At 43.4% G+C, this 125,847-nt stretch overlaps 4 protein-coding genes and 1 long non-coding RNA gene across 9 annotated transcripts in view; 2 read left to right on the forward strand and 3 right to left on the reverse strand.

The window, feature by feature from the left end:
• The first annotated feature begins 21,200 nt into the window (after window positions 1-21,200).
• Phc1 (polyhomeotic homolog 1) lies at window positions 21,201-43,326 on the forward strand. 4 transcript variants are annotated; one of them, XM_028857811.2, is made up of 15 exons: window positions 21,201-21,288; window positions 23,876-24,033; window positions 25,703-25,813; window positions 26,690-26,770; window positions 27,363-27,512; window positions 28,146-28,301; window positions 34,500-34,992; window positions 36,578-37,362; window positions 38,073-38,220; window positions 38,433-38,644; window positions 39,545-39,659; window positions 40,440-40,548; window positions 40,745-40,895; window positions 41,278-41,509; window positions 42,353-43,326. In XM_028857811.2, exons 2-15 carry the CDS (start codon window positions 23,920-23,922, stop codon window positions 42,505-42,507), a joined length of 3,012 nt encoding a protein of 1,003 aa, XP_028713644.1. In that variant the 5' UTR covers window positions 21,201-21,288; window positions 23,876-23,919; the 3' UTR covers window positions 42,508-43,326. The 4 variants fall into 4 exon arrangements, with proteins under 4 accessions (XP_028713644.1, XP_037060066.1, XP_028713642.2 ...); XM_037204171.1 differs by lacking the exon at window positions 21,201-21,288 and adding an exon at window positions 21,346-22,408; XM_028857809.2 differs by lacking the exon at window positions 21,201-21,288 and adding an exon at window positions 22,317-22,408 and having other exon boundaries at window positions 28,170-28,301.
• Window positions 43,327-43,400: 74 nt separating this feature from the next.
• Window positions 43,401-52,562, reverse strand: M6pr (mannose-6-phosphate receptor, cation dependent). 2 transcript variants are annotated; one of them, XM_028857813.2, is made up of 7 exons: window positions 52,365-52,562; window positions 48,701-48,880; window positions 48,267-48,433; window positions 46,304-46,413; window positions 45,908-46,038; window positions 45,013-45,139; window positions 43,401-44,869 (listed from the first exon to the last, which is right to left on the reverse strand). In XM_028857813.2, exons 2-7 carry the CDS (start codon window positions 48,877-48,879, stop codon window positions 44,747-44,749), a joined length of 837 nt encoding a protein of 278 aa, XP_028713646.1. In that variant the 5' UTR covers window position 48,880; window positions 52,365-52,562; the 3' UTR covers window positions 43,401-44,746. The 2 variants fall into 2 exon arrangements, with proteins under 2 accessions (XP_028713646.1, XP_037060067.1); XM_037204172.1 differs by lacking the exon at window positions 52,365-52,562 and adding an exon at window positions 52,027-52,297.
• Window positions 52,563-75,174: 22,612 nt separating this feature from the next.
• On the forward strand, window positions 75,175-86,929 carry Klrg1 (killer cell lectin like receptor G1). The gene is made up of 5 exons (XM_028857839.2): window positions 75,175-75,371; window positions 78,352-78,465; window positions 79,638-79,807; window positions 85,589-85,686; window positions 86,015-86,929. The coding sequence occupies exons 1-5, from the start codon at window positions 75,290-75,292 to the stop codon at window positions 86,124-86,126; spliced, it is 576 nt and encodes a 191-aa protein (XP_028713672.1). The 5' UTR covers window positions 75,175-75,289; the 3' UTR covers window positions 86,127-86,929.
• A 31,044-nt stretch (window positions 86,930-117,973) lies between these two features.
• Window positions 117,974-125,847, reverse strand: part of LOC114700724 (alpha-1-inhibitor 3-like) — a 176,328-nt gene continuing 168,454 nt past the window's right edge. The window contains exons 35-36 of the mRNA XM_037204176.1: window positions 118,433-118,474; window positions 117,974-118,118 (exon numbers count right to left, since the gene is read on the reverse strand). Of these exons, the coding sequence (XP_037060071.1) occupies window positions 118,102-118,118; window positions 118,433-118,474 (59 nt within the window). The 3' untranslated portion in view covers window positions 117,974-118,101. The remainder of the gene's footprint in view (window positions 118,119-118,432; window positions 118,475-125,847) is intronic.
• Window positions 123,318-125,797, reverse strand: LOC114683486. The gene is made up of 2 exons (XR_005091181.1): window positions 125,619-125,797; window positions 123,318-124,872 (listed from the first exon to the last, which is right to left on the reverse strand). It is a non-coding gene; the product is annotated as an uncharacterized LOC114683486 (long non-coding RNA).

Genomic DNA, 125,847 nt, shown 5'->3' on the forward strand with positions numbered 1-125,847 from the left:
TCTCAACAACTTCCCTCCAAGGCCCCAATATCCTTCAAAGGCTCAAGTGAGGAAACGCTCATTGCTTCTCACTGAGGAATTCCTGGCTACTGGACTACTGTACCCACGTAACTCTCCATGTAACTCTCATTTGAGTATTCTAGCCCAAACAACCCTTTGAGATGTGACCTGAGAGCCACCAAAACCCCAGCATTTGGCTACATAAGACCCGTAAGCGTGACTCCCTTTGAGAAGCTCACCACACTTGGCTGCAGCTTTTCCTTTCCTTGAATATGATAAAAATGTTAGGTGGGTCTGGTAGAATGTTCCAGGACCTGAGGGCTATAAATGAGACTATAGACCTGGATCCACCCCATAGTCCCCAGAGAGGGCACACACCCTCCAACAATACCTTTTCATTCATGACGCTAGATTTTCAGGATGCTTTTCTTTTGGATTCCTGTCCATCCTGGCTCTCCATTCCTATTTGCCTTCAAATGACAAGACCCCCTCCACCCAGATTATGTAAGCAGCTTAGGTGGACCATCTCCACCCTAGAACCTTTGGGACTGCATCCATTGTTTTGGACAGGCTCATCTAAAGACCCATCCTCTCTTGAATTTCTCTGTGGAAGGAACCTCCCTCAGTTCATAGATGATTTTTTAATCTGTAGTTCAGAGAAATCCCATCCAGAGCAAACACTGCCCAGACTTCAAAAGCTAGCTACATGTGGATAGGTTGTTTTCTCTTTCAGAGGTTCAGACCTCCCTCAGGGGGAAAAGAAAGGAGGGGCCTGGTTCTTGGGATTTATACCAACCACAGGCATAATGGGCCTTTCCAGTCACTCAAGGATTTCATTTTAACTATCGGGACGCTACTTACAAAATAACTAAAGACCTTCTTGGTTATGACAGGGTTTTGCAGAGTCTGGATTTCACAGTTTGGCCTGATGCTAACCCTCCTATGGGCCGTTAAAGGGACCAGAAAAGGAAGCGATGGATTGGATTTTTGTGATGACCCTGGCTCTGCTCTTTCCGGTCTTACTAAACCTTTTCACAGGAGTAAAGAGGAACAGTACTGGGGTTTTGAATCCAATCCAAACTCTGGGGTACTCCCCATGCCAAGGGCTTGTCTTCTCAAGTCCCTAGACCTGGTAGCACAGGGCTGGTCCCCTTGCCTCAAGGCACTTGGTAGCTATGGCTCTCTTGGTTGAGGAGATCTCTAAATTAACTTTGGGGCAAGTTTGATGGTTTATGTGCCTTATCAAGTTCTTAAAACTCTCAACTCAGAAAAAAAACAAAAAATAATAATAATAAAAAATTCTCCGCTCGACCTTATTCTGGGGCTCATCAGAATGAACAAGTATCACGTGCTTACCAACTCCAGAGCTGTAAAACCTCGTCACAGCAGTGTAGTGGCCAGAGGACAGCTCTGTGAAGTTGGTTCCTCTCCTACCTTCGCGTGGTCTCCATGGGTCAAGCTAAAAGCCACAAGGTTTGCGTGGCGAGAACCTATCCTGGCCATCTCCCAAGGTTGTCAAACTTTAAGTCCTACTACTTTGCTGCGGGAGCCTAATCAGAGCCCATCTATGATATTCCTGCATAGAAACATTGACCCTACCTGCAGTACTAGATCAGAGCTGGAAGAGTCTCTCCACTTCCCCGACCTGTGGCGACCTGGTCCACGGAGGGTGCTAGTTTAAGATATGTAATCACCAGCCTCACAGAGGTCACAGAGTCTGGATCCCTTCTGGGAAATTCCAGTGTGCCAACTCCAAAAACAGAATTAATTGCCCTCACCTGGGCTCTCCAGCTAGGGACATTTCTACATTCTAATGGACCATCGGCCTCATAGCTCTTGATCTCCAAGTTGCCCTCAATAACCAGCCCCTCCCTTACCCCTTTCAGGATCTCTTGACCTAAGGGGGCTGTTATATCCCTCTTAATGGACTAACATTGTGACAGGCATAGGACTGGCTTCTGATGTGTAGCAATTTCTTCTCAGATAAAATCTTCCATCTCAGAAGGAAGCTCCTTTAGACACGGGGGTATTCTAAAGGGAAGGGAAACTATACTATAGGGAAGCTGGTTATACTCAGGAAGTAGTTTTAGGAAGTCCCTGAAACTGACCAAATCCACTAGACCTCTTCCCTAAGTGAAAATAAGCTGTAAGTACTGTGGAAAAACAGCACCAGACAAATTGAGCTGCCTATTGAGTGCTCCGGATTCTGGGGTGGGCTTTGGTGATGCAGCTCTTTATATGTCATTTCTGCTATTATAAGTAACCCCTCGCCCAAATTCCTATAAGAAACCCCAGTAAAGTTCACTGATTCACCAAGCTGGACTTTGGTGGTGTCCATACTTTGGTAGGTTGTTGGTTCCCTATCTGGGGTAGTGGGGCATTTGTTCATGTCTTCCCCTGAGAATAGTGTCACAGGCGGCTTCTTATGCTTATTGTACTTATAGGCCAAATTAGCTATGAAATTAGACCACACCTCAGTGGCGCCGGAGGCCCTTGAGGATTCCTTCTCTAGCCTCAGCAGTACTCCCAAACCGCCATGATCTTGACATGCTGACAGAGGCCCAGGAAGGAAGCTCCTGTAGACACAGGGCTGCTTGACCCTGTTTTGACCTGATTGACCCTGGGAGAAGGCTGCATCTGTGCCTGTCAGCTAGGGATAGCATGAGATGCTAAAAGTCTGTCAGAAGAGACACCTGACGTAAGACAGAGTATCTCTGAGGGATGGCTCCTCAGGAAGGGCATACAGGAGCTTGCTTTTTTGGTTACTAACTCTCTCTTGGTCATCTATTGGCTTAAGTCTCCTTTTCAGCCTTGCCTTATATACCCTTTCATATAATTGACATCTTCCAGACTGTAGGTCACTGAGCTCCAGCTGTATCAACTATCACCATTGACACTGGCACCTGTCTCCAACCATTAAGGACCTTGTGGAGGTTTGAATGAGAATGCCTCCCATAGGCTTGTGACAGGGCAAGACCGAGCAGAGCTTCCTTCATCTTATACTCTTGCTAAGGTCACTTTAGGTCTAACTAGAATTTGATCTTCTTGATGGAGAATCCTGTGGAAAATTACCCAAATCTGTTCTAGAAAGCTGAGGTCAAGCTGCTCCAGATAACTTAGCTTCTGTTACACTGCTTGCTTCCACAAAGCCTCCCCCTGCAGCTAATCAGTGAAAGGCCAGAATGTGGGTTTTGCCTTTTAAAATTCCTTACTCTAAACACTAGGCACTACACTTGGTTGGGAAATACTTGAATGTAGTCCTACTCATAGGAATAGAGACTTTCAATTGGCTGTAAACTGTCTGAGTGGACATCTCTGGTGGGCTCTTTGTGACAGGCTTATATATTTGAATGTTTGGTTCCCAGTGTTTAGGATTAGAAAATGTGGCTTTGTTGGAAGAAGAGTGTTACTAGGTCCAGGTGGTGGTGGCACACACCTTTAATCCCAGCACTTGGGAGACAGAGCAGGGGATCTCTGTGAGTTCAAGGCTAGCCTGGTCTACAAAGCGAGTTCCAGGAAAGGCGCAAAGCTACACAGAGAAACCCTGGCTCAAAAAACAAACAAACAAACAAACAAACAAACAAAAAAAGAGTGTTACTAGGGATGGGCTTAGAAATTTCAAAAGCCTACACCAGGCAGGCCAGTCTCCCCCGCCCCCTTTCATCTCTCATTCCTCTCTCTGTCTCTATCTCTATCTTTGCCTGAAACTTTCAGATCAGACGTGAGCTCTCAGCTAATGCTCCAGTGCCTACCACCATGCTTTCTGCCATGATAACCATGGACTAACCCTCTGAAACTGTAAGCAAGCCTCCAGTTAAATGCTTTCTCTTATAAATTGCCTTGGTCCTGACGCCTTCTCACAGCAATAGAACAGTAACTAAGACAGACCTCTTGACCTCCAAGTGATGTCACAGTCTGGCCTCGAACTCTTATAGTAACAATTCTCTCCATCCCCTGAAATACCACTGGAACCTTTTATGCTTTATCGTCCTATAATGGTATGACAAATCAATAATGCTGCTACCCACCCTCAGGTCCCTCCACAGCTCTTATGAAACTCCAGAAGATGATGTTTGCTCCTTGTTGGTGATTTGTCCTTGATGATGTGTCAGAGAAGGTGAAGCAGGGAGTAGAGCCAAAAGAGCCAAAATCTCCACACTTTAACAGTCTGACCTGACCTCTTGGAGCCTTAATTCAGTCACTTCTGATGTCGCGTATAAACATACAGAGTCTAACTCCTAATGACCCTGGGCCTTACCCCAAAGAGCCAACCCCAGGAAAGACAATTGATGCTACAAAACCCACTGTTCAACAAGATTCTGAGATGCTCAGTTCTCTGTTCAGATATGGACCCCATACAGATGGTGCACAAGAACAAACTGATTTCACTTAACTGCATAAAACATCTCCCATTCCCAATGGGAGGAAATGAAATGTAAATGTCAGACAAGGAGAAAATGACATAAAATTTTACTAGTAAAAGCATTTCCATTAAGAGCTGGGATACAGCTCAGTGTTAAAGCTTGTGCTTGCATGGATGAGACCCTGAGTTCATTTCTAGTTCATTCCTTGGAAGGCTGAGAAAAAAAAAAAAAAAAGTCATGAGTTTGAGGCTAGCTTGGACTACAGAGTGAGATCCTGTCTCACTTTGCTTCCCTGCCCATCCCAAGGTCGTTTTCATATGTGTTCTCTGAGTTCTTATGTTAACATTATCTCCCTTAAGGTGTTACAAACCCAAAATCTCCACCTTAAAATGCAAAGCTGCTATACAAACAGCTGACCGAGTGGTCAGTTCCCTCTTTCCCTTCCTAATGTGATTTTTGTTTTGTTTTTCGAGAGAGAGTTTCTCTGTGTAGCAGCCCTGCTGTCCTGAACTCGTAGACCAGGTTGGCCTTGAACTCATAGAGATCTGCCTGCCTTTGACTCCTGAGTGCTGAGATCAAAGGCGTGTGCCACCATGCCCAACTCCTATTGTGATCTTGAAAATGCCCACAGACTAGCCCTTGCTACAAATGACATTTGTGACATTACCCACAGCCATGGTTCTAACGCTGGTACCCAGAGTTTACTTTGATCAAAGGAAGAGTGCCTGGGCACTGATTCGGTGATGTAAAGAGAATATTTGCGAAGCCACTCCTTATTTCTACAGAGATGGCAGGTGACCCAGACCCCTGTGTGTCTCATCCATAAAACCCCTCCCCAGTCCCCAGAGGTAAGCACTATCTTGACACTGCCTGGAAGCTCATTCTTTGTTCATGTATAGTTATAGTATCTACATACATGCTAACAATCATGGAAGAGTGGTATGGTTTTGAACTGGTGTAAGTAAACAAGTCTTCCAGATGATATGGATTCTTTGATTTTGTGTGTTCTTTATTGGATCAAGGCCCTGAGCATGTATGAGAGTGATAACCATTGAACCAGACTCCAGCACCATGTTCTTTTGTATTGGGTTTTACTTCTTGTGATTCACTTTAATACTCATTCACATTGTTGCATGTCATTATACCTCAATTTTCACCGTTCATGTGGCCTTATTTCATTGACTGGACCAGATTCTTTCCTTCTTCCTTTCTTTCCTTTCTGCTTTCTTTCTTTCTTTAATATATTTTTGTTTGATGATCAGTGATGTTTTGCCTGCATGTATATCTCTATGAGGGTATCAGAAGCTCTGAAACAGGAAGTTCAGACAGGTGTGAGCTGCCATATGGGCCCTGGGAACTGAACCCAGGTCCAGCAGCCAGTGCTCTTAACCACTGAGCCATCTCTCCAGCCCCCCAAACCAGATTCTTTGAATCTGATTTTGCTAGATAATGCCAAACTCTCAAAAAATATTTTTGAAACATTTTACACTAACACCATCAAAGAAAGTGAGTCACACTCCACTTCGTGCTAAGACTTGGCACTATTATATTTTTTAATCAGTTAATTTGGAGGATGCACAGTGTTTCACTGATTTGGTATGTGTAGCTCTTTCTTGTAGCACCTTCTCTGTAGTTTTGGTTATTTGGGAGTCTTGTCATGTTGACTCTTCTACCATGTTCATCTCTGGTGATAAGGGTTATTTTTTCCTTCCTGTTATAGAAAAGGGAAAGCCTTCGTGGGAACTGAAGCTCCATTTTCTTGGAGTGGGGGAGGGAGGAGAAGTTGTCTTCTGTTTGCTTTTCCTCAACTACCTTCAGCTCAAAATAGCCTTTATGCCAGATTGGCATATTCTAGGGTGTCATACTGATTTATTATTGGGCATTGGGCTACTGAACAGTTTTTTGTACTAGGAAGTTAAGAGTGCAACAGTCATTATTTCAGCCTTAGATTTCTTAATCTAGGCCTGTAGTTTCAAAATGTAGTCAGACTCTAGTCTGTTTTACTCTTCTCGGGTCTGTGCGTCAATAGTTGCGTCCATATTTCTTTCTTTCATCATTTAGCTCTTTCTCAACTTAATTCTGGGCATGTCAGGCTTATTAAGCTGCGTAGGAGAGCTATACCTTAAGCCATTTTATCTAAGTATCTACGTGAAAGGATCTGTTGAGCAACATATTAATCCACTTTGGGTTACAACAAGCAGCATGATGATCGCACTTTGATTTGATCTTACCACAAAGCCACGGTCTAATTAGACTTTATCCCTCAAGTCCTTCTCTTCGAACTTGCCTACAAGTCTCCAAATGTGTGGTCTTAATCCCTTCTTGTTCTGACTAAAACTCACTTGATAGACAGGCGTGGTGGTAAACAAATTGTAATTCTAGCACTAGGGAGATGGAGGCAGGGGAATCATGAATCTGAGGCCAGGAGATCTTATCTGGAAAAAAATCAAATCCAAACTAAACCAGACCCAAACAAAACAAAGTGAGCTAGTCTTTGCTAAGGTCATTTCCAAAACAAAATAAACTGAGCTGCTCTTTGCTAAGGTCATTTCTTTCTTGCAGTCCTTGTCAACTCCAGTCACGTGAGTCCAATTTCTTACCCTTCTCTGGAGCTATAACACCATAAAACACAATAGCTGCCTTGTAAGTTGTGAGACAAACATAATAAAATTCTTCCCCAGATTTTCAGCCTCCAGTACATTTCCTCATTGATTACTAACTGGCCCTTAGTTAACACTTATTTTTCACTTTTATTTCAGGTACTGGAGGCCTACAAACTTTGATAGAAGGTCTACAGTGAGCCATTTTAAAGAACGATTCACTGGCCTAGATGAGAGCAGCATTGTCCTTGTTAGAGTTTCTATTGCTGTGATTTACTTTTTTTTTTTTTTTTAAATTGACTTGGGAGGAAAAGATTTGTTTCAGCTTACAGTTCCATATCACACAGCCCATCACGGAAAAGAGTCAGAGCAGCAACTCAAGGCAGGCACCGAAGCAGAAGCCATGGAGGAGTGAAGCTTCTGGGCCTGCTCATCTTGGCTTGCTCAGTTTATTTTCTTATTGCCCCCCCACCCCCAACTACCTGTGTGTTAGGTCTCAGCCTGAGACCCTCACACTGCCTATGGGTAGCACCATCTGCAATGGTCTGGGCCCTCCCACTTCAATCATTAATCAAGAAAATTCTCCATGGGCTTGCCCAAGCTCTATCTTATAGAGGCATTTTTTTTTTTCAATTAAGGTTCTTTTCTCTCAGATGATTCTAGCTTGTGTCAAGTTAACAAACAAAATAAAACAGACAGATTAAGCCAGCACAAGTATCTTATTTCTAGTCCCAAGAAGTCAAGTTTGGTTGGTTTAAATAGGGTTTAGTGGTCAGGCAGGTAAGCTCAGAACTCATGAAGCTGAGATGAGAGGATTACTAGCTCAAGGCCATCCTGAGCTACACAACATTGAAGGTCAACCTAGATTCCATAGGGTGATCCTGTCTCAAAACACTAATACAACAAACAAGCAAAAATCAGAGTAAATAGAGCTGGAGAGATGGCTCAGAGGTTAAGAGCATTGACTGCTCTTCCAGAGGTCCTGAGTTCAATTCTCAGCACCCACATGGTGGCTCACAGCCATCTGTAATGAGATCTGGTGCCCTCTTCTGTATACATAATAAATAAACAAATCTTTTTAAAAAATCAAAGTAAATAATCTCAAATCTTAGTATGCTAGATTTATGTTGGCATGACAAAAACAGCTGAGAAAATCAGCTTTAAGAGAGGAAAGGTTCATTTGGATTCGTGGTTAGTTAGCTTTGGTGTTTTTGGGTCTGTGGCAAGGAGGAATATTACGTCAGGCAACCTGTTGTAAAGATGTTTACTTTGTTGTAACCTGGAAAACAGAGAAGAAAATCCAGATCCCGATATCTCCTTCAAGGACATGCACTCAATGGCCTAACCTCCTTCTAATAAGGCCCCATTCCTGAAGGTCTCACAACTTCCCAATAATGCCCAGACTGAAGACTGAACTTTCATTCAACACACAAGTCCAGAAGGACATTTAAAATCCAAGCCTTAACACTTAGTGCTTATAGTAAAAACATTTTGTTTCTCATTCTACATGTTTACTGAAGTTTGGATGGAGACTCTGATGTGCATTGTCTCTATCTGAGGATGGAAGGTGGACTGAACAGCCATTGTAGGGAATGTGACGTGTCAAGAGAAAGAGGACACCAGGTGACACGTGGATTGACTCCTGTTGCTTCTGCCAGAAGTGAGATGTCTCATGGTCACTCGTACATGGCTGGACCATCTGTAGGGAGTGGAGGAGTACAATCCCACCATGTGCCCGGAGGGACATCGGTGACACGCTTTAAAGCCCTCCTCAGTACAACAAAGGAACAAGAGATTTAGACTTGGTTTAGAAGGACTTTGTTCTTTGTTCTAATCGGACTCAGGGCCTTCATCTCTGAAAAGGAGAAAGCACTCCTTCACTCAGTGGAAGCTTGAGAAGCTGAAGCAGGAGCATGAGTGGAGTCACCAGCCCTGTGGTGCTTTCTTTTTAGCTTCCATTCTCCATCCAGGGACAATGTATCATGGTTTTACTATATTTACCACCAAAACGTGAATGTTGACTTGGCTGCTACAACTGATGATAATAACTTTCTCTTACCTTACCATAATATAAGCTTTCCAAGGGGAATGCTTCATACATCTCCCACATGCCTACTGCAGTAGTGAAAACTATGTGTGCTAAAAATGTATATTGATTATTTTCTCCTCAAAACTGTTTTACTCTTAACTGAAGATTTTGATAAATTTCAATCTTCTTTCCTAGAATCTATAATTTGTTTCCAAACAATTATTTTATATTCATGATGTCTAGGTTCTATGCAAAGCAGAGGTTACACTCATGTCAACAATTAATGGGTAGAAATCAGGGATGGCTTTATGAGTTTAATTAATAATTTACATGGCAGGCAATGGTCAATTTTTACTCAATCAACCTTAGGCACTCACAACCCAAGAAATCACTAGCAGGATCTGGGCTGAGAGGAGAGTCGGTGACTTTTGAGTGTCCTGTTGCCCTCTGGGTCTACCTTCTCTTAAGGCTTTCTAGGCAAGCATCTCAGAAGACAGGCTGAAAGTACAGACACATTAACAAACTCCGAAGTTGAAGCAGACACGGAAACAATGAGCTCTTAGGACAGATGAGAAAGTGAACGTATAAAAGTGAAAATCTTAGCATAGTTAATTAACATATGAGACTGCAAAAGTCATCGTTTGGCAAGTTTGATATTAAGAGATTAGATTCTGGGCTTGGAGATGTGACTTGGTGGAAGAGCCAACAGAGACAGAAATAATAGAAAGATAATAAGATTTTGAGTTTAATAATTACAGTCTGACCAAACCCCTTCCAGAAGCATCCGGCTTGTGACCCAAAGGCACATGCAGCCACAAAGAGTATGAATGCAGATGGCCTAAGTCCTAAATATAAAACATTGTTGTTTCTTTTTCATGATTTATTTATTTGTAACTGGACTGGGAACTTCTCAAGTGTGAAATCTGTAGATTACAACCATTTCAAAAGGTTGGCCACACCTGCTGGGAACATTCTTTGTCTCCCCACCAGCCTCTTTCAGGGTCAAGACCAGGACCTTGAACATGCTAGCCAAGCACTCTACAATGAGCTATGTCCCAGCCCTATTTTTCTTTTTTTTCTAGGCTGGGCAACTGTTTTGTTGGGCTGGTGGGTGGGGGCTGGGGATGGAATCCAGGCCCCACACGTTCTCTGAACCCTTGGCCATAAGCAATTCTCTCAGACATCAGATGTGGACACTGGAACCCTGGATAGGTAGCTCTTTCTCAGCAAACCTGCTTCACAATTGGCTCTTAACACCATAGTTGTTTAATAAGAACAATTTATTGAATGCTTACAGAGGAAAATCAACAGACAAAGTAAATTGTAGACATTACTTATTTCTCACGTTGACCCTGCTAGATATTGCTTTCATTTTAATGAAACTCTCAGAGACTGTGACTTGTCCAACGTAGGGAAGCAGAGTCACTAAGCAGCAGAGTTGGATTCCACCCAAGATCTCACAGTTCATGCTCCAAGCCATAACAGCAGACTCAAGGGATGAAGATTTCCCTTGTCTTAGTATATCTATGAATGCCCAGAGCACATCTTAACGGAATTAATTCATGGGAAACATGTATGAACTATCAAGAAGGTATCGTGTTTGTATAAAGAGGTCTACATTCAGGTATATGAATTCAGCTTTATGGCTGATGAATATGAAGTTAAGGAATCAGGTGGGGATGGTGGTGTGTGTTTCTAGTTTTAGCACTTGGGAGTTTGGATGCAGGAGTACCACAAGATCACAAGGCCAACCTTAGCTACACAGTGAAGTGGTATATAAGAGACAGAGAGGAAGCAGGGAAGAAGGGAGGAAGGAGAGAGGGAGAGGAGGAAGGAGGAGGGAGGGGAGGAGGGACGAAGGAAGAAGGGGTGAGGAGATGACTCAGTGAGTAAAATACCTGTGGAAGCCCGGCAGTGGTGGTGCACGCTGTTAATCCCAGCACTTGGGAGGCAGAGCCAGGCGGATCTCTCTGAGTTCAAGGCCAGCCTGGTCTACAAAGTGAGTTCCAGGACAGCTAGGGCTGTTACACAGAGAAACCCTATCTGGAAAAAACAAACAAACAAAATCTTGTGGAAGCAGGAGGACCAGAGTTTGGATCCCCAGCACTCATGGAGAAATATGCATATGGCTGCTGGCTTCTGTCTCCAGTGTTGATGGATAGGGGTGAGAAGGTGGGAGATGGGAGGATTCCTGGGTCTTGCTGACTAGCTGGTCTAGTCAATTAGTGAGCCAGGTTTAGTGAGAAACCCTGCATCAGAAAGATAAGATGGACAGAGATAGAGGAAGAATACAGCACCAACCTCTGGTCTCCACATGCACACATGTGCATACACATACATGTACACATGAACACCACCATAAACACAGCTGGGGACGAGGGAGCTGGGCATGTTGGTGCATGCCTGTGAAATGGAGGTAGGAAGATCAGGAGTTAGCATTGGTTATAGAGAAAGTTCAAAGATAGCTCAGATCCTGTCTGAAACAACAAATAAACAGTCACACTACCTGTGTACACTAGTTTGTTCTGAGCAGGACCACCGGATTTATTAAAGTACAGACACTGTACTCGGCCTAGGATTCCACTGGGACACCTAAAGCTCCTGCTGCTCTTACCAGGGGTCAATGAGCAGAGGAATTGATTTTTTAAAATATGTATGGTTGTACTGCCTACATGTATGTCTGTGTGCCACATGTATGCTCGGTGCCGTTGAAGGCCAGAAGAGGACATTGGATTCCCTAGAACTGGAGTTACAGACGGCTGTGATCCACTATGGGGGTGCTAGCACGGAACCTGGGTCCTCTGGAATAACACCAGTGCTCTTAAACCTCTAAGTCATGTCTCTAGCTCCAGGAATCGAACCTTCAGGATGCTTTCTATTCAGAGAGCCAGCAGTCTGAGTAGATAACATATCAACACCCAAAGCTACTGTTTGCATCTCGGTTCCAGCCAGGAGGTTAAGAAACAAGTATGGAATAGGGACGGCCCACAGCAAGGACAATCACTCCAGAGCTCATTCTTGCCCCTCAGGCCAGGTAGCAACATCTCTGAGACACTTTGTTCTCTCATTGTCTCCCTTGGGTTCTTCCTTCATCCCATGAGGCTCAGGCACTTCTTGAAACACTGAGTCTAGTTAATGACTCTTGGCATCAACTTTATTTCCCTCCGGCTCCGACCTCATCTCCAGTGCTTCCCGTTGCACTTGGTTTGGTATGGTCCCCTTGTTTTTTTCCTTTTAGCCCACTGAATATATGACCCTTCTGCCTGGGACAGACACACAGCCCTCTCTCTCAGTCTTGTCATGTTTCTTCTTTAAAAGGTCCTTGTTAGATGCATTTATTAATTTTTGTTTGCTTGAGTGTTTTACCTGCACAGATGTCTGTGTGCCCTGTGTGTGCCTGGTGCCCTCGGAAGTCAGCACAGGGCCCTGGATCCCCTGGAACTGGGGTTCTAATGGTTGTGAACCACCTGGGTGCTGGGTATGAAACTGGGGTCCTCTGGAAGAGCAAGTGCTCTGAAGTGTTTGTCATGTCTTTCCTCAGATGCCACTTTCTCTGTGAGGTCTTCCCGGATCACCTCTTTCAAACACAAAGGCCCAGCCTTCACTTCTCCCAACAACATTCCTTCCTTCAAGGTTTTTTTTTTTTTTTCTGTTGCGTTGGTCATCCATCACCTAACAGCCTATAGATCTAGGTTCCATTTGTAATTTCTCTCACTCCTACCTCACTGCAGCAACACCAACTCCAGGAGGGGAGGAGCCTTTGTGTCTCCTCTATCTTGATGGACATCCACAACCAAGACGCGACTCTATTAGAAGAACTGCAACATGGTCTTGCTGACACTGAGTAAAAGGATGGATTCAGGGGGCTGGAGAGATAGCTCAGCGGTTAAGAGCACTGACTGCTCTTCCAGAGGACACGGGTTCAATTCCTAGCACCCACATGGCAGCTGACAACTGTCTGTGACTCCAAGATCTGACACCTTCACACAGACATGCATGCAGGTAAAAGCACCAATGCAAATAAAATAAAAATAAATAAATTATTTAAAAAAAAGGATGGATTCAATCTAGCGAGTGATGTATGGACTGAAGTCCCAGGGTTTCTGCCTAGGCAAGTGGGATTGTCATTTCCTAAGGGGCAGTGGTGGGCAGGAGAGTGCTGCTGCTGCTGCTGCACTTGTTTATTCTCTCTGATTCTGGAAACTTTAACAGTTACTTGGATTTCTACTTGCTAAAAATTGCCTGGAAGCTAAAACCAGAAGGGGGCAATTGCTCTCCGTTGGTTCTGGACTTCATCTTTGATTTCCTATAGACTCGGTTACTTCCCAACTTCGAAGCGGGAGAGATTATTTTATAGGTACTAGTGTTTGTCTTCCGATTCCCGTCTAGTGTGAAAAGATGATTTGGAAGGTTATGGTTCGTGTAGGTCGTTAACCAGTTGTGTCCAGACCAGCAATCTGCCTTTGTCGTCCTTACTAAATTGCTTGGAAACACAGCTTCTCAGATGTGCTCGAGCTAACTTTGTTTTTTTTTGTTTTGTTTTGTTTTTTTGTTTTTCGAGACAGGGTTTCTCTGTGTAGCTTTGCGCCTTTCCTGGGACTCACTTGGTAGCCCAGGCTGGCCTTGAACTCACAGAGATCCGCCTGGCTCTGCCTCCCGAGTGCTGGGATTAAAGGTGTGCGCCGCCCCCCGGCTCGAGCTGACTTTAATACTGCTTCTTGCATAACTAACAGGTGGTATAAAGTCTTTGCCCTTCTTTTTAATTTGCATGACTTAAGAGTCTCCCTTCTTGAAAATAATATTTTAGAATTATTTTCACAAAACTGAAAGCTGCCAGAGAAGATGATTCCTGAGTACTCATTGATCAGTACAATCTTATGATTCAAGGAGTGCCCTTGTGGCTGTAGAACAAATGAGATATACGGTTGCCTATTATTTATTTTATTTTTGGTGGCACAGGGGGTTATCAAACCCAGAGCCTTGTCAAGCAAACATTCTACCACTGAGTGGCACCTAGTCCTAGTTTTTAAAAATAAAGTATGGCATTCTTATACATAGGGGAGATGTTTCTGACATTTCATATGTGCCTGAAACCAACTGCAGATAATACAGAACCCTATACACATTTTTTTCCTGATACAGACCTAATATGATAAAGGTTCACTTCCTGACACAGTAAGAGATTAATCATAAAATAGCTCAATTATAACCACATAGTGCAAGAAAAGTTATGTAAATGTGGTCTGATATGTCTTATTTCACTGTGCTCACCTGTTTCGGATGATTATATGAGACAATACAATACGATGGGGTGAGGTAAGGCTTAGGCACTGTAACTGGTGTTAGGTCACTGTGTAAGGGTTACTTGAAGACACTTACCAAGGGTGAGAACAGGGTAGTGATACTGGTCAGGCGGGTTCCATTCTTATCCTGGTCCAGAAGCTCGGAATGCCATTGGTTCATCCTGGCTGGAGACCAGAACACTGGAAGGAACTCTGGCTTCTTGTCACTCTCTTCTTCTAAATGGACATCACAGCTGTCTAGAAGCTGTGATGAGGCGACCCAGCCAGTTCAGACACTCCTGTCTCTTTTAGTGAACAACTTTAAAATTGGAGCTCTGGGTTTTCATGGTGAAAATTGGTTATACCTACTCTCCACTTTCAGCCCATCTTTTAAATGACCTTAGGGTCTCAACCCTTGAAGAGGGAATGCTGGGTATTTAGATAGGGATTAATAACCTTGGAGGTCATTGAAGATAAACACTCCCTCATGATCTGCTTTGGATGCTGCCTCCCATTTCTTTAGCAATCCTAGAAAGGAAAACATCACAACTTACCCTCTTTGGGCCCCTTTCTTTTTTTTTTTTTTTTAAAAAAAGGAATATTTCTGGCCCCTCAAGAGTTAATCCAGCTGCTCTCCTCCCATCTCCCAGAATGGTTGTGTGTGCGTTTAATCCCAGCACTTGGGAGGCAGAAGCAGGCAGATCTCTGTGAGGTCTAGGCCATCCTGATCTACAGAGTAGGTTCTAAACCAGGGCTACATAATAAGACCCTATCTCAAAAACCAAAAACCAACAAAAAGGGTACTCCAGCAGGACCTGTCAATCATCTAGCTAGAAGTCTATCCCGCCCCCAGGAAAGCTGATTCACTTAAAGATGTGCTATGAAGATGGAATAATTATCCCCTTAAGAGATAATGTGTTTATTTATACTTGCCCAAAGCCCCTGTCCAGTGCAATAGCTTTTGGATGGATGGATCTTCATTGCTAATCACTGCCAGTTTTTTTTTTTTTTTTTTTTTTTGAGACAGGTGTTTTTCTCTGTGTAGTCCTGGCTCTCTTGGAACTCACTCTGTGGTCCTGGCTGACCTTGAACTCACAGATCTGCCTGCCTTTGTCTCTGCCTGCCAGCTTTTTGAATTGTAATTTTTTTTTTTCAGAGCTGAGGACTGAACCCAGGGCCTACCACTGAGCTAAATCCCCAACCCCTTGAGTTGTAAATTTAAAAGCACATTTTTTTTTCTTCTCTGGCTTTCTGCAAAAGCCAAAGTATGGTTTTCCTGTTCTGCCCACTTTTCCTGGCAGTCTAGGCTTCTCTCTGGTTCTCTGAAACTCCTCACTCCCCCTGCAGCTGCTTACTGACCTCCTTCTACTGCTGAAAATGCTGCCTTTCTAGACCCCTAACTCAAAAAGCGGGACTTGCTCGGCTCCATTTCCTCCTCCCACAGCCACAGAGATTTACAGCTTGCCTGCCTTGTTTTCCTTCCAAACGCTAATAAAATGGTCCTTGAGCTTCCTTTTGAGACTGTTTAAAATTCTTTTATTAAAGAGACTAATAACTCATGAAAGGGAACCCTGACTTCCTTGGTAAAACCATGACCCGGAGTCATGGTTAAGTTGCTAGGTAAGTTGAGCTAAGTGACTGACAGGTGTGTCGTACATTGTGGTACACGTGACAGATGGTTCACGTTCAGGATGGGATGAGGCAAGACTGCATCGTACTACTCAGAGAGTCACACAATGGAAAGCTTACAGATTATTATTTGTGGAGTACATTTTTCTATTACGTATTTTTGAACAGTGAGTTACTTTACGTAACTGAAAACTCGGAGGGCAAAATCTTGGATAAGGGAGGATTACTACATCAGGCAGAGAGCGTTCTTAAAATATTTTTATTTATTGTTGTGTTTGTGTGCACAGCACAATGCATGTGCAGAAGAGGATAACCTTGTGAAGTTGGTCTTGGTTCCCACCTTTACACGGGTGGGTTCTGCAGATCGAACTGAGGTTGCCAGGCTTCGTGGCAAGCACCTTTACCTTCTGAATCACCTCATCAGCCCGTTTCTTGAGACTTGATACTGTAATGGACGTGGATAAACTTACTAAGAGAAGCCCATTTCTACTAGCTTTTCTCAATACACTTTCTGGTCACTGTGCCAGCCAGGAGTTACTGCCTCAGAGCCAAAGCCCAATTGTCTTTCTTGTCCCTGTCACTTATCATCTCTTGTGTAAGGCAGAGGACGTTTTGGACCGAACCACCTCTTTGGGTCCTCATCTTCCTTCTCAGGATTCCTGTGACTATGTAGAACTATTACACATATTTATCCTGGTAGTCTGTTTCATGTTGCTTTAATTCTTAAGGGAGTCATAGAACCTAAGAGAATTGAAGGGAAGTTTCCTTCCCTACATTAGCTTGGATGCTAGTTTTGGTGGCGGCTGTAATATTGTTATAAATTTCCTGGCTTAAGTTGACACAAATTTCTGTAGGTTAGAAATTTGACATGCATTTCACTGGGTGAAAGTCAACACATTAGGAAGGCTGTGTTCTTTTTGGTCAGAGCTTGGGGAGGATTCGTTTAATTATTTTTTCTAGCTTCCAGAGCAATGGTTCTCAACCTTCCTGATGGTTGTAGTGACCCCTCCAACCATAAAGTTATTTTGTTGTTACTTCATAACTGTAATTTTGCTACTGTTATGAATTGTCCATGTGATATGCCACCCCTGCAGGGTTGCGACCCATAGACTGAGAACTGCTGTTCTAGAGGTTTCTCATATTGCTTGGCTTATCACTGCCTGGCGTCTTCAAAGCCGGCAATGACAGGTTGAGTATCTCTCAGTCATGCCAATCACTCTGTCTCCTGTTCCCTATTTCCACTTTCAAATATATCCTCAACGACACTGGAGTTGTTCTGATAATGCATGATCATCTCCTACTATTTGAAGGGCAGTTAATATGCAACTTTAATTCCCCTTTGCTATGTAACATTTCACAGACTGGAATGAATTTAGGCTCCATTATTCTAATTCTACTAGATAATGCAGGACATAAAATTTAGGGAAATCATGTGTACATTATTTCTCTTTCTCTCTCTCTCTTTTTTTTTTTTTGGTTTCTCTGCATAGCTTTGCGCCTTTCCTGGAGCTCACTTGGTAGCCCAGGCTGGCTAGACTCACAGAGATCGCCTGGCTCTGCTTCCCGAGTGCTGGGATTAAAGGCGTGCGCCACCACCGCCCGGCCTTCTCTTTCTCTCTTGCTAAGACATCTCCCTATTTCTTACCCATACAGTGTCTTTTGGACAGATACCTGGAGGTATTAGCTAAGCCGGAGTGGACCCTCCATTGCAGGTTTTTTTAAATGGCAAATGCCAGTCTTCTCTAAAACATTCCGAGCTAAGCACTTGAATAGGACTTTTACACTTTTCTTTCATGCTGCGCCCGGGAGGTAGTTCTGACCTGTGGTGTCACACAGGCTTGAATGGAAATTCTTACCCCAAAACTTAAGGCCCCATGAACAATTTAACTTTCCCAAGCTTTACCTTCTTCTTCTGAAGACACTATAAACGACCCAAACAATTGTCTGGAGGGTTGAAATCAAGGAGGGCTGGGAAGCTGCAGCAGAGACTTGAGGATTATTTTGAATCCTTCTCCCTTTACACTTCTTCCCGATGCCTAGCTTTCTTGGCCTGGAGACATATTCCACAGGGTAGAAATCTAGTGTTGGATCTCATCATGAATCTGTATCCTAACTTCTGAAACACTGACCAGAAAAGCCTATTTGAAGCCTTAAAAACCCAGTGCCTGGGATAAGTTCATTAATTAAACCCATTGATGTGTGAACTTGTTCACGAAATTATGATTAAGTAGTGATGGAAGCTAAATGAACCACAAAGAATGGTTGAGATACATTGGAGAAGACAAACGTTTATTGGGTTAGCTCCAGCCCTGAAATGCCTTTTTCTCTGCTGAAAACCAATGGACTCGGGTAACACTTTAACATCACAGTCTCAAAATGCTCTTAATGTTCCTTTCCTTTCTTCCAGCTGGACCTTAAGAACAGTCACAAGATGGGAGGGGTATGTACGGGGTGATGGGCCATTGACTTGTTTCTTTATACTCACCCCATATTTGCATGAAAATGTGGCCCCTCATTTTCACTTGGTTAGTTCTCAAGGAAGAACTATCTCCTCTAGGATCAGCTTAAAGACACCATGCCGTGCTCAGTGGATGAGCAGGAGTCCTTTATCTGACTTTCTATTTGTTTTCGTTGCTGCCACATCGCCTTGCAAATCGCTGCCCTTCTTGAGGTGGCTAAGTCTGCAGGAGGGCTCAGGTCTCTACAAAACAAGTGGAACGCATTTCCTTTTCACCTGTTTGGGCTAATGGCCTTGAGTGTCATGTAGAGCAAAGAAATTATCCAGCCTCCATTCAGCTGAACTGTTTGGTTTGAAAGAGAAAAGACTAACTCCAGAAGAATCATTAAATGAAAATGAGAAAGTTTAGCAAAATAAGAAGGAAAAAATGGGGGAAAAAAAGTCAGCTGAAGATCCTCTAGGGAACAAAATTGTTGATTTGTTTAGGTGGAGATGAACTGTTTTCAAGGTAATTCAGGGTATGAAATGATTTTCTTGTAAATGGAGGCTTTCTTGGAAATTCAGGTTGCTGTGGATACTTTTTTTCCCCACTAACTTAAATTTATTTTGGTGGAAATTACTTAGACCTATGACCCGGAAAAGTGACCTGTCTTGGGGACCTTTACATGAGAATTGAACTCCTGGCCCATAATCAATGCAGCATGTGCTGCAATGAATTATTCCTAGACTAAAGTCAAATCAGAAGCTCAACAAAATTGTCATTTTTAATCCCCTAATGTCACCCAGTAGATGAAGAAACCAATGATCCTGGGTTGCAAAATAAATACATAATAAAAAATCTTGAGGTGGAATATAGCTCTGTGCAGCAGCAGTAAATTCTTCACCATCAAGGGGCTGCAACAACAGGAAAGGCCATGAAAATCTATACACACCCTATAGGTTATTGGGAAAATAAGGATATAACCTCTGACATCTGGATTCTTCTGAGAACACAGTGCAGGCCATGTCCGGACTCGGTAGAGGTGAAAGTTTTTCACAGGAGTCGTGTTTCTTGTCCTGAAAGGGTATAATCTGAAAAATCACCTCTATATTTTTCTTCATTGGGGTTAAATACAATGTTGGCTCATAAGCCATTCCTAAGCCTCTGCAAGAAAGCTTTAACCTTCTTTGACGTACTGAAGACCTAGATTTGAACCAAGCGGGTAACGTTCCAACTGGTTTTTAACCACTGGCTCTTCCTGCCAGAATGTTTCCATTCATCCCCAGCCAACACCTATCTTCCATGGCCTGGCAGCAAAACCTTTTCACCTCTCCACACCCTTGTTTCTGCCTCCCCAGTCCTTTGGCTGCCCTTTGGGGTTTGTATACTTGTTTAACTGGTTCCTAGACGGCTAGTACAGATCTTACCTTACATAAATCTAGCTATAACAAATTAAGAGTGGGAGTCAATACAAACACAAATGGATCTAATTTATAATGAGAGTGCTTCGAGTTTTTTTTCTCTCTACAAATTACACATGGGCTTTCAAAGGAGAGAATTGAAGAGTGGGCTTGAGAAACAACTAATTATGGCTGAGGTTGGCAAAAGACTATGATAGCATCAGATAAAGCATAAATCCCAGCTATTATCACAAGGCAACACCCTTCGGTAAAGGCAATGGAGAGCAGTTATCTTTGTTATCGGTGCACCGATAAGATTCAAGCTTCCAAGAGAGGCCGGCACACAGTAGGTGTTCTAAGAAGGCAGAAAGACTGAGAATAACTAAATCCTGATAAATCAGCGTTACCAATAAAACAAGCCTCCCCCACCATATGCTCAGTCTTTCAAAAGGCAGCACCATTGTTCATCTCTTTACACCCCGCCTTTTCCATTGTTTTGGGCGTTCTAATTCTTTCACACGTGCATGCGACTTCAGAGATGCACAAGCACACAACCAACCCTGAAATCACCGGCTTAAATGTTATTCAAAGCAAGTTGCCTCGGGTTCCTGCTTTTTAAATGAATTGCAGCTTCTAATGGGTTCGGTTTCTGTGCAGCTTTCTTTCCCGCCTTCTTGGAGTTGAGGCGAGGGATTAAACAATCAGCATTCTCTCGCCGTTCCCTCAACCCCAAAGTTTCTCTTTCCTCCTCTCTCCTTCCCTCTGCTCTATTTCCTTTCACAGCCCGTCGTTTCTCAAGGGTCTTTGCTCCGCTTCCTCCCTCTCTGCCTGCTAGTCCCTTTGATCCTTTCTTTTGAGCCCCTATTCCCAGAAGCTGCAGAAAATACCTTCTTTTTCCCCCCCTTTCACGTCACTTCCCTCCCCTCTCCCATCTCCCTCTCTTCTCGGAGGTGAGTCCCTCTAGAGGCCGGCTGGCGCTCTCCGAGCTCCGTCCTTTCAGACGGCGAGAGGAATCCGGAGAGAAAGAAGGGGGGAAGAAAGGAGGAGAAAGAGAACCAGAGCCAGGGGGAAGGAAAAAAAAAAAACAAAACCCAAACCACTCGGGCCTCGAGCGCAGAGGCCCGGGAGCGGCGTCGCCATGGCAACGGGCGCCGGCAGGAAGCGAGGGACCCGCGCGAGGGCGGGCGCGGGGAGGGGCGGGCCGGGGGGAGGGGTCGGCTGCCCCGGAAGCACCTCCCCGCAGCCCCCTCCCCGCCTGCCCGCGGCCCCCCGGCCTAGGCCCCACCCTCGCGGCGGGGCAGGAAGTGACAGGCCCGTGCGAGCCCCCCGGCCTGGCGGAGCCGCGGCGCGGCCGGCACCGGGACGGCGGGAGGGGCGGGGAGCGGCGGCCGCGCCGGGCACCTCCCACCGCGCCTGGGCCCCCGCCCCTCCAGGAAGGGGAGGAGGCGGCGCGCCGCCGAGGCCGAGCGACCCCCTCCCTCCCCACCCCCCCGCCCCTGAGGTGGACGCCCCCCGCGAGGACTCGGGTGCGGAGCCCGGCGCGAAGGTAACCGGGCGGCCGCGGGCCGGGGAGGGGCCGCATCCCGGGGGCTCGGCGGCGCGGGGATGTTTCCTCAGCCACCTCGGCGTGTGCAACGCCCAGGTACCTCCCCCCAGCCGCGCTCCTGCCTCCCGCTCTGCTGCGCGCTGCGGTGCTGCTTCGGGGCTGCGCGTCCCGGTCTCCGTGCTTTGCGCTCGCCGTGCTCGGTGCTGTCTGTCCGTCACCTCGTTGCCTCTGGCCGCTCGCTCGTCTTCTCATTCATTTCTCCCTTCCCGACTTCGGTCCCTAACACCCGAGCATGCTGTCTGGTTATTCCCCCTGCTTCTCGCGCCCCGCCGGGCTCCCCGGGCTCCCCGGGCTCCCGGTCCTTGACTTGTGTGCCCCTCCTGCTTGGCTCCCTACTATTAGAATGTCCATTTCCCTGCTTACCGAGTCCGTTCGCTCCGGGCACAGCACGGTATCCACCCCCTTCTCCCGGTGTGTTTGGTTTCTCGTTGGAACTGCGTTTTCATCAGGGTTCTGTGTAGAACAGGAACCCCTGGGAGTCTTTCTCCGAGGCACCCCCAAGCCCTGCTTCTCGCTCCATTCTTACTGCAACAGAGTTTTATACTCGGGGACTGGACTTCTTCCAACACTTGACCCAATGGGCCCAGTGCCGTATCCACCTCAGTAGTACTTTCTAGTCCCCTCCCATCGGTGTGCATCCTTACACACCCACACTCAAATGGTGGTACCTTTGAGGATGGCCTTTTTGCTCTTCTCCCAGTTTTTAATTTTTAATTCAGGTTGCCGCCTAAACTGTTGTCTTCATTTTCTATGTTTAATCTGGAACTCACAATATGAATTAAAAGACGAGTAGATTTGTGTGCCTGCAAGGTTTTTGATGGCAATTTCCCCAGTGGAAAGACTTTAAATTGGCCCTTTTCTGTTTTACGATCTGGGGGAAATGAGGGGGTTGTTGAATTTATGAACATTTTTTAATGCAAGCCTCTATTGCAAGTAACAGGGTCTGATGTCTCTTGAGTTCAGTGAGATAAGTCCAGTAATCTATACATATAACTGTGCCATGCTGCCTCTAATCCTTACCCCCTCTTTTTCTTCACATGCTGATATTGAGGATTCATGGGTCTGTATCTGTTTAGTGCTTTGATATTTTTGGCAAAAGATGTGGGGAGAAAGGTAGACTGGAGGTGAAGCTGATAGAATGTCCTCTGTGTACCTCTTCCATTATATCCATGTGTGGAGTGACCTTTGCTTTTCCTAAAATGGGTAGAGTTCTCTGGGGACGGTGGTGTGATGAGATGCTGGGGAAAGAATTAGGAGAAATAGCAACTTGAATTGCCAAGGCCAAGAGTTTGACTTTTATTTACTTGTCTGCTGGTTTGGGATGCATTCCTGAGATTACTCAGTTCACCTAATGAAACTATAGATAGCCCTTAGCAGAAATTGTCGTCAGACATTGATATTGCTAAGCCACATAGTGTTTTGGTGACCTGATATTCTAGGAGTCTGGTGTTTCACAAGTGAAGAATATACAGTGAAAGTTTAACAAAAGAAAGAAAAAAATAAGGAGAAAAATAATGTCATTTTAGTGCTGCTTTAGAAGAATGTTTCTATTTGCTTCTCATGTCTCTTTTTCTTTTTTGACTCATATATATTTCTATTTACTTTTGCTAATTTTGATGTCCCCTCTAGAGGGTAAATTCTTACACTTTAATGAAGTTGAATCTTCTTTGTTTGAGTCGGAATGTTACTTAATGTCACATACTTGGGAGTGTGTAGCATGTTCACTTATTTGCTAATAGGGACACAGAAGTTATATAAGTGACAAGCCTGAGGCTTTAATTAGTAGCTTGGCCTGGAGCCAGTCAGCTACTTTGGATATGTGGGCAGTAGGCTAGCTCTTCTGTCCCCAGCGTTTATCCCCTTCTATGACCTGCCCACTGTCTGCCTCAATAGTATCCGGGCTCTCCTCCGTGAATGAGAATACTCACACTGAATGACACTGCTTTAATGACAGATTTTGTTTGTTTGTTTGTTTGCTTTTTTGTTTGGGGAAGAGACATGGTAGTATAAAGACTGGATACACAGAAAATCCTTGTTTCCACTATTATAAAATGGGGACACTAATACTTACTATACAACACTGTAAAAAAATGGTATAGGTGAAGGGTCTGGGCCAAGGAAAGGAGGCACCTAGAGGCTTCACAGGAAATGCTGTCCATTGTTATGATGATAATGGTATGACAGAGATAAAAATAACAGCAAGTTTTAAATGGGTCGATTTTAAACTGTTGAAAAGTGCTGGGGGATGTAAGGTGGCTTGTTATAGTCTGGTCATTTTATTTAATGCTATCCGGGAGGGGGTATGTAAGGTTCTTTCTTTTGAGACAGTGACTAGTTTGAAAAGATGATGGAGTGAAGAGATTGTGTTGCAGATTTGGGAGTTCTAAGACCTCAGAGAGGAAGAGTCTTAGATACTTTGTGGACTTACTGTGGTTTTGAATAATGATGATGATGATGATGACGATGATATGAAATGTCATTTTTAGCTTCGAGGTATAACTTTAATCCTTTACTGATTCCCATCTAGGGCTTGAGTCAGAGCACCATCCTTGGGGACCCTGGACCACGATCATGGAGACTGAGAGTGAGCAGAACTCTAGCTCTACCAACGGGAGTTCCAGCTCGGGGGGCAGCTCTCGGCCCCAGATAGCACAAATGTCCCTGTATGAGCGGCAGGCAGTGCAGGTGAGCTCAGCCAAGTGCTGGGGAGTTCTGGGAGTACTGGCTTGGGTTAGGCGAGGATGCGGAAGACCATCCCCCCAGGGTTTTCTGGAGTAGGTCAAGAATGAGCTTTCTTCCACTTGAGAGTCTTAGCAGTTTACAGAATCAGAGCAAGCAAACCCAGAAGGAAATTTGGTTATTTTGTTTTGGTTTTAGCTATGTACCAAGTTCAACACAGCTTGGGCAACTTGGTGAGAACTTGTCTTGAAATAAAAATACTAAAAGACAGAGCTGGAGAATGTGGTTCATTGATTGAAACAAAGTATTATAAAGTTCATACATGAATACATAAGGTTTAGTCTATTGAACTAGGTTTTAATTAGCCATTTCTTTTCATTGTTAAAAAATATTTATTATTTACTATTATGTGTGTGTTTATAGTGCTGGATTTGTGGAGGTCAGAGGACAACTTATGGGTTTTGTTTCGGCTCTGCAGTATATGCAGGTCCAGTTGGTCCATGCATGGAGCTTCTGGCCAGTTCTGTTTCCATCTACCATCATCTCATTTTAAGAGTGTTGGTAGCCGGACAGTGGTGGCACACGCCTTTAATCCCAGTACCCGGGAGGCAGAGGCAGGTGGATCTCTGAGTTCAAGGCCAGCCTGGTCTATAAAGTGAGTTTTAGGACAGCCAGGGCTACACAGAGAAACCCTGTCTCAAACCAAGGAAAAACCAAAACCAAACAGACAAAAAAAGTGCTGGGATTACAGATGTGCAGCACTGCATCTGACCTTTTGTTTTTCATTGTTCTGGGGTTTGAACTCAGGTCCTTGGGCTTGTGCTGCAAGTGCTCATTCCCAGCGAGCTCTCTTTCCTGCTCCAGTAGTCGAGTTTTCAACTTCGGGCCTTAGAAATTATTCTGACTAATAGAAATATCATGAACATTTTTAGACATTTACTTTTGGACTGTTTGGAAAATATCACGTTTGGAAATGAAGCATTTTTTTTTTGGTAGAACAGTTGTAATTATTAAAGAGTAAGAACATAGCAGAATTCAGTAGACACTAAAATGATCACTATCATTTTTATGAGTAGTCATGATATTGTACAGTAGTTATTTGAAAATGTCAATTAGTTGACAACTTTGCCTAGTAGAATTGTTCAGAAGTTACCACTGCTTTTCTGTCATCGATCTCCAAAACTCAGGGATCTGTATATCTTTGCTGGACACCTACAATATATTGCCTTTTCCTTTTTTTATTAATGTGTATTTATGTATTTGAGATATGGCTTACTCTGTAGCCCTGGTTGGCCTGGAACTCATCATCTTCCTGCCTCACTCTTTTGAGTGCATCTGCCACATGCCCAGCTTTTTTCCTTCTATTAGTCAGTATCCCATTTATTTGCAGTTTGTACAGATCTTTTTGCCGTATGTTTCCAGGACTCATTTTGGGAAGTAAAAGTTCATGTGCACTGGTTTGCTTTTCCTTATATGTGAGGACAGATCATATAATCAGTTGTTTATCCTGCTTTAGATGGCTGTATAGACTACTGAACTCAACATAGTAACAACAAATCAGATATGATGATGGTTCCGCCTCCATCTCCTTTAGTTTATCTCCTTCCTGACTCCCTTACAGTGATGCACATAGGATTAGAAGTGGTTGTTCTTAATTCTGTATCCTGTCTTTTAGGCTCTGCAAGCACTGCAGCGGCAACCCAATGCAGCTCAGTATTTCCACCAGTTCATGCTCCAGCAGCAGCTCAGTAATGCCCAGCTGCATAGCCTGGCAGCCGTTCAGCAGGTGAGAGGTCAGCAGCCAGTTGGAAGGGGAGGGAGGGGTTAGGTACTGCAGGTTTGGGGTAGAAGAGCAGTCTGGGGCAAACCTCATCCTACACCAAAGCCTTCTGTTGCCTCCTGTACTTAAAGGAAAGAGGGTGGTTCTTACATTCTGGACTTGCAGTGTGAACTGTGGAAGACTCTTTAGAGATGGAATGGCTGTGTTGTAGACCTGCTCTGTCTAATATGTTAGCTACCAGCCATATGTAGCTATTGAGTACTTGAAATGTGGCTAGTTCAAGTTGAGATGACATTATAAGATTATAGAAGACTTCAGTTGACAAAAAGGTAAGATATCTCTATCATTTCTATATTAGTTTAATGTTGAGGTGATAATATTTGGGGACAGATGGATCTTTGAGGTAAAAGCATGTGCCTTAAATGTGTGAAACCTGGGTTTAGTCCCATCCCCCCATTCCTCCCAAATGATAATATTTATTTTGTATGTATTGTATTAAATAAGTTACTGAAATTTATATCATCCCACTTAATGCTTTTTAAATATGCATAGTAGGAAGTTATATATGTGGCTTATTTGATGTTGTACTAGACAACTCTGCATTAGATGTATCAGTGACTCATGATGTGACTTGAAGGTGTAGTTCTTCAGCCCAGTAAAGAGTGTGAGAGGGAGAGGACAGGTTGGCTACTGCCCTGGTGTTACTGGGCAGGCTTATATGGTTGTTTGAGGTTATAGGGATAGTGATGTATTTTTTCCTTACTCCAATATAGAGTCTCTCTGTTCTTACCTGACATTTCTGTTTTATGTCATGAATTAATACTAGAAGACAGGGAAACACACAGCCTTTTCATTGTTTCTGTTATGCTTCCCCTTTAACAGGCCACAATTGCTGCCAGTCGGCAGGCTAGCTCCCCAAACAGCAGCACTGCACAGCAGCAGAGCGCTACCACCCAGGCCTCGGTGAGTGCTGTCTCTCCTTGAGGGCAGTGTCTGTCAACGTCTGCTCTTTGCAACTGATCTGAGAAGGTTTATCGTGTCACCAGTGGTTATTATTGCTCTTATTGGCAATAAAAGAACAGGGAACCTATTTGAGTCTGTCAGAGTCTTTGTTTTCAGACAGGCTTTCCCTGGCTAGTCTGTGCTGCCTTGTACTTACAGTCATCCACCCGCCTCTCCCTCCTGAGTGCTGGGATTATTAGGCATGCACTCCATGTATGGTTTGCTATATAGGAGTCTTGAAAAGGGCAGGAAGGAGAAAATTTGGGGGAAGAAGAGATAACAAACGAAAAGTTGCTTTTTCAGAGAGCAACTTTTTGCTTGCTTAAGTGTTGACATTGGTGGTTGTGGGCTTTCTTTTTGATTGTCTTTTGCTTTGGTAATACTCCAAAGGGTATAGGATGACAGTTTTAGACAGGAAGTTGTTATTATTTCTCCTTGATTTCATGAAAGTAGCATTCTATTCTTGATTGTGCCATGCTAAAGTTGTCAGTTGTGTGTATCCTCTTTGATTTCTTCTCAATCCTTAGTCCTGGTTCCTTCATGTACTGTACAGATCAACCTGGCGACCACATCAGCTGCCCAGCTCATCAGCCGATCCCAGAGTGTGAGCTCTCCCAGCGCTACCACCTTGACCCAGTCTGTGTTACTGGGGAACACCACTTCCCCACCCCTCAACCAGTCCCAGGCCCAGATGTATCTGCGGGTAAGTCATAGCCGTAGCCTCCGTTGTCCTAGGGCACAGTTCGTAATTGGTCTTCCTGGCGAAGAATGCAAGTATTTCATTTATTTACTTTTGTGGTGTCAGGGAGAGAACCCAGGGCCTCATGCATACTAGGCAAGTGCTCTGCCCTGAGCGATACCCTTAGCCCGAGAGCTGTTTTATTAAATTCAAGACAAGTTGTTCTATTCCCTGTGCCTTATGTAGGCTAGAAAAGATGCTTTTAGATAACATTGAGATCTTCTGCTGGAAGATGTGGCCTTGACATTTGATAAATCAGTGTTAGATAATAGTCTAACCTTTAAATGTGCAATTTGGGTACCCAGATTCTAAGTATCTCTCAGCTTATCTATTTCTGTGTAGAACTATGTGTCTAACATCCTTGTTGTCTAAATGTCTTTGATGTTTGACTCTTCATTATCATTCTGTAGTCTTCTGTACATTCTAGGTTTTCTTCTGGATGATTCCTCACATTTGGAGAATGAGAAGTTCTTGGGTTGGTGTGGAAAGGGGCAGGCTCAGTTGTTTAATATCTGCTGTTTATTTTGTCTTGTGGTCCTTTCCTTCCATTTCTTCTGTCTCTTCTTCTTCTTTTCCTCTTCTTCCTCTCCTCGCCAGCCACAGCTGGGAAACCTATTGCAGGTTAACCGGACCTTGGGCCGGAATGTGCCTCTAGCCTCCCAACTCATCCTGATGCCCAATGGGGCAGTGGCTGCAGTCCAGCAGGAGGTGCCACCCGCTCAGTCTCCGGGAGTTCATGCAGATGCAGATCAGGTCAGTGGCAACCACTCAATGTGGAGCAGCCCGGGAGCATGAAGGGGATGACTGTAGGCCAGGCCCCTTTCCTCAACTCCTTACATCCCTTAAAACTTGTCATTTGATTTGAGATAAAGAAGGAAGTAGAACTGCCTAAAAGGATCCCTGTGGACCTGGAAGTCTTACAATACAAGTTGATTTTTCTTGGCATCCTTTTGTCCACTGTAGCTTAGTTTTATTGAATCTTAAGTCCCTCATAGAAATGTCACCTGAAGTTAGGGATATTGGGGGGATTCTGTAGAGTTAGATGTGAACTAGCCCTGGCTGAGTTGCTGGTGGAATGTTTGGTTCCCTTTGTTCTTGACTTACTATAGTTCTCAACTTTCAGTCTCCTGTCCCTGTTCATGTTTTCAGTAAAGTCTTTCTTCCATTCGCTTTTTGTGACTTTTTCAAAATACAAATATTTTAATGTTAGCATACTGGTTGTCTCATTCTTTTAATCTGTCAAAAAGTAGATACATATATTCTGCTTGGGTATGTGTTTAGAGCTTTGGAGGATTAAAAGAGATGAGCCGGGGTTGGGGGTTTAGCTCAGTGGTAGACCATGCAAGTGCAAGGCCCTGGGTTCGGTCTTCAGCTCTGGAAAAAAACAAAATAGATGAGTCAACTCTTCAAAGAGCCTGGGGTATAGCAGTGTCACAGGAAATGTAACTAACCCTTGAGTGACACGTGAGTTTCAAGAGCTGGCTGTTACTTTGCAGCATACTCGAGTGGAGACTTGAAGGTAGGCAGCTCTGATCTGGGAGTGAGGAGAAAATTGAAAAAGAAGAGCAAGTGTGAGGCACAGCTCAGTTATATACGTGGACCCCCGTGGGAGGGTGGGGAGTAGCCACAGCAGGGCTCTGATGTAGCCCTGTGCTAGAGCCTTTGCCTGGCATGCACAGTGGGTTGGATCTCCAGTTTTGTCAAAAACAAAGCAAGGAGACAATGGACCCAATGGTCAAGATGCCATTATTAGGAAGGAGCCTAAAAGCCGAGGAAAGGAGGCTGTACTTAAGTTCATGGAGATAACTTCATAATAGCAGAGACCATTGTTGGCTGTTGGACAGCAGATGAACAGAATAAGAAGAATACTTCAGAAAGAATCAAGGAGCATGAATGAGCCTGGGGAGGGGAACTGCCAAAAGACTCTTGGGGTCATCTAGTTATAAAACACCTTTGTAGACTCTTCTAGCAGGAAGGCAAACAGGAGGCTGCTGGTGCTCTCCTAGCAATTCTTTATCCATTATCCATCCATCCATCCATCCATCCATCCATCCATCCATCCCTCCATCCATCATCTATCCGCTGACACTGAATGTGAGCATAGTGGCTAGAATGTGCACATGGTGTCTGTCTGGTTCAGGCTGCAGCTCTGCATTTAACTATAGCACCTCGAGTAAGTGATCTAACGTCTTTGTGCTGTGGCCCCTTCATCTGTACAGTAGATAGAGTATATCTAATGCATGGCGTGCTGTGAGGACTAATTGAGTTGATTAGAAGTGCTTGTATCATAGCTGAACTTAATGTTTAAGATTATTAACTGTTATCAGTCACTCTGTAGTCTTAGATGCTCAGGAAAGTCATGATACCTACTTTTATGGAGACTATAGACCTTTAAAGTACTAGTTATTAAGCAAACAGTTACCTGAGTGGTATAACAATTGCTTCATTAGCAAGAATATGGTGTTCTAAGAATAAAGAAAGGCACTTAGTCTTTGGATGGGCTAGAGATCTAGGAGGTGACATTTAAAATGGGCTCTATAGAAGTTAGCAGGTATGGATGTAAGGAGATGTTGAGTGACTGGAAAACATGATGTCTGAAGATTTTGAGGAAAGGAAAGTTGCTTTGCTTGATGAGTTACAAGATGGCTTATTTTCCAGGAGGACTAGACCTTGGGAAGAACTTTATCTCATAAGGGTTTTGGGGCTGTGTTTAGGACTTTAGGCCTTATATCAAGGGTAATGGGAAGCTACAGTAAGATTTTAAGCATGAAAGTGACAGGGAGTGTGTCCTTTTTTCTCTTTTAGTTTAAAGGCTGTGTTGAATGTGTTACTAGGGAAAAGAATAATATAGGAGAAAGGTAGTGTTGGGGTGCATAGCAATAAAGATGGACAGGAATGCGTGGATTTGAGATGAACAAGAATTATTGAAGGTGAGCCGATTCAGTTTGGAGGACTTGAGGGAGGTGCCAGGTGTGGGGTCTGAAACAGCACTGTAGACTGTTGGTGCTGTATACTGGAGGAATGGGATTAGGTTGAAGTTCACTTTTGGACATGCCAGATTAGAGATGCTTCTGAGACATGTAAGATATCGAGACAGCAGCTCAGTGCGTGCTCCTGAGTTTAGGAGAGCTACCTTGGAGCTAAACATGGGAAAATGGCAGGCATAGATGGCACATCTGTTGAAGTTAAGGAGATGTTTACCATTGTGTGGACTGAAAAGAAGAATGTCTAGTAGAACTCGGAGGGTTGGAATGAGCCCTTAGAAAATCTGAAGATGATGGCTGACAGGGAAGCAGGAAAGAACAACAGAGAGAGGAGAAAGTCTGTCCTGTGGAGTATCATGAAGACAGGAACAGAAATTACAAGACAGTGGTGGATATGGGGTGGGACCTCTCAGTTCTTTTCAGTGTAAAAGAGGAAAACAAGGATGGTTTGTTAATTTAGAGGGAGAGCTACTTCAGAGGACTTGGAGGGGGATTGAACTTGAAGGAGTACTGAGTTTGAAGCCTGTGTGGAGTGTGCATGAGTATAGAGTGGATGCACAAGGGTTTATTTAGCCGAGGGTTAGAGAGCAGGGAAAGGAGAATGAAGCTGGGGCAGGGGAGTAGACAGGGAAAGGGACCCAGGCAGCTCCCACAGGCAGGAGTGACTGATAGAGCCAAGACTAAGAGAGAGTTGATAGGGTAAGCTTTGTAGAAAGCAGGAGGGCAAGGATCCAGAGCAGAGGATGCCCATTGTTAGGAGGAAGAGTAGAGAGAAAAAGGGGGTGATGTGCCACATGCTGGTAAATGCATAGATGGTAGAAGCCATGAGCAGTGCTTTCACTCTATCTGCAGAGGTAAAGAGGAGAAAAGAGATGGTGCTCTGAGGTGTAGGGAGAGTAGGAAAATGTGGAATGGCCATTGCGGAAGGGAAGCTGTAATCAGCCTAGTTCTCACTTCTGATGGGAGTTACAGGAGCCTCAGCAAAGCTGGCCTTCTCTCCACTGTTTTAGATTCAAATTCTCAACTTCACTTGGCTGTACTATGCTGGTTTTCTTTTCTTTTCTTTTTGGTTTTTCGAGACAGACTTTCTCTGTGTAGCTTTGTGCCTTTCCTGGATCTCACTCTGTAGCCCAGGTTGGCCTCGAACTCACAGAGATCCGCCTGCCTCTGCTTCCCGAGTGCTGGGATTAAAGGCGTGCATCACCACTGCCTGGCCTATGCTGGTTTTTCTAAGTGGTTTTCCTGACTTACTCAGGACTGCTTGTAAATCCTCTTCCATGTTTCTATCAAGATGACTTTAAAATAACAACAAAATGCTCACCCTGGAAGCATTCATAACCCTTGTTAAAAAAAATAAAACAGGAGGGCAATGGTGGTGCACACCTTTATTCCCAGCACTTGGGAGGCAGAGGCAGGTGAATTTCTGTGAGTTCGAGGCCAGCCTGGTCTATAAAGTGAGTTCCAGGACAACCAGGACTACACCGAGAAACCCTATCTCAAAATACCAAAAACTCAACCCAGTCATGTGGTACTTGCTTGTAATTCCAGTGGCAGTGAGGTAGAAACAGATGGATCCTTGGCTCCCTGTCCAGTTAGTCTAGTCCAATAGGTGAGTTCCAGAGAGTGAGAGATACTATCTCAAAAAAGGTGGTACGTGAGGAATTGCATATTGCTATCTTTTGACCTGCATATGGATGTGTACACATGTGTATCTATATCCCACACATGAGCATCTGCATATAAATGAACACGCACATATGTACAAAGAAAGCAAGAAAGGTATTTTGTTACTAACTTAAAAAAATTGTGCCTTTAGTACACAAAATTTGATCAGTCCTAGTGATGTGGTTTATTACCATCTTATCATTGGTCCTCTCATGGCTCATTTTTTAAAAAATTCAGTTTTAAATAAAAAATTATTTCTCTCTGTACATATGTGTATGCCTGTGTGAGTTTATGTGTTGCATGTGCATGCAGGGACCTGCAAAGGCTGTTGGAGCCCTCAGAACTAGATTTCGAGGAGGGTCTGAACCATCATATAGGTTCTGGGAATAGAACTTGGGTCCTCTGCAAGATCAGTAAGTGCCTTAGTCCCCTGAGCCATCTCTCCAGCTTCTTACTCAGCTGTTGTTAGTAGAAGTAGGAAGCAGGTTGGGGGTGTAGCTCAGTGATGGAGTCCTTGCCTTGTATGTGAAAGATGCCCCGGATTGAAGCCCCAGTGCTTCAAACCAAAAACATAATGTATTGAGCAGTTTCTCACTGTGTCTAGGACTGCCTTTGTCCATGGTATCAAGTATATGTACTGATTTCTAGGATCATCCTTCCCTTGGTCCCTTTTAATATAGCTTCATTGCCTCTTTCATATTTCTGAAATTTACTTTGAAAATTAATTTTCATGGGAAATGCAGATATGTGCACAAATTGAATCTGTGTTATTTACCATTGAATTTTAACAATTACCAGTATGTAGCCATTCTATTCAGGCTCCTGCCCTCTGACCATGGATTAATTTGAAGCAGAGTCTAGATACCATGTTTTTATATGTATGCATGTATACAATATATAACATGATATATAATTATATAAATAGCACTATGTAATATAAATATTGTTATGTATTTTGTATATGACGTGTTTTATTTGTATTCAAAGAAACTTAGCTGTATGCAGTCTTTTTGAGAATACAGTTTCGTTTGTGTTTTGAGATAGTATCTTGCTATGTTGGCTAGACCAGCCTCAAATACTGGTCTTGCCTCAGCCTCAGCAACATGGATAACAGCAGCTTGCCTCTGCACCTGGCCTGAGAATATTTTCTTCACAGCATATTACAAGATATATTTGTTTTATAGTCATTATTTATAATTTTAATTTTTATATAATAATCTGTTTAAATTTAGTACCCTTCTTCTGTGGATGGCAGTTTGGGTTGCTACCTATCTTTTGTTACTCTGTATGGTCCATCCTGCTGCCTGGCAGTGTCTCTTGTGGAATTACAGTGTGTGTGTATGTATGTGTGTGTATGTGTGTAAAGGTGTGACTAGTCATCATTAGGATATGATGGCAATTTCTTCCTCAAAATGTTTACAAAGAAATGGCTTCAGCTTTGGATTTTTATCATGTTTATTCTGATTATTAAGATTAATTGTGATAGTGTTCTGATTAATAGAATCAACTAGGTAGCTATTTTTCTTTCCCTCTCTGTTCATGCCCAACTGGGTTACATTCTAGGACTGTTAATAGTAAACAAGACAGATTAAATTTGACGTTTGTAAGTTACAATTCAGACTGCTTATTTTAATTCTCTTAGTGACCCAGCATAGCCCCAACTACCTTTCTTGTTTCTTATTTTTCTACTCCCTGTAAATCAATACAATGAAATATTTATATTAAAACATGACGTTATGTTTTGGTTCTGTGGCCTTGCAGATGCTTTTAGATATGCCTTTAGATCCTCCCCTTCACCGTCTCTCACCTCTGAGCCTTGGTACAGACTTCGTCTGTTGAGGAATCTTTGGTCTCCCAGTTGGAGTTGATTTTCATGCTCTGTACTCCTTTAAAACTTGGTTTATATTTGTGTTTATAGTGCTGTGTTATACTTGCTGATTTTCTACTCTAACAGAAACCATGCAGCAGGGGCATAGAACTCTTATGTTTCCACTGTCCAAGGAAATATGTGAAGTGTAGTGTATGTATTTAGTAGATGCTAAGTGAATATGAAGAAAGAGAAAGTCAGGGACATATTTTGAAGGAATAAATGTTGAAATTTGATGATAGACTTGATAGTGAATGACAGACTAAAAATTCAGATGTGTGTACAAAGCTTTTTGGGAGACTGGAAGGAGTTAAGTATATTGGTGTAGAAGTCAGGGTGAAGTCAGATAGGCTGTGAAGTATTACAGTGTAGCTAGTTTTGTGCTTGTGAGTCAGTCACAGGAATCTACACACACCCGTACATTATATCTTCCAGGTGCAGAACTTGGCAGTGAGGAACCAGCAGGCCTCAGCTCAAGGACCCCAGATGCCAGGCTCCACTCAGAAGGCCATCCCTCCTGGAGCTTCTCCTGTTTCTGGCCTCTCCCAGGCTTCTAGCCAGGCCCTAGCTGTGGCCCAGGCTTCTTCTGGGGCCTCAGGCCAGTCACTCAACCTTAGTCAAGCTGGTGGAGGCAGTGGGAATAGCCTCCCAGGCTCTATGGGCCCAGGTGGAGGTGGCCAGGCGCCTGGGGGCTTGGGTCAGTTGCCATCTTCAGGATTGGGTGGTGGAAGCTGTCCCCGGAAGGGCACAGGAGTGGTGCAGCCCTTACCCCCAGCTCAAACAGTGACTGTGAGCCAGGGCAGCCAGACAGAGGCGGAGAGTGTGGCTGCCAAGAAGGCAGACGCAGATGGGAGTGGCCAGCAGAGTGTGGGCATGAACCTGACCCGGACGGCCACGCCAGCCCCCAGCCAGACGCTTATTAGCTCAGGTAAGGTGTCACCTCTCACAGTGTCATTAATCTCTCAGAAGTCATTTGAAATACTTAAGAGTCCCCCTCCCTCTTTTTAAAATTCTTGGCAATGGACTGGCAGAAGGAAAGAACATCTTGAACATGCAGCTCAGTGACAGGAGAATGAGCGGTTGAAGATCTTACCAGTTTCCTCCGAGCAGCAACCGCCTCTAAAGTGCTCCGTCTGCTTTCATAGGGCTCTGAGTTTTACAGTTTGTCCTGTTCAGTGGTTCACAGAATTCTAATGGGATTGACAGATGTGCTAGAGGTGAATCTTTGAAGGCAGATTCCCTGTTCTCATGCTACTTACAGAGTAGATTCAAGTGTGAATGCTCTCCTCTTTTTAGCTAGAGTGTAAATACCAAAGGTTCTTAAGACCAGCAAGAGGAGCTGTGGCTCAGTGTGTGTGGTTGACTTGTGATTGCTTATATCAATAGTCAGGACAAACGGAATTAATAAGAACAGTAACCCTAGTTTGTACTTGCTTTCAGGCTGGGTCAAATGTAGCCAGTGTCTATACTTGGTAATGTTGGTTTTTGTCTTCTTTGTTTCTATCACCTTAATCATTGATGTGTTTGGATAATTTCATCACAAACATGACTGATTAGATAGATACCTTAGCCTTCCTGTCCCAGAGTGCTTTCACACCATATGCTTTGTGCATTCTTTGGACAGTCTAATAACATGCAGGGCAGAGACTGTCAGCTCCAGTTTGCAGCAGAGCAAACAGTCGTCAGAGCCTGTGTCTGCTTTCTTAAGACTTTTTAGATGGTGGCCTCATGTGATGAACTTTAAAATGGAGGCGTTTGTGCAGGATGTTGATACCTTTACCTCTGGGTATTTATTCTTTCCATGAATATTAAATACATCTTATGTATCAAACACTAGAATGGGTTCTAGCGATGTCAAAATGAATAAAACATGGATTCGGTCTTGAGGTAACGAAGGAGGGGTCAACCATTCTTTGCTAAGTACCAAGTGAAAGGGTAGGATGGTTATAGCAAAGAAAAAAGAACTGACTGAAGGTGATTAAGGGGCCTCCCTCCATTCATCTCTTCCTTCCACTGTGTGTGTGTGTGCGCACACGCACACACTTCTTGGGGTTGAATCTAGGCCTTAAACATGCCAAGGCAAATTTCTATCACAGAACAGCCTTAGTCCTGTCTTTCTTTTTAACTTACATTTGGAGAAACTGCTCACTAAGTTGCTTAGGTAGGCCTTGGACTCGCCTGAGTCACCTGAGTACTTGAGCTTCCAGGCTGTGTCCTTGAGACCTTTGTCCTGGAGGTCGTCAGTAATGTCTAACTCAGTGGAAGAGTCTGAATAAAGTGATGTCCTGGAGGTCGTCAGTAATGTCTAACTCAGTGGGAAGAGTCTGAATAAAGTGATGTTGAAATTCTATGAAGGCTTGATTTCCATTCACTGTCTGATTTCCAAATGATGAGATTTTCATTTATTGATTCCAGCATTGGGTACATCTTAGACAGACGGCTTTGTTTTTAATTTAGGATTATTATTTCTGCTTTTTTCCTCTTTGTTCCATTCTGGCTTGTTTCACACATAGCCACATACACACAGATCCAGCCCCATTCACTGATTCAGCAGCAGCAGCAGATCCACCTCCAGCAGAAACAAGTGGTGATCCAGCAGCAGATCGCCATCCACCACCAGCAGCAGTTCCAGCACCGCCAGTCCCAGCTGCTTCACACAGCCACACACCTCCAGTTGGCCCAGCAGCAGCAGCAACAGCAGCAGCAGCAGCAGCAACAGCAGCCGCAAGCAACAACCCTCACTGCCCCTCAGCCAGCCCAGGTCCCACCTACTCAGCAGGTCCCACCCTCCCAGTCCCAACAGCAAGCTCAGACCCTGGTGGTCCAACCCATGCTTCAGTCTTCACCCCTGTCTCTTCCACCTGACCCAACCCCCAAACCACCCATCCCCATTCAGTCCAAACCACCTGTAGCACCCATCAAACCTCCTCAACTCGGAGCTGCTAAGATGTCAGCTACCCAGCAGCCACCACCACATATCCCTGTGCAGGTTGTCGGTACCCGGCAGCCAGGCACAGCCCAGGCACAGGCTTTGGGATTAGCACAGCTGGCAGCTGCTGTACCTACTTCCCGGGGAATGCCAGGGGCAGTCCAGCCTGGCCAGGCCCATCTGGCCTCCTCGCCACCTTCATCACAGGCTTCTGGTGCACTTCAGGAGTGTCCTCCCGCGTTGGCGCCCGGGATGACCCTTGCTCCTGTACAGGGAACGGCACATGTGGTCAAGGGTGGGCCTACAGCCTCCTCCCCTGTCATGGCCCAAGTCCCTGCTGCTTTCTACATGCAGTCTGTGCACCTGCCGGTGAGTGCTGTTTGATCATTTCAAAGATACTACTACTTACCTGCATCCTTGTGGGCTTGGGACTGAGTGGAAATAGAACTTAATTTTATAGGTGAATGAAGAGTTGAGAAGGTGAATGCTGGCATGTGTGTGCTCTTTTTTAAGAGAGAGGTTTTTATATCTATATGTTTATATATGTTAAATATATGTTTACATAAACATAAAAATATAAAATAGCTAAACTTCAAATTCATAAATTTATTACTAAAATCTTAGGACTTTTATATGTATAGAGTGTCACTGGGTAGTGGTGGCGCACGCCTTTAATCCCAGCACTCAGGAGGCAGAGCCAGGTGGATCTCTGTGAGTTCGAGTCTAGCCTGGTCTACAGAGCGAGATCCAGGACAGGCACTAAAACTAAATGGAGAAACCCTATCTCGAAAAACCAAAAAAAAAAAAAAAAAAAAAAAGCATGCTTTAACCAAGTCTGTCTTCGTAATGCCAACAGTTCTTAGTTGCTCTACAATGAGTCTTTCAATCCTCAGTCAGGACTAAGTGGTGTCTTTCTTGTCTTGATCCAGAAGTTACACTAATTGGGGATGACCAAGAAGTTTAGTGTATCAAAGGAAATAAATTTGAGCATCTGGAACTAAGAATATTCTCAGGAAGTATGCAGTTACAGTGTTCCTTTCACACTTAGATCTTAGTTTTCTTGGTTGTTCATCTTTTAGGGTAAACCCCAGACATTGGCTGTGAAACGAAAAGCTGAGTCTGAGGAGGAGAGAGATGACAGCTCCACGTTGGGCTCTGTGCTTCCCACAAAGGCATCACCAGCATCAGAGAGCCCAAAGGTGCTGGAGGAGAAGAACAGTGTTGGAGGTGAGTAACACAGGAGCTAAGAGATAAATCTAGTTCAGTGGAAAATGGGCCTGAACTTGGTGAGCAGTAAATAGATACAGAAACATGGGCTCTATGCTGAATGATCAAATACGAGCATGTTGTGGAAGATCAGACTGCCTCAGTAGTAGGGGAGTTAGTTGTGTCATATCATAGCTGTTCCTTAATGTGTGTTTTTTTTGTTTTGTTTTCAGAGAAAGCTGAACCAGCGGCCAGTTTGAATGCTAATCCTCCAAGCAGTGACTTAGTAGCCTTGGCCCCTACCCAATCAGTACCACCTCCTACTCTAGCCTTGGTGTCCAGACAGATGGGTGACTCAAAACCCCCACAGGCCATTGTGAAGCCACAGATTCTCACGCACATCATTGAAGGCTTTGTTATCCAGGAAGGAGCAGAGCCTTTCCCGGTGAGGGCAGGGCCTGAAAGTGGGGCTGGGAGGAGAGAAATGATCTTTTTTTCAGATTCCCCTAAGAACAGAAAGTGCAGAACTACTTAGTCATTAGAGAACGGTTCATTATGCTGCTTACTTAGTTACAGAGGAGGGAAGGAATGCAAGGGGAGCTTTTGGACCAGAAAGTGAAAATACTGGGAACAGAAGACAGGAAGGTTGTTTAGTTAAGTACACTAGGTGGTCATAACCACAACCGAGTCGTCTTGATTCCTTGCACCTTTGTGGAGGGAGTAAGTGTAAGAATTTGTTCTTCATTGACTTAGATGGAAAAAGTCATTTAGAGACCCTTGGCTGCCATATTGAAAGAGCCTGGGGCTGGAAAGACGCCCCAGCAGTTAGCAGCATATATTGCTCTTGCAGAGGACCTGAGTTGCATTCCCAGCCCCCATGTCACACAATTTACAGCCACTTATACTATACTAACTCTAGCTCTTGAGTGTCCGACTTTGGTTACCTGGCGTACATGTACACACACACACACACACACACACACACACACACACACACACACACATACTCACACCCCCCACACACACCTGCTGAGTGTGGTGGCACACACTTTTAATTTGAGCCCTTAGGTGGCAGAAGAGCAGGCAGATCACTGAGTTCAAGGCCAGCCTGGTCTACATAGCAATTTCTAGGATAGCCAGGGCTACACAGTGAGACTCAGCCCCAACTCCCCCATTTCTTCCCAAAAATATCTTAAGAAAAAAAAAGAAAGAAAGAGATCCCCTGTGAGCCAGATTTGGCCTTCAACTCAGGGCTCATCCAGGCAGGGACATGGGAAATGTCATGGAAGGCTGTAGAGGGGAAAAAAGGATTTAGGCTACCTTAACTGGTCTTTCTCTGGGACAGGTGGGATGTTCTCAGTTACTGAAGGAATCTGAGAAGCCACTGCAGGCTGGCCTTCTGACAGGGCTGAATGAGAGTCAGTCAAGTGGCCCTTTGGGAGGAGACAGCCCCTCCATAGGTAAGGAGTGGATGCTCATGGAGATGTCTGATGGGGATGAAGACTGAACCCGGTTCTAGCACATACTACGCAAAAGTTCTACGACTGAGCCACATCCTGAGAGGTCATTCTTTTGAGACAAGGTCTCACCCTGTAGCCCAGGCTGGCTTTTAACTTCACATCCTCCTGAGTCTGGGGATTACAGGCTTGGGTCACCACACCTACCCAGTCTTTATGTATTTAAAGTAGGACATTTAGGGAAAGTCTGTCTTGCACAGACGTGTTCTGCTGAGTGTGTGGAACCATACAGAAGGCACTGTAAACATTTTTGCCTACGCTTTTGTAGGTCTTTGTGGAAGAAGAGTGTTGTATCTTTCTCTGTATTGGTCAGCCTCTTCCATATTCAGAACAGAGTCCTATCTGAAATCTGAGTTGAACCAGAGTAAAAGGAGTAAGAAATAATCTGACTTAAGGTTGAGAAGATTTTAAAGTCTCCATCTCTTCAGAGTCTTGCCTGCACCTAGATATGTCTCTGACTTGCTGTCTGTGTAGCGAAGGCTGACCTTCACCTTCCTGCCTCAGTATCCTGTGTGCTGAGATAATAGGCCTGTACTCTTATGCCAAACCATGCACTTCTTGAGGGACAATCCTTTTGGGTGTTTGTTTTTAGGCATTCTCAGTTAGGTTGTGTAGGTCTTTGCAGAAAACCCTGAGGAAAGTGCGTATCCAGTTCTGAGCCTAATAGTAATCGTGGGGCAGCAGAGCCTCACAGTCGTCACTCACGAATGCCTTGTTTTCCAGAGTTAGATAAGAAAGCCAGTCTCCTGAAGTGCGAGTATTGCGGGAAGTACGCCCCGGCAGAGCAGTTCCGTGGCTCTAAGAGGTTTTGCTCCATGACGTGTGCAAAGAGGTACACTGGGCACCAGCCAGCTAACCCTCATTGAATTTCCCATTGAATGTCTGTCTTTTTCATAACTGGTGCTTTGTCCCTTTTTGCTTTCATTCTCTTCCCCAAGTCAACTCTTACAATATCAGTTCATATTTGTGAAAGGGCAGTGTGTTGTTTCCATAGCACCGTGACATCTTCTGTGTACCCTGACCTGTAGGTACAATGTGAGCTGTAGCCACCAGTTCCGCCTGAAGAGAAAAAAAATGAAGGAGTTTCAGGAAGCCAGCTACGCCCGTGTTCGGAGGCGAGGACCCCGCCGCAGCTCTTCTGACATTGCGCGTGCTAAGATCCAGGGCAAGCGCCATCGGGTGAGCTGCTGTCACAGAGTCAGCTAGCCTGTAGAGTGCCCCCCCACCCCCATTCCTTTGCCTGGGTAAAAGCACTGGATACAGAGCTCTGGTTTGACCATATTGTAAGAGACTCTCCTGTCTCCTTCCATCTGACTACAAGTTTATACGTCCGTGATGAATCCTTCACTGTACTTCAGATAATCCAGGGACAGTCAAAGAAATGATATTTGAACGGTGCTGTAGAGTAGTAGGCTTTGTGCATCTGCAAATGAAGTACAGCCTTCGTTTACCTGTTCAGATAGTTTTCCTGTTTAGCTCAGGGTTGCAGGGAAGGGAGGTGGGAGAAGGAGCTCATGATGCTGCTCTCACTGGCTGCACTGGTTTGCTGTCTCTTCTGAAGGGTCAGGAGGACTCTAGCCGGGGCTCGGATAATTCCAGTTATGACGAAGCACTCTCCCCAACATCTCCTGGGCCACTGTCAGTAAGACCTGGACATGGAGAACGTGACCTAGGAAACACCATTACAGCTCCACCTACACCAGAATTGCATGGCATCAACCCTGTGTTTCTGTCCAGTAATCCCAGCCGATGGAGTGTGGAGGAGGTCTACGAGTTTATTGCTTCTCTGCAAGGTACTGGGAGCCTCTTCAGCAGAACCAGGCCTGAGTTCCCTGAGGTCATCCCACAAGGGCACCTGACTGACCTGGAAGCAGCTGGGCTTTTGTCTGGCAGCATGGGGGCTGCTTTTCTACAGTGTCGTTCACTAATTTCCTTCTGGGTTGACACCATTACAGTGTCTGCGGAGGTTTTTTGGTATTTGTTTTTATTTTGAATTAACCATATTTCTCACTTTGATTTTTTTGGATAAGTCTCTTATTTGTTGTATGTGAGTAACCGAGCATGCATGAATTTTTCAGTGGAGTGAATTAGAAAAGCCTTTGGCGACTCACTTTCTTCAAGGGAGTGCTGCCTCCTTAAACATGAGTTTTGTCTGAATTCTGGATCCTTAAAGGAAAATGCTGCAGAAGCTGTTAATCTTTTTTGCCGTTGTTAAAGAAACCATGTGTGTAGTTCTTCTTTTTCTGTATAGCAGCCCTGACTGTCCTGTGACTTGCTGTGTAGACCAGGCTGGTGAACTCAGAGATCCCCGTCTGTGCCTCTTGAGTGTTGAGAGATTAAAGGCGTGCGCCAGCACCACCCAACTAAAGTGTAGTTTTTTTTGTTGTTGTTTGTTTTTTATCTCTAAAGGAGTTACGAAGTTATTTCTGTGAACAACTTGCTGCTTTCTTGAAGATATAATAGAGTAGCTGGTGGCTGTAATTTCACTTGCTTTCAAAGCTTGCCTCAGATCTATTACTGAATTTAGTATGGTGCTTTAGAATTAGCTATCACTAGGCCTGTTTCTCTTTAGTTTCTTCCCTTGTCTTCTGACGCCACCATGCAGTTTCTCACGTGTTCCCATCTTTTCCTTTTAGGCTGCCAAGAGATTGCAGAAGAGTTTCGTTCCCAGGAGATTGATGGACAAGCCCTTTTATTACTTAAAGAAGAACATCTTATGAGTGCCATGAACATCAAATTAGGTCCTGCCCTCAAGATCTGTGCCAAGATCAATGTCCTCAAGGAGACCTAATGTGGTCCGCTGCACAAATCAGCCTAAAGCAGAAGCGCCAACTATTCAGGTTCTAACCTGGGGCCAGCAGACTTTGCGGAAGAAGAGCGAGCTGTTCCTCTGTGACTCCCTATGGGGGGTGTGGAGACAGAAGTGCAAGAATTGGTTGTTGGTGCTACATGGTGGCAGCTTTGACATTTTCTCTGGGTTTCACCTGCACACACACACATACACATACACACACCCCATTCTCACTAATCACACCTACCCTAATCCAGTTTTTAAGCAGGCAGACTAGAGACTAGGACTGCTGCTCCACCTTATCCGGGAGTGGAGTGACTAGCCAGGATGTCACTTCTCCAAGAGGAAGAATGTCTTGTATGGTAAGGCAAGGAAATGGGTGAAGTGTAGGTTTGCCTCCCCAGTGGGAGGTCGGTTTTCCCAGCTTGTGTGACACAGGTAGCGAAACCTGGTGCTCTCCTCCTCTGGATTGTCTCATTGTGGCTGTAGCTCAGTTTTCTGTTCATTTTCTCCCTTAGATATGACTGTTTCTTCCTGTGTCCGTGGCAGGGTCACCAGCCAGGGTAGACACTTGGTCAGTATCTGATTTGCTGCAGGGACTAAAGGCGTTTGACTGACAGGTGTGGCTGTTGTCATTCTTTCTGCATCCCCGCCCCTTCTGATTTGTTACCATCTTCAACCTTTTCTATCCCAACTCTGCTCTTTCCTATAGCTTTACAAACAGGAGTGCGTGGGGCTAAGGTCAGGATTGTAAGCACCTGCCTTGGGCACTATTCCTTATACAACAAAATATTAAATATTTTTTCTTCCTCAGTAAAAGGCTGAAAAGTGGTCTCCATTGTTTTACTCCATTCCACTCCTTATTCTCCCAGACACAAATGACGAAGCCAGCATGTTTTGTATGTTTTTAATTATTATGTTTTTGTACAAAAAGTGGTGTATTCTTTTCATTTAAAATACTGGGGAAGGATGCAAACAACAAATGAGATGCCTTTTTAAAAAATAACATTAATTTTTCTGTGTAGAAAGAAAACAAAAAATCCCACTACCATTGCAAGAGTATTGAGAAGTTAGAATGACATCATTTCATTTCCTTCTCTAAAGGTAACAAATGGTCCTGCCTTTTCCATATCTCCTGTGTTCAGATGAGCCGTGTTGTTACTTAGTGCCTTAGGAGTTCACTATTATAGGAAGATCAGCCTGTGATTCTGGGCACATGGGCCTAAACAGAAAGCAGTGGGAGAGGATTCAAAACCTTTTCTCATAGGTACGTGGGTAAGACACTTCCCTGAGCCAGCAGGAGGGACGGGGCAGCAGCGTTCCCTACCCAGAGCAGAGAACTAACTGCAGAGCCCTCCATGTCCACTTCTGCCTCCATTCCCTGTCGTTAAGATTGATTGGGAAAAATATAAAACGCCAAACTACAAATCTGTGAGAAAAGTGCAGTACAAGTTTAGAAGTACTGGTAGAAGCAACTGAGCAAGAACAGGTTAACCAGCATTTTACTACAAACAGAAGAAAACCAGAGATCCCACCACAAAGTAACACACAGATTCTGGGGCCTCTATAGCGCCGGTCTATTTCCTTTAGAACAGGACTGCTTAATGAGTTATTTGGGCTACATGTGGATTTATAACCATGGCCCAGAGCCCGATTCTAGCTATCAAGCCACGAAAGACCTATAAACAACATGATGGCACCTTGGAATCCTGTAGTTGGAAAATTTCACATTTTTTTTTCCTGTCCTAATCCCACATAAGGGACATTTAAGTGACTCACTCCAGGCTCAAAGCAAAGGGCAGTATTTGGGCTCCAGCCAGGTAAGCACTGCAAAGCAACTCTACACAGTCCTCAGACCTCAGAGACTGCTAAAGGTGTGGTAACAACAGGAAGCAGTCAAAGGTACAGTCATCTTTGCTTTTTTAATTCAAGAAAGCCAGTGTCTCAACTTGTGAAAACGTTTAGACAGACCGGGCTTGTGGCTTTCTGCCCATTTAGCTGTCCTTGCTCTTCCTGGCGGCACAAGAGTCAGCCCTGAAGACCCTACGTCTACCTTCCACTGTACCTGTGCAGAGGAGAAACAACAGGAGCAAAGGGAGCAGTTTCGGGTCAGATCAAAAGCCAACTGGAAAGCAGGAATATTAATGGCAAGGCAAGAGGAGAAGAGACGGCTTGAGAAGTCTGGCTGTGTATGCTTTGGTTTGGGGATTGACGAGGTGGCTGGACATTAAAAGTGCAATCACATTGGTAGCAAATGATCATCTCTTTCTTCTGACTCTTCCCCCAGCTGGTCATCCCCAACTCCACGATAGGCAGCAGGCATGTTGCGGGGTTTGGAACGGCACACAAAGTCACAACCATCCTGTACAGGTGAAGCAAAGGAAAGATGATCTCTGTTTTAGAGTGAGACAGATCATATGGTCTCAGACTGTGACAACTGGTTTTCTCCAGGGGCCATAGAACACCCAAAATCTAAGGCTTAGTCCAGATTCACTTGCTACTTACAGCTACTAGGTTGCCAAGATCCTGCCAGAAGGCCAGATGAGGAAACTGCTCCATTCCCTTGGCTCCTACCACCAGTCGCTGGTATAAGAAACCCCCAATGATGTAGACAGCAACCAATGATGCAAATCTGGAGAGGGAAAGACACACACTTAAAGTCTGTCACCCTGAAGTGGCACTGCATACCTCTAATCGCTACTTCGAAGGCCTAGGCTAACCTTAGCCGTTTCCTAAGCTGTACTCTATGAATACAAACAAAAAGGGGTGGTAGCTTCTTAGAAAACCGAGGAGCACTGCCAATCTGACAGAAGCAAACGGGGGTGGGGGGGGATGATATGTGTTTCTTCAAAGTTCTACTGATATACTGGTAAAACTGTCTAGCCTTTCTGGGAAAAACATAAGCTGGTGTATGGTGGTGTACACCTTTAATCCCAGCATTCAGGAGACAGAGGCTAGGGGATCTTTGAGTGTGAGGACAGCCTGGTCTATCTACATAGTCCAGGCCAGCTAGAGCTACACATGAGACCCTGTCTCATTTAAAAACAAAACTGTAATATTTACTGGGACTAAGCACTTATTCCTTTCATTTTTAAAAAGCCAGGTCTGGCCTGGCACACCTTTAACCTCAGCACATGGGAGGCAAAGGCAGGTGATTCTCTTGAGTTTGCGGCCGGCCATAGCAACACAGTGAGACTGTCTCCAAAAAGTTTGGGGTTTTGTTGTTTTTTTGCTACTACCAGGGATTAAACCTAGGACCTCATGCATACAGATCAAGCACAATGCCACCAAGCTACACCCCAGCTTAATTTCCTCCAACTTGTATGGTCTTACTTTAGTCAGTCCCCTCTGATTTCATGTATGTAAACACACATGTACGGAAGAGGTGGAAAGTACTCACATGACCAGTAAGATAGAGCCCACGCTGAGGTGGGAGGCTTCAGGTGAACAGGCTACGCTGCTGTCCATCTCAAAGAGGTACAAACAGTCTTGGACTTTGTTTCGTTCCTCGGACACTGGGTTAAAATTGCCCTGATGAAGAGAGGACCAAACAGTAATTATGTATAAGATGCTTTCTTTCAACTTGTACCCAACAAATAAGACCACCCCTCAATAAATAAATAAACCCCAAACATTTGCTCTTGCTTCTGGTTAAGCAGCCAATTCTCCATGTATGGTGTGAATCTGGCACACTAAAATCTGAATTGGTTTTCTCATGTCCACTCCACATAGACTTGTCCTGTTAATTCCCTTCCCTCTGGTCAGGTCTTCCCATCTGTTCCCTGGGGCACCTCACCGCTAGTGTGTGTCGATTGCAGGAGATCATCACCACTGCGCGACGCTGTTCTTTGCCACAGTGGTTGTCATATTCATCACCCCCTTTATATATCAGCATGATCCAATTACCTGAGGAAGGACAAGAACAATGGCACTATGGAGTGCAGGGGAAGCAGAGGTAACAATGGGTAGTATGGCAGAGTGGAATTAGCCACCCAAACTGCTTTTAATTAATGCTAATTGGTATGATCTGTACATCTGAATGCTAAACTAAAACTTTTTCTGTTTTAAAAGACAAGACTTTTGCTATATACCTCTGGCTGGCCTTAATTCACTAATTATATAGACCAGGCTGCCTCAAACTTGTGATCTTCCTGCTTCTGCCTTCCAAGTTTTGGGGTCACGAACATGAGCCATCATGCCTAGCCTTAAAATTTGTTTCTTGACAAAACTTTGTGTTCCCTTGTTTTAGACAGTAAGAACTAGATATTTAAAATTAATCTTATCTTTTACATTAAAGGTAGGCAACAGAATGTGTGAAAACAAATTATTATCCGTGCTTCTAACATTGATGCACATTTTCTCAACACATAGCAAAAGGAGAGAAGGTTCCACCTGGTTGCTAGGCAGCAGGGAGAAGTCCAAGATGACAGATGAATTCAAAGTGGATGTTTATTGAACTGGGAACACATCTCTCTCCTTTGGTATTTACTACTTTTAAAGTTCTTTGCAAAATACTGTCTGACTAACAACCATATGAAGTGAATGGGTTAAGGATGCTTTTAACTTTGCGTATGAGAAAACAAGATTTCAAATCAGTGAACTGTGCCTCAGAAAACCTGTGTGGTCTGAGTAAGAATGGCTCCCATATAGGCTCATAGATTTGAAAGCTTAGTCACCAGGGAGTGGAACTGATGAAAGGATTGTAAGGATTAGGAGGTGTGGCCTTGCTGGAGGAAGTGTGTCACTGGGGGTGGCCTTTGAGGTTGCAATCACCCATGTCAGGCCTAGAGTCTCTCTCTCTACCTATGGATCAGGATGCAGAACTCTCAGCTTCTTCTCCAGCACCATGTCTGCCTGCATGCTGCCTTGCTCCCCTCTGTGGTGATAGTGGACTAACTTCTGAAACTGTAAGCCAGCCTCCAATTAAATGCTTTCTAACAGTTGCCTTGGTCACAGTGTCTCTTCAGAGCAATAGAACAGTGACTAAGACACCATCACTAGGAAAACGATGATTTGGGTCAAGAGTGCACGTGTGTGTATTCTTCTTCTCTCTTTTTTTAAAATTTATTTATTTATTTATTATGTATACAGTGTTCTGCCTGCATCCCTGCAGGCCAGAAGAGGGCAGCAGACCTCATTACAGATAGTTGTGAGCCACCATTGTAGTTGCTGGGAATTGAATTCAGGACCTCTGGAAGAACAGTCAGTGCTCTTAACCTCTGAGCCATCTCTCTAGCCCTATTTTATTCTTTATGAATAAAATGAATAATGAATAGCTACAATGGATAACTTATCTGCTTATGGGAAGAAATCAGGCCATAAGTGCCCCCTTTCAGCATACATGTTCATGACATTTGAAAAATACAACTATGTTAGTAGAAGGTGGTGAATTTTTTCTTTCCTTAAATACTGGTTTGCACAAAAAAGTTATTTTAACTTTCTACCCCTTTCTTCCATCTTTTTTTTTTTTTTGTGGTACTAAGTATCAAAGCCAGAACTTGTGCATGTGGGCAAATGTTCTACCATGAACTGTTTCCCCAATCCTATATTCTTTTCGTGAAAATTTTGCACTATCTTCAAACACAGAAGTGTCCCGAGCTGTGGCTCCAGAGCAGCTGTGGAACTAGGCAATGTGAGGTACAGTCTCAGGTACACCAAATTCCACATAACATGACATACTCAGAAAGTTGGGGAAGGTCACCACATATATAGGATTGTTAGAGGACTGACATGGGATTAGTCAGCAGGAAATATCTTACTTCCATTGAAGAGGTGAGTCTCGTTGATTCTCCCAACCACCGTCTCCTTCCCATTATTTTTGCTGATCTGCACCAGGCCTGCCCCAGAGGAGTGGTTGCCAGCTTCCCGGCATACTCTGAATATGTAGCTGTACGTGTCTGAGCCCTGGCCCACAGTGCTCTCAAAACTACAGAAGAAAAGTAGGAAGAGAAAGAACAGTATCACTAGTTACCAAGCTCAGGAAAAACCACATCTCTCCCGTTGGTGACAACCAATGTGCTAAATGCACATTTGTTAAATTAGGAGATTTACAGCCTCATAGACTGTCCTACTTGATAACATAATCCATATCATTCACACACTCCTTCCACGTTAAAGCCGAAGTAAAGTCGTAAAAAGAAAAGACCCTTAATATAGCTAATTTCTTAACCCCTCTAGGGTTCTTCTCATCTACCTTTTGTTAAACAGTGGCCGCAGCCTGTCCAGGAGAGCCGCCTCTTGTTTTGACTCCTTATCCTTCTCTCCTACCAGGTCACAGGATTTTTCTTCTGTCTGCCAGGATTCTCTCACAGCCAAAGCCAGGACTAGCAACAGTAACAATTCAGTCTTCCAGCAGCCAGAGAAGGGGAACATCCTTTTGGGAGAATGTTGAAGGCAGGAGCAGAAAAGAAACGAAACAGATAAATCACGTGACTGCAAAAATGAATGGTATTTTCATTATGCAAATTTAAAAAAAGAATGAATCTGCTTCAAAACAAACTATGGGGTCCAGTGTAATGTCAAATGTCTTTCATCTCAGCCCTCAGAGGCAGAGACATGTGGATCTCTGTGAGTTTGAGGCCAGCAAGAGATACCTGGTGAGTGACTGTCTCAAAAGACCTTCAGAAAACAAAAACCCAACAAAACAAAAACAAACTACGGGGTAAGAAGAAGAAAATAATGAATTTTGGGCTCAACATTCTTTGCTTTGTTACTGTTTGATGAAAATTTACATCGTACTATCCCATTATTCAAACTTAAATACTGGTTTATAAATAAAGTCAGTGGCCTTCGCTAAAACATTCCAGTCATGACATACACAGATCCTCCAGTATGTCTAGCTTGAAGTTATTAGGAGGACGTGAAGTAGAGGAAGGAACCTGAATATGCTGGGTCCTAACATATCAGCATTCCGGGAGCATCTAGCAATCTTTCTTCATACTGGAAGCATGTGGGATGGAGGTGAAGCAGTCACCTCAGTTACTTATGCATCATTTCTCTGGAAAAACCACCCAATCACAGAAGAAAACTCGGGTCAAAAGAAGGGATTAGAAGGCTTCCAAAACCTACTCCAGCCTCTCCAAGTCACAAATCTCAAGGGCTTCTAGACTTTCGGTGAGATGGGTCTTCCCCCACTCTAAAATTCTGCACTGCTGCGTTCCTTCACTTACTGTCTGTATTATTCTAACAAGCCCATCTATGGCCCACGGGAGACATATATCTCCAGGTTATCTGTGAATGCAGCCCAACACATTTGTAGATGACACTGAGAAATGTTGAGAAATCTACAAAATGTTGAGAAGTTGGACATCCCTGTACCATCTTTGTAGTTAGGCCACAGTGATTTATGCTTGCAGAAGGTTTCACTCGTATCTATTAGTAGTAACCCTTCAGGCCATTGACATTGTTCTCTCTCTCTCTCTCTTTTTTTCCCCCCTTTTTGAGACAGGGTTTCTCTGTGTAGCTTTGGAGCCTGTCCTAGATCTCGCTCTGTAAACCCAGGCTGGCCTTGAACTCACAGAGATCCTCCTGCCTCTGCCTCTCAAGTGCTGGGATTAAAGGCGTCCACCACCACCACCACCACCACCACCACCACCACCACCACCACCACCACCACCACCACCACCCAGCTGTTTGTTCATTTTTAAGTTCACTTTTTTCCCCTCTGAGACATTTAACCCTTCCAGACTTTCCTTATAAGAAAATGGAAGCTCCAAACTTGTGATCTAATTGCATTTCCCTTTCTCCCTGAAACTTAATCTGAGTTTCTAATTTCCCACATGCAAGGAGGGCAACAAATACTTTGGAAGTTATCCACCTGACTTCACATACCCCAACCATCAATTCACTACAGAAACATAAGGCATTGCCACACAATAATCACTGGTAGCCAAGAGGTCAAAGGCTCTCCTAACACATCTCAAATACAAACAACAGGACACATTAATAGAGTGACAGCCTTCAGCCAGGCACTACCTAAATACTTAACATTCATTAATCAACCAATCCTCTCCAATGTAGTAAATTTCATCATCTCTATTTCACAGATTAAAAAGCAAACAACCAACAAAAACACTACCGACACAGCCGATGGAGTAAGCAAGATAAATGGCTGCAGAGCTCAAGGGCCATGTATCACCATCACACACACACCCCTTTCATAATTGTTTGGGATGCAACTCCTCACAGTGTTAACTAGAGTGTAACAAAGAACTCAGACTTAAGCTCTTACCTTCCCTAAACTCACCTATTGCTCAACACACAGCTCAACCAGTCACCTCACCGAGAGGTACTTTTGTTAACCGATTCGGTGCCGTTTTCCTAAAGTTCTCTCAGGATCTAATCTAAAAGGTTAACATTCTGGGTTCTGAAGCTCTTTCTCCCCAGGAGCATATTTTGGAGGGATGCTCTCACAGAATGAGTGCTCTGCACTCTGACATAAAGAGTTAGTTCCTCATTGGTTAACTGTTGCTGCTTTCTCTTCCCAAATGAGGGCAAAGAACATCACAAAATTGGGAAGGGATGAAGAATTAAAACAAGCTGTGGTAGGCATTAGATGAACCGAATGACTTGTCATTTGCTTATTTGTTCAAAAAGTTAGAAGAGTAATTTTAAATTCTTTTCTGTTTAAGACTTGACTGTATGCTGAGCAGGGATGGCACACGCCTTTAATCCCAGCACTCAGGAGGCAGAGGCAAGAGGATCTTGAGTTCAAGCCTGGTCTACAGAAAGAGTTCCAGGACAGCCAGGGAATCTCAGAGAAACCTTGTCCTGAAAAACCAGGAGAAAGATTTGACGGTAAGTTTGAGCTGCTTCTCTTTGATTCAGTATTGTGTATACCCCAAATGCTTTACCTACATTATGTTAGTTCCATCTCTTGGGAAAGTAAAATGAGGGGACTGACAATTACAGATGCCTACTGAGTTACTTGTTTTAGGTCACACAAACATTAAGTTACTAGAGCAACCTGGATGACTAATGACGTGAAGGCATTTGTTGGCAAATTTCTGATAAACATGGGCACAAGAAGAGAACAGTATGAAGTTCAAGTTGGACAGTCCCTTTTTAATATGGTGCAAATAGATCCTTCAAGTACACACATTTTCGATGTGTGAAATGGGATCTTATGATCTTGAGAAATCTTCAGTTTCCTTATTGTGTAGAGGCATATCTATTGGCAATGTGGAAACATCATCCTTTACAGGACAGCCAATGACTAAGTTAGGGATTGGGAAACTGCTGACACCATTGTTCGCACTTTTCCACTCATGGCCATTTTCCATTCTCTAATGGAAGTTTTACTTTGGAAAATCGGTTTTACTTGGAAGATCGGTCTGAACTGGCAGAAAGCCCAATGCTGAAAGAGCCTCGAGGAAGTAGTTCTATGCTTCAAACTCCCTACAAGAAGAAACACAGGACAATCCCTCTGTTACTCTTTTCCACACCAAGCGAACACATGTTCCTCGAACTTCAAGGATCCTGGAAATTCTCGCCTTTCATTTGCTCAAAGCCATACCTTACCCAAAATGATGTCACGATGCCACTTTACGTCCACGATACAAGTCAGAATTCTTTTAACAAACATCCAGTTAACACTTCACACATCTCCACACTTGGCACTTAATTTCCCCCACCTTCAAAACATCTTAAATCCCTTTCTGATCTTGGAAGTCCTCCCCCTCACTCCTGGTAGTCTGACGCTCTGTCCTCTCGCCTGTCGCCGCCACTCGGCCCTACGGCTCCCTGGCAGGGTCTTCGGCTAGAAGCACCGCCAAGCCAGAGTCCTGGACTGCGTCTCCTTCGGCGCAGGGGTGTGCAAGGACCCCAGCCCGCCTCCTTTTCCACGCCCCCACACTCACGTGTCACGGAAAACACAGCAGCCGAAGCTCAGATGTCCCCAAGAATGTGGACCTGGGGTTGGGAAACGCAGCCGGAGAGCAGCGGGCCGCAGACTCCGGTCCTCGGTTCTTGTCTGAGGCCAGCGCTCCCCAAGGCGCCGCTCTGCGACCCGCTCCAGAAACCGGAAACAGGAAGCAGCGAGAGGCTGCTGAGCAACTGCTCCGCCCACTGGACCCCGCGGCATGTGACCGCAGAACCATCGCGCTTCGTTCCTTCCCCTGAACGCTGATTGGTGAGCAGTCTAGTTCGCTATGCCCCTGTCCCATCCACCCCGGTCACTCCGAGATTGCCAGCGTCAGCTCCTTCTTTTCGTGTTGCCTTTCTACCAATGAGGTTCGAGCCCCGCCTCCAGGCACTCGCTGATGGCGCTCCCCACTCACGCGGGAGTCACGTGCCAGGTGTCCGAGAGGGCGATCTGCGGAAACTACGGAGAGTGTCGTTTCCTGGGCTCTCTGGAAGTTGTAGTTTCCGCTCCCGGGGCGCTCTGGGAATTGTAGTTCTTAGGGCTCTTCTGCTACCGTGGCAGCCTCTGTGCGGCGCTGCTCAGCCATTCACCGGCTGAGTTCTTTCCTGGTCTATAATTGGTCTCAGCCTCTAGGACAGCGGAGCTTAGGGTCCTGCGTGTCCTCGTTGCCTTAACACCGTTGTTCAGAATTTCTAACTCTCTCAGAACATGCTATTATTATCGTTACCTCTGCAATGACTTGTCCTCCTGTGGCGTCTTGCTAGATAAGCACACTCTGTTCATCAAAGGTGCCTGCCCTATGTGTGCGGGTCTTCTAGCCTGCATTCGGTTTCCTGGGCGTCTTTGTGCTTTTGCTAAGGTCCTTTGCAGGCCCCATGGGATTATTCTGCACTCTGTGAAGTCTCATTTGTTCCTCCTCGGTTTGAAACTTAATTGTTATGGCTTCCTGGATTCACTGTCCAAGTTCCTAATTTCTTACCTTGAAGGTTCTTTCGGCTTTAGCTTGTCATGCCCTTCTGACTCTCCCATGCTTTTGTGTGCACCTCTCTCACACATTTAGAGGCAATATTATGTTTGAAACTGCTAGCACTGTAGTGTTCCCATACTATTTTTAAAAGTTAACTTAAACATTTTTAATACATTTTAATTAAAATATATTACTTCTCTTTCCTCCTTCCCTTTCCTCCCTCCAGTTCCCCCAAAGACCCCTCCACATAGCTCCCCCCAATTTAATAGCCTCTTAAAAAATCATTATTGTTACGTCTATATGCATAAATGTATTGCAGCCTGAGTCTTACACGTGAGTAAGACTTACCGTACCGTTACGGATTGCTGGCTGTGCTGGCTGTTGTTGTGATGCAGAGGTGTCCCAGCTGGGGCGGATAGTTGGTCTCAGCCTCTAGGACAGCGGAGCTTAGGGTCCTGCGTGTCCTCGTTGTCTTAATACCGTTGTTCAGAATTTCTAACTCTCTCAGAACATGCTATTATTATTGTTACCTCTGCAATGACTTGTCCTCCTGTGGCGTCTTGCTAGATAAGCACACTCTGTTCATCAAAGGTGCCTGCCCTATGTGTGCGGGTCCTCTAGCCTGCATTCGGTTTCCTGGGCGTCTTTGTGCTTTTGCTAAGGTCCTTTGCAGGCCCCATGGGATTATTCTGCACTCTGTGAAGTCTCATTTGTTCCTCCTCGGTTTGAAACTTAATTGTTATGGCTTCCTGGATTCACTGTCCAAGTTCCTAATTTCTTTTTTTCTTTTTTTTTTTTTTTTTGGTTTTTTTCAAGACAGGGTTTCTCTGTGTAGCTTTGCGCCTTTCCTGGAGCTCACTTGGTAGCCCAGGCTGGCCTCGAACTCACAGAGATCCGCCTGGCTCTGCCTCCCGAGTGCTGGGATTAAAGGCGTGCGCCACCAACGCCCGGCTTCAAGTTCCTAATTTCTTACCTTGAAGGTTCTTTCGGCTTTAGCTTGTCATGCCCTTCTGACTCTCCCATGCTTTTGTGTGCACCTCTCTCACACATGTTAGAGGCAATATTATGTTTGAAACTGCTAGCACTGTAGTGTTCCCATACTATTTTTAAAAGTTAACTTAAAATTTTTTAATACATTTTAATTAAAATATAATTACTTCTCTTTCCTCCTTCCCTTTCCTCCCTCCAGTTCCCCCAAAGACCCCTCCACGTAGCTCCCCCCAATTTAATAGCCTCTTAAAAAATCATTATTGTTACATCTATATGCATAAATGTATTGCAGCCTGAGTCTTACACGTGAGTAAGACTTACCGTACCGTTATGGATTGCTGGCTGTCGTTATGGATTGCTGGCTGTGCTGGCTGTTGTTGTGATGCAGAGGTGTCCCGGCTGGGGCGGATTGTAATTGCCTCCCTCCCTCGGCAGCTTGCACAGAGTTTTCTGGTGCCATGGAAGCAAGACTGCAGAGGGGAGCTCCCGGGTTAGACCCAGCTCCAACAGCGGGAGCTCCATAGCCTGAGCGTACAACAGTCTTCAAGCAATAGGGGCTCCCGGGTTAGACCCAGCTCCAACAGCGGGAGCTCCATAGCCTGAGCGTACAGTCTTCAGCAATAGGGGCCCCGTCCCAGCTCCAACAGCGGGAGCTCCATAGCCTGAGCGTACAGTCTTCAGCAATAGGGGCTCCGTAGCCCACTCAACAGCAGCTCATAGCTGAGTACAGTTTAGCAAGCTCAACCGAGAGGAAACAGATAAAGTCTGTGTTGTCTTGGGAGTGACTTGGACGTCCCCGACTAAGCACTGAAGAGATTTCTCATGGTTTGTACTGGGGGTTTTGTTAGTCTCTGGTCTTTGTGGGGAGCATTGTCAGCTCAAATGGCATAATGTGCGTGTGCGCGCGCGCGTGCGTGTGCGTGTGCGTGTGTTATGTATAATTTTAGGCAAATATAAAATAATAACTTTCCACAAGAGTTTATCAAAAAGCCTTGGTGTTACCTGTCCCTCCTCCTTCCCTCTCCTTCTGTATTGACCTCCTCCCCTCCACTCAACTGAAATCTCCCTCCCCATTTTTCCATTTTCCACTTCCCGATCACACAGTCCCTTTATCGTTTCCTGGTTTCTGCTGTTACTCCATGTATATCCTCACATCTGAAGATTTGGAGCTAGGAACCATAGACAAAAGAGAAACACAGCATTTGTCTTTCTGAGTCTGGGGTACCAAACTCAATAGAATCTTTTCTAGGTCCATCCATTTACCTTCAGACATTCTGCTTTCCCGTTCTCTACAGCTGAACCGTATTCCATAGGGTACATGTACCACATTTTCATTATCCATGTCTCTGCTGAAGGACATCTAGGTTGTTTCCATTTCCCAGCTACTGTGAATAGAGCAGCAATGGCCATGGCTGAGCAAGTAGTATCTGTGGAGTAGGATGTCGAGTCATTTTGGCATGTGCTAAGTCATGGTATTGCTGTGTCATACAGTTTTGTTCACTTATTGATTGAGATGTGTAGATGTGTAGTCACTGTGTAGTCTTGGCTGGCCTGGACCTCACTATCTAGACCAGGCTGGCCTTGAAATCATAGAGATCCACCTGCCTCTGCCTGCCAACCACACTTTCTAAAAAGTACTTATGGAATTCTTTACTTAAATCCTCACACCAACCTTATGACGAACTATCTTACCCAATTGTACAGGTGAATAGGTTAAACCAGATAGAGGCAAGTGTGTATTTGTATGTATCAGTATTTATTGTTATTGTTGTCAAAATTTTTTTTGTTCATTTTTGTTTTTAAGTAGGATTTGCTATGTAGCCCAGGGAGACTGAGTTTGAGATCTTCCTTCCCCTCCTGAGTGCTGAGATTACAGGCATGCATCTCAGAGCTGATTAACATTATTAATGGATACATTTTTTTTTGGCTTGGTAGGTATATGGGCTGGGTATTAGATATTTTCTTATGGGAAGATAAGTGGGAAAAAAAACCCCTGAATTTTGTAATAATAATATTTTAATGTTGGAAAATAGAATTAACAAAAAAAATCATACAAAAACTGCTGAGCAATATCCCTGGGCCTAAAATTAAACTTTTTAATAGTTGTGTATTATTTAGCTTCACAGATTACTGTTTAACTGATGCTATTAAATGTTGAGTGTTTGACTTATTTCTACAGACTTGCTTTAATCAATTACCCAGCAAATGCTTAATGAGCAATTACTGTGTGCCACATTTTGATAATAAAGTGCAGAACAATCCTAGTTTGTTTCATTTGAGAACTGATATTCCTTCTTTTAAAAGAAGTCTTTGAAATTTTTGTATATGTGTACAATGTATCTTAAGGTTTATTTATTTATTATGCATAAAAGAAAATTATACAATGTATGACAATGTGTGCTAATTGAACTCAACTTAAAACATCTACTCTTAACTCTGCCATCTCTCAGCATTACATTATCTTTATTCACTCCACTCCATCTTTCCAACTTCCATTAGGAACCCCCTCAACACATCTCCTTCCAAACCTCAAGTCCCCCCAATCCACTGAGTCTAATTAGGGATGCCCATGTGCATATGCATATGGGGATGAACCATTCAAGAGTCATTGGTTATCTAACAGTACCCACCAACCCAGGGAGAAATGACTCTCCCTTTCATTCCTGCTACTAACTGCCCATAGGTCCTCAGTTAGGGGTGGGGCCTTGGGTACCTTCCTCTCATGCTGTAATTTTGACTGGTGTGATTTTGTGCAGGTGACCCCATAGCTGCTGTGAGTTCCTGTGCGACAGCTATGTCATGTCCAGAGGACAGCTGTTCACCTCACTCCTCCCCTTCTCTCCACCCCCCTCTTCCAGAATGTTCCCTGAGCTTCAGGAGGCAGGGGTTGACAGAGATCCCATCCATAACGGAGCATTCAGTCGCCACTTATTCTCAGCATTTTGAACAGTTATGAGTCTCTGCATTGACCTCTCCCTATTGCAACAAGAAGCTTCCCTAGTGAGGTCGAGAGTGGCTCAGATCTATGGATATAAATATTTAGAAGGCAGTTTGACAGCACTACTGTTTGGCAAAACAATACCATTAGGTTTTCCCCTAGGGCCTGCCTTCCCCAGCCTTGGGTTTGGCCATGTTTTCAGTCCCAGGCCTTAATGTCCTCCCGTGTGTGGCGCAGGCCTCAAATCCACTAAGAGAGCAGTTGTTCCTTCCTTCCACAGCTTTACCACTACTGCGCTGTTGCATTTGCAACGTTGCCTCCAAACGGAAACATTCCTTCCAGGAAAGAAGGGAAGACCCAAGAGCCTCAGGAGGGGAGCAAAATGTCACAAAAGGTCGCATGTCCTAGAGAACACATGTTTGGAAGATTCATGGGGGCCCATACCAACAGTGTGAAAGGGAGTAGACAGTGGCTGGGGTACAGACTATGGCCAGCCCAACAGAGGTAAGAAAGAGCTCTTCGGATTAAGGTAGCAGAGAGCTCCAGGACTGTACTTTTTAGGAGTCCTCACCTATGTTGGGGTGGGCTTTCTGATGATGCAGCTGCTTTTGAATCATCCCTGCTCCTTTTAAGCAACCCCTCCCCCATACTCCTGTTAGTAACACCAATAAAGAACCCCACTGGTTCACCATATTGGACTTTGGTACAATAGTTGTTTTGGTCTGTCCCAAGTTCCCTTTCTGGGGTGAGCCAATGTATATGTGTGTGTTGTGTCTCTCTAGTAAAAGTCTACCCCACACCATGAGGCATAGAGGGCACATCTTGCCTACTAGATCAGTAGTATAGCAAGCAGGGTCCAGTGCTGGATAAAACCAATGATGTGTCTTGCTCCCCTCCCCTTCCAAAAGCCTGCACAGCACCTTCCAGCACTGTGAATGCTAGCCAGCAGGGATTTCCTAGTCAGTCAATTACTTTTTCTTTCTTTTGTTTTTGGAGATAGGGTTTCTCTGTGTAGCCCTAGCTGTCCTAGAACTTGCTCTGTAGACCAGTGTAGCTAGAGTTTTTCTGCCTGGCCCATAGTCAGGACAAATCTCTCTCATGCGCCAGTCACACAGCTGCTCAGACCCAACTAAGTAAACACAGAGACTTATATTGCTTACAAACTGTATGGCCGTGGCAGGCTTCTTGCTAACTGTTCTATCTTAAATCAACCCATTTCTATTAATCTATAAGTTGACACATGGCTTGTGGCTTACTGGTATCTTTACATGTTGCTTGTCATGGTGGTGGCGGCTGGCAGTGTCTCTCTGACTCAGCCTTCCACTTCCCAGAATTCTCCTCTCTGCCTGTCCCGCCTATACTTCCTGCCTGGTTGCTGGCCAATCAGTGTTTTATTTATCAACCAATCAGAGCAACACATTTAACATACAGAACATCCCACAGTAGACCAGGCTGGCCTCAAACTTAGAGATCCACCTGCCTCTGCCTCCCAAGTGATGGGATTAAAGGAGTGCATCATCACTGCCCAGACAAGATCGATTCCTTTATGTCTTGCAAACTAAGTGTACAGTGTCTTCATCAATAAAGTCTTACCATTTAGTTGTGGTGGGCATCTAAGAGCAATGGCAACACCCTGGAATGTTTGAGGTGCTCTGGGGCCTTACTGACCAACAACTCATAGGGACGTAAGTCATGCCTGGCTAGATATTTTCATTTAAGAACCCCATGTCTTCTGAGAACAGCGCTGCTCACCCGTATAGGACACATCTGTTCAAACTCCTTCAAAAATGTGTTCTTGTTTTTTGTTTTTTTTTTTTTAAAGATTTATCTATCTATCTATCTATCTATCTATCTATTATATATACACTGTTCTATTTGTATGTATGTTTGCATGACAGAAGAGGGCACCAGATCTCATTATAGATGGCTGTGAGCCACCATGTGGTTGCTGGGAATTGAACTCAGGACCTCTGGAAGAGCAGTCAGTGCTCTTAACCTCTGAGCCATCTCTCCAGCCCCAAAAATGTGATTTTAGACTTTAAGCCCAGCACTCGGGAGGCAGAGACAGATGGATCTCTGAGTTTTAGACCAGCCTGGTCCATTGAGTACCGTGACAGCCAGGGATACACAGAGAAACCCTGTCTTTAAAAAAAAAAAAAAAAAAAAGTGTTTTTAAGTAGCTTATGAACTACTGGGGTAAGTAAGTAAGTAAATAAAATATTTTCCTAAACGACAACAAAATGCTTACTGGAGCACACCTTTAGTCCCAGCCCTCGGGAGGCAGAGGCAGGCAGTAGATCTCTGTGAGTTCAAGGCCAGCCTGGTCTACAGATCGAATTCCAGGACATCCAGGGCTACACAAGAGAAACCTAGTCTTAAAAAACAGAAACAATAGCAAGAGAAAGAAGCAAGAAAGGAAGGAAGGAAAGGGGGGGGGAGAGGGAGGGAGGGAGGGAGGGAGGGAGAGAGAGAGAGAGAGAGAGAGAGAGAGAGAGAGAGAGAGAGAAGGAAAGCAAGCAAGTAAGCAATCTTACTGTTCTTGAAAGAACTGGGGTTCAGCTCCCAGAACCCACATGGTATGCTCACAAATGTCTGTCTCCAGTTCCAGGATACCCAATTCTCTCCTCTGACCTCCACAGGCATGTGTATATACATGCAGACAAAACACTCATAGACATAAAAATAGGTAAATCTTCTTAAATATTAAAAAAAAAAAAAAACCCAAAAAGCGTGCACACAGTCAAGTACACAGAGAGAATGACTCTCTGCAGGAAGGGTACTCAGGGAGCCAGGTCTTTTGGGGTGGGGGCCTGAGGGTGGTGGGTAGGGGGGATTTTAAACATCTTTGGTGGGCTGGAAGGAAGGGTGGGGTCTTCTCCTAATTCAGGATTGGTCAGTTTAGACCAGGCAAGCTGATAGGCCCACAGCTTTGGGTGAACAGGTTCAGTCCAGACATGAGCTTATCTATGATCTTTGCTGGTTAGTTGGCAGGGGCTCCTGGCAGCAGAGGGAGAAAATAGATCTGCTGGGCTGAAACCTCAGGTCAGGAGGCCAGGGAAGAAGCTGGAAGTTTGCCATCGTCCCTATCTTTCTGTGGCCCCTTTCCCTGTCTGTCCGCTTGTCAAGGGTCCATCCTGCTTCTCATTCACCCGCACCCCCCCACATAAGCTCTTTTCCATCAGGTGTTTCTCCAATGCTTTGTTTTGTTTTAAAAGTCTCGAAAACAACTTTTTGTCAACCGAATAATTGTATTTTAAATGAATATTCAGGAAATTGCATTGTAGAATTTAGTTGTTACCTCCAAATATAAATTATATTTATAGCATAATGACACGTGTCAGAATTTATCTCTAAATTCCAAGGTCCTTAAACAAAAACTTCACCTTAAAATGTGGACATGACAGCCAGCCCTAACCTGATGGCACTGTGCTTTTGGCCTGCCCAGAAACTGACTGACTGCTCTATCCCAGTCTCTGGAGTGCTCAGACCTGAGAAATAATTTACACAGGTCCCTGTGATGACCAAAGAAACTTAATGTGGAGCCGGGCATCCCTTAAGGGCTGTTGACCTTTTGCTCTGGGATGCCTGGGAGATTCCAGTGGCCTGCTGGTGACTAGGATAATGGGCTGGGAGGTGTTAACAGCTGCCTTTCCTTCTGCATAGCTCCTTCTCGCTACGGGAGAGAGATGAAATGGTCTTTTTATTGCTATATAGTGGGGAAGTCGGAAACAACTGAGGGAAGTAGAACAATTTTCCTGCCCAGCTGTGGATTCCATGGGTGGTTGTAATACACGTCCTTCTGATGTCTGCCTTAAAACCTCACCTGAACCCCGACTTCAGCACAGCGTGTTGTTTGGCTCTAAGCTGCAGTCCTTCTGCTAGCAATAAGAATAAACTCATTTAACCTCAGTTTGAATTGAGTCTAAGTGAAGGGGCTGTAGCAGGCTGGAGCATGGCACACGTGGTTCTGGCAGGCCTTCCCCTCCCCTGATTCCCTCTGCCTTTCTAAAAACCACTAGAGTGCACTCCTAAAGCGAGCCACCAACGTCTATGCCCTTATTTGGCCACTTCCTCCTGAGGCTGACCACCAAGGCCCAGCTATCAAAGTACTGAAGCTCAGCCATCAAAGCACCTTCTGACGAATTAACGTGCCCAATCAAAACCTCATCCTAACCTGAGGTTTCCCCTTTATGAACTGCATTTGCCTATGGGCCACACCTATGTCCTCTCTGTCCAGTCTCCGTCCTCTCCGGGACAAATAACCCTCCCTGCTTCCTTTTCCCCTTCCCCTTCTGGTTCTCTGGCTCTCTGGTTCTCGGTCTCCTGTCTTTGTCTCTTATTCCTGCCCTCTGTCCCTCTGAGGCAAATAAATCTCGTTTGTGCTGAGAACTTGGTCTTGGGGTATCTTGTGCTGATGCTGGTCCTTTCACCGAGTCTCTGGTTTCTCCCAGTGGATTTGAACACCACAACAGTTTACGTGCACATACATACCCATACATACTAGTACATACATTTGCCACAACAGTTTACATACACATACATACCCATACACACCAATACACACATTCTCACACCTTAAAAATCAGGTGTATGATAAGCCACAACCTTAAAAGTGGCCTTATTATTTAGATTGCTTTTGAGACATACCATGACATCGGTAGGTAATGTGAGATGCTTACAAACACAGCTGCAGCCAGTAACCCAAATAAACATGTGCCAGGACCCTGAAAGAGCATTGAGTGAAGGTTTTGAAGTCCTCTACAGAACATTTGAAAGCCAGTGTACAGGGGAGTTTAGTTAGCAGGGCAGAGGAGTTTGACTCTTGGACAGTCTTTTTTGTTTGTTTATAGCTTGTAGCTGAGAGCTGTAGTATTAGGTGTGTGTGGGGGGTAGGGGGAGTGTGTGTGGGGAGATGTGGGGGGGGGGCCTGTAGCTCTGAGGTTGCAGGAGGAGAGAAACTGTAATTGCAGAAAGGGGAGAAGGAGAAAGAAACAGCATGATAGAGGAAAAAGAAACTGGTTGAGGAAGGTCGCCAGGTCACTGAAAGCATTTTGCAGCCTAAATAAAGTAGCTTGGGACTTTGTAATGGAACACTTTTAAAATGCAATTCAGACTCCGGTCTGACTAGGCCAGAGTCATAATCTGACTCACGGGGGGGTCGGGTCAGGTGGTGAATCAGAGTCCCACTTTTAGAGTTGCGTCTGGTTAGATCCAGGAGGATTGACCCGGAGGGCGATTTCATAGGCTGAGATTGGACTCAAATCACCTGTGAGGGGACTGGGGAAGAACTCATCTTCTAGAGAAGCCGAGACGACAGCTATTTGCGTTTCTTCCTGCTGGCCAGGAGGAGAAACTTAAAATGGAGGCGCGGTGAATTTCCCCGTCGAGGGAAGCAATGCTAGAGTGAGGTCCAGGAGGCAGGACCGGGGAGAGGCGCATGGCCTGCCGGCTAGGAGGGCTGCAGGGGCGGGGGTGTGTCGGCAAGGAGGAGGAGGGCGGGGCTTAGCAGTGGCGGGCTAGGAAAAAGGAGTGGGAAACAGAGAAATAGGGATGCTTTTACAAAAGACCTCCCAGAAAGGAAAGAAGTGGCCACGATGAGCCAGCCTCTGCATCAGAGCTGGTACTTTCAGTATTTAATCAGCGCAGGGAGACGGGCTCTGGAGAAAAGCGGTGCTCAGTTGCAGCCCGGTGAATTCCCACAGAGAAAAGCGTCAGTGAGGTGCCCTCCAGCTGCCTCGTTTTTTCCTGCTGAGGGACAAGAACTGAGCACCAGCAAGGAAGAGGGGGTGAGAGGAGAGAGGGATGGAGAAGACTTAGGTTGGCCCTTGTGTCTCTGAAAGAAAGAGGCTGTAAGTGGACAGAGCCAGCCAGAGGAGCGGCTGGAAGCGGCTGGAAGCGGCTGGAAGGTGATCTATAGGACACCTCTCTTGGTTTGCTTTCGCGCTGGATGAAACTGTCTGAGATAGCATTAAGAAGTCCGTTGGTCAAGTGGGCAGATGTGTCGGGTTCAAAAGAAACTGGAAACAAATGGCTAGCCGAGGTGCCTATTAATATACCAAAGCACATGGTGGCTTCCAGGCTCAGTAAGTACCTGCGGCTCCTCTCGGCTCTTCTCACCCTGTCCCCTACTGCAGAGGGTCCCTGCAGGCTTTACACCAGGCAGGGAAACCATCAGTGAAGAGACAAGAATGAAACAAGAATTGGCATCAGCCCAACTTTGGTACCAAGACTTTGGGATCTGACCACCAGTTTGTTTTAGCCATATTTAAGCACAGCACAGTTTTGGAATTCTGGTAACAATTAACTCAGCTCCATAAGTACAACAAAGCTTAAGACACGTTTACATTGAAGCTCTTTACAATGACTTTGTTTATAAGATCGTTTTTTTAAAAAGATTTATTTATTTATTATGTATACAGTATTCCACCTGCATGTACCCATGCAGGCCAGAAGAGGGCATCAGATCTCATTATAGGTGGTTGTGAGCTACCATGTGAGCTACCATGTGGTTTCTGGGATTTGAATTCAGGACCTCTGCAAGGGGAGCCAGTGCTCTTAACCTCTGAGCCATCTCTCCAGCCCAGAGGATGAGTTCTTGTTGACGTAGAAACAGTGCTCAAGATAAGGGTCTAGGGAGAACGACCGAGGCAAACAGAAGGCCTGTGGGAGTCAGGACTGGCCTGGCCCAAAGATAACACAGAGGTCACTTAGGCTGTCATAAAGTACAAGTGACATCTCTCACAAGGATGACTTTTATGACTTAGAGGCAATACTCAAAATGTAGACGGAAAGGGACTGGGATAAATAAAACATAAATTCCGGGAGATATGGGCAGAGCTTGGGTCATCAGAAAGCAAAGGATTACCAGGCTGTGAACTACACCCATTCCTACACCCAGGGGAGCAGGTTAACCGTCTCTTTCCCTTGAAGGCTGCCTGCGCGGCGCTTAGCTTTCCTGGCTTCTCTGGTGCTTATCTGTGCGCATGCGCACTTTTTGCCCTCTACACCCTCCCCTAAACTCCAACTCGTGGGCTTCCCTTCCCCGGCTTCTCCTTCCTATATAACCCTGCCGTTTTAGCCTTGCTCCCACTTGGCTCTCTCTTGGTCTGCTTGCCTCCCTCTCTCTTGCCTTTCTCCCTTGGCTCTCTTTGGCTCCCTCTCTTGGCCCTCTCTCCTCTTTGTTCTCTTTCTCTCTTCTCTTCCTCTTTTGCCCCCCCCCCATGGCCCAGTTCAGTCTGCTGGCCATGTATAGTCTACTACTTTCTATCCCTGCTCTGGACACTTCAGATGCCTCTGGCTGTGCTTTCTGTCATATCTCCAATAAAAACCTCCCCCTCAACCATACCTTGGATCAGTCATGTCCATCCTCACTTTATATACAGGGGAAAGTGAACAAGTGTTGTTCTTATATTGCTTGATTTCATCCTGGACATGTGATCAGTGTCACGATAAGGAAATGGGGCAGGAATTAAGCATCCTTAAACTTAGTGTGTTTAGGGTAATCTGTCTGATCCCAAACCATTGAGATGGCACCCGTTGGCAGCGTCTCGAATGGCAGCGAGGAAGCAGCGTGGAGCCATCACCAAGCCACGGTGAGGCAGGGTACCCTGGGTGAGTGTGGGCACAAAGAGCTGGGGGCCCAACCGGCCCGCTGCTACCACTTGGCTTGGCCAGGCCTTTGGCACGGCCCCCAGCTCTGCACTTCCGCACTTGGCCATTTACTAGTGAGGGCAGGAGTGCGCCTCCTCCCCAGCTCACTCCTACCCCATCTGGCAGGCTGGAGTCAGCCAATTAGAAAAGGGCAGATCCTGCAGCCTACCTACCCACCCCTCCTCTTTTTTGGATACATCTCTGGGCATGCCCTTACACTTCCAAAGACACCACAGTTTAAACTAATGTAACCATTGCTTCCTTAGCCAATGGTGTTTGCTGGAGATGACCCAGCTGTCCCCAGAATTTCCCTAAGGGTGTATAAAGGGAGCCTGCAAGCTTTTCTCAGGGTCACTGCCATTTTGTTCTGTGGCCGACCCCTGCTTGCTGGAATTTCTTCTTGAGAAATAAACGTTCTCGTGGATTGCATGTGTGAGTGGTGGTCATTGTGGGGTGATTTGCAGACTCTAAAACCACGGGAAGCATTTGACTCAGTGGTAAGTTCTGCTCAGTCCAGAGATGACGCATGTCCTGACAGCCCAAGAGGCAGATGTCCCTAGAGGCCAGTGTGCGTGTGGAAAAGCAGTAGCAAGGACATGGGGGTCTCCACTGGGCAGTCCATCTCTGTGATGTGCACCCAGGTTTCCGTGCAGTTATCCGAGTTCTTAGCATTCAGGGTTCAAGAGGGACACTGGAGTGGCTTGCTCTTTGGTGTAAGAATTTATTGGGGAGGTTATTTGGGGGGGGGGAATTGGTGCCTTCATAATGTGATGTACGTGTTGAGATCAGAGGACAACTTGTGGGAGCTGGTTCTCTCTTTCTTTCAGGTAAGCCCTGGGGCTTGAACTCAGGTTGCCTTGGTAGTAATTGCCCTTACTTACTGAGCCATCTTGCCAGCCCTTATTAGAAAATTCTTAGCTCCATGGGAAGACAGACAGATGGAGGTCTCTGAGGAGAGTTTGGTCTCTGAGGAGACTTCAGTCATTAGGCAAAGTGAGCCCTCCCCCCTTGCAAGCTTCAGAGAGAAGGGGGAGGGGTCCCGTGCCAAATAGATGATGAGTAACCCATAGTGGGTGCTGCCAGTCACCTTGTCAGACTTGAGGTGTGTGTGTGTGGGGGAAGTTCAGCCCTATAGTTACTGTGTGTCCATTGCAGAGACCGGCCCTCCCCTATCTGCTGATTGCTTCATACTCCTGGGCTGTTGGAACCTTACTAGGATTTGTTGCCAGTGACGTCTTGAAGTGGTTCCCCCCCGGCTTTCTGCTCATAGTTTGACATCTTAGTCTTTGATCCATTTGAGTTGGCTTATTTTGTATTTCCAACTTAAAAATTGGTAGATTTTAATATATGCAGAAAATGAATTATTTGAATAAAAAGATGTTGGGGGTGGGTGGGTGGGAAATCCCCCTCACAATAAAGAATAAAATAAAAAACAAAGAAATGGACAAAAACCCTAGGTAAGATTTAATCAAGATGTTCAAGGATTTTTACAATGAAAGCTATGTAGCACCAAAGAAAGAAATTGTAGAAGACAGAAAGCTCTCCCATACCTATGGACAACAAAGTTTGCTACAGTGACCACATCAAAAGCTAATTTTAGCTGTTTGAGCCTGTCTCTTGTGCTTAAAGTGGCCCAAGGTTTGTTGATTTTTGCTTATCCTTTGAAAGCAGCTTAGTTTTCATTTTTTGTTTTACATTCTGTATTTATTTTTGCTCTGCTCTCAATCATTTCCTACCTTCTAACACTGGACGTAGTTTGTTCTTTTTCTTCTTCCTTAAGGCAGAAGTCAGACTCTGTGCTTCCAATCTTCCCTTTTTGGGGAAGTGGTGGTAGAGACCATCTTGCTTTGTGACCCAGACTGACTTTGAATTTAGGATGATCCCCCCTCCTTCTGCCTCTTGAATGCTGGGATTACAGGCATATACAACAATGCTCTGTTCTTTCCTTAAAAATTTATTGTGGGATGAGGAGATAGTCTTGAAAATTATTATGGTCCAGCCTTAATGATCTTCTTCCCAGGGGCCCAGAAGAGAAGCTATGAATGGTGTGAATTATTTTCAGGAAAAGAATCTAAGTACACCGAGCTCTTTTGTCCGAGTACTTTATTCCTCTAGGATAAAATTCTATCTACACAGCTACAGTTCTGTACTCAGCCTAGCTCCTTTCTTGCCTGATTTCTCTCTACATTTATCTGCGGTCTCCTCTAAGTTCTGTCTCAATTCTTTCATCTTAGTTCTGCCCCATCTAGGTCCTCATCCATCTAGTTCCTTCCCATCTCAGCTCCTCTCCCATCTCCTTCTTTCTCATCTTGTTCTTCCTCATCTTGTTCTTGCCCATCTGGCTCTTCCTTATCTTCTATCTGTTCCTCTAGTCCTCTCTTCTAGCCCTTCAATCTAGTTCTTCCCCATCTCAGTTCCTTCCTCTCCAGTTCTTACCCATCTAGTTCTTCCATTCTCTTTTCTCCATCTTGTCCTCCCAAGTCTCTGAGGTTTACAATAGCAATGCTCTGGTTAAAGCAGGGTCACCAGGCTTGAATTCCCTCAGGGTCAAAAGGAGGGGCAAGAAGATCCACAAAAAAGAGCAGTAATTGCCAACCATCATCTGCAACCCAAAAGGGAATAGAATCAACTGAGAGCTAAACTTGGTTAATTTCTGAGCAAGGGGATTTTATGTGCTCAACTGTATTCTTAGAAGTGGTTAGTTAAAGTGTTAGGAGTCTATCAGTGATGACTGAAAATAAAACTGCCTTGTTTTCCTTGGCCCCTTACCTGTCTAAGCTATCTTGGCTACTGTTTTCTGGCGGGGCGGGGGGTGGCGGGGTAGTATACTTGGTGGTGCTTGATGTACCTGTAAGTAGAAACCCTTTAGTTCTGAGTTAATAGTTAAAGGTAGATCTAAAACTAGAGATAAGGCTTTGGAAAGTGAGAAATTTAAGCTTAATTAGCACATCCGCCAGGCCTTCTCAAACAGATAGTCTGGATGCTTAAGTCTGTTCTTAGAGAGTGCAGAGGTATCTCTGAGAAGATACTTTTGTCCATGGGGGGGATGGTCCTGGGTGGATGCTGCTAATGACGATAATGACAGAAAGGCCTGAAATTAGGGATCCTGACTGCATTACTGCACAGAAGGTTACCTAAATATACCATTAGTGGGGGGAAATTGTGCCCATTGAATGATGGAAAAAGTACAATAGCACATGAGAAATTCATAGTAGATAATCAAAAGCCAGTATCACCAAGACTCCTTGAGCCCCAGCTTGACCTCTGGAAGGCCCTTGGCTTCTTCCAGGTCTTAGCTTGTCATAATCAGCTGAAATCCTACTTCATGTATTTTTGCGGCTTGTAGCAAGATAGCTCTGAGGTTAAGAGAAATGCTGTTCTTCCAGAGGACCTGGCTTCAATTCCCAGCACCCACACAGCTGGTCACAACTGTTTGTAATTCCAGTCTCAGGGGACCCAGGGACACTAGGCACACACATGCACACGTACGGCTTGATTTTACCCTGACCTGTGACCAGTGCCCTCCTTCTCTGTCTTATGGGAGCTTTATCAATCTCAGTCTTATAAAAAGAATCAAATTTAGCTTTTGCTAAATTCCTTCCTATTATTACGTTTTGATTTGGGATTATTTTTATTCTGAGCACTCTTCTGTTTACTCTGGTTTTAATTCTTACTGTCATTGAGTTTTAAACCCTTATTATTTTGATCTGTCTCCTATTCATTGAAAACTGCAATAGTGCTAAGCATTGTTTTAGCTGTTTAGCAGATGTTCACATTCCACCTCACACAGTTGGAAGCATTTCTTTTTTTTGTCTTTGATTCATGATTTATTTAGAAGTGGGTTTCAATTTCCAAGTACTTAAAACCGTGTTGAGATTCTTTTCCTTGTTGGTGATCCCTCTGCAGCTTTAGGATGTATGCCTAACACCCTAACACTGGGCTCATGAGAGGCTCTGGAGGTGAGTACTTCCTGCACAAACCCAGTGACCTGCATCTAATGCCCAGAATGCACTGAGAAATGGAAGGAGAGTGCCACCTTGCAAATTGTTCTCTGACCTACACATGCACAGTGGGATGTATGTGTGCTCCCAATCTCTCTCCCTCTGCCCCCCTCTCATACACACACAATAAATGAAGATGAAAATGTCCTAGTATTTCAAACTTATTAAAATGTATATTATAGCCCAACATACCATCTGTTTTTTATGAACAGTCTTTTTTTTTTTTCCAAACTTGAAAAAAACCCATGTATTCTTTGTTTGTTCAATGTAATTTTGGGGCAAATTTCAATTAGATCAATGTGGGTGATGGTGTGGTTGAGATGCTTTATATTACTATTGATTTTTTTGAAGCTCAAGGGCAGTTTTATTAGTGTCTAAAGGGACCCCACCCCCAGGGCAGGCAGGCTAGAAATCTCCGCCGCTGCGGGGAGAAGAATAGGAAAGAGAAGGGAGAAGAGCCCACTGTTGAAACTGACATGGAGGTCAGACAGGAAGTCACCACAGCGAGGATCGAGGAGCGGAGGGAGTGCTAGAGAGGGGGGAAGGCCAGAAAGCTCAGTGCTTGGGAAAGCATGCTTACAGAAGAGGCAGAAAAGAGGGAAAAGTTGCACTTTTGTGAGTAGTTTAGAGAAGTGGCTGAGCCTGGAAAGAGCCACAGAGAGAGGGGAAGGGAAGAGCTTATCATCACAAGCCCGAGGCAGAGACTCAGCATAAACCCAAACTGGTATTTTGAAAATGTCCAAATCGAAGTCCAGTAGTCCAATGAGCTAATGAGAGCATCCATCTACTGACTTCTCCTTCCTTTTTTTCTGACATCCAAGGCTGGGCTCAAGAATGGTGACCCCAGGATACTTTCAGGGTCTTGGATAGTTTTGGAGTGGCTAAAATCACAGTGTGTGGTCCCTCCTAGATGGCTTTTAGAGAGAGAGAAGAAATAAAATCATCATTAATTTCTTAGGTTAAGTCAATAGTGGGCATGTCTCTCCTGTCTCCAGAAAGGTACTGTTGTGTTGAATTGAGCTTACATCATCCGATGTCTTATATCTGGGCAGCCTTTTCCTCATCAAGAAGAAAATCATTGGACCAGGTGTGTTGACGCACGCCTTTAATCCCAGCACTCAGGAGGCAGAGGTGGGCAGATCTCTGTGAGTTTAAGGCCAGCCTGGGCTACAAAGCAAGTTCCTGGACAGCCAAGGCTATTACACAGAGAAATCCTGTTTAAAAAAAAAAAGCCACCATGACAAGACGCATGTGAAGATGCCAGTAAGCCACGAGCCACCTGGCAAGGTATAGATTTATAGAAAAGGGTTAATTTAAGTTATAAGAACAGTTAGCAAGAAGCCTGCCACAGCCATACAGTTTGTAAGCAATATAAGTCTCTGTGTTTACTTGGTTGGGTCTGAGCTGCTGCGGGACTGGCCAGTTAGAGAGATTTGTCCTGACTGTGGGCCAGGCAGGACCAGAAAAACTCTAGCTACACCACAGAAAAGAAGAGAAATCATTAGTGAGAAATAATTTTCTAAAATTACTACTGATTTTTTTTTTGTGTGTGTAGTAGTTTCACTAGTTACTGAGGAAAGAAATCAATTTTTTTTCATGATTATGTATTTGTTGATTTCACTTTCATTCAGCAAGCTTTTGTTTCTAATGTTTTGCAATTCTGAATTGGGTACAAGTGTTCACTTGTAGTTGTTAGATAGGCTCAGTGTCATGACTAATATAATCACGAAGGATATCTTTGTACAGGTCTATTTAATTTTTGTTTTTGTTTTATTTTTTGAGACAGGGTTTCTCTGTGTAGCTTTGGTGCCTGTCCTGGATCTCACTCTGTAGACCAGGCTGGCCTTGAACTCACAGAGATCTGCCTGCCTCTGCCTCCTGAGTGCTGGGATTAAAGGCGTGTGCCACCACCGCCTGGCTATTTCATTTTATATCCATCTGACCATTTGTGACAGTCTTAGTAATGTCCTTTGCCCATTACCTTATAAGGCAAAAGGGACTCTGTAGTTGTGATTGACTTATATATAGAAAACATATATATCATTACTATGCAGCCCGGGATGTCCTGGAACTTGTGATCCTCTGACCTCAGCTTCCCAAGTGCTAGGATTATAGGCATGATTTAAGAATCTTGATTTGAGGGATTATGCTGGATTACACTCGTGTTTCCAGTGTGCTCAAGGGGGAGCCAGTGAGTCGGTTAGGAAGGTGGCACACTAAACCATAAATCAAGGAACACAGCGGCCTCCAGGCACCAGAGCCGTGAAGGAAGTTGGTTGTCTCCCGAGGGAAAGTAGTCCTGCCAACTCAGTGATGGCAGACTTCTGGAACATTCAGAAAAGAAATTGATATCATTTTGTGGCTCTCAGGTGTGTCATTGGGGGTTTGTTACAGCGATGATAGGAAACTAGCACACCGTTCCAGGCTTCTTTTGTTTGCCGTTCATTGACTTCTATATTTCTTTCTTTTTGTGCGCGCACGTGTGCGTGTGCGTGTGTGTGTGTGCGTGCGTGTGTGTGTGTGTGTGTGTGTGTGGTGTGTGTGTGTGCGAGCGCGCAAGGGTGCTTGCACATGGAGGCTAGGGGAGGATGCTGGGGTCAGCTCTCCACTTTATTCCTTGGAGAGGGCTGCTCTCTGAACCTGAAGCTTGGTGGGCAGCCAGCAAGCACCAGTGAGTCTTGTGTCTCCGCTCAGCACAATCCTGGGGTTGTAGGTGCATGCCGCTCTTGCCCAAAATTTTACATGAATGCTTAGGATTTGAACTCAGTCCTCATGCTTATGTGACAAGGGCTCTTACCACTGAGCCGTCTCCCCAGCCCTGCACAGTAAGTTTTTATAATCTATTTTTTCATTTGGTGACATTCATCACACATTACTCCCCCACCCCACACATGTGTATGTGTGTGTGTGTGTGTGTGTGTGTGTGTGTGTGTGTGTGTGTGTGTGTGTGTGTAGAGAGAGGTCTATGTTGGGCGTCTTCTGCAACTGTTCAAATAATAATAACAACAACTACTACTATTATTATTTTGAGACAGAGTCTCTCACCGAACCTGTAGCTTATCAACTTGGCTAGGCCTGTTGGCCAGTGAGCCCCAGGGATCCCCCTTCCTCTACTGTCTGTCCCAGGACAGGATTGCTGATGCATGCCACCATGACTGGCTTTTTATGTGGGTACCGGGGATCTGAACTCAGGTCCTTAGGCTTGCGTGCAAGAACTTTACTGACTAAGCCAACTCCCCAACCATGGTGTTATTCTACAGGCTCTTCATGTTCATTGATCTTTTCTCCTGAATGTTCCAATTTGCTCTTAACCATGTTCAGTTGTTTTTAAAGATTATGAATATTGTTCCAGAACATTTGATTGATTCTTTTTTGTAGTTTCCATTTCTTTGATGAGATTATTTAGCTCTTTATTCGTTCTGACCCTACCTCTTTTCGAAGTGCTTGAACATATTTTTGTAATCATTACGGTTCTTGTTTGCTGACTCCTTTCTCTATTTCATTATCTCTACTTAACGCTGTTTCCTCAGACGACGGTTTAAACGTGTTATGTGTCTGAGCATCAGTTTGACAAGGGGTGGACTTGTGGTGGTTAATACTGATTGTCAACTTGATGGGATGCAGAACGGTGGTTCTCAACCCGTGGGTCGCAACACCACAGGGTTCGCAACATCAGATATCCTGCATGTCAGACATTTACATTACACTTCATAATGGTAGCAAAATTGCAGGTATGAAATAACAATGAGGTCACCACAGCATGAGGAACTGGATGGATTAAAGGGTCGCAGCATTCGGAGGGTTGAGAGCTGCTGCTCCGGAGTCACCTAGGAGACAAACCTCTAGTGTCTCTGAAGGGAGTTTCTAAACCGAGTTACTGAGGTGCGAGGATCCACCCAAAATGTGGGCAGCAGCGTCGACCAAATGTGGTCCTAGACTCAAAAAGACAAACATAAGCAGAGCACCAGCATTCATCTCTCTTTGTGTCCTGACTTGCAGATTTAATGAGCCCAGCTGCCTCAAGCTCCTGTCACCAGACCTTTCTACCACGAGGGACCTAATTCCCTTCATCTGTGAGCCAAAATGAGCCCTCCTCCATCAACAGGCTTCTGCCAGGTGTTTGGTCATAGCAATAAGAAAATCAACTAATGCACCCAAATCACAGCACAAACTCACTGTGTAGTCAGGCTGGCCTTGAACTCATGACCCTCCTGCCTCGGCCTTCTCAGTACTGGACTTACAGGCACACACCATCACACCAGTCACAGCACACGACAGAATTTCCTTCCCCTTTACCACTGAATAATATTCAACTACACGTATAAGCTAAATTTGTTTTTTTTCCTTTTAAGGGTGTCAGTATTTGTCCTCATGTCTGTGGCTAGGTTGCTGGTGGATCTTTTTGCTGTTTTCCTAGGTTGTGTGTGTGTGTGTGTGTGTGTGTGTGTGTGTGTGTGTGGTGTGTGCATTACTAGCAAGCACTACACAGTTTCTGGTCTGACATTCAGCTTTTTGCTGTGCAGGGGGCCGTGTTAACGAGATGCAGTTTTATTTCATTGAGGAGCATCCTAGTTTTCAGTCACACCTGGGGTGGATTCCTCTGCAATCTTTCAGGTACCCCCCTCTGCATAGCTCTTCTCAGTTCCTGGGCCATGCACATTCCAGCCACCTTAGCAGCTGGTGAGTGTGACCTCTGCCCTGTTTAGGACTCCTTTTCCTGTTCTGAGTCAGAAAGGACCCATGGGGGCCAGGGTGGAGAGTTGTATTCACCTTAGTGACTCTCTTTTCTCAGAGGCCACAACTCACTCTCTCTCTCTCTCTCTCTCTCTCTATCTCTATCTCTATCTCTATCTCTATCTCTATCTGTGCATGTCTATTTGTAGGCGACAATTATCTTGGTTGGAGGACAAGTCCAGGACCTCTCTGTCATGGCTGGAAACAACTCTATTAGTTTTCATTAACTGTCCCTGGTTCTCTCTCTCTCCCCTCTTCTGTTTATTCACTCAATTTAGTGATGTCTTAGGTTTCTACTGCTGTAATAAAGCAGAGCCAGGCGGATCTCTGTGAGTTCGAGGCCACCCTGGCCTACAGAGTGAGTTCCAGGAAAGGCGCAAAGCTACACAGAGAAACCCTGTCTTGAAAAACCAAAAAAAAAAAAAAAAAAAAAAAAAAAAAAAAAAAAAAAACCCAAAACAACAACAACAACAACAAAAAACCCAACAACAACAACAAAAAACCCATAATGACAAGAAGCTACTTGGGGAGGAAGGGGTTTATTTCATCTGACTACCATGTAACAGTCCATCACTGAAGGAAGTCAGGGTGGGAACTCAAACAGGCAGGAACCTAAGACAGGAGCTGATGCAGAGGAGTGCTCTTACTACCTCGCTTCCCCGACCTTGCTCTGCCTGCTTTCTTATACACCCAGGCCCACCGTTCCAGCAATGGCACCACTCACAATGGGGCTGGGCTCTCCCACATCCATCACTAATTAAGAAAATGCCTACGGGTTTGTCTACAGGCCAGTCTTACGGAGACATTTTCTCATTTGAGAATCCCCTTTCCCAAATGACTCTGGCCTGTGTCAAGTTGGCAATAAACTAGCCAGGACAATGATCTCATCTGTTTTTCAATTCCCATGTTTTTCTTACTTGAGTTTTTATTGGCTTTCTTTAAAAATTAGTTTTATTATTTTTATTTTCTCCTACTAGAATAGTAGGAGAATAGTATCAATAGTATCAATTGCTGATACTTCATTAGTTTTCATTTCTCTTTGTAATTGTCTTTGCATAGAAAGATAAAGCAATGAGAAAAGGTCATGGTGTATTTGCCACTGTGAGGAATAAAGGTGAACATAACCTGGAAGAATGTTCTGGGCTGGATAGTGCTGTGTCACACTCTCAAAATACGTGGGAATCGGTTTCTCCCGTGACATAGGCCCATGCAGCCAGCAGCCCATCACACAAGCATTCATCACTACTCAGAAGGTCCCCGAGATGATGGCATCAGCTCTAGTTGGTGTCTATCTATTTTAGAAGGGAAGTCTAGGAACTCCTCACTTTTAGTGTCGAATCCATATGGAAACTTCTGGGCTTGAACACTGTTATCCCAGCAGGGCAAGATGAGATTGGGAGTCAGAGTGTGCCTACCGAACATCTAAGGAGTGTGCCACAGTTGCCCCTTAAAAGAGCAATTTGAATATTACGCTCTCTAGCAGCCCTAGAACTTGAATCATTTCCTGAAGAAATGCTTCTGTTTCTGTCAAGTTTCCTGCTGCTGTTTTACAGGATGGGCCATTTCCTCACTGCAAGGTGCATCTTCTCACCCTGCGCTCGCTCAACGCTCTCGACTGAGTGTGGCAGCCTTTGGTAGAGATGACTGACAGCGCAATTTACTACACATTGGAGCTGCCGGCTGCACCTCAAGTCCAAGATGAGTCCGGACGGAAGCCCAAAGGTGAGTTCACCACATCAGCACTGAAGCCTGGACCGAGGGCGAGTGGAGAGGAGAGCAGTCGGGAGGACAGAGTGCAGGAAACGAGGACAGTGTGAAGAGATGCTGTGGGGTTCAGTTTGCAGTGCCGATGTGCGATATGGACTTTTGGTGGAGCACAGCTGTGATCTTTTCTAGGCACGTCTGCGATGCTGATGCCAAGCAGTGGCAAAGCCATTTTTTTGGTTAATTTTTTTCTTTATTCTTAAGGATTTTTATACATTTAGATAAGCATGCTGTTCTTTACTGATCTGATCTAAAAAAGTAAGAGCTTTGCGAGAGAATTTTGTCTGCTGTCAAGCTTGGAGCAATTTACTTTAACTGTTGAAATCCTACCATCTCTGCTTCCCCCCGCATGGTGTGGAGAAAGCAACAGCCCTATTGAGGGGCAATGGTAAGACTTCTTGAGAGGAGAAATGGATCCATGCATGCGGATTTGTTTCCTGTTTCCCCTTCTCATATTGCAACGGACTGGTGATGGGAAAAACACACTGAGCTCTGCAGATGCCTGGTTCTGTGATCTGGGGTGGGGGTGGGGGGCAGGCAGCACCAACAGCCACCAAAACATTTGCTGTGCAGATTCCCATCTGAGACGGGGACCAGTGTAAATGCCAGGATTAATACTTGATTTCACGTCTCAAGCAGTGACTAGCAGAGGATACATTCTCCTCTGTAGTTTTGTGGACTTTCCTGTTTGCTGTACAACCTTTCATCATGTCTTCCTTTTTTTTGGTTACAATTTTTAATGCCGCCTTTTGAAAACATTGCCATATTTTCTAAATCATGGGTATTTCTGTTTCTACAAAACTATATAGAACTATGCATCTTTATATATGTGAGTTTTTCTCTATATGTTCTAATTTGTGAGGAACAGAAATATTAAGTCCAAAGAAATGTGTATTTGAAGTATAGAACTTAATACTATATGTTATATACAGTACTGTATGTTACATAAAGAACCTAAATAGTTGGAAGTAATATATACATAAAATAAAATTTTTGTTTTACTTATGTTCTTAAGTTGGATGATGGCTACCCAAATACAAATATAATTTGATGACCATTTTTCTTCATTTAGCAAACAACTACAAATGAGTGTTTTTAATTTCATTATTAAGTCATCTCTGAGGTAGACTTGGTGGCTCACGTCTTTAATCTCAGCATTAAAGGAGGCAGAGGCAGGTGGATCTCTGGGAGTTCAAGGCCAGCCTGGTCTACAGAGCAAGTTACAGTACAGTCAGGGCTACACAGAGAAACCCTGTTTCGGGTGGGAGGTGGAGGTGGGGGAACCATAAATTAAAAAAAGTCATCTATGCCACAAATCTGGTGTATTAGTTATCTATCTATCTATCTATCTGTCTGTCTGTCTGTCTGTCTGTCTATCTATCTATCTATTTATTTGAGTCAGGGTCTTTCTATGTAACTCTGGCTGTCCTGGAACTCACTCTATAGATCAGGTTGGCCTCAGACTCACAGAGATCTACTTGCTCCTGCCTCCTGAGTGCTGGGATTAAGGGTGAAATCTATTTGTTTATTGTGGTTTGTGTCATATACTGCTAGTGATCTGGGATTCATGAGTCAAAATATTTATCATGCTAAACTCTTATGAACCCCTCTCATTGTGAAATTACTTTAAGAAACGGAGAATTCTTCATAGATACAAGTGTATAAGAATAATTTATCTAAAATTTGAGAGGCACATGAGACTAAATTAGAAAAATTGAATTCTCTTTCTCTTTCTGAGACAGAGTCCCATGTAGACCAAGTTGGCTCCGAATTTGTTGTATAGCAAGGATGACCTTGAATTACTGACCCTTCTGCCTCTACGTCCCAAATGTTGGCATTATAGTCATGAGCCACCATATCCAGCTTCAAAACAATTGTTTTATTTAAAGATAACCAAAGCGATAAAAAAATCTTTACAATTGCTCTTTTCACATAATTTCCACACCACCAAACTATAAGACATCTGTGATTTTTAAACAAAAATCTGAGAAAAATATTTTCACTTTCAAACTAGAAATACAATATTCTTAGAGGCTGTGTAGCCATAGTTTATATGACACAATGCTCCATCCTTACACAAGGCCAACCTGTTCTTATTATATTTCCAATAGTTACATGCAAAACAAGGTGGATTTTATCATCTTCATCTGAGATGAAGGTTATTTCATTTCACTTTAAATTTTATTTATTTAAAATTTGAAGGATATAAAAGAAAACAAGCCAAAGTGTCTCGCTTCTGTTTCTTCTCCTAACCAACCTCCCATTTCCTCTCTACAAGGAAAAACACTATGGAATACCTGGATGGACTTCCAAGTTTGATCTTAGCAAAAGACAGAGAAGTGATCTTGGATAGACTTTAATGATATCAAGCATCCCCTGTTCTGAGGAATATGTCTTTCTCTTAGTTATACATTTAAAAATCACTTCACATTGGCTTAAAAAATCCCTCTTCAGAAGCTACATATTTCATGGATATAAATATATTTGGCTGGTCTTTTGTTGATAAAAATTTAGATTTTTAGTTGATAGATTTAGACATTCAGCCTTTTCTTCCTATAGGCAGATGTTGCTGCCTTATAAGTATGGTATTTTGCACTTGTGTGAGTATCTGTAGAAAAATGTTTCTCTAGGAGAAATTGCTGGGATGAAAGGCAAATGCTTTGCAGTTTTGGTAAATATGCCAAATTGTCCTTCAGTTCCCAAAAGGCAGAGACTGTCTACATACTAGCTCACTATCCAAGTGTGCGAGCATAAAAGCCACAATCCTAAAGGCAAGAGTTTCCTTTAACTCGAAAGCAAGTGCCAGACCGAACTAGCAAAGAAACCTGTGTGGCCTGGGTCTCTGTTTTCCGAGGTGGAATTGCTTCAAGACACCCGAGCTTCTTGCCTGAGTTTCTATGTCTGGCTCAGGGTCTTGCTTTGGATTGTGTCTCCGCAGCTGCCTTACCCAGGCCCCGCAGTCTTTCCTGCCTTGTGACCGTGGCTTTGGGGCTTTTGACCATGATTCTCATTCTCATGAGCTTGCTGATGTACCAACGGATCCTGTGCTGTGGTAAGTGCTGACTTCACCCCAGATTAACCTTGCATTCTATCTGAAAAAGCAAGATGACTGTCAGTGACAGAGCTTTACAGACTTCACCTCTGGGAGAAACTCCCAGAAAGTTGGGACTTTCTGATCCAGGCTGATTGTACCACAATTGTCCGGAAAAGGCGCAAGTCCACAAAATGCAATTAACACTTCAGTTTGCAGACCCCAATCCTGGTCACCTTCTCACGGTACCTAGTTTGTGTGCAGAGCTCTTCCCACTTTCTAGCTCCCAGTCTAGAATATGTAGTCTGACCACAGTTGTATGTGTTTATGTGCTCTCATGGTCCCATGGCAGAACGGCTTATGGTGACTTTATGCAAATGTGTCTCGTGGGAGGAGAAAACCAATAGATTGTGGAACCTTATTTGAAGTCCCGAGATGTTTCCACAGTGCCCACTCATTTCAAGTGCTTTAAAAGAATGAGGATTGTATCTTCTAGAAAAACCCAGCAAGGAGAATTCTAGCTCTTTTCACTTTAGCATCTGATGTGCTTTTCTGTCAGAAAAAAATTTATATATATATATTTTTTTTCTGTCAGAAAAAATTATATATATATATATATATATATATATATATATATATTCAAGTAAGTCAGTTTTTCTGAGTATAAAAATTCTTTCCAATTTCTATTGGCTCCAGATGATCACATCTGTTGTTGGTTCTTTCTGGTTTGTTTCCTTTTCCAGTACACATCGTGGCATGCTGTCTTGAGGCTGGACATCTTGAATGATTCTGCCCATGTAGTCATACATGATGGATGTACCCTTGTAGCTACACAGTGAATGCACTGGGCATATACAGACAGTACATAGATATGTGCCATGCAGATGCATGCATCCTTTATGCAGCGTGTATGTATCACATGCATACAGATGATTTTCAGTGTACTGCGCACTCTGCAATCCTCAGGCAGACCAGACCTTCTGTCAGAATCCAAGCTCGCTTAGCGGTGTGTACATCAGAACTGATGAGCTGGATGTTGCGGACCATTCAGTTTGAGGCCGCGTGTTATGGATTTCCTTAAACTTTAGTTTGAAAAAGGGTAGGGCAGGATAGACACTGGAGATGCCATGTTTTCTTATACCTCCCTTTTACTTTGGTCCAAAAAGATGTGAGCTGTGTCCTCTTCCTTCTAGGCTCCAAGGATTCTGTGTGTGCCCACTGCCCCAGCTGCCCCAACTTCTGGATGAAGAATGGTAGCCACTGTTACTATTTCTCAGTGGAGAAAAGGGATTGGAATTCTAGTTTGGAATTCTGTGCAGACAAAGGCTCACAACTCCTTACGTTTCCGGATGAACAGGAAGTGGTAAATAAAAACATGTAGAAAATAGAGAGCTATTTCCCCCTCCTACTCTCTTCCTCTCCCCTCCCCCATTCATTCCCTCCTTTTAGATGAGATCTTACTATGTAGTCCAGGATGGCTTTGAACTTATGATCTTCCTGCCTCAGCCTCCTAGCTTTTGTATGCGTGTGCGTGTGCGTGTGCGTGTGTGTGTGTGTGTGTGTGTGTGTGTGTGTGTGTGTGTGTGTTGGAGGTGAGAGGGTAGCAAGCATTTCAGCAAAGAACTAGGGCCTAAAACACAGACTTAGTTAAAAGGCATTAGGTCCTGAAACACACAGGCCAACAAAGCAGCAGTGATTTCTACAGAGTCTGTGGAGGAGGAAAGGAGAGGGATGCGGGACAGAAGGAAGGGCCGCGCTAGGGACTGATGTCCTCACCTGACTGTTTGTTTCCTTTTCCTTCATTGGAATGCAGTAGATTCTAAACTTGGAACTGTCCAGAAGGTTGAGTTAAGAAGGAGAGAAAACTAGGGCTCCTGTTTCCTAAGTTCCCCCTCCATACTTCTGCTGGTCCTAGAGGAGGTTAGTGGTGTGAGGAGTTGATATCCTGGCACAAGCTTGACCAGACTCCATTACAATTCCATGTCAAAAGAAAGGAAGAAATCTTAGTTGGGTTTTTCACGTTAACGTCTTGATTTTTTTTTTTGTTTTGATATTACTGTTTGCTTTAATTTGGGGGAAATAAAATCAAATCACAGAGAACAGTTAATTAGTAATTGAAAGGTAGGGATTTTGTAGCCCAGGCTGGTTTCAAATTCATGATTTTCTGGACACAGCCTTCTTCTCAGGTTAACCCTACTGGAATTAAAGGAGTCCACTACACAGCTGGTATGCTAATTCCTATTTTGAGAATAGATGACAAATTTAGTTTATTTTCTCTCAAAAGAACACGTATACACTTGAAATCCTGGAAGGATCTGAACTCCAAACCATTCCTCAGAGATTTGCTTTACCTGCACCCCTTTTCTAAGCCAAAGTGGAAGAGATACACTGGAATCTTTTCACTACGCAGGGGAAACTATTTTCGGGAACTTTCGTAGCAACTGGTTTCCTTTTGTTATAGCTGTTTTGAGGATCAATAGCAAAAGTGAGCAATTAGCTCGAAAGGTTTGCCTCCCAAGCTACAGACACAGCCTCAGTGAGTCACACCACAAGACAAGTGAGAAATGGCCACAGAGAACATAAATCATACCATGCGCTAAAGAGTTTGGGAAGGGCTAAGATGTGGAGAGTCTGAGAGCTGGCGCCGTCTCTGTCTTTCTGCCCAGAGGAGGAGGGGGTTCTAGAGGGATTTTGTCTTTCTTTCCTTATGTTTCCTGGCTCCTGTACCCACTGCAGAGAACACTCGCTAGAGTTTAGTCAGCTGCATTTCCAAAATGAGACTGCTTTCTCTTAACCCCAGAGCCCTGGGTTCCAGTCAGCGTTGGAGGGTGTCGAGTGCCCCTGATGGATTTAGTAACAGCTACTATAAGTTTCTTTCCACATTCTCGTGGGTTCTTACTTGATTCTTTTTTTTTTTTTTTCTCTCTCCACCTTTTGTCAAATTCTATAACAAAACGGTAGGTTGGTAGAGTGCGCTCTCCCACTGTTCTCAAGGTAAGACTTGCTTACTATATTACAGTATGAGCAATACTCCCAGCTTCATGCATGGCCTGGAAATCTACCGAAAGACCACATTTAAGAGCAAAAACCTGGGCCTGGTGGCACGTGCCTGTAGTTTCACCACTCAGTAGGCTGAAGCAGGAGACGCATATGCTCTGGGCCACCCTGGGCTACAGTGAAACTCTGCAACTATACAGGCCTATTAATACTGAAAACTTTCAGAGCAACCAGATGGTTCCGTGAGTAAAGGTGCTTGCCACCAAACCTGACAACCTGAGTTCGATCCCTGGAACCCATGCCATAGAGGGACGGGACTGAGTCCTGCAAGTTGTCCTCTGACCTCCACGTATGCGTGCTGTGGCCTGCCCCACCTCCCCTAACATAAATAAGTAAATAATTTAAACGTTTTAAACTGGCATTCCCTTGGTGTAAAATACTCCCTCAGAATTAATTTGCTACAAACTGAGGCTATATGATTATTATTTTTTAAAAAACAAACAAACAAAAAAACAACTTAGTTGATTTCTTTTCAGCCCTGTCCTGAGCCTGGTTACAATTATTTTCAAATCATGTTTTTTTCTTTTCTTTACCATTCAATGTCCTTTTGGGTTTATTTAAGGCTCCCTAAGGCAGCAAATCCATTGTTTTAAGACCTCAGGGAAACTTAGTGTTTTTCAAGTTGAAACCTCCATGCATTGCTGCAAGCACTTCACATGGTTTTGACAACAGGACACATTCTGTTTAGAAACACACATCCTGTTGTGTGTTGACACCTTATGTCTGACGTTGTGCTGTTAACAGATAACACTATTTCACTTTTTTTCTTCCATCTAGTGCTAAATTATTCTAGGTAATTGTTAAAATTTGTGAAATATTTTATTTTTAGAGATTATTTAATATTTGGATTTATTCTAATATTGTTTAAGTCTTTTCAAACTCTTAAGATACAATTCTACCCATGTTTAATTATTATAAGCTTTGATTATAGTCACATCCATTATTTTTCTTTGGGCAGCTTGGTTATGTTTTAGTTATTAAAACTGTGTTGATCCATCAAAACATCTGACTATTTAATAGTTCTTTTGTGTGACTGGCTTTCCTCAATATGTATTAAAGTAGCTCAGATGCATTCCATGGACCATATTAATTTGGAAACTTAAGGAAGGTACTTTTGTGCCTTAAAGATAGTTTCATTTTAATTAAAAGTATTACCTACAAGTTGTGTGTATATATACATATATTTGCATATAGTATAGAATAGAGTATATATGCAATATATATGGTTTTTGTTTGTTTGGTTTGGAGACAGGCTTTCTCTATGTAGCTCTGGCTGCTCTGGAACTCACTCTATAGACCAGGCTGGCCTCAAACTCAGAGATCCACCTGCCTCTGCCTTCTGAGTGCTGGGATTAAAGGCCTGTGCCACCAAGCCCAGTTTAAAGTTTAAACATTGACCTTAGAAAAAGAGGAAAGGGAAAGAAAAATATGCACTTGTTTAATTTTTTAATTAAAATTTAAAAATAACATCTTTGTTTCTTATTTTTAGTTTTCGCATTTTTTTCCCCTCTCAAGCAAACATTAATCGTTCCGGAAGTGACACAACACCCAAGTGTTCCATTTCGTACTCTCTTCGTGGGATAAGAGTCCTGAGTAACACCCTTGGGTGAATTTTTACTGTTTCTTCAGTCAGACACATGTACACGTGTCCACACACTCCAGTGAACCAATCAGAAAACAGAAAAATAATTTTATCTGTGTTTGAAGGCATTTTCCACACGGGATGCCCTTCAAGTATGAGTGATATGGTGAAAATTTTGAATATCTGGGTTCATCTTGAGGAGAAAGGGCTGATCAAGTGGCTTAGCATCACATAATAAACCAGCGCAAGCAGGGAGTTAATGGACGTGCTCTTCATTAGTCCGCTTCCTCCTTTGCAGCTGATGAGAAAATGCAATGAATATTTTCCTTTTCTCTTATGGTGAGGGAGACTGATCCAGAGCCCTGTATGTACGAGATAATCGCTTTACTACCGAACCCCAGCCCCAGCCCAAGAAATGAAAGGTTTTCTTAGAGCGCCAGGGAGAAAGCCGACAACACACTTTTCTCTTTTAATTCAAGCCATCTTTTTAGCAAGTGAGCTTAGAAATGCATGACGGTCCAAGCCACCCCCCCCACCCCCCACATGCGCACTTAGGACTCTGGCGAGGCAAAAGGGGCGGAGATTTATGTCTAGGAGGCTTTTGCCTCTCCTGGCGGGACACCTGACTCCACAGCCTACTGCTCCAGACGTACTTGCTGGACAGAGTTTCCTATATTTCCTCAGGGTGTTGGGCAGATTGTAAGCAAGAGTTCTTGCCATTACCGTGATTATAGTTAGTCAGAAGACACAAAGCCATGAACAAATATGCTAACATGCTTTGGAGACAATGTGCAGCTGGAGGTAACAGTAACTGTGGACACTGTTTTACATGGACCCCTCAGAAGCTGGACCGAGGCCTGCACGGTGACAGCCATGTGAAAATCCAGGGGGAGGGTGTTACAGTAAGAAGGAAACGCTGTGCAAAGACCTCAGGCAACAATGTGCTTGGCCTGTTAGAAAAAAACAGAAAGAAGGATGATGGGGCTGGAAGTTGGTGGATAAGTGGTCGGCAGGGCCCAGATCTTGCAAGCTTTTGTGTGTGTAATGAAAACCTGAAACCCAGCGAAGAGAACATAGAGGAGATTCCGGGCTGAGTAAACAGCACGGGAGGTTTTCAGGGGTCTGCCATCCCTGGGCATGCAGAGAGAGCTTATTCTTCACTGGACTTTGAGCAGAGCCCTTTCTTCTTGCTGGTGAGGATGCGGTCAGGCGAAGACCGTCAACAGCAGAGCCCATACATTCCTTCTCTTCAGCCACTATCTGGCAGGAATAGAACAAAAATGACGGCCAAATGGGACATTTAGTAGCGTCATGATGACAACAGAGTTGGAATTTCACTGGGCTTGTTCCATTCCTAATGAAAGACTATTTTCTCCAAAGGAAATTGTTCAACCAATGCTAATCTAAAATACCATAAAAAGGTCATTCAAGTAATTCAACCCAAATTCAATTAATTAAGCTGTCACTGGAAAATATTGAAAATGCAATTATTCATTATGTGAATGCTCAACCTTACAACAAGATTAATCTTCTTGGATTTATTCTTTGTTCTGCTTAATGCATTGGGCAGTTCCCCCAGGGCATAAACATCTTCATTTGATTGTACCATGGTACAGAGCAAAGCATCGTTTATCTTGGTCTGCCACACATAGCACAGCACACAGGCAGGGGTACTTAGTTTAATTCCACCTTAAGACCCATGGCCTTACGTCCTCCTGCCCCCTTGTCAAATACAAGATTAAGGATTTGAAGAATGAGCGTCTAGTGGGAGGACACACAGGCAGGCATATTGCTTTGAGTTTAGCTGTAGGTGGTTACTGCATGAGTGAGCTGAGTGCTTCCGAAGCAGGCTCGAGCTTCTTTCTGTTGAATGCCTATCAGGCTCCATCTCATCAGAAAGGAAGTCGCAATGGAAGGCAGAACGGTGGCAATGTCTTATCTGTTCCACTGTAAGAATGGGCTTGTAAACTAAAGGTCAGGGCTGGGAAGCAGCTCTTTGCAATAGACAGATTTCTGTTAGAACTCAGAGCCCCATTAAAATCGGGAGCTAAAGGAGGGATTAGTTATCTGGAGTGACTGTCTCAGCTCCGGTCATTGTAATAAAATCCTGGAGAGGATGGCTTAAACAACAGACGCTTACGGCTTTGGAGACCAGCATGGCTCCAAAAGTCAAGGTTCCTGCTCAGAGCCCCTTTCAACTCTTCCACGGCTGTCTTTCCTTTTCTTCTTGACTGTAGAGAGGGCGTCAGCTCTGTCTCTTCTTGTTTTAAGGGCACAGAATCCTGTCATGGGAACACCATCCTTATGACCTCTCGGAAGCCTAATTAACTCAGATACCATCACACTGGAAGTCAGGGATTCAACATATGAATTTTGGGGTACATAAGCATCCGGTCCTCACCCAGTTCTGAGAGAGTATAAGGATGATTATGTGATTCCCTCAAGGGGTCTCCAGTGTTCTGCATCTTTGTCGTCCTTATTCACCATCTTCAATCTCTCTCTCAGATCCCGTTCCGAGAGCTCTTGGGCATGGACTTTTACTGGATCGGCTTGAGGAACAATGATAGCTGGAGATGGGAAGGTGGCCCGGTTCTAAGCTTATGGTAAAGTCTTTGAGGAGTGAGGGCGTGAAAAAAGGGGAGGAAGGGAGGAAAACTGGGGGGCTTAGGAAGCAGAAGGAACACACAGCAGACAGCAGAGAGTAAAAAGGAGAGACGACAAGGAACAAAGACAGAGATGGACAGTGGTGATCCTAGGAAGGTCAAAAATGTGGTGACATTTTCAAGGGGCAGAGAAAGCCATTTATTCTCCTGCTGCTTTGGGACCTGAGGGATCTGAGAAGGGGACAGATTCAACTTTTTTCTTTCATGACTTTCAAGCCTTCAACTGTGCACGTTACCAAAAGCAACTGACACCTCTGATTGCTTACAGGATTTCGCGTAACAGCGTGATACAGAGATGCGGCGCCATCAACAGAGCTGGCCTTCAAGCCTCTAGTTGTGAAGTACCTTTGCAGTGGATTTGTGAGAAGACCATACACTGACGGATGCCACTATGTTCTGGGCCTTGGCTCTGCCACATGTCTTTAAAAAGAGGGAACTGGCCTGGGAAATCTTTGTTCACAAATGTATGCTTCACAAATACCAAACCTGCTATGATATGCCATCAGACAGAGGACTAGCATAGCCTCCTGGGGGTGACATTTTCCTGCTGGGCTTTCTTGGAGACTCTTTAAGTAAGTATTATGTTAGCCATTTAAAGTCTAGATCTGGGCAAATGAAATAGATCAAGTTTGTTTTAATGGCTGTAGAAACTCACGCTGGCTCCCTCCCTCAGCCCTGCCTCTGCCGTCTCTGTCAATGATATTTGTGGAAAACTATTTATCCACACAGAGGAATGCAGCTCTGCCATGTTCACTTGTTACATGGAGATCAACTGGAAAGAAAGACACACACCTCATGTTCTCACTCACGCTTGGAAGCTAAACAAGTGTGTGCTGTAGCTGTAGGGAGAGGAGCAATAGTTACAGAGTCCGGGAGAGGAACGGAGCGGTCACGGTTGCTTAATGGTTTGCCTGGAGTGCCCTGTAGCTCAGTGGGGTGACAATAATGATCAGTAATTATTGTATGGCTACCAATTTATTGTGAATTTCAAAATAGCTAGAGGAAAGGACTATGGGTGTTCCCAAATGCCTGAGAGGATAGAGGTGCTGACCACTCTGACTGGATCACTGACATTTTATGCCTACATTGAAATATCGTGCTGTGCCCCACAAATGTGCACAATTATTATGTATCATTTAAAAATTAAAATCAAGTAAGTCACAATTAAAATTAAAAAAATACCGTTCTGCTCCATTTCTGTTTTATACTCTGATCTAATCTGAAGAACCGGGTGCATGTAGTATTTTGGTGAGGTCCTTTTCTGTACTGGCGTGAAGCGTACAGAATATGTGAGATAACGTGCGTTCTGTCTTTGGGCATTCTGTCCTACCCGTGGCTCTTGGTGCATGAAGTTTCATTCTAAAGCACTGCTTGCTTCGAGAAGACATGTCTGCAAGGGGTGGAGAGTGGATGAGGACAGCCTGCTGCTTTCTGCTGCCCAGCTCTTCACACTTACCCAGTGACCTCTGCTGCTTTCTGCTGCCCAGCTCTTCACACTTACCCAATGACCTGCACCTAATCTGCTTTTTCAAATAAGTTTGCATGAGTGTGGTTGAAGAAGCCAATGTGCGTCAGTTTCTGTTCTATGTGGTGAATGTGTGCTGTGTGTGAACTCAGTGATAGTCATTAATCTGATGGAGGAATTTTTATAGAGAAAACTTTACAGAAGTAATTTGTATGGTTGAGTCCTATCCTGATGTCTCCAAAGTGAGAAGACATCATTATTTCTTCTTGGCAGAGTTTGGACACAGGTGAGGAGAGAAGGGACCCTTTGATGCTGTACACAACAAGACTGAAGTAAATCTTGGTCTTTTGATGAATATTGATGGGTTGCCATATTTGTTTTCCTAGTCCACCTTCTACCACTCTATTTCAGCACCTAAGATCGTACCTATGCTCAGCAAATATTTAGTGAACAAGCTGGTGAACAAAACAAGAGAAGTGAAGAATATTTATTCTAGTTGTTTCTGTTAGGCCATGAGTTAGAGGGATTAAAGGCCAGAAGAAGTGTGTTCTGGCCCTTCTAGCCCACCCAAGTGAGTAGTAAGAAACTAACACCCCCAAAGGCAACAGCTGATTTAATTTGGACTTTATGTTCATAGAAGGAAGTGGGGGAGACACGTGCCCATCCTCCTACGATCTCTCAGTTTTGCTCCTGGATGAGGACACTCACAACTTATGGGTGTGGTGGCATTTTCCCCCACCTTGTTGGGATAATGATGATGACTCCATTTGGACCCTGGCTTGACTACTCGAAGGTGTGCTGATTCAGTTATTTATTCAGAGAGAAATGAAGGGGACAGTAGGCAGGATGTGCAGTTTCCTCTATGAAGAGTTCAGTTGCTGTGTAAGGATTTCTCACGGTTACCAGTGCTGAGTGTCACTTTTCACTTCGCTGTCCCCCGGAAGTGTTAGTACAGAAATCGCTCATTTCCAGCAGGGGATGGTGGCCATTTATTGATACTGAATTTTAATTTATTTAGTTTGTGTTGGCACATGTGGCACAGTGTGTGTGTGGAAGTCAGGACAATTTGTTGAGCTGCCTGCTCCTTCCACCAGGTGGCTTCTGGGGATGGAACCAGGCTTGGTGGCACACATCTTTACTCTTGGGCATTCTCTCCAGGTTGGAATAAGACGTTTACTTAAGATACTACCAGAATATTAATAAGATTAAGATAACCAAGAGAGGGAGAAACCTCTGTGGAGGGTATCTCAGACTATAGTTAAAATGGAAATACAACTGTATATTCTCTAGACAGTAGCAGGAATTGAGGCTTCTGTCACTTTGTGGTTTTTTTTTTTTTTTTTTTTTTTTTGAGACAGGGTTTCTCTGTGTAGTTTTGGTGCCTTTCCTGGATCTCGCTCTGTAGCCCAGGCTGGCCTCGAACTCACAAAGATCTGCCTGCCTCTGGCTCCTGAGTGCTGGGATTAAAGGCGTGTACCACCACTGCCCAGCTCTCTTTGTGTTTTTATTCCTTTCTTCTACTTTAATAAACAAATTTTGGAGCCTGAGAACAGAGATTAGCATCATAAAACTCCTCAGTGTGTGTCAGCGTCTTTATTGGGCCATGCATGTTTCTGATGTCTGTTTCTGCTTTTCACTGACGCCCACTGCGGTTCACCTTTCTGTCTGCTCCCATCTTTAGGAAGTGGACAGGTCTGGCCTTTCTTTCAAATGTAACTCAATGGTTTTTAAGACGCACCTCACTGCTTCACTGTTTTCTGTAGAGCTATGTCATTGAGACCTTGTCCACCCAAGCTGTGTGCAATTAATTCACCCTTTTGGCTGCTTCACAGCCTCTGGCATATGCTGTGTCCATTGTCTTAATGGCATATCTCTAGTTTGCCTCTAATTTCCCATCATTTTTTAAAGCCCATGTGAATATTTCTACATAGTCTTTTCCTGAGTTTTCTCTTCTTGGGAAATGGCCCTACTCTCTATGCTGCTGTTTAGATTTCAGACTGGAGTGCTGGAACTGGCAAAGAGTTAGGGGACTGGGAGAAGAGGCAGATTCTCCAAGGGACAGCATAACCCTTTCAAACACAGGGCAGTGGCAGAATGGGGTTTGTCTAGCATGCACCAGGCCCTGGTTTCTGTCCTCAGTATCACAGCCAGAGAAGAACAAACACTGGCATTTCAGCAAGTGATCCTCAATCTGCTTGTCACTGATGAGTTAGACATGGACCTTGGGCTGGGTAGTGGTGGCGCACACCTTTAACCCCAGTTCTCAGGAGGCAGAAGCAGGCAGATCTCTGTGAGTTTGAGGCCAGTCTGGTCGAGTTCCAGGACAGACTCCAAAGGTACACAGAGAAATCCTGTCTCAAACAAACAAACAAACAAACAAACAAACAAACAATCCCCCCTCCCCAAGTCATGGACCTTGGGGAAAGTGCCCAGACACTGGCCACAATCTAAAGGATAAACTGATGACAGCAAATATAATTAGCTATTCCTTCCTGGGCCAAAGCTAAGAGATGTTGAAAGATAAATTTCTGGTACTAAATGCAGTTAGCCAGCTCCTATCTCCAGCACCCATCCTGAGTTTTGAGCCACACAAGTCAGTTAAAAAGTTAAAGCCATAGTAACAGAAGGAGGTCAATCTTTCTTCTCTGTTGGCCTGAAGAAGCAGTGTGTGTGTGTGTGTGTGTGTGTGTGTGTGTGTGTGTGTGTTTCATTCAAGGTTCAAGCCATCCTGGGCAGAATGCAGTTTTCATTCATAAAATGTCTCAATGGACAGACTTGAGGCACCAGTTTTTTTCTTCTCCTAGCTTGTCTGTCAAACCTCCTTCTTTCTGCAGTTCTGGTTTTGTTAAATCACCCCTTTACCTTTCTTCTGGGTCTTGGTTTGTGGTCTGGGAAGATGCTGCAGGAGAAGTGTCCTTGACCCTAGGCCACCTCACCTCCAGGCCTAGGTGCGGCTAGTTCAGTGGTTCCCAACCTGTGGGTTGCGACCCCATTGGGGTGGCATATTAGATATCCTGAATATCAGATATTTACATCATGATTCATAACAGTAGCAAATGCAGTTAGGAAGTAAACAAAATAATTTTATGGTTGGGGGGGGGCACCACAACATGAGGAACTGTACTCAAGGGCCGCAGCATGAGGAAGGTTGAGAACCACTACTCTAGCTCTTTGGTAACAAAAGAACTTATCCATTTCTTCTCTTCTGTTTTCTTGTACACTCCATTGGCTGATTTTCTTATCTGTGCTAACCAAAGAGATTATCATTCACAGCTCCTCCCTTCGGGTTTAACTGTGGTACCTCAGCTGCTGTTTACTCGGATTAGTTACTGTGATGGTTTTCTAGTCACTTCTACCCTTTAAAACCAGTTCGAACACCAGGCCTGGAGGTGCAGACCTGAAATCCCAGCTACTTGAGAGGCTGAGGCAGGAGTATTGAAAGTTCAAGAAGAATCAAAGTGAGTTCCAGGCCAGTCTGTGCACCTCAGACTGTGTCTCAGTATAAAAAGTGGAAAGAATGCTGGGCCTGTACCTCGGTGGCACAGCACTGCCTGGCATGTGAGAGGACCCAGGTTCAATTCCTTGGATTGCTAAAATAAACAAAATAAACAAAAAACTAAAACCAAACCAGAGAACAAACACTCATACCTGAAAACCACCCCGAGCTAAGTACGATAAAAAGCATGTTTACTATTTTCCTTCTAAAATTATGACCTTAACCTGAGCATGCTCAGGAATGTATTTCTTAACCTTGCAACTGAGCAGGCTCAGAAATGAGCATGTGTGGGTGGCTCCTTGAATAAAATCCCCATGTTACCTTTATTTGAGGACCATTGCTTTGGGAATAACTCCCACGTTCTGCATGTGACAATTGTCTCACTCTTGTGTGTCTCGGCCACACTTGTTTGTCTTTCCTGTCACCAAGATGGAAACCCATTGTGGTCAGAAATGTTCCCCATGACTTTTTACCGTTCCTTCCCCCTCCCTTCCGTCTCCGCTACTAATTCTCACAAGCTTTATTTGGCACTATAGTTCAGATTGCATCTTTTGTGGGGACAGGGTCTCATGATGTGGATCAGACTTTCCTTGAACTCATGATCTTCCTGTCTCAGCTTTCTGAGTACTTGGACAACAGGCAGTGCCACCAGGCCTGGCTGGACTGCATCATTTACAGTTATAGTATCTAGAATTTTGAAGAATTATACAATGTGCATTTCCCCCTGTCTTCCTTTACTTAACACAATTGACACTCATCCATATTGTACATTTTTTTGTACTTTATTTTTCTGTGCTAATATTTCCTTATATGGATTTACCATGATTTGTGTATTCTTCCATGTGTTTATGGTCCTTTAGGTTGTTTCCAGTTTGAAAATAAAGTTGTTATGGAACCAAGTGTGATAGTGCACACCTGTAATCCCAGAACTGGGTAGAGTCAGGGTTCAAAGGTCACACTCAGGTTTGTTTAATGTACTTATTTGCCACCTGAATATTTCTCTTGAGGAAATTTCTGTTCAAATCTTTTGTCTATTTAATTTTTAGTTATTTTTTTTAAAAGATTTATTTATTATGTATACAGTGTTCTGTCTGCACACCAGAAGAGGGTGCCAGATCTCATTATAGATGGTTGTGAGCCACCATGTGGTTGCTGGGAATTGAACTCAGGACCTCTGGAAGAGCAAGCAGTGCTCTTAACCTCTGAGCCATCTCTCCAGCCCCTGTTGTTTGTTTTTTTATCCTTTTGAGTTAGAGTCTCGTGTGGCTCAGGCTAGCCTTGAACTCACTATGCAGCAGAATATAACCTTGAGCTCCTAATTCACCTGGGTCTACTTCCCAAAGGCTTCAGCCATGCCTGGCTGGAGTTCTTTATGTATTCTCTGTAGAGTTCTTCTCAGATAGACTTTGAAAATGCACTATCAGCCTGTGTTTTGCCTTTTCATTCTTTTAACTGTGTTTCAAAAACTAGAAATAGGCCAGGTGTAGTGGCCCATGCCTTTAATCCCAGCACTCGGGAGGCAGAGGCAGAAATTTGTGAGTTTGAGACCAGCCTGGTCTATAAAGTGAGTTTCAAGACAGCCAAGGCTGTTCCACAGAGAAACCCTGTCTTGAAAAACCAAACAAACAAGAAGCAAAAAATAGAAATAAAAAATGTATTTTTATGGGTATGAACATATTTCCTCCATGTTTGTCTGTGCTCCACATGTGTGCAGGACCCATGGAGGCCAGAAGAGGGCATTGGATCCTCTGGAATAGAGCTACAGACTATGGGGAGCTGTCATGTGGGTGCTGGGAATCAAACCTGGGTCCTCTGGAAAAGCAGCCAGTGCTCTGAACTGCTGAGTCTTCTCTCCAGCTTCTCTCTAGTTTATCAGTGCTCTTAGAAACTGTATTTGATCTCATTTTTTTCCCCCCTGACATACAGCTCCTACAATTTTGTCACCTCCCAAGTGATGATATTTGTGTACCAATTTGATTACTGGTGCCTCCTAGGTAGCTTTAGGCTCCCTAGCTTCAGGGTTTCTGCTTTAGGCTGTTCACCAAAACAATCAAGGCTTGGGACTTTGAACTCTACTGCTCCACCTCTGGAGGGGCTGAAAGTTGATTTGATCATCACACGCCAATTATTTAATAAACTGTGTCTACAAAAGGGAGCATAAAAATCTCAGAAGGCCAGAGTTCTGAAGGGTGTACACCCAGTGAGGGTGTGGGTGCTCCCCGCTCCTTCCTATATGACTTGTTTTGTGTACTTTTTCCATCTGGCTGTTCATCTGTATCCTTTATAACCAATGAACATAGAGAAGGAGCCTTTTCCTGAGCTCTGCAGGCCACTAACAAATGGAGGCAACCCAAGGAGGGAATCCTGGGATACTGGGATCCTGGATTTAAAGTCAGTTAATCAGAAGTTTAGGGCACAAACTGCTTGTAATTGTCAACTGTTGTTACATCTGACATTGATAACTGTCATAGGACTGGGACATCAACCTGTGATGCTATTTTTGGGAAGATAATATCAGAATTGAGTGATACAATATGCAACTAGTGTCTACTGAAGACCTCTGCAGGATTGATTCCTTGCATGGTTTATGGATTTCTGAATTAAAGTCATAGAAACATTGTATGCAAAAGTTTGTTTCTGGGAGAGACACGTTTTGTTCTTTTTTTTTTTTTCTTCTGGTTGACCTTTTGTATTATAGTTTGTGGTTCTTATAGTGTCTAAAATCTTTGTCTAGTCCAATATCACAAAGATCACCTTTATGTTTTTTTCTAACATCTAAAAATAGCTTTGGGTTTTACATTTAAATCTGTGATGTTTTAGCTCTAGTATATAATAATACATATAATAATTCTTTAAGAATGTGTTGAAATTAGAGGCTGAAGAGATGGCTCAGAGGTTAAGAGCACTGGCTGTTCTTCCAGAGGTCCTGAGTTCAATTCCCAGGAACCAACATGGCGGCTCACAACCATCCGTAATGAGATCTGGTGCCTCTTCTGGTATGCAAGCATACATGGAGGCAGAACTCCGTATACATAATAAGTAAATAAAATCTTAAAAAAAGAATGTGTTGAAATTAATTTTTTTTTCTTAGAAATGCCCAATTATTTTAGCACCATTTTATTTTGCATGTGTTGTCCTATGTATATGATATATCTGTTTGTGTAGGTGTGGTAATTTGAATAAGAATAGTCCCCATGGGGTCATCTATTTGAATAGTTGGACTCCAGTTTGTGGAACTGTTTGGGAAGAATTAGGAGGTGTGGCCTTGTTGGAGGAGGTGTGTCTCGGGGTGGGGGGAGGGTGGGCTTTGAGAATTCAAAAGCTCATGCCATTCTCAAGTAGCTCTTTCTGCCTCGTGGCTGTGTCTTAAGATGTGATGTCTCAGAATTGTGTCTGTCTGCCGTCACGAACGCTAACCCTTTGAAGCTATAAGCCCCAAACTAAATACCTTCTTTTTTATAAATAAATAAATTATTTTTTGAGGCAGGATCTCTCTGTGTAGCCCTGACTATCCCGGAACTCACCATGTAGACCAGGCTGCTCTCAAACTCATGAAAATATACCTGTCTTTGTCTCCCAAGTGCTGGGATTAAAGGCATGCTCTATCTCACCCGGCAAATGCTTTCTTGTATAAGTTGCCTTGGTCATGATGTTTTTATCACAGCAGTATTAAAGTAACTAAGACAGTAGGGATGTGCCTGTGTGCACATGGTTGCACATGCACCTATGTGTGTCTGTGTGTAGCGGCCAGAGGGAGGCATTAGACTTTGTTTCTCGATTGCTCTCCATCTTTCTTTTCAAGATAGAGTCTCTCATTGAATGTGCGGTTCATCGGTTCGCTAGGCTGTCTGGTCAATGAGATTCAGGGGTCTTACTGTCTCTACCCACCTCTCTCTGTTGTGGAGTTACAGGCATGCACTACTGTGCTGGCTTCTTCTGTGTGTTCTAGGGATGAACTCAGGTCCCCATGCCTGCACATCAGACAGCTGACCGAATGAGCCATCTCCTCAGCCCTCAGCACCATTTGATGAAGTAATTACTCTTTTTTTTTTTTTGGTGACTTAGTGCCTTTATTAAAAATCAGTGAACATGCCGGGCGGTGGTGGCGTACGCCTTTAATCCCAGCACTCGGGAGGCAGAGCCAGGCGGATCTCTGTGAGTTCGAGGCCAGTCTGGGCTACCAAGTGAGTTCCAGGAAAGGCGGAAAGCTACACAGAGAAACCCTGTCTCGAAAAAACAAAAAACAAAAAACAAAAAACAAACCCCCCCCCAAAAAAAAATCAGTGAACACACACACACACACACACACACACACACACACACACACACACACACGTCAGTTTCTGTCTTCCTTTGTTGTTTCGGTTATTTATGATTGTTCCTTTTACAACTTACTCATAATAGCTTTAGCAATCTTGAAATCAGGTCCTCTACCACTTTCTTTAAAATTTTTTTTAGCCGTTCTAGGCCCTATACTCTTTCCTGTTGATTTTAGGTAAATATCCTTTAATTTTTTTTTTATCTTTCATATGAATATATCAGAGAATATGTACTTGAAGTTTGGTTAGAGTCTTCCAAGTGTCCTACCAACTTAAACTTCCTGGCACTGTGAATCAAGTGCCTGTTTCTACTCTCACAAGGCAAAGGAAATGGAAAACATAGACTCCCCAAGCTCACCTGCCCTCCCTTCACTCCTGGCTCTGCACTTGAGTAAGGGCAGTGGTGAGTTTTCATAGGTGGAGATGTTCCGGATCTTTTGCATCAGAACATGCACCACACATTCTGAGCTGGCAGTCATCCCTCTGAGAACAAAGCTTTGATGATGATGAGGCAGCCTATTTCCATGTTAAGTACCAAGATAAAGAAAGGAAGAGGAGGGGAGAAAACGTTAGTTCTGGCACTCTGGGAGAGTACTGAAGTCAAGTCCAGGAAGCCAAGGAAGGAGCCATTTTTTCAGAGAGCAGAGAGAAACCATTAGTATGAAGTGTTAACGAGCTGTGAAGTAGATTAACGAAAGAGAACTCAGTGAATTTGACAATAGGGTGACAGATGTGCCATTTCAGTGAGCTGGCAGATGAAAGGGCGGTAAGTAAGTGGAAACAGCTCATGAAATAGCAGGAGACAGGAAGGAAGGAGATACTATCTAAGTGGTCACAAGTGAGGTCAAATGTGGATAAGAAAAAACAACACACATTCACCACTGGAGGTGAAAAAATCAGTTAAAAGGAGGAGATTAAAAGTGCATGTAGGAGGAAGAATGTTTCATGCCTGACCTCTGAGGCATTGAAATAACTTGGGTCCCAGTAGACTACTGAGGAAAAGAACCATGTAGGAGAAACACCCATTTTCCCATTGCAGGAAGAAGACCATATACTCTTCTTGCCTAGTGAATTGATCTTCTCAGTGAAATGAATGATAAAATCATGTACCAAGAACAAGGGAGGAAATGGTAGGCTTGGAATAATTAGACCAGGAAAAGATAGACATCTGCTCAGAGACAGCATCGCTGAGTGGTGGTGACAGCCAGCAGAGGCAGGGGACTGTGCCTTCTAGTGAGACCCGTGCTGTGGCATACTCTGGTGAGTGGCCTCCATCATCTTGGCTGCAGTAACTGACAAGTCTGCTGAGGGTAGTCATGGTGAACCATGGAGAGCTAGCAGGGTGGTCTAGAGGAAGGAAAAGAAGTCTAAGAAATCCAAAGGGACAGAGGTGGACAAGAAACCCAAACAGTAGGAGGCTGGAAGGGAGGGGTATGCTGGGTAGGCAAAGATTTGAGTGTAGGACATGAAGTAAAACCACTTTCCACACATTTCCTATTTATCTGTAATATATTTCTTTTATTCTTTTAAAATTATATTTTAAGTTAGCACACAAAGTAATGAATTTCATCATGGCTTTTTTTTTTTTTTTTTTTTTTTTGAGACAGAATTTCTTTGCATAGCCCTGGCTGTCCTGGAACTTGCTCTGTAGACCAGGTTGGCCTTGAACTCAAAGTTCCATCTGCCTCTGCCTCCTGAGTGCTGGGATTAAAAGCCTGTATTACCTACATGTGTCATTAACCTTTATCCTCAATCATTCTCCTCCCCGCATCTCTCCTGTGCCCCTCCCCCTTGCCAGCTGGTTCTCTCTTGCCCCACCTAGTCTCCTCTAGGCCCCTCTCTTGCCTTATCATCACATGTACTTCATCTGGAATATGTTTTTTCGAATTTTTCATTATATTTGTTTATACATATGCATGTGTGAATGCATGCATGCATGCATGCACCTGTGTGTGTGTGTGTGTACACGCACGCGTGCATGCGCGTGATTGTGCATGCCACAGCACACATGTGGAAGTCAGAGGACAACTTGTGTTAGGTGTTTCTCTCCTTCCACCATGTAGATCCCATGAGTCAAACTCAAGCCACCAGACTGGGTAGGGTCAACGGCCTTTAACCACCGAATCATCTTGTTGACCTGAAATATGTTTCTAAAAGTGGCACTAATGAATTACAATATACATCAAGTTAAAAATGTTAATAGATACTACTAGCCTTCTCTATAAAAAGGCTGAAAAGCTTTTTCTCTCACTAGGGTCCTCCACAACTCTGTTTCATAAATTTCTACATTTCAAAATTTTAGCTTATTTGTTTTTCTTTTTTCTTATAGTCCTGAAGGTTGAACCAAGGGCCGTGTAGATGATTGGCAAGTGCTCTAACACTGAGGTATGTCCCCTGCCCAATTTTGGCTTCTTATTACTATAATTTTTGTACTGGGAGGAATGATACATGATATATTGCGTTATGGTTTGTGTTTTTCTGGCTGCTGTCTTGGGTTATTATATTTTCTCCGAGTTATGTGTTCATATCCTTCATTTGGTATTAGTTACTTTTCTTTCTGCTGAGACCAAATACCTGGCAGGAGATAACTTATGGAAGAAAAGTTTTCTTGGAGCTTATGATTTTAGAAAGTATGGTCCATTATGTCACACCCCCTAAACCTCCCTAAACAGAGCCACCAACTGGGGACCTGTGGGGGACATTTCATTCAAACCACTAGAGTTAGGAAAAGAGATACTGTCTGTCATAGTTTCACATCTGTTGCTTTGATAAAATACCCTGATAAAAAGTAACAGGGAGGAGAAGGTTTGTTTTATCCCAGTTCCAGGGTACAGTCCATTACTCGGGGAAGTCAGGGCAGCAGGAGGCTGAGATGTCACATCACACTTACAGTCAAGAGCAGAGAGAAATGAATTACTGCATGCTTGGTGCTCAGCTAACCTTCTCTACTCTTATCCAGTGTAGGACATCAGTCTGGGGAATGGTGCCAATCACGTTCAGGCTGCGGCTTCCCATAGCAATTAAAGCAATCAAAACAATTCCACATAGACATTTCTATATCCCAAGCTGATCTGGAGAGCTCCTCACTGAGACTCCCTTACCAGCCGATCGATTCCAGGTTGTGTCAGGCTGACAATTACAACTCACCATCATAGTTGTCAACAGATATAAGAGGTATCTAGGACACCAAATAGACCAGAACCAAACCAGAATGAAACCTCCATGTAGTAGAATGTTGTTTTAAGGTGTGTTACTTTTGTTATGTTGCATTTCTTTAACTCTATGAAGCTGTGTTACTGTGCCTGTCTAAAACACCTGATGGTCTAATAAAGAACTGGCCAACAGCAAGGCAGGAGAAAGGATAGGAGGGGTTGGTAGGCAGAGAGAATATAGAAGGAGAAATCCGGGAGGAGGGAAAAAAAGAGATGGAAGAGTAAAAGGAGCTAGGAGGGAGAGAAGGAGGAGGACTCCAGGGGCCAGCCATCAAACTACACAGCAAGCCATGGATTAAGAGTAAGATTTACAGAAGTAAGAGAAGGGGAAAAGCCCAGAGGCAAAAGATAGATGGAATAATTTAAGAAAAGCTGGCAAGAGCCTGTGTTTACTATCCAAGGGAGGCCTTACTCTCTATGAGGGGGGGATGGAGGTGGGATGGGGGTAGGTGGGGGGGGGAGTGGGAGAAGAGGAGGGAAGGGGAACAGGGGTTGGTATGTAAAAGGAAAGAAAACGTTTTTAAAATAAATATAAAAAAAAGAAAAGCTGGCAAGAAACAAGCCAAGCTAAGGCTAGGCATTCATAATTAAGAATAAGCCTCCGTGTGTGATTTATTTGGGAGCTGGGTGGCGGCTCCTCCCACAAAAAGAGTAAAAATAACAACAACACCTCCACTCATTATTTTATAATTAAAATATTAAACATTCAGAAGAAAGCATTGAAAACAGTAAGAGAGAAAAACTAAGTCACATATAAAGGCAAACCCAAGAGAATAATGACAGATTAAAACTTTAAAATCCATGAGGGCACAGGAAGATGTATTTCAAGTTCTGAGAGATACTGGCCACCCAGACTACTGTACTCAGCAAAACTGTCATAATTGGAGGAAAAACAAACATTCTCCATCATAAAAATAGGCTGAGAGTATTTATGGCCACAAAACTCGAAGGCATTTGAAGGCATCCTTTGGACTGAAGAGAGATAAAAGATAACCCATCCATCAGGCCACAGGAAGGAATAAACCACTGTTAACCAGGAGCGGAAAGAGGAAATCAACAAAGTGACAGGAAGCAATATACACCTTCCAGTAATAAACTCAGAATAGTCATTGTCTCCACTTGCCTATTAAAAGACTTAGACTAGTAGATTGGATTAAAAACAAAACAGGAATCTGTTTGTTGACTCCAAGAAATAGACATCACTTTAGGATGAAAGGATGGAAAAAGGTATTAGAGGCAAGTGGATCTCGGGAACAACTAGGTGTCACTGTTCTTATATCTGACAGAACAGAATTCAAATGAAAACTAGTGAGAGAAGAAGAATGCCACTTAATACTGATTAAAAGAACAATTTACCAAGAGGGCATTACAGTTCTAAACATACGCCCCAAACACAGGTGGATACAACCTCAGAAAACAAATACGATTAGATGCACAGTCATCAGTTAAGCCAAGCACAGAGCAGCAGGGGACTTCAATCCCCTATGCTCAGCAATTGGGGTCTTTCCCCAATACAAAAGAAGCAGGGCTGGAGAGACGGTCGCGCAGGTAAAGGTGGAAGGGGAGAGGTGATTCTATAACATTGTCTCCTAGCCTTCACTCATGTCATGGCATGCATATATCCACACACATCATATATGTATACGTACACACATTAGTAATAAGTAAAAATAAAGTTAAACAAATAATTCTCTCCAAATAGACAGAGAAATATACAAATTAAATTATATCATAGAGCAAATGAACTCAATGGACATCTATAAAACATTCCATACAAACACTGCAGAATGTCCAGCTTTTGCATTTCATGAGATTTTCTCTAAAATGGATCATGTACTAGGACCTAAAACAAGTCTCAACTGCAGCATGAATCATATATATATATATATATTTTATTTTACAATACCATTCAGTTCTACATATCAGCCAGGGGTTCCCCTATTCTCCCCCCTCCCCTTACCCCCAGCCTACCCTCCATTCCCACCTCCTCCAGCACAAGTCCTCCCCCGAGGACTGCAATCAACCTGGTAGACTCAGTCCAGGGAGGTCCAGTCCCTTCCTCCCAGACTGAGCCAAGTGTCCCTGCATAAGCTCCAGGTTTCAAACAGCCAACTCATGCAATGAGCACAGGACTTGGTCCCACTGCCTAGTTGCCTCCCAAACTGATCAAGCCAATCAACTGTCTCACCTATTCAGAGGGCCTAATCCAGCTGGGGGCCCCTCAGTCTTTGGTTCATAGTTCATGTGTTTCCATTCATTTGGCTATTTTTTTTCAATAATTGAGTAAAACTGAAATTTATTTTATGCCACAGTGGTCCTAGGGACCTCCATGCTATATATATAGCCTCTATGGTTCTATGGGTTGTGGTCTGATTGTTCTTTATTTTATATCTAGAATCCACCTATGAGTGAGTACATACCATAACTGTCTTTCTGGGTTTGGGTTACCTCACTCAGGATGATTTTTTCTAGTTCCATCCATTTGCCTGCAAATTTCATGCTTTCATTGTTTTTCTCTGCTGAGTAGTACTCCATTGTGTATATGTACCACATTTTTTTCATCCATTCTTCCGTTGATAGGCATCTAGGTTGTTTCCAGGTTCTGGCTATTATAAATAGTGCTGCTATGAACATAGCTGAGCATGTATCTTTATGGTATGAATCAGCATTCTTTGGGTATATGCCCAAGAGTGGGATGGCTGGGTCTTGAGGTAGTTCGATTACTAATTTTCTGAGAAACCGCCATACTGATTTCCACAGTGGTTGTACAAGCTTACATTACCACCAACAGTGGAGGAGTGTTCCCTTTGCTCCACATCCTCTCCAACATTGGTTGTCATTGGTGTTTTTGATCGTAGTCATTCTAACAGGTTTAAGGTGGTATCTCAGAGTCGTTTTGATTTGCATTTCTCTGATGATTAAGGATGTTGAGCATTTCTTTAAATGTCTTTCAGCCATTTGTAGTTCTTGTTTTGTGAATTCTCTGTTTAGCTCTTTAGCCCATTTTTTAATTGGACTGTTCAGTACTTTGATGTCTAGTTTCTTGAGTTCTTTATATATTGTGGAGATCAATCCTCTGTCAGATGTGGGGTTGGTGAAGATCTTTTCCAAATCTGTTGGCTGTCTTTTTGTCTTATTGACTGTGTCTTTTGCCCTGCAAAAGCTTCTCAGTTTCGAGAGGTCCCGTTTATTAATTGTTGTGCTCAGGGTCTGTGCTGTTGGTGTTTTATTTAGGAAATGGTCTCCGGTGCCAATGCGTTCAAGAGTGCTTCCTATTTTCTTTTCTATTAAGTTTAGTGTAACTGGATTTATGTTTAGGTCTTTGATCCACTTGGACTTGAGTTTTGTGCATGGTGACAGATATGGATCTATTTGTAATCTTTTGCATATTGACATCCAGTTATGCCAGCACCATTTGTTGAAGATACTTTCTTTGTTCCATTGTATAGTTTTGGCTCCTTTGTCAAAAACCAGGTGTTCATATGTGCATGGATTAATGTCAGGGTCTTCAATTCGATTCCATTGGTCCGTATGTCGGTTTTTTTTTGTTTGTTTGTTTTTTGAGACAGGGTTTCTCTGTGTAGCTTTGCGCCTTTCCTGGAGCTCACTTGGTAGCCCAGGCTGGCCTCGAACTCACAGAGATCCGCCTGGCTCTGCCTCCGAGTGCTGGGATTAAAGCGTGCGCCACCACCGCCCGGCAACGTATGTCGGTTTTTATACCAGTACCAAGCTGTTTTTATTACTATAGCTCTATAGTAGAGTTTGAGGTCAGGGATGGCGATGCCTCCAAGGGTTGCTTTATCGTATAAGATTCTTTTAGCTATCCTGGGTCTTTTGTTTTTCCATATAAAGTTGAGTATTTTTCTTTCCAAGTCTGTGAAGAATTGTGTTGGGCTTTTGATGGGGATTGCATTGAATCTGTAGATTGCTTTTGGTAAGATTGCCATTTTTACTATGTTAATCCTACCTATCCATGAGCATGGGAGATCCTTCCATTTTCTGATATCTTCTTCAATTTCTTTCTTTAGAGATTTAAAGTTCTTATCAAAAAGGTCTTTCACTTGTTTAGTTAGTGTTATCCCAAGGTATTTTATATTATTTGTGGCTATTGTAAAGGGTGATGTTTCTCTGACTTCTTTCTCAGCCCTTTTATCATTTGTGTATAGGAGGGCTACTGATTTTTTTGAGTTGATCTTGTATCCTGCCACTTTACTGAATGAGTTTATCAGCTGTAGGAGTTCCCTGGTAGAGTTTTTGGGGTCACTTATGTATACTATCATGTCATCTTGTAGCATGAATCTTAAAAGATCTTATTAATAGAAATCAAACCCAGGGCCAGGTATTGGGGTGAATGCTGGAAGATCAGAGAGACAGAACAAGCCACAGCTTCCTCACCTTGCCAGTTCCTCAGCTGATCCTGTTTCCTCAGACTGGAAGTCTCTGAGTTATCCAGAATGAATCTCAGCTGAACTGTGCTGCTCAAAGCCTAAAAGCTTAACCAGCTAAAAGCTTCTAGTTCCTGGTTTTCACACCTTATATATCTTTCTGCTTTCTGCCATCACTCCCTGGGATTAAAGATGTGTGTCACCATGCCTGGCTGTTTCCAATGTGGCCTTGAACTCACAGAGATCCAGAGGGATTTCTGCCTCTGGAATGCTAGGATTAAAGTGTGAGTGCCACCATGTTCTAGCCTCTGTATCTAGTGGCTGTTCTGTTCTTTGACCCCAGATAGGTTTATTAGGGTGCACAATATTTTGGGGGGACACAATACCACCACACTCAACAAATAACAGGAAACTTCAAACAAGGCTTAAGTTCTATCTGGTCACAATGCAATCATTCTACAAGTTAATAGTAAGAGAAACACTGGACCATAGACAGACCCATGAAGATTAAGCAATCAGAATTAAATTTTTTTTATAACCAAGTGAAAATGAAAAGACAACATGCTAAAACCCATGGGGTACAATGAAAGCTGTCCTAAGAGAAGTGTCTGTATAGATAATAAATCAGGGAGGTATCAAATGGATAACTCAGTGATAAGCCTTAGAGTACTTTAAAGAGAAGAACATGCTAAACCTCGACCCAGCAGATGAAAAGAAATTCAGACCAGAGCAGAAACTGATGAAATAGAAACAAATCAAGAACAAAAAGCAATACAAAGAGTCAATGAAAGAAAGAGTTGGCTCTCTAAAAAGATAAATGAAATTGACAAACCCTCAGCCAGAGAGAGAGAGAGACAGAGAGAGAGAGAGAGAGAGAGAGAGAGAGAGAGAGAGAGAGAGAACATCCAGATTACAAAATAAAGATGGAAAAAGAGCAACAACAGATACCAACAAAGTTCAGAAAAACATTAGGAGAAGCTTTAAAATCCATATTCCCCAAATTGGAAAATCTAAAGGAAATGATCAAAATGAGATAAATAAATGCATCTACAACAAGAAGTGAGATTGAACCAATAATTTAAATCTCCCAATTGAAACAAGCCCAGGCGAATTCTACAGGCCCTTTAAAGAAGAACTAGTAATGCTTCTCAAACTATTCCATATCATAGAAAAGAAGGAGACATTATCAAACTCTTTGAATGAAGCTTTTGCTGTTCTGATACCAAAGCCAAGGGGCTGGAGAGGTGGCTCAGATGTTAAGAGCACTGACTGCTCTTCCAGAGGTCCTGAGTTCAATTCCCAGCAACCACATGGTGGCTCACAACCATCTGTAATGGGATCTGGTGCCCTCTTCTGGCCTGCAGGGAGAACACTATATACATAATAAATAAATCTTTAAAAAAAAAGAAAGAAAGAAAGAAAGAAAATTACAGGCCAATCTCCTTGATAAACACAGATGCAAAAATTATCAACAAAAGACCTACAAACCAAATTCAACAACACAACGAAAAGATCGTTCACCATAATCAAAATGTCTTTAATTCAAAGATTTGAGGATGGTTCAATGCATGTTAATCAATAAATGTTGCATATTACATAAGGAAACTCAAGGGAGGAAGAAAAATCTTCTAAAAAAGAATCAAACATCCTTCATGTTAAAAATCCTGAAAAATACGGCAGAGCGGTGGTGGCGCATGCCTTTAATCCCAGCACTCGGGAGGCAGAGGCAGGCGGATCTCTGTGAGTTCGAGGCCAGCCTGGTCTCCAAAGCGAGTTGCCTTTAAAGCTACACAGAGAAGCCCTGTCTCGAAAAAAAAAAAAAAAAAAAAAAAAAAAAATTCCTGAAAAATAGACCAGACGGAACGTATCTCAATAAGGGCTGTAAATGATAAACTTGTAGTTACCATTATGTTAGAAAAACTCAAAGCATTTCCATTAGAATTAAGAAGAAGACAAGGGTGTCAACTTCCCCATTCTTTTTTTTTTTTTTTTTTTGTTTTTCAAGACAGGGGTTCTCTGTGTAGCTTTGCACCTTTCCTGGAACTCACTCTGTAGCCCAGGTTGGCCTCGAACTCACAGAGATCCGCCTGCTCTGCCTCCCAAGTGCTGGGATTAAAGGTGTACGCCACCACCAGCCCAGCTCTTCTCTAGATCCTTATGATCTGTAACTATAAGAATGAAGGTGACCAGTCATTACACAAGATTTAACCTGTTGGAATGTATAGGTAGTCCTGAGGTTCCCTGTTTGCAAGTCTATTGAAAACTCCCTAGGGCTGGAGAGATGGCTCAGAGGTTAAGAGCACTGACTGCTCTTCCAGAGTACCTGAGTTCAATTCCTAGCAACCACATGGTGGCTCACAACCATCTGTAATGAGATCTGGTGCCCTCTTCTGGCCTGCAGTCATAATGCTGTATACATAATAAATAAATAAATAAATAAATAAATAAATAAATAAATAAATAAATAAATCTTAAAAAAAAAATAACAACAGTCAAAACCAACCTTGGAATAAACCTAACCAAGGGGATGAGAACTCTCCATGATGAAAACTTTAAAACACCGAAGAAACCGAGGAAGACAGGATATGGGAAGACCTCCAAATGCTCACAGATTGGAGGAATTACTATTGTGAAAACAGCCTTTCTACCAAAAAAAAAAAAAAAAAAAAAAAACAAAAAAACAAAAACAAAAAAAACAAAAACAAAAACAAAACAAAAAGTACAGATTCAATGTAATTTCAACCAAAATCTCAGGGACATTTTCATAGACATAAAAAAAATTACAATTCTTAGGGAAACACAGAAGACTCCGATAACCAAAGCAATCCTGAGCAAAAAATGCTGCTGCTGGAGGCATCATATAACTGATTGTGCTGTACTTTGGAGCCAAGTAATAATAATAGAGATATAGATCACTGGATAGACAGAGGATCCAGATGCAAGGCCACACAACTACAGCTACCTGATTTGGACAAAAATGCACACTGGAAAGAGGGTAGTGGTTTCAACAAGTGGTATCTTTGGACAGAAGAATGAAATTAGATTTTTTTTGGACAGGATTTCTCTGTGTAGCACAGACTGTCCTGTGTACTGGAACTCACTCACTCTCTAGACCAAGCTGGCCTAGACCGAGGAGATTCACCTGCTTCTGCCACTGGAGTGCTGGTATCAAAGGCGTGTACTATCACTGCCTGGCTGAAACTAGAGTCTCATCTCCCATGCTACACAAAAATCAACTCCAAGTGGATCGAGGACTTCAGTGTAATACCCAAGGTCTGAAAATGTTACAGGAAAAATGCAGGTAATAAACTCAAAGGCACGTGGGCCTGGTGTGATGGCTTCGGTAGGTACGTAAAGGTGGATGTTTCCAAGCCTGACAGCCTGTGTTTGATCCTGGGTCCCGCATGGTGGAAGGAGAGAACAGACTTCTGCAAGCTGTCCTCTGACTTCCCTAAGCAGCTGGTATTAGTATTTTGCTCTCATTCTTCCGGGTATAACGTCCTACATCATCAGGGCGTTGCGGGCAACTACGAAACACCAGGTGATCACGCAATCTCTGCCTTAAAAAACCACACACGGACCCCCACCCTCCCTTTTTCCATTCCCTCTATGCTGTCTGCTCTGCCCCGCTTCCCTCCCTCCACCAGGGCTGGCTTCTCTTGTCCTACCCCCTCTTCTCTCTAATAAAGCCTGTTCTAACTCTGGTAACCATGGCTCGTCTTCCGCTCGTGACCCACAGAACAACCAGCGCCGCTTATCCTTTCAGCCAGGGCACCTGTGTACTCACACTCACACGCACACACACACATACACACACACACACACACACACACAGAGAGAGAGAGAGAGAGAGAGAGAGAGAGAGAGAGAGAGAGAGAGAGAGAGATGCCCTCAGTAAATAAGTAAATGTAATGAAAATATATAGTAGGCATATGTAAGGAATTTCAGAATATGACTCCAGTCACTCAGGAAATAATGCCGATAATCAATAAATGGGATCTCATGAAACTAAAAGCTTCTGTACAGAGAAAGGACACTGTCAATTGACTGAAGAAGCAGCATATGGAATGGGAGAAAATTTGTGCCAGTTATACATCTAACAAGAATTAATATCTAGAATATACAAAGTACTCTAGAAATTAAACAAGAAAACAAACAACCCAATGGAAAAATAGGCTATGGAACTAAGCAGAGAACACACACACACACACACACACACACACACATGCACACGCACACCAATGCTGTTCTGCATGAAGAGGAATGAAATCCTTGACTTGCAGGAAAATGAGTAAAACTGAAGGTCATGATGGAAAGTGCAATCAGCCAGATGCAGAAACCCAGCTGTGATGTGGTTCTTTACATGTGTGGAAGACAAAGAAAAATCCATGGGGGGCTGGAAATGGAAGAGGGACTCTAGTAGCCCTAAAAAGAAGCTTGCAGAGGGGGTAGAGAAGGAAGGAGGGAGGGTAGAAACAGCACGGGTGGGTAGGATCCTACTAATTTGTACAATTATCATGCATTAACAATTAACAATTAGAGACCACAGAAAGCGGTTGACAGGTAACATGGACATTTGCATAAGTATACCCTGTAATGTTTGTACAAGGATGAAATCAAAGCCTGTCAATGATGCAGTTCTCATAATATGTCCCCATCTCTAAGTGACACACGATTATTTCGTTTTTTGTTTACACTTATTAATGAATTTGTTTATTTCTTGAATTTTCTTTAGAAAATGTCTTGTCCTCTTTTTGAGAGCAGCTGGGACAAAGTGGGGCCAGCACCATGTTGGGTTCACTAAGGGAGTCTTTGGGGGAGGGACTGGCAATATAGCTCAGTGATAGCATGTGGAGGTCATGGGTTCAATACTCATCCTACAAAACAAATCAAAAGCCTCCAGCCAAAGGACCAAACCACAATCCATAAAAACAACCAACCATCCAACCAAACCCTTTGCAAAAGAGTTAATATCGGTAAAACTATCTGTAGGCAAGCATTGCCAAGTTCCTTGAAAGGTCATAATGATATTTTTCTGTGTCCATAATTATTAAAATGGCCCTCTTTCATTTTGTTTTGTCACTTTGAGTCTAGCTATATTCCCCAGGCTGGTCTGTTGGCCTCAAGATACTCTCCTACCTCAGCCTCCCACCTAAGTGAGAGTATAATACTGTGTCACTATGCCTGGCTGCCTTGTAATTCTCTTATGTGGCTGGATTGAGTGCATTTTATGGCTTTACCAATCTCTTTGTCTCTCAGTATAGGCTTAGATCCTTTTTTCTTTTGCCTGTACAAAGAGGTTTATTAGGACTCAATTTTCCAAGATGTAGTTTTGTATATTTTTAGTGCTTGTAAACATTGCTAAGTTGTCTCTCTGTAAATCAAGCTCATACCAGCAACAAATGAGAATTCATTTTCTGTCCACCTTCTTACATGTAGTTTAAAAATATTTTATTTTATTTTATTTTAAACACACACACACACATTTATGTTTCAAAATTTTTCCACTGGAACACTCCTCCACTGAGGGAATGCAAACTTGTATAGCCAGTTTGGAAATCAGAATGGTGGTTTTTCAGAAAATTGGGAATCAATCTACCTCAAGACCCAGCAATACCATTCTTGGGCATATACCCAAATGATGCTCAATCATACTGCAAGGACACTTGCTCAACTGTGTTCATAGTAGCATTATTCCTAATAGCTGGAACCTGGAAACAACCTAGATGCCCTCAACCAAAGAATGGATAAAGAAAATGTGGTACATATACACAATGGAGTATTACTCAGCAGTAAAAAAAAAAAATTAAAATTAAATAAAAAAAGACGTCTTGAAATTTGTAGGCAAATGGAACTAGAAAAAATCATCCTGAGGGAGGTAACCCTGACTCAGAAACACAAACACAGTATGCATTCACTCATAAGTGGATAGTAGATGTAAAGCAAAACTTAACCAGGCTAGAACCCACAGCCCTAGAGAAATTAGGTAACAATGAGGACCTTAAGAGGGACAGCCATGGATCGCCCTGATAAAGTGAAATGCATGAGATTTCCTGGGTGAACTGGGGTGGGAGGTGAAGAGGGGAGGAAGTAGGGATGGTAATATGAGGGATCAGATTGGCTGAGTTGTGAAAGAGATGGAGAGGGAGAGCAGCAAAAGAGAGGGCCATGATGGGGCTAGGGAGAAACCTGGTGCCAGGGAACCTCTCAGGAATCCACCAGGATGACCCCAGCTAGGATTCCTAGCAATAGTGGAGAGGGTGCCTGACCAGACTCATGAAATTCTCACCAACAGTGCAGAGTCCCCTTTCCCCCACATCCTCACCAGCATCCATTGCAGTTATTTTTCCACAGTAGCCATTAAGCCTGGGAGAGATAACATTCCAGGTTACTTTTTTTTTTTTTTTTTTTTTTGGTTTTTCGAGACAGGGTTTCTCTGTGTAGCTTTGCGCCTTTCCTGGAGCTCACTTGGTAGCCCAGGCTGGCCTCGAACTCACAGAGATCCGCCTGGCTCTGCCTCCCGAGTGCTGGGATTAAAGGCGTGCGCCACCAACGCCCGGCTTTTTTTTTTTTTTTTTTTTTTGGTTCCAGGTTACTTTTTAATTTCCATTTCCTTAGTGGGTGAACATGGTGAACATTTTTTCACATAATCTAAAAAGTGTTCTGTTAATTTTTGTGTTTATCAATGGCATTGCTTGGTACTTTTTTTTGGGGGGGGGGATTTCTTTTTCTTTCTTTCTTAAAAAAATACGTCAGACATGCTATGTAGCTTAAGTGGACCATGAGCTTGCTATGTAGCCCAAGATAGCCGGGTCTAACTTGTGTTTTCCTGTCTCTGCCTCCTGAGAGCTGGGGCTAGGGGTACAGGCTATAGGGTCATAGACTTTATATTTTCCAGGTCTACATGTTTTCTCTCTTTAATATATATATATTCTCTCTATTTTTTTCTCTCGAATCAATTCCCTGTTAGATGAATGACTGGAAAAGGTTTTCTTTCATTCCTTTAGTCTGTTTCTTACCCTGTTAGGCGTTACTTCCTTTGCTGGTCAGTACCTTTCTTCACTTCATGGAACCCTGTCTGTCAACACTTGATATTATTTCCTGAGATATTAGAGTCCTATTAAAATCTTTATATGTTTCCCTGTGTCTTCTTCTAGAAGTTTAAAAGTGAAAGTCTTACATTAAGGACCTCGATCTATCATGAGCTGATTTTTTTAATAGGGTGAGGGATAGGGATGTGGTTTTCAGTCTTTTAGATGTAGGATTCCAGTTTTTTCAGCAGCACTTGTTAATACAGTTTCTCAGTGTATGCTTTTGGTACCTTTATGGAGAATCTGATGATTGTAGCCGATGGCTTTATTTCTATGGCTCAGCTTTATTTCTTTTGACGTCAGCTGTTGTAATACATCCAGTATGGCTCTTTTCATTCGGGATCTTCATCTCTTTCTCTGTTTCTCTTGAGTATTTTCTCTCCTTCTGTGTGTGTGTGTGTGTGTGTGTGTGTGTGTGTGTGTGTGTTTCTTTATAATGTTTAGCTTCTTTTCCATTTCTGTGAGGAGGGTAAGTGGAAGGAATGTATTAGATTTCTAGATTATTTCTAATAATATGGCCATTTTCACATTATTTTGTTGATTCGTGGACATGGGGGGGGTCATTCTATCTTCCAGAGTCTTCTTCAGTGTCTTCCTTTAGGACTTATGGTTTTCTTCACAGAGGTCCTTAATGCCTTTGATTATGTTTATACTTAGGTTTTTCATTATTTGAGGTTATTATGAATCAATATTTGTACCTTGAGTTTTCATCCTACTGCTTTTCTGACAGTATTTATCAGATATAAGAGTCATCTGGTAGAGTCTTAGGGTCTTTTAAGACCATTATCATCTGCAAAAAGGGTAATTTGACCATTTGGTCTCTACTTGACTTCTTTTATTTGCTCAGGCTAAAATTTCAAGGATCTTTTCTTTTCTTTTCTTTCCCTTTCTTTTCTTTTCAAGATAGGGTCACATCATGTAGATCAGGCTGGCTCAAAATACAGAGATCTACTCACCTCTGCCTCCTGAGTGCTGGGATTAAAGGCATGCTCCATCACATCCAGTGAAGTTCAAATATTTTATCCAATAATAATGGCCAGAATTGAGTCTTTGTCTCACTCTTGATGTTAGAGAAAATGTTTTCATTTTTCTCTATTCAACAGAATGATGCCTACAGGTTGTTGTACATAGACACTATTACACTGAGGTGTGTTCTTTCTATACCCATTTTTTTCAGTTCTTCTTATGATGGAGAAAGACCTGATTTTGTCAGTCACTTTCTACATGGATTGAAATGATCATGTGCTTCAGAACTTTTGCTAATTTGTCCAGCCATCATAGCATTCGAGAACAAGAGACAACTTAATCTTAGTGCATGATCTTTCTAAAGTAAAATTAAATCTGTGAATTTTTGAGGACTTTTGTATTTATGTTCACAAAAGAAATAGTTGCTTTTTGCGTGCGTCCTTATCTGGTTTTGGTGTCAGGGTAGTACTGATTGTAAAAGTATTTTATTTGAGCATTTCCTTCTATTCACAGAAGTTAAGAAGCATTTCTTCCTTCTCTATTTTATGGAATAGTGCGAGATACTTCTTAGTCATTTTCTAAAAATTTTTATAGAATTCAATATATATCCAATTAGTCTTTAGCTATTCTTGTTGGGAGATTATTATACTTCAGTTTCATTGCTCATTATAGTGAAATGGCTAAGGTGATGCTATCTTGTCCTGACTATTTTATTTCTACTTCCACACTCCTCAGCCTTCCAACCTCCTAACCCATGGCTACATACTCCTTGGCCAAGCTTTTGAGACTGTCTGTGACCTGACCACAGTCCAGCCCTTTTACCCAAAATAACTGATGTTTGAGCCGGCTAACACATAAACTAAAATAACTAAGAGGAAGTGTAAGTCAAAAATAATCGTCATGTGGTGTCTGCAAGATACCACCAAGCCCTGCAAAAAGACAGCTGTTGCTCTGACTCCCACTCAGACACTGATGTAATTGTGGTTTTTGTCTTTAAAAACACTGCACTCTGAGCTTTGGCACCAAGGGACTTTGAGGCATGAGTCTAGTCTTGGTCACCCACTAATAAAAGGATTCATATATTTTAATCAGCACAATTAGCGTGGTTGCCAATAATTATCTCCTGTGGATCATTTCATTAGATCTGTGTACATTGTTGATGTTGCCTTGGTAAGTCACATATATGCCTAGAAATGTATATACTTTATCAGTCATGTACATGCTTAGAAATTTATTATTTCCTTTACACTTTCCAGTTTAGTGGAGTTTAATCTTTTAAGATATTTCCTAACTATCATCCCCCATCCCTATATACCCCTCCTTTTACTGGAGGGCTACAGTGATATTTTATGTTTCCTGGAACTAGTGTCATGTTAAACTCTGTGTCCAGTTGTTCTCTAAGGATCGAATTACTGTTTTCTCCTCAGTGTTCACTTACCCTGCTAAAGGTCGGAGGTCCTTTTAGGGAAGGAACCGTGTCCATATTTGGTGACACCAGGGTGTTTCCTCAAGGATGTCAAACTCCCTTCTCTGTAAACTGGCTGATGTCTGGGAATTGGCTTCGATGGTCTTTATAGTTCAGGCCAGAGTTTTATATACTTGACCTAAAACTTTTCTGTTTATAAAAATCAAGGGAGGAGTCAGTAGGTTTATTTATATTATTCAATATCTGATTCAGTGTGTCTGTGGGAGTCACATTATTCTGTCACTGTGACTCTGCTGTTAATTATGATCCCCACATTGTCACAGACTCAATGGTTGTGAATCTTCAGTATTTGGAAGTCCTAACTCCCAACATGGTGGTATGAAGAGATGGAGGCCTGTAGGCAATTATTAGATCAAGAGGGAAGAGCTTTCACCCACATAATTAGTGTCCTTTTAGGAAAAGCCCAGGGACCTAATTTGAAAACTATGTCTGCATTTCAGCAGGTCAACTAGTCACCAAAAGTCATGGAGTGGGAAGGAGCATCTCCTGAAGCTACAGGGCCTGACTCCTGTACAGCAATGCCATGGGCTGGACCACTGTTCCAGTGTGGAATTTAGTCCCTCTGTCCACATGAGTCTGCCCTGCAGCTTTGGTAGGTTAAAGAGAACCAAATATTACACCAGATACTTTATTGCTGTATTTCTATCATTTTACTGTTCCACACTTATTTTCCTTTCCTTGTCTCTCTTCCTTTTGGACATTCTATTTTATTCATTCTTTGAGAATTTCATATATTTATACAATATATTTTGATCATATCATCCACCTCATATCTCTCCCATTGTCATCTTCTCCTCTTTCTCCTCTTCCTCTTGATTTTCCTCTTTTATAGTCCACTGAGTCCAGTTAGAGCTGTCTGTCTACATGTGGGCGTAGGGCCGTCCACTGGAGCATGTTGTTCATTTCTTACTTTCTTGTATGGTGTTAATAAAAGAGCAGTACTTATATTTTAACCTTTGCTGTCACCCTGTGGTAATCTGGTAATCTTTTATTAATGTACTGGGGGAAGAAGGATTCGGCTACTGTGACCAGAACAAGAGCAAACAGGGAAAACACACTAAACTACAACAAGGCGCAAAGAACCTGAGCCATGCATCCAGCATTGCTCATGTGTGTCTCATAATAGCATTCAATCTTTAAAATCCCATTTGACTGAACATAGCCTAATTTGAATAGTCTTCTATTCCTAATTCCACCTCAAAGTAAGATATAAGATGACTCTGGAAATACATTGTTAATCCTGTCTCTTTACTGAAGTGAATTACAGAAAAAAAAATTGCACAGGCAGCTGAGTCTAATCTCCAGAGACATTCCCATTGCTAAAATCTCTCAGGAGAATTTCATTTTGTTCTAGAACTACTTGTAATGTCCCAAACAATTTTGGCTTTCCCTAAAAATTAAATAAAAATGTTTTAAGAAGTAGAAGTTTACTTGAGACAGAACTGTTGTGACCTTCCCACCACAGCTCTGTCCGCCATTGTTGTTATCCTATACTATATCCTGTTACACAACCATTGGTTTTTGTTGTTGGGTTTGGTTTTGGTTTGTTTGTTTTTTCAAGATAGAGTTTCTCTATGTATCCCTAGCCTTCCTAGATCTCACCCTTTAGACCAGGTTGGTCTCAAACACAGAGACCCACCTGCCTCTGCCTCCTGAGAGCTGGGACTTAAAGCATGGGCCACCATGTGTCTCATAACCCTTATTTTTAAATGATCCCACCAGCTTCTACAATAAAATAACACTCTTGATAAATTATTCTCAAGTCATATCTGCAGTCTCATAGTGGCATAAATAAACACTGCCATCGTGTTTTTGTTAAGACAGACTTGTTACTGTACCAGTTGTCTGCCACGATCAACTTAGAGAGGGAACTCTTCATTCTGACTCATTGATTGTCCTGCTCTTTCAGGTCCTGTGGTGAGTGAGCACAGAGGTCACAGTGCATAACAAACCACAGCAAAGCTAAGTAAAGTACTACCTCATGGGTATGGAAGAAAAAGGGAAGCCAGTGAGTAGGAGCCTGGTCCCACCAGCTCTATGAGGACACCATCAAGTTCTTAAGATTCCCATCACCTCCCATAAGGCCACATTAGGAACTGAGGCCTTGAGAGCACAGGCCCTCAGCCTGAGGTGCAATTGGGAAGTTTGGGGGACTTCTAGAAGGGCCTGACCAATGAGAGCAAGAAAGGTCACTGAGGGGATTATGTCCTTTTCTTTCTCTGCTTTGAATGCCACCCCTCAAGGGAGTAACTTTCCCCTGTGACATGCTGCTTTGCCACAGGATTCAGAATAACAGGCTAACTGTGGTGGTTTGAAAGAAAATGGCCCCCAAATGGAGTGGCACCATAGGAAATGTGGCCTTGTTGGAGAAAGTGTGTCACAGTGAGGGTGGGCTTTGAGGTCTTTTTTCCCAAACTTCACTCAATGTGACAGTCAGTTGACTCCTGTTGCCTGCAAGATGTAGCACTCTCAACTCCAGCACCACATCTGCCTGTCAGGATGATAATGGACTGAACCTCTGAAACCATAAGAGAGCCATCACAATTAAACGTTTTGTTTATAAGAGTTGATGTGGTCATGGTGTCTCTTCACAGCAATAGAAAACCCTAATTAAGCTACTAACTAACCGGTAGAGTTTGAATCTTAAATGCCCCCAAGGGCTCATGTGTTTAAACATCTGGTCATCAGTTGGTGGTTTTTAGGTTAAGGGGATATAGCCCATCATGATGGGGAAAACATAGTGCCTAGTAATTGTGGTGATATTGTGTTCCCAAAAATATTGTGTATCCTAATAAACTTATCTGGGATCAGAGAACAGAACAGCCACTAAATATAGAGGTCAGAAAATTGTGGCACACACGCCTTTAATCCTATCACTTGGGAGGCAGAGATCCAACTGGATCTCTGTGAGTTTAAAGCCACACTGGAAACAGCCAGGCATGGTAACAAGAGCCTTTAATCCCAGGAGGTGATGGCAGAAAGGTATTTAAGGCATGAGGACCAGGAACTAGAGCTGGTTAAGCTATTAGGCTTTTGGCAGCAGTTCAGCTGAGATGCATTTGGATGAGGACTCAGAGGCTTCCAGTCTGACAAAACAGGATCAGCTGAGGAAACAGGATCAGCTGAGGAACTGGCGAGGTGAGGAAGCTGTGGCTTGTTCTGCTTCTCTGATCTTCCAGCATTCACCCCAATACCTGGCTCTAGGTTTGTTCTTATTAATAAGACCTTTTAAGATTCATGCTGCATCTGGCGCCCAACTTGTTGGGTATGAATTTACAAAAAAGCCGCTTGCCTGAGGCTGTGCAGGACCCAGCTACACGTTGCGAGTTGTGGTGTTGCATGCCCGTGGGATTTGCTGAAGGAAGCAGAGGAAGATCCGGAGTTTGAGGCCGGCCTAGGAGGCTTGCTAAGGAGAATGTTTATGTCCAAGATGCAAGAGTTTATAAAATGGATTTCTCATACTTTATGGATCAAGAAGTAGGCAAAACTTGACTGGGCTAGAATTGTCAAGCTTCACCCCTACTGCCATCTAGGACCTGTATCCAAAAGCTTTCACAACCTCACAGAACAGCACCAGCTTGGGACTGACCAATTGCTCAAACACTTGAGCCTGTAGGGGACATTTCGCATCAAAACCACAACACCTTCCATTATATAACTTCACAGATTTATCATTGCCATTTTCAACATGGAACTCCTCTTAGTAAAGATAGCCATTTTAATGGAGCTAAAGGCCTCTGTTTTTTTCCTTTGCAAAAGTGTTTCTATCCAGATGTATTATATCTTTTTTCCCCCCTGTGATGGAAATTGAATTGACTGCTGTGGAATTATCTTTTTGTACAGTGTGTGCATATGTGTCACTATGATTGGGTTAGTAAACAAGCTGACTGGCCACTAGCTGAATAGGATAAAGTTAGGTGGGAAAGCCAAACTGAGAATGATGGGATGAGGAGGGGTGGAGTGAGGGGAATGGTCAGCTAGATGGAGAGTGAGTTGGACACACAAAATGGGGTAGAGGTAAAAGCCATGAGCCTCGGGACAACACATAGATTAATAAAAACAGGTTATGTTGTAAGAGCTAGTTAGTAACAAGCCTGAGCTATCAGTTGGACATTTATAATTAATATTGTGTTTCTGAGTCAGTTATTTGGGAAATGGCCACCAGTTATTTGGGATCAGGCGGTTGGGACAAGAAAACTCTGACTACAGTGGACAGTCTTGAAAATGCAGGTCAAAATGCACATATGACCTCACAGAGACTGTGACAGCATGCATAGGGCCTGCATAGGTCTGAACCAAACATAGTGGGGTCCTAGAGATGAAAGGAGAAATGGGTACATACCTCCACCCCTAACCCAGAAGCAACCTCTGATTAATAACTACTTGCAAACCAAAATTTAGTTTCCTCCCAGGGATATTCACTGAAGAAACTAACCACTCTTAAGAGTTGGCTACATGTCCGGCAGTAGATGGCCGATAGGAAATGAACTCTACAGCATGGTTAGCGGTTCCTTGTCTCACAGTGTCATGTCAGGGCTCTTCCTTTTTAAAAATTTTATCTCATTTTTTTTTTTTTTTGAGACAGGCTCTTTCTGTATGTAGCTGTGGCTGTCTTGAAACTTGCTTTGCAGACCAGGCTGGCCTCAAACTCACTGAGATCCACCTGCCTGTTCCTCCCGAGTGCTGGGATTAAAGGTTTATGCCACAACTCCCCACCCTTTATTTTTATTATATACATATATATATTTATATATTATTATATATTATATATTTCATTATATAATATATATAATACATATATTTTCTCTTTTTACCCTACAGGTCCTTTGCGTATCCATCACGGCTTCCTCTTTAGTGTTTTATGGGATTCCTGAGTGTGTGAACAAGAGGTCTCTGTGTCTATAGCTATTTTTTATGCTTCTCCTTGGCTCACTTCCTTCTGTTTTGTTTTATTCCGATGTGTTGGTTTTGCTTTAACACCATGTCATATTATGTTATATATTACAATTATCCCTTAGAAGGCTGCTTGTTATCTTTCTTTTTTCTGCTTTTTAGTTTTTTGAGACAAGGTTTCTCTTGGTAGCCCTGACTGTCTTAAAACTAGCTCCATGGACCAGGCTGGCTTGGAACTCACAGAGATCTGCTTCCCTCTGCCTCCCGACTGATGGGATTAAAGTCATGTGCCATCATTGCCTGGTTTCTGTTTGTTTTCTAATGAGAGACAGAAATGAGGTGGATCCAGATGGGAGAGGAGGTTTGTGGTGGGGACTGGATAGATTAGAGACAGGGCAAACACTAATCTGCATATATTATATGAGGCAAAAAAAATTCTCTTTCAATAAAATGAAAAAAAAAATTTAAAAGAAGAAGAAAATGCTGGTCAAATATTCCACCATCGAGCTGTAATCCCTGCCTTTTGATGTTTTGAGACAGTCTGGTTATGAAGCCCAGACTCACCTGGAATTGCTAGGTAGCCTTTGTTCTCTCAAATGTGCAATCCTCCTGCCTCATCCTCCAGAAATGCTCTGAATGCAGACTTGAGTCACCGCTTCTTGCTTGGTTAATAGTCTTGGGTCACTAGCATACCCATCGTGATTTTTCTTATGGAGGAAAGGTTGCCGTGTGTTACTCTTCATGCTCTGAGGGTCTGTACTATTGAGCAGTTGTAAAGGGTTCCCTATTTTCACAACACATGTTCTTCTCTTTGAATGACATTTCTGTTTGTTGCAAATGTGGGGTGCAGAGCAAGGCACTAAGTGAGCATGAGGCAAATTTGGATTAAGTGAAGAAAGCATTAAAGACAGAGACACTTTAGAAGTATGCATTTATTTACCATGCTTGTTCAGTATTTGTATTGCAGAGGCAACAAAAATCACCATCCTGAAGGTTCCTGGATTCGGGGATTCCAGCAATGTCTTGTCCTCAAATATGAGTTTCAAGAATTTTGTTTATCTGTGTATGTGGAGAGAAGAAAACAGCACATCAGATGAGTGTTCTAACTGAGTACGGACAGCAGGGTTTTCTGCAGGAAAGTAAGCTGACCATGGAGGAAACTAGGATCCATTGGATTTTCTACCATAAGCTACAATATACTTTGGTAAAGACGTTAGAGGAGTCTTCTAGGGTTAGTGCGCCAATCCCATGGTGTACCATGCAGTGTTTTCACAGGATGAGATGGTTCTGAGCTCATCAAACAAAAGTTCTGGGTAATTTTGAAGGAGAAGAGGTCAGAGGAAGGCTTTTTGCAAGGAGTGTTAGGAGCTCACCTGAGCTGCAGGGGGCGCTGTATTCAGCAAAAACTGTTTCATCTGAAAGACATGGAAAAAAATTGAGAATGGGAGTTTGATGCTACAGCATTTTGCAGAGCACAGTGGATGTGTTAGGACTGACCAATTTCCTCCATCAGAACCTGGATGATTGCTGAAAAGTCATCTCTCTGGGAACATCAGACAAACCAAGCAAAGGAAATATCCCCCTTGAAGCCACTGGGTGACATCTTTATCCTGGGCCAGCAAGATGGCTCAGTGGGGAAAGGCGCTTGATGCCATGCCTAGTGACCACAGTGAGTTCAGTCCTCAGGATCCACATGGCAGAGGGTGAGAACCTTTTCTCCTCATTGCCCTGTGACCTCTACAGGCACCGTGGCATGCCTCCCTCTCAAGAAATAAGTAAGCAAATGGGCAACAGCACCAGAATAATTCACCCAAGTGAGAATATCGAAGTGTGCTTATTCTGCAGTGTTTGAGCAGAATACAGGGAGTGATCCGTGGAGACGTGTGTCCTCTCAGATGCCTTTCTATATTTCTGATTTTTTTCCTTCAGTATTTCTTGAACTCTTCTATTCTGAAACATTTGGCACTGAAAACCCCCATTTTATTCCCCAGTGCTGGCTTTGCTCTCTCTCTTTGGTCATCAATGACCACTCAGGCTACAATTCTCTCTCATCCTTTTATTCCTACTACAATTCTTTGTATAATTCTTCATCTTTGTGTTGCTATATTCAGAAGTAGATTTGTGTGTCTTTCCACCAATAGACACTTCTTTCTCAAACGGATGGTCCATTAGGTTATTTGAACATGTTTGGTTCTGCATAATTGTTTGGACAAACAGGAAGAAACAAGACATCAGTGGCTGAATAAATTGAAATCTTACAAATGTTTGTCACACTCACAATCTTTTATTAAGAGTTGATTTGGCCAGTCAGGCCTATATAATGTGCCACTGTCTGAAAAATAATTGTTTTTAAACACTGGGTGCAATGGTATATACAAGAAATATCTGCATTTGAGAGGCTGAGTCAGGAGGATTGAGAGTTTGAGGTTAGCCTGGGCTGCATATTGAGAAACTGTCTTAAAAAAAGGAAGAAAAGGAAAAAAGAGAAAACTTCAAGTTGCTTTAGGGCGCTTCCTAATCCCTTGCTCACCTGTCTCATAGTAGTCATAGACTTTCACAATGGCAGGCTGCAGGTTCCTAACTGGGATGTCTTGTTGAATGACGAAGGAAAAGGCCAGTGTCTGATTGGTCACCTGGCAAAGAGAGAAAAGTAATCCAGAATCACATCATGGCGGTGGCCACTGTTTTTCTTCAGCATCACTCAGTCCCTCGTATTGGAGAAACAGTTATGCATGGATAGCATTTAACCTCTCAGTCACTGTGTTTATAACTGCTCAAATATGTGGATGGTGATTGGATTTTAGAGTAGAGACGTGAGGAACTGAAGTAGAGGCTCCTGGGAGTATATGAAACTGTTCTAGTCTGTTAAACCAATCCAAAAATCCATATTCCTCCCCAGTGTGTGATGTAGGGCTTTGTTCAGGGTGACAGTTAAGCCCTTTGACCTGCTGACTTGGGAGTCTATGGTAAGTCCCAGGAAAGCCAGCAATGAGGAAAGGGAATTTCAAGATTTGTATATTACATTATTATTATTATTATTATTATTATTATTATTATTATTATGTGTTCATATATATACTAGTGGAGGCCAAAATGCGGGAATTAGATCCCTGGAACTGGAGATACAGGCATTTCTGAGTTGGTGTGAGTTATAGGAACTGAACTCTGGTCTTCTTCTAGAGCAGTAAGTTCTCTTAACTGCTGAGCCATGTCTCCAGGCCAGGAATGACAATTTAAAATATCATCTAGTATGAGCTGAGGGAATGTGCCTCCCCAAAAGGCTTCCTAGAGACCTACTTTTTTCCTGCCTTATGTTTCCATAAAGACCCACCTAGACATGTCTGGGGAGGCAAGAAGTATGCTCACCTGATCTACATCGATCAAGGAGTGTCCACTAGACATGTCTGGAGAGGTAAGAAGAGTGCTCACCTGACCTACCTAAATCAAGGACTGTCCACCTAGACACAGTTAGGGAGGCAGGAAGGACCCTCACCTGATCCACATATAATAAGACATTGTTGTTGCTCACTTCTGTTCTGCTCACATGCTCTGATCTTTCAAGCTGGAATGAGAGAAAAACACTGTGTTACTGAAAAGGCAAAGGCCTTGGGGGTGAAGAAGGCAAATGAACTGAGGGATGGGAGATGATAGAAAGAGATGTTACCAGTTCATTAAAGTGAGTTGGAAGAGACTTTCCAATAAGAATGAAAATACATGAATAAGACTGTTAATGCCACTCCACTAGAGGCCTGACAGAATATGACCTGACTTAGTAATCGGTATTTTTGACTTTTGTTTGAAGGTGAAGTGGTCCTGCATTCGATAGTACTCACCTTACATTCTCTGTGCAAGTATCTTTCTCTGTACTCTGCTATTGATCTTAGCTTGCTGTTAATTTTCAAAGTTCTTAAAACACCACATCTACAATTTTGGTACTTAATAATATTTTCCCCTGAATCATTATTGACTAATTTCATTATGCTTTAAAAATTGTTATTAGCTAGATTATGAACTCAGTGTACTCAGACATCTTTCTTATATTTCTTCTGCTGGCTGCTATCACAGACCATACCTGTAGTTAGAATTATATAAATCAAATTTTGTTAAATTAGTTTTGGTTCAGGATGGCATTATTATGATGATGTTGGCAAGTTTCTGGTCTGAAGATACAGAAATCCAAACATCTGGTCCACCTACCCTTTCACTGTTGGTTTCAATGGAATGAAACCAGACACCATCTTCACATCAACAATCACCATGTTGGAGGCTGGACGGCTCCCTGTATAACTGCAGACCAGAGATGTGAATGGAAGGAATATTTTTAATGCTTTGAATCTTGCCTCCTTGGAGCTCAAGCAGCAATTCCTGATATTCCCTCTGTGATTTTTCCATACTTTAAAATATATAGTCTTTACTGTAAATATAAATAATTCTGAAAATAGACTTCATAACAATATCATCTGGGAGTTCATTAAAAATAGAGGGATCCCTGGGGTGGGCTTGCCAGCCAGCATAGTCTTCTCAGAAAGCCTGGGCCAGTAAGAAACCTTATCTCAAAAACCTAAAATATGTGGAACCTGAGGACTGACAGTTGTCCTCTCATTCTGTTTCTGTCCCCCCCTCTCTGTATCTCTCTTTCTGTCTCTGTCTCTTTCTCTCTGTCTCTCTCTCTCTCTCTCTCTCTCTGTCTCTCTCATACATACACACACACAGGTACACATACCACTGTTGTGGAATATTAGTTTAATGATGCAAAGATGTGTTGCATTCTTTTATGTTGTATGTGTTTAACTCTGTAAAGCTGTGTTACTTTGTCCACCTGAAGCAACTAATTGGACTAATAAAGAGGGGAATGGCCAATAACTAGGGAGAAGAGAGGGATAGGCGGGGCTGGCGGGCAGAGAGAATATATAGGAGGAGAAATCTAGGCTCAAGAAGAGGAGCAAGAAAAGGAGGAGAGGATGATCGGCACCAAGAACCAAGCCACCATCTACACAGCCAACATGGAATAAGAAGGAAAGCAAGATATATAGAATAAAGAAAGGTAAAAAGCCCAAGGGCAAAACATAGTTAAAGAGAAATTGGATAATTTAAGTGAAGTTAGAAAAGCTGGTTAGAAACAAGCTAAGCTAAGATTGGGCATTTATAAAATAAGAAGAAGTCTCCATGTTTTTATTTGGGAGCAGGGTGGTAGGCCCCCAAAGAGAAAAACAACAAGCTACACCCCACTACACTGTGGGAAACAAGATCATAGGTCACACTGTGGATGTCTTCTTTCCATCCAAGATCCCTTCAGTTTTGCAGTTAGCACCCACTGCTGGCTACAGTTTATACCAAGTTTTTGACACGTGTCAGAAGAACAGAATATCTTTTTTTCCCTCTAGAAAAATGGAATCTTAAGAGACCAGGAAGGCTTGCCTTTGTTGGTGAAGAAGAATAGCCCACATTAAAGTATCATAGAAAAAAGAATAATCTATTATTTTACTATGATAAGTGGGTGAGAAAGGAACCAGAAAAGTAGACTAATTAGAGATTATAATTCTACAGTTCTTTGTTGTTTGCTTTGCTGGAGTCAAGTGTTTATTTTTTTGACAAAGCAAAATCCTAACGAAGAGCCTTGCTTTGGATATCTCTGAACCCATTCTGTGAAGAGATCTAGGAAGACAACACTGTAGTAGTCAAGAGAGACAGAGGCTCATACCTGATTTCTAGTGAGATCTGGAAGCTGTTGTGGCCTTTGGGTTATCACATGTCAGAGGTTCTGTCTTGTACCCGCAGAGTGAATGCAGACTCCTGTTTCTCCAAGTGCACGTTGTATCTTAGCGTTGTCTGACAAGTAGTGAATAGAAATACTTTACATCCATTGCACTGGATCCTTGGATCAATTTCTCCCAATTTGAGCATGATGTGTGCAGGTAGGCAAAGGGATGCTTTCCATTTTGGGAAAGGACGTTCCCAGCTGTATATTCACCACTTCCCCAGAATCTTACCTGAGCATACACACATCCTTCCCCTGACACGTTGATGTCATAGTCCCCAGGGATGTCTGGTAGTGGGGCCTGCTGCAGCAACAGGCGATTACTGTTCTCTATTTGGAACTCTCTAGAAAATGTCCCTGAAGACTGGATGGTCACCAGAGGAGTTTTCTGACTTCTAGAAAAAGTAACTGCTCCATACTTGGACAAAGCATGAAGAGCCACCACAGTGTCCTGTGAGGGATGAGTGTAAAAGTTCAGTTTAGCGTCAGTATGGAAGGGCTCAGGCTCTTCCTGAGGCTGTGACAAAATTGTCCTGAGGTTTTGTCTCTAGTTATTTGATCTCTAGACTTTAATTTAGGAAATATCTGAGAACCAAAAACATCCACCTAATTTCCCTCCTTACACAGAGCATATGCAGATTTCCCTCAAACCAGTACAAAGAATAAATCCAAATTAGATTTTTCTTCTAGCATTTACTGTTTTTCTTCCTTTGTCCTTGATTCCCGTGAAGATGCCGAGCATCTGTCGACAAAATCACGTTCTTGCTCTCACCACCAAACTTTCTTCTGCACTGAGGAACACTCAAGAGACATCAACATCATGGCCAAGTGCCAGTCACGATCCAATCTTATCAAATAAAGGAAAAACTGTGATCTAGTCCTTCCTCGCCTTGCTCCTCAGCAGCATACTCTCTGGGGATGTACTCCATGCTCTAGAGAGGATCTCTCCCACAGGATCCCTCCTTATCCCAAGTCAGCTCCAGATACTATCCTGACTGCAGAGCCCAAAAAGAGAACAGAAACATGCAGTGAGGGTTTTACTGTATTTACAATGCAGACTTCCTGTTGAGGTAAAAGACTGAAAGAATTGAATGCAAACAGGGTGGCTAATGTCATGGAAGGTTCCTGTTGGTACATTGTTCTCCTTTAGAGGAACTGACCTTCTCACTATACCTCTCTGAAGATTAACTCTGCCATATATGCCCTGAATATAGGAGCATCATTTATAGACACTATGGTAGATGTATATTTTTGGAAACTATTACCTCATGAGAATTATCCTGACTAGATGATAAAGCAAATGGTTTACAGCCTTGATTGGATCTAACTGTCCTGAGGTAAAGCAGGCCTGCAGGAGTTCTACTAGCTTGGGGAAAACCTGAGGGCAATCTCTCCATACATAAGATTGGGAGAGTCTGTCAGGAGAAGGGGAATCGCCTCACCTAAGAGCAGCACGATGATAAAGATGCAGTTTGGTCCAGTTAGCATCTCTTAGGTACTCATTGTGCTATTCCAGCGTGACGGATTATATAAGGATTCTGGACACCTCAGGGTTTTTGCCATTGTTTTCTATCAAGTTTTGGGTCTGGGTCAGAAGTCCTCAGCAACTTAGGCCTGTTTCACTAAATGTGGTATGAAGAGACCTCTTGTGTCTGAACACAGGAAGTAGGAAAATTCATTATGGAATGTATCATCCCTCACTTCCTATAGACTCAAAATACCCATGAGGAACATGTCCTTGTTTTTTTCCCTCCTCTTCCCTTTTTTCTTGTTCCTGCATCTCTTGTTCAAATCCCCTCACTGCATGGGACTCTGAAGGAAAGTCACCGACCTGTGTGGAAGAGAAGCCGCCATGGGAATTCTGCTGCTTTGTGATCCACTTCACGATGCGCACTGCCAAAGCCAGGTCCTCAGGGGCTGGGGCTGGCTGGGCAGTGAGGAGAGTGAGGAGGATGTAGGAATTCATCTCCACTTCAGCGGAGGGAGCCTGGGGTTTGTACAGATACCTCTCTGAATTCCTGGGTTTCTGAGGTCTTTCCCAATGGACGGAGTTGTCTTAGGGTAAAAATAGAGAAATAACTAGAAGTGTGAGTAGCCAATGAATGACTGTATGTCTCTATCTAGAAAGAAGGATATATAAGAAAGTTGTAGCGGGTTTTAAGTTTTCGCTCAGAATAATCCCAGATTTATTATTAGCAGTAAAAAAATCTGCTGGTATGATAGGGTAGGACTGAGAAAGATATGAAGACAGAAATTTGTAAGCTGTTAACTAAACTACACCCTCAGTGATGTTCTAGCAGCGTTGGTGAGAAGACAAGAACAGACATGATTCTTTCACTCATTAATTCCCTCACACCCTACAAAACATCACTAGTTAAGTGTTCAGTCCAAATGACTCAGGAAAGTTTCCCATTGGTTTCAGAATTGCAGTTGAAAGAGCAAAACCTTGAGCATCGGTTCTTTTTTCCTGTTCTTTACAGTGTTGCCTCCTCCTGACAGGTGTATGTGTATCAGAGAGGAAAGTTAAGCTTTAGCTACATTTCCCTTTGTAACGGTAGTTGGAACTGTGTGCATTCTATTGTGATATTACATTTGTTCATTTGAGTCACACTAGGAGAAAACACTGAAGAGAAGGTGTTGCGTGTAGAAGAAAGGCTAATTTCCTAATGTGTCAGTCCAAGGAGAAACCTCAGAGTGCCATGGGGACGAACTAAAATGTAATACTATTTCCACACATCGTCTGCTCCCGTTTCCCGTCACTGGAACTGGATGGAGACAAACACGCTAACACACATTCCTACCTTCCTTTACAGCTTCAGTATCAAGTGATTTTAGGACTTCATTTCTCTTGTCCTGGTTCCCTGCCAGAGTGAAAGCATAGGCCAGCAGTGCCTTGGTGTACACAAAGTTGCCATTTCCCCTGTCCTCTATTGACTTCCAGGATGACTCCAGGCAGGTCAGCGCTTTGGAGACAACAGGTTGCTGTTGCAGAACAGTGAATCCTGAGCATTGTGAAAAAGTGTCCTAGCA

This window comes from Peromyscus leucopus, chromosome 3 (genome assembly GCF_004664715.2).
Source record: "Peromyscus leucopus breed LL Stock chromosome 3, UCI_PerLeu_2.1, whole genome shotgun sequence".
Lineage (NCBI taxonomy): Eukaryota > Metazoa > Chordata > Mammalia > Rodentia > Cricetidae > Peromyscus > Peromyscus leucopus.

Excerpts from the sequence above, each read along its gene's own strand:
- Phc1 (XM_037204171.1), top strand. Across the intron at positions 25,814-26,689 it reads GCCTGGCAGCCGTTCAGCAG|GCCACAATTGCTGCCAGTCG; the intron begins GTGAGAGGTCAG and ends CCCCTTTAACAG. Across the intron at positions 40,549-40,744 it reads TCCATGACGTGTGCAAAGAG|GTACAATGTGAGCTGTAGCC; the intron begins GTACACTGGGCA and ends CCTGACCTGTAG.
- M6pr (XM_028857813.2), bottom strand. The coding sequence starts at position 48,879 with ATGTTCCCCTTCTCTGGCTGCTGGAAGACTGAATTGTTACTGTTGCTA. Across the intron at positions 46,414-48,266 it reads GACTCACCTCTTCAATGGAA|GTAATTGGATCATGCTGATA; the intron begins GTAAGATATTTC and ends GTCCTTCCTCAG. Across the intron at positions 45,140-45,907 it reads GGCTCTATCTTACTGGTCAT|ATTTGCATCATTGGTTGCTG; the intron begins GTGAGTACTTTC and ends TTCCCTCTCCAG.
- Klrg1 (XM_028857839.2), top strand. The coding sequence starts at position 75,290 with ATGACTGACAGCGCAATTTACTACACATTGGAGCTGCCGGCTGCACCT. Across the intron at positions 78,466-79,637 it reads CCAACGGATCCTGTGCTGTG|GCTCCAAGGATTCTGTGTGT; the intron begins GTAAGTGCTGAC and ends TCTTCCTTCTAG. Across the intron at positions 79,808-85,588 it reads TTCCGGATGAACAGGAAGTG|ATCCCGTTCCGAGAGCTCTT; the intron begins GTAAATAAAAAC and ends TCTCTCTCTCAG.